The 144,179-nt window shown below is 45.5% G+C and overlaps 2 long non-coding RNA genes across 2 annotated transcripts in view; both read right to left on the minus strand.

Moving 5' to 3' along the window:
- The window catches only part of LOC121105178, an 11,442-nt gene extending 8,469 nt beyond the window's left edge, over positions 1–2,973 (minus strand). The window contains exon 1 of the long non-coding RNA XR_005837568.1: positions 2,907–2,973. This is a non-coding gene — a long non-coding RNA (uncharacterized LOC121105178). The remainder of the gene's footprint in view (positions 1–2,906) is intronic.
- Positions 2,974–20,439: 17,466 nt separating this feature from the next.
- LOC103669558 lies at positions 20,440–67,982 on the minus strand. Its single transcript, XR_570337.2, has 4 exons — positions 67,843–67,982; positions 60,052–60,157; positions 36,363–36,517; positions 20,440–21,205 (listed from the first exon to the last, which is right to left on the minus strand). It is a non-coding gene; the product is annotated as an uncharacterized LOC103669558 (long non-coding RNA).
- Between the last annotated feature and the right edge of the window lie 76,197 nt (positions 67,983–144,179).

Raw genomic sequence — 144,179 nt, forward strand, 5'->3', positions numbered from 1 at the left:
GCAAGTCGGTCCAGAGTTGCTATAACAGAAAGCCCCTCTTCCCAAGATAGAACTGTCCTTTCCTCCTTCGTGCGTTCCCATTGCTCCCTTGCCAAAAATATCAAAAGAAGAGTAAATAACATCAATCCGAGGCACAGCAATAACAACAGGAAACCATTGCTGGATGCTCACATGTGGAGCAGGGAAAGTGGGAGGTGCATTTTTTCATTTCATAGTGAAAACTATCCTAGGGAGGGAAACTCTTTATTCCATCTTGCAGATTAGGAAATGGAGGCCCAGAGAAGTTGAGCAGCCTTTACCAGGTCCAAAAACTGGTCCAGCAAAGGCTCAGGGACGTGCACGTCTTATTCTCAAGCTCCATCTCTCACCACCAGACATCTGTCTCTGTGGGCCATCTGCCACCCTGTGAAGACCTCCAGCACTCTTTTCTGACTTTCATTGTTTAACATTCTTCTCTTTGGCTTGACTGTGAGCTTCCGAAGGGCTTCAACTATAGTAAGGACGCAAGCAACATTTTATGAATGGGATAGTGATGGGCTCGGAAACTTTGAAACTTAGAACTGTCTGTTGACATCATCATGCATCACCGTGCCGTTGAGGGAACACATGCAGAGCCTCGCATGAGGGGGACACGTGCCAGAGTCATTTTCTTATTTTCGTTGCTTTCGTTCTGTGTGTTTCGTAATCTGTGACTGGCCCTTTAAGTCATCACTGTGCCATCTCTAAGTTTTGCTGCATAAAGGGCTTTTCCTAAAATGGGACACTTCATTCTGATTGCTTCCAATTACATCCTCACTTGATGTGAATCAAATCAAGACTTTGCTGCCTAACACCCCATGATCTCATCTCAGTAAAAACCCACCAAATCGTGACTAAGTATGACAATGAAGGAGGCGAGATCCTCACGTGTCCCCTTCAGTGCAAGGAGGGCAGTGCCCATGGGATGTTCGAGAATTATGCCTGTGATTGTCAGGGGTGCCCAGGCAGTTGGCAGGAGGGAATGGTGAGTTGGAATCAGGGTTGCCTCAAGACACCTGCACCTGGTGAGGAAGAGGGGGACCTCTGGTCTAGATCATCTAACACTTCGTCAGTAACCAAGGCCACTTGAGACCATTGCCTACAGTTGTCCTCCAAGTTATTTCTTGCACTAGTAATTGCACATGATGTTTGGGAACGAAAGGAGTCTATGATCAAATAATTATGGGACACATCTCATGTAGGAAGTGTCACAATGTGCATCTGCATATGAAATCTCTGAAATGTACAGATGAGAAATCTCAACTATAATCTAGTACACTGCATGCTTCCTCAGTCATTATGGCAGGAATGATTAACCTGTCATTGAACACACATTTCTCCAACTGCCTTGGAAAAGAACTCTGATGTTATCCACATTGGCAATACCCTTGACTAAAATACTACACTTCCCAGCATCTCTTGCAGCTGGATGTAGTTGTGTGACTACATGGTGGCCCATGAGATAAAATCAGAAGTGTCATAAGGGATTTCAGGAAAGACTATTTCAAAGAAGGGATTTATCTAGAAGAAGCACCATGCCTATCCACCCTGTTTCCTACTTCCTCATTCCTGTTACTTGGAATGCAGATGCAATGGGTGGAGCTGTAGCAACCATCTTAAACTACTGAATGATTTTGAAAACGGAAGTCATCGCAAAGGATGGTGGGAAGAAAGATAGAAGGATCTGGGCTCCCTGTCCTATCAGCCCACTGCTGCTCACCTCTGGATGACTTTTGCTTAAAAGAAAGATAAACTTCCATCTTGTTGAAGCTACTGTTGTTTCTGATCTCAGTTATTAGTACTGAAACAAATTCAGATTAAGCTCATCACTGAAACCCCTCACTGCATGACTTACTATTACTGTCCTTTAGAACACAGTTTGGAAAACATGGATCTGACTCAAGTCTCAACATCTACACCTGCAGGAGGAAACCCCGGCCCAGAGAAGAGATGTCACTCGTCAGACGTGACATTAATTTTAGCTATGGATCTGGACATTGGCCCAAATAACCTGGAAATTGGCCCCTAGCTCTTACCTCCCTCATGCATATTTTCCAGATCAATTTGAAAATAATTTTAGGTCCACGGTATAAATTACTGAGGGCATAAATTTACAGATCTTCAAGTGTCTCTAATAGAAACTCAGGGTACCTCAAAGAGAGAGTAAGTCATTTCAGGCAACCTTGTCCTAGAATGTTCACCACTGGGCATTTGGGGAGACTTGAAATCCCTTTGTCACTTCAGCATGAGGGGAAGTCTCTCTAAGGGAAGGTAAGGGGGTAGTCAACAAGAGTAACACTTTTGTTTTCTCTGCTTGCGAATCCAACTAAATCAAGAAGGGCTTCCAATTTGCCCTTCAAGAATGTCACACTGAGTGGTTTGGGGGGTCTATCAACTTGTCTCACAGCCCCCAGGCTGATTAAAACACCTTGAGGAACCGGCAAGTTGCTACGGAGGCAGAAATGTGGACCCTGTTTGATGGGTCTCTCAAGTAGATAAATCTACTTTGTCAAACGTGAGGAGACGAACGCCTCCTGTTCCCGTCTCTGCGGACTTGGGAGTCCGCACGCACGCACATACACAAACACCGGTGGCATGCACACACACACACAGACACTACAACCTCCCACACTCATGCACAGCCCTACCCACCCACACACAGAGAGGCATGCCTGCCACACACACCCATTGCACACACACACCGTACACACACACCTGGCACATGGATACACACACACACATACAAGCCACACACACACCCCTATGTGCACAGCACACCACACATACACCGCACTCAGCTAGCCTGAGATGGAAACAAGAAAGGCAGAAGCTGTATCATTAATTACTCCCCCATTGTTAGGAAAAATTTTAAATTATGATATTGTTACCTGAGGGCTTGCTGACAGACTTCTTCAGTTCTCCTCCACCTGGAGTAATTCCAAGTCTTCTTTTCTCCCTTCTTACTTTTGAATTCTGGAATGCAGACAGCAGAATTTTCCATCCGTAAACGAATGTGTCTAAACCCCAATTATCACGCTGTGTCACAAGAAGGGGCCTGAGCCACCAGGTTTCTCCACCTCCAAGCCAAGAAATCCAGGATCCTTGCACTACTCATAGCTTGAACCTCCCCAGAATGTCCTAGGGATTTGGGGGTCCTTCCCCTACGCGTTTGTAGTCACACTCATTTTTAAGGCATTGCTGAAAAACCCGGGGTGGCATTTCCTCTCTTATCTTCCGTAAGTTCTCACATTTTCAGAGGAGTATAGGAAGGTTTTACAGCCTTTTTTCTCTCTTCCTGCACAAGCCAAAGCTAACCTCTGTAACAAACGACCCCCAGGTCTCAGAAGTTCAACAAATACAAATGAGCATCTTGTCCCCCTTTGTCATAGTCCAGTGAGGTCAGTGGGAGGGGGCACTTTGCTCGGGGCCAGGATTTGGCAAACCACAACCCAGGGACACAGCTACCCTGTCGCTTGTTTCCATAAATAAAGTTTTCTTGGAATACAGCCACGTCCGTTCACTGGAGTGGTGTCTGAAAGTCGGCGGACCCTGCCCCAGGCAGGCGTGCAGGGACCCCGTCTCCTTCTGTCTCGTGATTCCCCTCACCCCTTTGTTCTTGACATCGCCGCATTATGCTGGCAAATGATGACAGAATCTAGCTGGCCTGTGGGAAGATGTTTTTGTTTTGTTTTCTTTTGCTTTGTTTTTATGGGTTAGCCATGAAAATCTTGTACAAGATTCTTGCTCACGTCCCGTTGACCAGAACGCAGTCATGTGGCCACACTGATCTCTCAGGGAGGCTAGCGATGGAGTCTACCTTTGTGTCCAGGAAGGAGAGCCAGCATCTGTGAGTCCCTCCTTTCTTTCTTGACTTCCACAGCCACCTCCCGGCCATCGTGATTCCCGCAGTTTCTACCCACGTGCTGCCTCTCACAACCTTCCCCTATCAGTCACCCCTGGGCAGCTGCCCCAGTTCAGGTCCGGGTGCCTTTCCAGCTGCTGTTGGAGCTACACCCTCTCTCCATCTGTATCTCCAGGCTGCATCTTTCTCCTGCCAAGTCCGCCCTGTATTCTCTTGCCCTTTTGCTGAAAGAGCTTCAGAGGCCCCTATTTGTCCATCACCCAATCACCAGGACTGGCAGTCGGGTCTGCCCAAGGTCAGACCAAAAGGCCTGATTCTAGCCTGACATCCTCTCATGCCTGATCCCAGAGCTTTCTCTCCCACCAAATTGATTGTCTTCTTCTCACTGCTCTATGTCTTGTCATCTCTGCATGGAAAACACTCATCTGTCCAAACCCCAACCATCAGATCTATGTCAACATACCTAAATATGACCCACCTTCCATTTTACTAACTATAGATCTCACAGGGGACTGGGGACCGGGTTGGTTTGACCTACCCATTCCATCCCTTCCCTAGCATGTGGTGAAATGACCGACCTTGCTTTACATGAATGAATGAATGGATTATTAAATAAACAGCTATTGGGTTCCGTACACACTTGCATCCCCAGTGAGCTGGGATCTTTCCTTCCTCTGAACTGTTATAACTGTTCTCTTTTTCAGTAGCGTACTCTTTATTCAGCATTAGCCGCGTGGGTACCTTTGACAGCATCTCTACGAGGAGGCATAATCCCCGCGGATAAGGGAGTCAGCAGTAGTACCACAGTGTCTAGCACGCCGCAGATGCTCAGTGAATGTATGATAAATAAATAAACGGATAGACGGATGAAGCCGAGTTCTTTTTTGGTGATTCTGGCCCTTACATACGCTCTAAGCCTCACATTACTTCCTTCAGGTGGGAATGGAGAGTGAGGATATTAATCTTAGAATGAGAAACGTCTTCTCTCTTAAAAAGGGTTTGAAAGGCTTTAAATCAAGAGCCAAGAAGACTCAAGGTTAAGTAACAGCTTAAATCCTTGAGCAGTGTGGCTCTTCCTGTACTTTTATGCATAGACAGGAATTAAGGGTCTAATACCCGGATGGATAACTTTGGACTTAGTTGTAATATGAAGAGACAAGGAAAAAAAAAAAAAAAAGACTGGACTCTGAATAGGTAATTGTTGGGATGTTATATCAAGTATCACACTAACAGTGTTCAATTGAGTGGAAGTGACTAGCCCTGAATCGCTTTTCCTATCCATACAATGGGTATCGCTTCATTAACCAAAGTTTAGCATTAGTGTGAAGAGGGTGGGTGGGATTGCAAAGCCTCATTACGTGGATGATTCAGATATGAAATGCTAAGGACCAGTTCTTCGAAACCACAGACTTTTCAACATTGGGAGCTTAGAAGTGGATTGCCAACAAGCAGACATCCCTCCCTGCGTTTAGGATTTCGAGTGGGAACCCTTTGCTGGACAGGTGTGTTGTGGGGGAGACAGTGCATTCCTCTCTCTTTCCCACCTCCTTCGTAGCTGGATGTGGTTTCCCCAGAAGCAGACCCCAAGACAAGGATGACTAGGTTAGTAGTATCTTGAGGAGATAACGGGAAAGAAACGAAGTCAGTATAAGGTGTGGTACCCAGCCAGCTCCCAGGGTAGTCAACTGGAGCTTCATGTTACTGAAGAACTCTAGAAATCAGTGTAGAAGGAGCCTCAGAATTACCCTGACAGAGGGCTGAGGAAGCTGGGGTATTTACCCACCACTTCCCCCTCTGTCATCAGTGCAAGCTGCTCTCAGAGATCTGCTTCCATGGCAAAGCAGAGGTTTCCACGGCCAAGGATTATTGAGAACATTGATGACTGCCAAGGCACCAATATGGAAAACTGTGTGCCAAGTTCTGCCCAATTCACTGTGAGAGAACCAATTCACCATGAGGGAACGTGACATAGACACTGACAGGCTAGGGCCTGATTCTGCCATGTCTTCTCTCCCATAACCATTGTGACCACGTGTTTCAGATGGATTCCAGTGCCATGATATATTGATCAGCCTGGATACCTGAATGGCTGTGTGGAATAATCCCCTCCATCTCTGATCTCCCACAACTGGTGTTGAACTTGTAGTGTGAGTGAGAATAAAAACTTTTGCTGTGGCAAGTCACTGAGCCATCGCACTTGTCTGCTGTGGCAACTAGCATTAATTATCCTGGTGAATACCCTAGATCTATGCCACGATCTAAGGCAAAATCCTCCAGATCCTTTGGTTCATAAAGCCCCTGTCTGTGGCATTCGGAGCTGGAGAAGTTTCCATGTCAGTTTCAACTCTGACATATGAGAAGTGACCATCACAACAGATATCAGAGACAGTAGTTGATTCACATAATAAGACCCGTCCTTCTAGTCTTTTCTCCTTCCTTGTTTTCTTTCTGAAATCTGCCAAATGCCTATGAGGAAAACGGTGGACATCACCAATTCTACAAGACTGGTAGAAAAGGCATTTTTCCTATGTTTTGGTGTTTACATACTAGATTAAGTCACTTAACAGACTATTTCACTGATAAAGGTAATATATTTAATCTGGTGCTTTTCTAGCTTGAGAGTACATAAGACCCTCATAGAGAGGTTATTAGAACAAAGACTTCTGAGCCCATAGATTCTGAACCAGCAGCCACAGGATGGACACTGAGAATTCACATTTCCAAAAAGTTCTCAGGATCAAGACGCTGGTGATGCTAGTCCAGGGACCACACTCTGAGTAGGAGATATATAGCATTGGTACTTCCTTTTATGACATCTCTCAAAGTTTACCAAATCACACAGACTGTCCTTCAATTTGCTCCTCTTTGCTGTTCGTAACTTCGACCTTGGTAACATTATCAGTCACTTGGAATCCTCCCATTCATTTTTTGATTGAACAATAAACATTTGTGAAATGCTTACTCCATGCCAGGTGCTGTTAGGTGCTGGGAATTCAAACATGGGTAAAGTACTATCGTTATCCTTAAGGAGATCACGGTCAAGGGTATGGACAAGGACTGGAGAAATACGCATCGGGGGCAGGGCAGGAGTATGGCCTGGCAGGAGTCTGGGCATCATGGCAGTAGGAGGGCCACTTAGGGAAGGTGTGAGAAGCTTCTACTGTTTCACTGCCTGCTCCTTTCCCCATCCTCTTTACTTCTTCCCCACCCCCCCCCACCCCCGTCTTTATCTCCACACTCAATTTGAGCTCTTCTTCATATACCCGCACTGGGAGACTCAACTCCAACAGGTTCCCAAATAAATTCACAGCATCCGCATTCATAAGCAAGTGCACCATGCCCACCGTCTCCTTAGAAAACTAGCTTTTTCATCCCTGGAAGCAAATACAATGTACAAATCACGACACAAAGACATAATGGGGGTGCCCTCATGGCACACACGCTTCTCCCCTGGTCCAGGCAACCCAAGATTCTCCCCAGTCTGTAGAAGAAAACGCCTAGACAGGGAGTCTCAGGGTCATTGTTAAAAAGCCAGGATTCAGGGGCATTTGCTGCCTCCAAAAGCCAAGCTCCCTGGGTCCTGCCATTTGCCAAGGTGTGTTAATTCATTAACACATTAAAGGAAAAGTAGCTGAATGAAAAGGAGGGTTTGAATGAAAAGGAGGGTTTGCTTTAGATACTGACAAGCTTTTCTTGTTCTCTCCTGTAGTAATTTCTAGCCATTTTGGCCACAGCTCCAAGTCCCAAGTTTGCAGCCGTTGTCTGCATCTTTCATCACCAACGAACTGAATAAAATACCCCTTAATTCCATCTTGTACGTGCTGACCAGATAATAAGTAATCTATTCAGGAGTCAGGTAGGCAGAGCCCAGGTCGCCAGCTCCCGTCCTCGACCTTCTCCTCCTCCAAGTCTGTGGGAGAATTTCCAGGCAACCTTGTCTTCAGGACCTCGCTACTGAATGCACAGGGGGATGGGAGGTAGAGAACCCAAGGAAAATATATTATTTTCTTAAAAAAATGGTAGAGCATGGGGGAAACGACTATTTTTCCTAAGAACCTGCTGTAATTGATAACTCCTCATAGGAGTTTTGTGGAGTAAAGACTTTGCCCTCTGGAAATATCTGAAATTTGAAAAGTAGGGACGGATGCCAAGTAAACACACATGCCCTCAGCCATTTTTTATGTGCTGATGTAGTTCTAGAACTTGTCAGACAGCTGAGTCACTTCTTTAAAAAAGCAAAAATCTCCTTTGTGGCCCAGAGTTGATCCTCTTTACCTTGTTCTGTCTCTGGACTTTGGAAGTGTCTTTTTGGTTGAATCCTTGTAAGATAAGATATTGTAACATGGCTGCCTACTTGCTTGTGTCTGCTAGTGAGCTATGGAACTCCTGTAGGAAATGGGCTGTGCTTAATCAACTCTAATATGGGCCTGCATATAACTGATGCTCGGTGAGCATTTAGTAAATGAAATGGATGTATGGATGGATGGATGGATGGATGGATGGATGGATGAGAGGGTGGGTAGATGGATGGAGGAATGAGTGGGTGGTGGGTGGATGGGTGGGTGAAAACACGGGTAAGCAGGAAAGTGAATGATTGAACAGACAGAAAGATCAATGGATGGGATGCTGGTTTAATGGATGGATGATAAGATAAATGATTAATGAATGAGTGAGCATAGGATTTTCAACTTATTACTCCAGAATCTCCGCAGAGGATCTCATTGGTGGGGCAAAATGCTATTATATATTTAATTTAGCAGCAGGAAGTAGAGAACTTCAGCAATTGAATGTAGAAGAGAGGTTTGCAGAACTTCAACCACTTTTGGAAGACAGAGAAATGGTTGGAAATCTGTCTCCATTTGAACCATAACCCCACAGATATTTTGTAACAGAATTTAGAGATCTCGGGCACAATGTTGGAGTTCAAAGCTGCACGGCAAAGACTCAAGTTGAAAACTACATCTCCACTGTCTCTGTGTCCCTCCCCTCTCTGTCTTCTCCAACATCTCTCTCTACCTGACTCTCTCCACATCATTTCTGTAATTTCCACCATGGTCATTTGTTTATAACTCAACTCTGATCAAGACAGTCCCTGTTCTTGTGCTATTTACTCCTCGGGGATCCTCCAACACCCAAAGGACAAAGTCAGCAGTGCCAAGAGGGTGTTTTTTTGTTTTTTGGGGTTTTTTGTTTGTTTGTTTGGTTTATTTATTTATTTATTTATTTATTTTAGGATTTATTCATTTTTTGAGGGGAGAGTGAAAATGTCAAGCAGACTCCGTGCTGAGCATAGAGCCTGACTTGGGGGCTCAATTTCACGTCCCTGAGATCATGGCCTGACCTGAAACCGAGAGTTAGATGGTTAACTGACTGAGCTACCCAGGAGCCCCGACGGCTGCCATGAGTTTTGAGACAATTCCTGGTCTGGCCCTTCCCCCCATCCAACCTCTACCTCCCTCCCACTCTCTTGGGTCACCTGCCACCCCAGACCACCTGCCATTCTAGTCAGGATGGAGTGATCAGGAGAAAAGGCCACACTGCCTGGTCCCTATCCTATGTCATATATGTCATATGACGTCCACTTCTTCATCTGTGTGTGAAGGTAGCATGTACCTCAGTAAATGTTAGCGCATCTCAAGCCTGGAATACCCTTTCCTCCTCTCTTTTGGGGAAAGGCTCATCTTAGTGAACATGAAGGCTTATTGAAGTCTCTAGGGCCTTGTTGGAGGTCTGGCTTCATTTGTGTCCTGGTACCATGCACCTGCCCCAAATGCTTCTGTGTCACACGGCAGTGTCATTACGGCCCCATGTGATTCAGCCCTCAGCAACCAGTCCTCAGAGCTAACGCTCGCTGTCTACCCAGTCAGTGCTAGTCTATTTTAGCAGCTTGAGTGTATTGACCCATTTTACGCTCACAGTTCTGTGATGCAAATATATTATTATTCCCATTTCACAGATGAGAAGAAGGAGAGTCTGAAAGAGTATACGGAGGATCCCTGAGAGCAAATATCTTGCTTTCCTTTCGTAGTGCCTGCCACATACTAGGTGCTTAATAAATATTGATTAAACAAATGTCAAATAATCTGATCTCCATTATTTGATCCTGAGCTGAGACTGATGAATGAAAGGACGATCGTATTTTTGTGTCATTTTCTGTGTGATATTAAACTGGTCTCTGCAAATTCCCATTTATTAAATTTCTCATATTTTTCACTTACGATTAATTCTCCCAGGACTTTTACAATATTTTCAAGCTGAATATATGACATTGTTTCCTCAGATGGCAATCCAGGGTTTCCTTTACGATTGTCTTTAATAATCGGGCTGTGATATCTATCTTCTACAGGGTCTTCACCAGCTGAAACCTCTCCCAAAAGGGACCCTGATGTCCTCATTGAACTGGGGAGTAATAACATCGCTTGTCCCATGGTGCATTTCACTTATCTGATTTGTGTACTTAACCTTATTCCATTGATTATATCCACAGAGTTTGAAGGCTGTGCTTGTGTCTGAATGTTCTAATCCCAGCCTGGAGTCAATACTCAATAAATGACCGAAATGACTCTCTGTTGTTGCTTAAATGCTTGGATCTTCGATTTCATCTGCAAAATGGGTACAATCAAAGCAACTACAGGAGATTCGGGAGAAATGAACGGGAAGCCACGTGTAAGAGCTGTGTGCATCATGACCCGTACGTGGGTAGAGAGTGTCTCCTGTGGATGGTGGTGAGCTAATGAGGTCTGGAATAATCCACATTCAAAGTCAGAGATTCTAACCCCTTTTGGGGTCTTACCTTGGACTTCCCCTTTAAGACTCCGCACCCTTACTTGTACAATGCGAATAGTATCATAACTTGCTCGACCTTTACAAAGATAGAGACTCCCAGTTAAATCGGAGTTCCATATAACCAGCAAATAATTTTCAATAAAAGCATGTCCCATGTAATATTCAGAACATATTCATACTAAAGAAATATGTTGTTTATCTGAAATTCACATATAACTGGCATCCTGCATTTTTTGCAAAGTAGATAAAATAATACATGTAACACACTTGCATGTGATACACTCAGTACTGTTCGCCATTATTTTTAATGTGTGCTCCATAAATAATAACTCCCAGTCTCTCCTCCCCTTTTAAAATAATCTGCATGACTTCCGTCACTGCCTCCCTGGCAGCCCCCACCCCCTTCTCTGCCTCTTAATGTACATTGAGATGTCAGAAGGGGTCTTGGATGTAAAAAGGGAGCAAACAGCTGCCGTAGAAAGAAGTTGCTGTCAGTTCAAATGAATGCTGAGCTAATAGGCCTATTAATAATGAGCTTTATTATAGGAGGCCACTTACGTTAATAATTCTCTGTATTTGGTATTTGACGCTGTGACATTTATACTGAGCTGAATGGTAGCTGTGTGTGTGTGTGTGTGTGTGTGCGCACGTGTGTTTAAAGCCATTTAGCTCACTTTTACTCTGAATGCAGCTGCAACATTGGGGAGCAGAAAGTGTTTTATTTAAACACACACCACACACACATCTCATCTGATTGTACTTTCCCCCATGGGTATCTCTCAGCTTGGGTGTTTCCGAGATGCTGCAGAGCAGAGGAGCAAATGGGGGGCCAGGAAGGAAGCTGATGATGGTTTCCCACCTTTTCACCCTGAGATTGTCAATCCAAACCCCGCCCCTGCCCTTGCAGCCCTGAACAGTTTAGGGTAGAGTTAATCTGATTTGCATACTGTGAATTCCCACAACAGTAGCTGGAATTGTGACAGGGCCTAATTAGCATTTCCATCCCCTCTCTTGCCTCTTTTATATTTGACGACAGTGCCTGAGCAGTAGGGGAAGTTTAACTAAACCCAGATTAAGAAGTCTTGCTCGGGTTCTGGAAGTTAGAAAAATCAACATTCCCAGCGGGTGTTGCTTGACAAAGAAGAGGTTTGGGCCTGGGGAATATTTATTTATATGGTGATGACTTCAAGGCCTCCTGTAGCAGAGACATTTGTATTTAAATGCACCCACCTGAGGACCTAGAGGGCAAGCGAACTTCCCCGAAGTCCCCAAGCCAGCATGCCCGAGGGAGGACTCTCCCTGTGCCCACCTCACATCCACTGCCGAGGAATTTTCTCAAACGGGTGAAGAAGTTTATCCCACACGACACAGCTAGAAATGGGTAGAGTCCAGGTTCAACCCCCACCAGGGCTGTGTCCACTATAATCTGTTGTCCTGCAATTCAGCTGTCCCATTGGAGACTCACTATGATCAATGTGCCTGATTCAAGGGGGTCAGTCGTGTGCTCCCTCTCCTTGTGACTCAGAGGCCGGTCTGCAGGCCAGGGGTAGGGGCATCCAGCACTCAGGAGCTTCTTAGAGATGCAGAACCTCGGGCTGAAATGGCATTTTAACCAAATCCCTAGGTGATCTGTCTCCATTAAAATTTGAAAAGTCCTGCTTTACAGCTTCCTTGTGCAAACAAAGGGCTTCCCCTGGAACATGTCACGCGACAAGCAACCTACCGGTTTCCTAGACGGGTCTGACCCCTTGGTAGGTGCGTGCCCCATCTCCCATCTCAGTAGGGCCAGCACTCAGCAGTCCACTTCAGCTCAATATTCCTCTCACTAGGCAAGGCGGTCAAGAGACCCAAGCAGCCTTTGCTCTCTGAATGTAGATGGGGCTGTGTGCCCCACCCACCCCCGCCCCGGCTTGCGGTAGAACAATTAGCAGGTTAATTTCCAGGCCACCAGTGCACACACAAAGAACCTGACAATTACCAAACCAGACTGCTCATAAAAGATCAAGCTAGATGAATTTTCTTAATAAGTGGTTAAAACATCTTAAGAGTTTCCGGCGCTATTTTGCTGCTCAAGGGTTTTCAATAAGATGCTCTGATGATGGAAGAACCACTTTTATCAAATATTAAGCTACTGTAAATTTACTGTAATTGAATAATTTGCCTCTTAGCTTTGGTTCACTAAGACTGAAGCGAGGTTTTCATCCCTAAGTGATCGCTCTACAGTCTGTTTCAATATATGTCATGTCAAGCAAGGCTCATCTACAGTACCATTTGAGATTTAGTCATTTCAAAGCCAAGAGACCCTGTAAATGGTCTGGATGATTGACCATAAAGTATGTACATATTTAGTTATATTAAATTGTGATTAGGGTTTCGACTTCCATATTTAAACTCTGAGTAGTTTGCCGAGCCTTTATGACTTTTATGGAAGTGCTAATGTGAATTCCGCAGGGCTTTTTATAGGAATCGAAGCAAAGGCAGACCTTTTGGTCCAGGGTGCATAAATATTAGGAGACAGAGTAACAAAAAAAGAGGCCCAAACACCCGTAGGAAGTAGATCGAATAAATCAATACCCACGTCTATAAATTATGTCTTTTTTTTTTAAGATTTTATTTATTTATTCGACAGAGATAGAGACAGCCAGCGAGAGAGGGAACATAAGCAGGGGGAGTGGGAGAGGAAGAAGCAGGCTCATAGCGGAGGAGCTCGATGTGGGGCTCCATCCCATAACGCCGGGATCATGCCCTGAGCCGAAGGCAGACGCTTAACCGCTGTGTCACCCAGGCGCCCCTATAAATTATGTCTTAAGAGACAGTGAAGCAAAAAAAAAAAAAAAAAAGGAATTTGAGTTTTGAGAGAGAACATCTGAATTTGTCCTCAGTTCATGTCATGTATTGGTTTAGCGATTTGGTCAAATGACACTCTAAGACTCAGCTGACCCATCTGTAAAATGGACATTATGGTGCTTTGAGCAGACCGCGGAAGGGCAAAGTTAAAGTATCTGTGGAAAGGTTTGGTAAAACCAAACTAATGTTTCTCAAACCTTTGTCCTTGGACCATCTGCACCAGAAAGACCCCTGAGGTTTGTTAAAATTCAGATTCCTGGCTCTAAGGTAATTTTATTTTATTTTTCCTTCCATTGTCTCTTCCTATCTACACAGTAAGACTCAGGTTTTCTAATTCGTCCACGTGCGTGGTCTATAACAACTGAAGAGTATCATAATGGCTTACATGCCCCCAGCAGAAGAAATGGACCCAATAATAGAACAGCAGGAGCTATTGCTATGTGACCTGGATTGTATCTTAACACTTCCCTGTGCCCAGGAGGCTCTCCTTTTCTTCTACAGCCCTAACTCCTACTCATCCTTCAAAACCCAGGTTAAAGAACCTTCATTCTAAAATGTGTCCAGACCCCTAACCTGGCAGATAAGGACTATCTTCTCCTGACATGCACGTAGGAGACACCGAGGGTGACGGGTGTGATGGAAGGGTTCTAATATGGCCACCGACTTCCCTTCTTCCTGGTTACAAACCTCCTAATCCCCTTCCTTCGAAGACGCTGGGACAGTCATTCCCTTGATTCCCTTGAGGTTCTATTGATAAGACTGAAGACAGAGATTAACGTCCTGATTTCCACTTACTGAGCATCTGAGCAGAGGGCCCAGCCAAGCTGTGTCCAGACTCTTCACCCACAGAAACCGTGAGATTACGCATTTGTGTTGCATTAGGCCATTACGTTTGTGACCATTTGTTACACAGCCATAAATAACTCACACGGCAAGGGGGATGGATTCTGCACACCACAGAGATTTTTGGGTCCCAGCGCCCCCGTCACAAAAGCTTTTTATAGAAAATCTGCAGCCTCCATCTTGGAAGAAGAAGTGGTGGGTAGGACAGCATCTTACTTCCCACACCTACCAATCACCACCAGACCTCAGACACTGTAGGGTTTCTACACAAGTGGTGCAGTTCAGGAACAATTTTTCAACCACCCATGTTCTATCTTGGGACTTCGGACAGATGGGGCTGGTTAGAACTTCCAAAGCTAACAGCCAGGTCAGCATATATGTGAAACCTAGTGTTTACACAAACAGCAACACGCACCTTGGATTGCAGTAGGACTTTGGAGCGCGCATCGGTATTTTTCACCCATCAGCTCCCCATGCAATAGTCTGGCTCCAGGAAGAGCATGTGCCTGGGTGTCTCGCGATTGCACGGTTTTTGTGGTTTGTCATCAAATTGCTTCCTCCCAACCATGCATTCCCTTTCATACAAAGAGCGCCTAGTGTTTTATTCATAAACGTAATTATCCTCATTTTACAGATGAGGAAACTGGGTCATAGAGATGTGAACGATGTGAATTAAAACTTGCATCAAAATGCCAGGGACGGACTCTCCTCCTCGGTTATCAGTGTGTGTATTCAGGGATCGTATACCTGTGGACATATGCACGCGTACACATAACATGCATGCATAGTTCGATTTTGCAGAAGTAACTTCCAAAATCTAGCTTACCATGCCAGCTTTTCCCAGTACAATATTTCTAGCCTCCTGCATCCAGCCGGGAACATTCACCGTGATTTAACTCCAAGTAAAACTCAGATGTGCTTTTATATCTACGTGGGCACAGGCACAAAAACTGAGGCTGCCTATGGGGGCACACTGGCAATCAGGCCCTATATCATTCTACTTCAGAGACAAAACGTTAAGAAAAAAAATCATTACTCCTCTATAAATACCGATATTGTGGAGCTGAGAGCAACCAGGAATTTGCTTTGTTCAAATGCTGCCCGGGCGAGAGCTGGCGCTCTTCACTGGGACCATGAATAGCAGACAAGCAGCTCGCCTTGGACCCAAGGAGGCTTTGCTATGGTCTGAGTTGATTCAGTCATGCCTTCATCCCTGGATACGGGGGCATCCTGTGCCATCCTGACCAGCCCAACCCAAACCAGAGATGCCATATGAGGGCTGGGTGCACATGAATCCTTCCTCAGTAACGTGAGGCCCCACTCTGCGGCTTCAAAGAATCCATCCTCTGCTCCCTAAACCCCTCGCCTTTGGTGAATGATAGATATTGTTCCTCTGAAATGTTTTTGAACCCGGTGAGTTAAATTGTGGAAGTGAAAATGGGCTCTGACGGTGGTCTGGTGCCCCCCGTTCTCCCCAGAGTATCTGGGTAACAGCAGGCGCCCCGTGAATGGCTGGTGCACTGAGTTGGAAGCGTTCCAAGAGTTACTGCATTTCTGTCCTCCACTCGATCCCCACCACCTCCACCGTCATTCAGAACCTTGTCATCTCCTGCTTATTTTAACGACCTCCTGACGGATCTTCTGAGCAATGTATGTTCCTGTGGAAGCTTGAATAGTGTCTCCAAAGCATAAATCTAACCGTCTTACCTCTCTTTTCACAACTCCTCAACCTTTCCCCCAGCCTCCCCATAAAGCACAGCATTCAAAGTCCTGAACACGCAGATGGGCCCTGGCCTGACCCTGGCAACTTCTCCTGCCAGCTCACTCCCCCTCTATTAACATGTTGCTCTCCATCCTCCTGGGACCCGTCCCAGGTACGCCCACAATGCCAGCTCCTACGACATCTCGGCTTTGCTTCTGCTCTTGATTCTATTTGGAGAGCCCTTTCCACCTCTTGACATCCCCCAACTGCCACTGTGCCACTCACTTTCTCTTCAAATGAAAGCCTCTTCGTAGCCTTCAAGGATCAGCCTCCAGGCAATGTGTTCCTCAATCCTTTCTCTTCATAAATCTGAGCTATGTTCTAAGCATCTTTGTGCCTAACTTCCCAACTGTGCATGCTCCATATCACAGTTATTTGTGTCCTTGTCTGCTGTCTCCCTCCAATCGTGAGACGTGGTGAGCAGGGTCAAGATCGTAGACACCCAGGCGTGGGGTTCGGCATCAGGGTTCATGGACAGCAGACACTCAGTAAAGTGGATGAAAACAATGAGCCGATGTCAGGAAGAACTGATCCACGGTTGAGTAAATGATGTTTGCAAGGATCTGGTCCTAGTACTTAGCTTTCTGTGCTGAAAAGGGTTAATTGCCTCTTACCTGGAGTTCTGAGTTAATTCCACTCTCTGGTGTCAGCCTCCATTTCCACTCGCCTCACCCTTGTTCTAATGACATACAACTGGACAAATAGGAAAAAGCACCCATGGCACAATTTCTGCTGATGAATATTTCAGCAGGTGCCTCTTGGCTAAAAGTCGAGATGAAAGCCTGGCTCCAGGCAAATTAAGAGGGAAAGAAAGACTTGTAAGTACATAAGGCTTTGGAGAAATGCCCTGATGCTGAGCCCTAGACAGGACTCCTGCCATTGAAAATGAGGAGATCACAGCCCAGGTACTCTCCCAGTCTCCTCTTGGACCTGGGGAGCGGGAAGGGAGCATCCAGGGGAGACGTGCTGCTCTCAGAGTTAGAGCACCAGCTATTCCCAGGACACGTAGCATCAGCAAGATGTGGTCAAAGGCCAAGGCTGCCCATCAACCTAGAAATTTGCAGTCCCTGGTAGAGGGTGCTTCCCGGGTAAAGGGTGGGTCTGGGTGATCTACAGCCGGATCCTGCTGCCACGTGACTTTCAGGTTCTGTTTGTCTGTCTGTTTGTTTGTTTGTATCTTACAGCAGGCTGAGCTGCATGCAGCCAGGCTGGGACCAGCTGTGTGCGCACTGCTTTCCCACGTCCACAGGAATCCCACCGGAAAAGAATCTCAGGCCACTGAGTCTGGCAGGCTTCCCTCTCTTTGGTGTAACACAACTGCTTGTTGGAATTCCAGGACCAGAAAAGATTATACGGGCATTCCTTACCAAATCCGTGTGAAACTAGATGAAACTGGTTGTAGACACCTCAAAGCTGGATGAGCCAAAAAGTGGAAGCAAGGAAGAAAACAGAGACTAACAAACTGTACGAGGAAAGATGCCAGCTGGTGGGAGCCTGGGCGAGTTTGGGCAGGTGGGAAGGAGGACAGAGGGATGGGAGTTCGAAGCCCTGATTCTGGCCTTGGCCTTGGTTCTGACCTCAGGTAAGTCACTTCCTGTCCCACCACGAGTGTCTGTACATCAACTTTAGGAGGAAAGCATGGTCTGAGATGCTGTAAGATGCCTTCAAGTCTGAGTTGGTTGTGAATCCATCTACTGGTCTTTAGAACACCTCCGGGGCTCAGAAACAACAGCAGTAGAACCGGGCCCTCCGTGAGTAAGGCATCCTTCTGCAGATGTGTCCAGAGGTATACCAACAACCTCACGGGTGCCTTGCCTTCCATCAGCCACACTGCAGTTGTGCAATCTCACAGGGGCTTTGGGAAGACTCTGCTTGAAGAAATGACTTCTCCCTGTGACGCTTGAGGTGACTGATGGAGGGGAGCTTGAAAAAGGGAACGAATGCCGGAGATGGAAGTCCCAGTGAGCTGTCTCTGAGGCAGGGGTGCACTGGGAGTTCATCAGGACTCTTCCAGGATCAACCCTGGTGGAGGGCAGGGCAGGGCGCAGAACTGGGCAGAGGGAGAGATCAGGTAGGGATGCGTACAACGGGGACTCAAGTGACTTGTGGAGAATTCTGAAGCTGGGGTGACCGATGCAAAGGACCTGAGTTGGAGCATGGGAGTGGCCATTTATTTGCCACATGTCAATGAGTTACTGCTTGGAGCTGCCCTCAGATGGAGGCTGTTCTCCAAGACAGCTGACCGCGGAGGGCTGTTGGCTGACCACCTTTGCAGATACTGGGGGAGTAAATCCTTCAATTCTACAGGGACCATCTGGGTGGCACAGTGGAGTGTCACAGCTCTGCAAGCACCGGTTTCTATGAGGCAGGTGGCCCCACACATGGCAGATGAGTTTTCACAATTTAAATTGCATACCCACCACAGGGGAGTTTTCTAAATATGCATCTCCCCAGCCTTAGTCTGGATCGATTAAAACAAAATCTGAGAGTGTGACCAACACACATATTTTTACAGTTTCCCAGGTGATTCCCATGTGAGCCATGGCGGGAGGCAATAGCGCTGTGATAAAAATGGAAGGAGTTGGGGATACGGCCTGAATCCCGAGTTCCAGAAATGGCGCCACTACTTAGAAATTGAAGGAGACTTTCAATGATTGCACCAATCTAAGCTTTTCTGTTTGTTTGTTTGTTTGTTTGCTTGTTTACTTCAACCGAAATATAATTGACACACACTATCCTACTAGTCTTGTACCTCACGGTGATTGGCTATTTTTATACATTCCTGAATAGCCCCCATGAGAAGTCCAGTTACCATCTGTCACCATGCTAAGTTATTACAATACTATGGACCATATTCCTTATGCTGTACCTTACACGACTTATTTATATTACATCTGGAAGTTTGAACTTCTTCATCCCCTTCGCTATTTTGCCCATCCCCCCACCCCCTCCCTTCTCTGGGAACCCACAGTTTGTTTCCTGTATCTGTGTGTCTGTTTCTGTTTTGTTTCTTTTGTTTTTCTGGATTCCACATATGAGTGAAGTCATATGGTATTTATCTATTTCTGTCTGGTTTATTTCATTTAGACTTAATACTCTCTAGGTCCATCCATGTTGTCTTGAGTGACAAGATTTTATTCTTTTGTGTGACTAATATTCCAGTGTGTGTGTGTGTGTGTGTGTGTGTCACATCTTCATTACACATTCATCTAATCAATGGACACTTGGGTTGCTTCTGGATCTTGGGTGTTGTAAATAATGCCTCAGTAAACATAGAGGTTCATCTCTCTCTTTAAATTTGGGGTTTTGTTCTTAAGATATATACCCAGAAGGGGAATTGCTGGATCATATCATATTTCTATTTTTAATTTTTTGAGGAACTCCCATACTGTTTTCCACAGTGGCTGCACCAATTTGTCTTCCCACCAAGAGTGCACAAAGGTCCCTGTTTTCCACATCGTCGCCAACACTTGTTATTTCTTGTCTTTTTGATCTCAGCCGTCCTGACATGTGCGAGCTTATATTTGATCTGCATTTCCATGATGATGAGAATTAGTGATGATTACTGAAGCCTTATTTATTTTATATAGAGACAAGGAATGAAATAGAAGAGGATTATTGTGAAGAGTAAACAATGCAATTTCACTGAAGAGTTTTACAGAGTTCTACAGAACTATGAGGTATTTTCCCTCAGTTCAGTGGTTTCGAAACCCAGATCTGAGAAGAAATGTCAGTCTAGGATCAAGTTTTCCCCAATCTAAAGAAAAATGTGAAATTTTGGTAGAGAACTTTCCGTAAGGACAAAATCAATTTTAAGGGCTTTTCTTTTGGGGCTCCTGGCGGGCTCAGTCAGTGGAGCATGATACTCTTGATCTCAGGGTTGTGAGTTCGAGCCCCACATTGGGTGTAGAGATTACTTGAAAATACAATCTTAAGGGGAGCCTAGGTGGCACAGTCAGTTAAGCATCTGACTCTTGGTTTCAGCTCAAGTCGTGACCTCAGGGTGGTGAGATCGAGCTCCACGTCGGGCTCTGTGCTCCTCACAGAGTCTGCTTAAGACTCTCTCCTCTGCCCCTCTTCTTGCTCTCTCTCTCTCTCTTCCTCTCTCAGATAAATAAATCTTTTAAAAATTTTAGAAATACAATCTTAAAAAAATAAGGACTTTTCTTTTTACCCTGCACACAATAATTGCTCATTCAGTGGTAACCACAGCTAATACTTAAACCAGAAATATTGTCAGTGGAGAAACCTTTTTTAAGGACTGTCCCATCTCAATCTTTCCTCTAAAATGCAATGACTGCCTTTAAATTAGAACACAACTGCTTATTATTTTAGTACCATTTCTCTTCTTTATTGAAAAGCACATGAATGGATGTGTTAGCAAATGCCTTGACTCATACACCTTAAATGTTATTCTCTCGGATGTCTTGCTACTTTCAGTGTACTCACTTCTCCCCTCTGAGGTCTGCAGTGCACGCCCCCAATCCCAGTGACCACAATCAATGTAAATGATGTAAATCGCTAGAGGTTCCCCTCCCCACGTATTGTTTTTCTGTAGCTCCTCCCTCTTCTTCCTACCCCCAAGCCGTGTCTCCTTCTCACCCTCTTTCCCCTTTCTTCATTCTCCAGTGAGTGCTTTTGTCCCTTCTTCTCCCCCTTTACCTCTTCTGATTACTCTTCCACTTAAAAAAAAAAAAAGAAAGAAAGAAAGAAAAAATAGGCACATCCCGTTCATGGGCTTGGGAAATCTAAAAAGAACTCTTGACTGAAGTCTTATTGTAATTGTGCCAATTTTTAAAGTAAAAGATTCAATTCATATACATATGAAATATGTGAATCACCTGCATGAGTTGAACAGTAGGCTCACAGACAGCCCAGAACACGATCTTCATTTTTGCACTGTTCACACTAACAGAGAACGCTGGGTACTGGGAGGGCTAAGCCAATGGGAAGCACAGGATGCTTTAGAAGCTTGAAGAATACATCCACTCCTTCTGCTCTCTGACATTCATGGACTGGACCTCTTCTCCAGCATGGTTTTCATCTCTCCTGGGGTCAGGAGTAGAGAATTTAAACCATTTGCTGACCTACAGTATAGTTGGGTTGGGAGAGAGAGAGGCTGAAATCAGCAAGCACATAAAGCAAAAATGAGCTGGAGATATGAAACGATAAATTCAGATTGGGTGGAACAGTGGGGCCCCAGCTCAGATGAGTTCCCATTTGTGCTTGGCCCCCAAAGCACAGACAGATGTTGTCAAGACTGCATCTACAGACATAGATGCTTGGGTGAGGAAAAGACTTTAGAGATTGCCCGATTTGAGCCAGTCTTAATGTTTCAGGACAAGAATAGTTGGTCTTGAAAGAGGCCTCCTATGAATCACCTGAAGTCATAGAATAGTGGCTCCCTCCATCAATCCCAGGTAATTTCACTCGACATTGTGTCCTTCTCTACTGTTCCTTACACTTTGGATTTTGATGGACATATATGATTCCTTTAGATTATGAAATTCTAGAGGTTAGCGGCACATTTTGAAGAGTAAGCTAAAATTCCTCTTTTTTCATATGTTGCCTATATGTCCAGAATGCCCTGGTCACCAACTCCTCTGTTCTGTTTATTCAAAATATAGCTCACGTTCCCAGGAAGAATTCCCTTCTTCAGTCCATATCACTTGCCCCACTCATGATAATGGCCAGTCTGCAAACAGCCTGTAAGCTACACGTGGGCGGGGCACATTTTATTCAAATGTATGCCCTAGTATGGCTGGATCACAAGGTACAGATCAAGTTGACACCAGCATAATAAATGAATGCCAAAAATAAATCAGTAAATGAATTAAGGAACTGACATAACAATGAATGGCATTCTATGCTAGAAGATACTGGATGAGAAAAGAAAGAGAGCTCAGAACCAGCCTTAGAACTGTTGAGAAAATATTACAAAACTAAACCTTTCAGGCATCTTGAATCTAAAGCAAATGCTAGACTGTGAAGTTATACAATGATAACGCACCTTTGGAAGAAATGTAATGTTCATGTTGGCTAATAAGACTAATTGCATTTAGATGGACTTTTAATGGGGAAGTCTGAAGAGGTAAAAACATTCTTGATTATTTATTCTTAAGAAAAGTCAAAATTAAAATACAATGTTCACTGACATGTTGCTAAGACTGAATCGACGGGAAGTAGGCATTTAAAAATTCACTCCTTAACTTTAGTTTGTAGGTGGCAGTCTAGTGGAGATACTTACACTCTGGAGAATGAAATTGGCAGACCCTGTTACTCACACAATGGAATAGCCACGAATCTGTTTTTTTCTGAAGACTTTCTCCAAATGCCTCTCTCTGAAAACTCAGTCTCCACCCAACTTCAAATAGGGAGTCCTGGTGCTTCTCTTTGTTTCTACATCACCAATATCTATGGGCTGTTGATGGTATTCTCTGCCCTCTTTTCCCCAAAGGTAAGAAGAGGACACTTCGGTCCTCAGGCTCAAAGCATCACCTTTCCCTTTAAAGTGTGTCATAGGAGAGAAACTTTATGACTCTAGGAACAATTGCCTCTCTCTGAAAGTAAGGTGGGTTGACCACAAGCTCCTCTCTTTAGTTTACGATGACAGGTTGGCATAATGACTTGAATATTAGCTTTGGACACCTACAAGGAAACCCAAAGCTTGCTCAAAACCAGGCTTAAGATTGGATTTGAACAAAGGGTAGTGCTGCTTGATGCTAGAGCAATAAATTACCTTGCTCTAGGAAGGGGTAACCATCTTACTGACATCTTGGATCTCAGAGAGCCAGCACTGTCCCTTCTGGCATCCCACTGCTCAGTGGACGTACGCATAATGTAGCACATATCACACTGAAATTGGTGATCTCTTTCCATGTGCTTCTTCTCCAGATGAATGTGAGGCTCAGGGAAGCAAGAGGAAACCGGCTGAGTCATTTCTGATCCTTGTGGTCTAACTCAGAGCTTAGTAGAAGTGGGTTCTTGCGACGATAGATGGATAGGTAGATGGGTGGATAAATTCATTTATCTTTTCTAAAGATAAAAGACATAATGGAAGAGAACAAGCTACATGACAGACAGCTACAGGGTTTAAAACCAAGCTCTCCTGCGCATCTGAGATTCAGATCTTCAGATTTTCATCTGCAAAGTGCGGAGAGCAAAACTTTGGTTGGCAGGTTATGAGAAGAAGAGATGAAATGCTATGGACAATGTCCCTAAATTAATGCCTATAACATATTTAAAATGGAAGGACAGAAGGAAGGAAGGAAGGAAGGAAGGAAGGAAGGAAGGAAGGAAGGAAGGAAAGAGGGAGGGAGGGAGGGAGGGAAAGAAAGTTTTCTGTACTTCTTTCTAATTTTTTAAGATTTTATTTATTTATTTGACAGAGAGAGAGACAGCCAGCGAGAGAGGGAACACAGGCAGGGGGAGTGGGAGAGGAAGAAGCAGGCTCCTAGCGGAGGAGCCTGATGTGGGGCTCAATCTCAGAATGCTGGGATCACGCCCTGAGCCGAAGGCAGACGCTTAACGACTGCGCCACCCAGGCGCCCCACTTCTTTCTAATTTTTAACATCTTTAACTCTCAGGACTCTGCCACCAACTTAATTCCCCAATGCATCTCACTTATCAACTATGGGACTTGGGGTTGGTCACTTTACTTTCTGAGTTTCTGAGCCACATTGTCAAAAATGGAAAAGATACCTATCTATGGGAAGTTATAAGGAATATATGAATGCTATAAAATTCTATAAACTCAGTAAAATGCTATATGATTCTATAGTATTGATTTGGTATTGATTTGAAATACCGTCTAAGAAAAATCTGTTCCCCTACCCACCTGAGATCCTAATAGAATTTCTAAGTCTCCTTCAGTAAAGATGAGATTTTTTTAAACAAAGTAAGCTTTTATTTACTTATTTATTTATTATGTATTTATTTAAAATATTTTATTTATTTATTTGAGAGAGAGAGCACAGAGGGTGAGAGGGAGAAGCAGACTCCTCGCTGAGCAGAGACCCCTGATGTGGGGCTCAACCCCAGGACCCTGGGATCATGACCCAAGCCAAAAGCAGATGCTTAACCAACTGAGCCACCCAGGTGCCCCACAAGGTATATTTTTATTAATTAATAAAGTAAAAAGTTAACAGACATGGTATAACCAAGTACCAAAATGATAAATGTGTAGTTTAATTGTTCCAAATATTCACAGACAGCATAATTGGTATGAAAAAAGGGCTACAGCTTAAGTTGAGATTTATAGGAATTGACCAGGTAGTAGGAAAAAAAGGGGGGGGGGCTTTATAAGTGAATGAATGAATGAATGAATGAATGAACGAATAGCAAAGTTTTGGTGCCCCAATGAGAAACCGACTGTGGATGCTTAACACAGTTGGAACAGAAAAAATGAGTGATTACAATGACTGTGTCGAGTGGATGCATGAGATCAACTATTATGGAAGCAGAAGCAGCCTTCACAATGCTTCCACTCTAGTCTCCACTCCATGCCTGACTATTCTCTCTCCTTCTCTAGTCCCAAGCACGTACATTTCCAATCGGCATTTAAGAAAGGAAACACTGAAGATTAGGATTCATCTGCGTGGACTGTATAGCCAGTGAGTGCTGGGGTGCGGTCTAGAATTTGCGTCTCCTACCCACTGTTATAATCTTCCCTTCCACTTACCATTCTCCTTTCTCTCTAGCCCTCAACAACCCACAAGAAAAGCATGGGGTTTCCATGTAGAAAGTTCCTATTTGACTGACATGCCTGCTACTGGCCAATGGTGCAACCCTAGGCAAATCACATAGCCTCACCTCTGCCACTGAAACACAGCTATGATAATACCTATCTTGTGTTATAAATGATGGAAATCCAAGTCAAATTAAGCCTCAGCTAACGGGTAATCCATTGGCTCATGTAACTCAACAGAGGAAAGAACAAGAGCCACAGAACCTGGATCTCAGAGGCAGCTGGGTCTGCTCCATCACTCACACCTACTTTTCTGTGCATTTCAGCTTCCGTCCTATCAGACTGGGTTTCTCCCAGAGGCTGGAACTCGGGATGTCAGTAGCTTTGGCTCACAGCTTTACGGCTTCATCAGCACCATTGATGCTCTTATTTCTTTCCTTACTTCCATTTTTTTATTTAGAAAAACCTGGGACAGGGCCCCCAATTTGCGTGGCTGAGGTCAAGTGTTCTCCACTGGGCCCAGAGATGAGAAAGTCTGATCAGACCATCATAGCAGAAACAGATAGATAGATGCCTGTTTCAAATGCACCCCCCCCCCTTCTGATTGTGACCTTCTGACAAAGACTATGTCTCATGAAATAGAGTGCAAATGCTAGACTCTTATTTTCCCAGATCTTCTTGCAGTTGGGGACATTCTTGTGACTCTTTTCTGGGCAAGGAGAATAAGGAAAGTCTAGTAAAATCTCCTAGAGAAGATTTTTTTTCCCACATAAAAGGAGAGGCATGAGGGCAGGTGGAGGGAGGGAAGAAGGGAGGGAAAGAGAGACAGGCTGAGAGAGAGAGAGAAAGAGAGAGAGAGGGAACTTACTCCTTGCTACTTTTGTACCTTGTAAGAGAATGTGATACTCAGAGCTGCTGCAGCCACCTTGAGAACATGAGGGGACATCTGTTTATATGTTGTGTATGGTGAAGCAGGAAGATGAGAATAGCTAGGGCTCTTGAGGACCTTGATGGACAGCCAGATCAGCTCTGGAATTGCCTACATGCAGATTTCTCGTTGGATGAGAAAATATTGTTCTAAGAGAAGAATAAACACCCATTGAGTAAGCTTCAATTAGTTTGGGTTCTCTCCCTCTTTTATACTAATTTCTCCTTGATCCTCTTTCTTCCCCTGCCACTGACATGGTACTACAGGAGTCAGTAGCCTGCAGAGCCCAAACAGCAGTGTGGACAGGCCAGTGTGCCTCTGTCTTCCTGGGCTGCGGAAGAAGGTGGGGAAGGACGGCCATGTTGCTGTTGATGGGCAGGGTCTCATGGTACCTGCCAGGGAAACTACAGCGTTCTGGCCACCGGCTTGTTCAGCCCATGCTGGTCAACACAAGTCCAGAAATGGACATCGTTGCTTTTTTCCTTTGACACTTGAAAATGTCCTCTGAATGTTTCCCCCTTCCAAGAGAACTGATTCAGCTGACATTTCAGTTCAGCTCTTGGGATTTCTTAGATGTCTTCTTAGGGGGAAAAAGTCCTCTCTGGTTTTACTGATCCCTAAACAAAACAGGGAAATCAAGATGGACCACCTCGGACAACCCTGTCATGGAGGGAATTTGAAGTGATAGAAGCAGGGTGAGGCTGGGACTGAGCGAGGGCATTGGAGGGTTCTTGAAGCCTTGCTCTCACCATCTTTGAAATGTGAAAGAAAAGACCTATTTGGTTGTATTTAAAATTAGCTTGGGACCCCTGGGTGCCGTAGTTGGTTGAGCATCTGACTCTTAGTTTCAGGTCAGGTCATGATCCCGGGGTCATGAGATCAAGCCCCACATCGGGCTCCGTGCTCTGTGGGGAGTCTGCTTGAGACGGTCTCTCTCCCTCTCCTTCTTTCCCTCCTTTCCCCCCATATAAATAAATAAATAAACAAACAAATAAATAAATAAAACCTTAAAAAATAAAATGAAATAAAATCAGCTTAAATTCCAAATACTGCAATTTCATTATTTTTAAAATAAGAGAAATGATACCTGCAGCATAGAATTTCTCTGAGAACTCAGTTAAGTACATGGGGAAAAATTTCTTTTTAAACCAAAACTATCAATGTTAAGGTTCATCACCATTACTATGACCAAAAAAAAAAAAAAAAAAAGAATTAAAAAAAAAAAAGATGGGAGCCTTTTATCCCCTGTGTAAACATGGCTCCGTTTCCTCATCTCTCAAAAAGGGCCAAATCTAAGGAGACTTTTCAGAAACCTACCTGCTTCCTAGAAAAATCTTTTAAGGTATATTATATCTGCCCCAAAGTCTATCTCTTGTGACTTCTGTATAATTGAAATAAGGGAACTGTAAAAACACTGTTTAAATACAAGGAGTGATTAATATTTCTAAATGTAACAATAACACAGAATGACTGATAAAGCTGTGGATTTAGCTGATTCATGTCCAGAAAAATGAGAGCAAAAAAACATGTGTGTGTGTGTTTGTGTGTATGTAAGTTTAAAACACTCTAGTATCGGGGCACCTGGGTGGCACAGCGGTTAAGCGTCTGCCTTCGGCTCAGGGCGTGATCCCGGCGTTCAGGGATCGAGCCCCACATCAGGCTCCTCCACTATGAACCTGCTTCTTCCTCTCCCACTCCCCCTGCTTGTGTCCCCTCTCTCGCTGGCTGTCTCTATCTCTGTCGAATAAAATAAATAAAAATCTTTAATAAAAAAAAACACTCTAGTATCTAAATAACGGGAAATACATTTGGCAAATGTTTCTCTTTTATCCTTCTAGTTCCAAATCGCCTCTTCGGTTACTTTTGTTCAAAAGGATAATTTTGTTTTCCTTTTCTACCCGCCACCAGCGCAAAAACACACGGGCTTCACCGAGGCCTCCAGTGTGAGCCAGCAGGAGGAGATGAGCCATGTTTCCAGTGCGAGAGAGTGGTTATGCGCTCAAGGCCTTGAAATCATGAAAAAAAAAATAAAATAAAATAAAATAAATAAATAAATAAATAAATAAATAAATAAAAGACCAAACCCGGAAGACAGAGTTTCAGTGTCTTGTGGGGAAAAGGACTGTTTTGTTTATTGTACGATTGCTATTCTTAAGGACCAAAGGCTCCATAGACGTGAATTATGGTTGGGCAGCCCACCCAGAACAAGTGATCAGCTTCTAGAAATTGAAGGTAACAACTCAATGACTTCCAGGGTTTTTCTTTGCTTGTTGCGTTAGCCAACCACTCAGTGTGGGGATAAAATTGTGACTCCAAGCAGAAATTGGAAACTGAGCTATTTCCCCAGCCGAGGCGTCTGTGGCACTCTCTCACGGTAAAACTGGGTCCCTAAGTGTGGAACAAAAAATGGGGGTGGTATTTGACATGCTCTAAACCTAATCCACTTTACTGAGAGAGTAAAGGGGAGAGAGACATTCAAAGACCATCCTTAGAAGAGTAGGAAACGAGCAGAATCCTTGCTAAATGTTAGTTATTAGAGCCGGACAAATTTCCACTATTAGATAATGTAATTATTCCCCACACTATATTTAATTATCAGGTGTGCAGATAAACTGACATTTTTATTCCTCTTTTAAATATTGAAAATTAATTGAAGAAAAAATCATTCTAAAAAGTGGATAATTAAACAAATATGCTATGAAACAAGGCCATGTGCAATTTTATTTTATGTGTAAATTATATGTAGACCCAAAGGGGCTGCAATCTTATTATAGAGTTTGCTCCTCCATTAGCATTTCAATAGAGAGACTTTCCCTCCTGGTTTTGAGGAACACTGTGGAATAGGCAGCTCCTGCGAGAGGTGCAGGCAGAAGACTTCTAAAAGTTTCTCTACTTCTTGGAAAGGTAAAAAAAAAAAGAAAGACGAGAAAAGAAACCCTCCATGTTTATTGCATTTGCATAGCTCTCTGCTGGCTAACAGATGTTAATCCCGGTTTGGGTTGGGGAATCCATTCCACCCAGCATTGCAGGATTGCAGATGGGAGTCTTTCACACCTGGGAGCGAACGTGGGACACGTTGGGCCTGAGGTTCCTGTCTGTGGTCCGAGGAGTAAAGACTGGCCTCTGGCCACGTACCTGGACACTCTGTGTGTCCCCTTCCATCTTTTGCCCGTTATCTGCTCGGCTGAGTTTAGGTAGAAGTGAAGAGAATGTACATTGGTCATGATTAATAATAACTCACCAACTTCACTGAACAACTGGCATTTGTGGAACTAGATAGAAGCTAGATTTGCCACGGAGGCATAGACGGATTCTTACTGTAGGAAGTGCCCACGGACCCCCAGTCGCAAAGAGCGGCTGCATTTCCTCTGATTGCTGCCTCCCTCCCAAACCTAGCAGGAGCTGTTTCCAGCAAGAGCAATGCTCTCTTTGGAGCCTTTGAAGGGTCCTCGGTCTCAGATTTTTGCTTTTATGTGCAAATATTATTAAGGAGGGTCACAATTAAAAATCCCCCTTGCCTTAGTGGGGATTTAGTTGAGAAGACAGATAACAATGGACTACCCATCTGCCATGGCTGGGAACTTCTCAGTCTTACTACGTATTGCCCAGAGTTCAAATTGCTCAGTGACAAGGCTGGCGCTAGAATTAAAGACTGTGCCCTCTCTTGGTCCATGTGATTTTTTTGTTTGTGCTTTTCTCAGAAAGTCACTTTGCCTTGAACCGCTGTCTATGTTTGCCTAAGTAATATGACCTTTTTATGGACGGAAGGAAATTTCCTAAAGTTTTAGCACTTACTAATGCCATATAAAATATTCCAAATCAACCCCGAGATTCATTTTAATTCAAGCTATGTTATATTATATTCACCATTAGTACTATTGTTTAAAGGAAGCTCTTAGTTTCTCTCTGGTCACGCTGTCAGGACTCGGGATAAGTTAAGAGGACAAGGTCGAGAGGCTCTGGATGGAGCTGGAATTTTGCCCAGGGAGCAGAGAGTGAGGCTTTCTGGGTCAGAAGGAGGCAGCTATAAATTGACAGTGGATTTGTGCTGAAGACAAGGAGGGAGGCTCAAGTGCCTTGAGGTTTATCCGGATACTTGGAAGCAAGAAGGGCACAAAAATTGAAGTCAAATGGGCACACATCACAAAGAAGATGTGTGGATTTGACTGGGATAAGGAAGGGGCTCAGGGTCACGAGTGGTGAGGGAGCATCCATCCGTGTCTCCAAGTGTAGTGGGGTATGGGCTGGGGATGGAGATGGCGGTTTCATTGACAAGCACACAACGTCAGCTACCCTGGTAGGTGGTCCACAGGTAGAAAAAAGCATCTGAGCTTAAAATTCAGAGACCTGAATTGGTTACATTTAGGTCCCTTGGCTTAGCTGGACCATAGTATTCCTTAAAGAGATGTGAATGGCAAGAGTACAGTTTGGTAGGAAATAGCAAGACAAGGCAATTGTAAAGGAATTGAGTTTCAAACACTTCAAGACAGCTATAAGCACTCTCATAAAAGAGCAGGCTTCTACTGCATTTCCTATGGAGTCATTCAGACGGGAGATCTGCTTTGAAATTTCTCTGCAAATTATTGGAACCCTAATGCACAGCTTGAACCCCAAAGCAGCAGATGTTTTGAAATAGTGTAAATGCACAAAGAATGACTTTCAAGAATCCGATAAAATGCTGGGAGAAAGGTAAAGAATAGCACGACTCAAACAGCAAACAACACACGTTATTCAGGCACAACCATCGTTTCTATGTTCATGTTAAAAAAAAAAAGACCCATTTTCATTATGAAGCCAGATCCGATCCTTTTCCTAATTTTCCCATAATTTAACATTCAATTTATTTTACTGCCCGCATCACAGATAATTCGTGGATAGAGTCTTGAAAATTTGATATGATTCATTTCATTCCCAAGTAACATAAGGACTCTTGCCTAATTTTCCCATATTTGTACATTCAATTTATTTTACTATCCACATCACAGATAGTAGTGGGTAGAGCCTTGAAAAATCAATTTGATTTTAAAGGTAGCGAACATGAAATTAGAAATGAATAGCAATATAGTTATACATTCATTCAACAAACATTTATGGAATGGAATATTGCTCTTGCTCTCCACAACACAGTATTGTAGAAATTAGACATGGATTTGACATCGACTTCATCCAGGAGCCTGTACTTTGGTGGGAATGATGAAACATATATAAAAGGAGAATATGAATGTAAAAAAAATGTATTTGAAGCCTATGATGTGTCTGGCACTTCGAACATTTAATCTTCAGGAGACCTCTAAAAGACAGATATTATCCTGACCATTTTTCTGATGAGAATACCGAGTTTATTTAGGTTCACTAAGTACCCAATGTCACATAAAGTGACAAAGCCATGATTTAAACAGGTGTGATGCAATGTCCACAGTCTTTTCATTATACCATGCTACTTTTTAATGAATTACTGACCAAGTTAGAAATCGATCAATGGGGAAGGCTAAGGTAAATATCTGGGGAAGTCTGGGGGTCATAGGACAGGGGCAGGAGAAACAGCTTCTGGTTGGATCAGCAGGAAAGGTAGCACGGAGGAGAGGGCATCTGTATCTGAGCTGGGCTTTGAGAGACGGCAGAACGGGATGGGTGCGTGTCTATCCATGCGTGTGTCTGCCTATGCAAGCATGGACTACGGGAATACATGTGCGACCGAGTCCTTCATTACCCAAACTGGACCCATATTTGGGTCCTTCCATAGACAACTTTTTATCACACTACACAATGTCTTCCTGGAGCTTTTCCAAACGTTCTAGATGCCCTTCATCTTCTTTGAAAGATAGGAAATAATTTAGGAAAAATAGCTACAAAGATGAGCAAGGTTGGAAGGAAAAGCAGATATCTTTACAAAGTGAAAATACCTCTATGTTCTTTATCTGGGCAATGAATTCTGACAATGGTTTGAGGGGCAAACCACTCTGAGAAGTCATCTGGGTCCCGGTGGACAAAGGAGTTGTAGCCTGCAGATTACTACAAAAATACAGATGACGATGGTGAAACTTAAGGTGTTTTAGAGCTGGGGGAGACTTTAACCACAACTCTTAATTTCTGGACGAGAAACAGAGAGATGAATGGATCTCTTCTTGGACACACAGAAAGTAGGCTAGGCTATTGCGACAAGATCCAGCAATCTCAATAATGCCATTATTATAGATGATTAAAAAGTCTTCAGATGATATTTAGGAATAGAGAAAGCAGAGTCAACATATCCATTAATATTGGAAGGAATTTGATTTGACTATTTGCTTTAGGGACTGTGGCCTTTCTTAATCTCAGTGTTCCTGTTTATAAGAATAAGAGATTGGGCAAAACAATATAAAAATCCTTTCCATTAAAAAAAAAAAAGGTTGGAATCTATGACCACTTAGTAGCAAGCTAACAAGGTGGTAACCATGGGAGAATTTTTAAATTCCAAAATATTATGATCTTGAATTACTTGGAGTAATTATTTAACAGAGGAAATAATCTCATGGCAGTACAGAAACCACACACGGTTGAGTTCTGAATGAATTAGAAACAATTTCCAAAAAGTGTGACAGTACTGTGTGTGTGTGTGTGTGTGTGTGTGTGTGTGTGTTTGAGTGCTATGCAATCATGACTAACAGGTAAATTAGATCATAGCATTGTCTTTAATTATAGGAGTAGTCCATGAAGCTTACAGCTAAGTCAAAGTTTCCTACAAAGTAAATTGGGTCACCCCTCCTTCGTAGCTAAGTAGCCAGAACCACAATAATAACGCTCGCAGGATGATGGCTAACCCAGCCACCGCGCATTCTGCCTGTCATCATCTGCCTACCGCTCTGCACACATCCCAACCTGGAGGCTCCGACACAACCTTAGGAGACAGGTGGTGTCCTCAATGCTCCCTAGCAGAGAGGTACAGAGAAGCTCAGTAAAAGTCACTGCCCGCGTCATAAAGGCCTTAAACTCACAGTCCCTGCCTTACTCTCGTCTCCACAACCACACACCATCGTGCTGCTTCCAGAGATGAGTAAGAGACACAATAACTCATCAAAAAGTGCTTAGCTCTATATATTCATTGATAATGATAATTATCACGATCTGAATGGAGATCCCCGAATGGGGGCCAGGAGTACAGTTCTGTGTGGGTTCACACGAAACGTTTTGGTTGACCTTCAAAATGTGGTTTTGGCTTTTATAGGAGCCTACATTTAAAATTTCTTGAAAAATTGGAAGAGCCATGCAGCCTGGAATCCCATAGATTCCTAACATCACGTTGATAGGAGCTGCATAGCTAATGGCTGCCTCCTTTTGAGCTGGAATGGATTCATAGATTTGCCCCAAGTCCCACCTGACACAAGGCTTCATTGGTGTTACCTGTCTAGCCTGTGGGCCACTGGATTTCTACCTCTTATCATGAAGAGTTCTAGATCTAATTCCTCAAACCCAAACATAGATAGATAGATAGATAGATAGATAGATAGATAGATAGATAGATAGATAGATGATAGAGAGATAGGTGATAGATAGATGATAGATAGATAGATAGATAGATAGATGATAGATAGATAGATAGATAGATAGATAGATAGATAGATAGATGATAGATAGATAGATAGATAGGACAGACAACAGCAAAAACAAAATCTTTATTAGTGTCTTAGCTTGGATTTCTGTAGATGAGTCACACTGCTCTGATTTGCCTGGGAAATAAGACTTTAATATCCTGAGTGTGTACACTCTGTCATTATTGAAATGTCACCTAGATTAAAAAAAAAAATCTGCTCTTGCCATTTTCTTACCTTGCTATTTAAGTTTTGCTCTTATCTCCTTCTAGGAAAGCATGTGGTGAACGTGAAAAACAATAATCGTGTCACTCGGATGACAACTTGACTCAATAATGATTAATACCCCAAGCGTGCTCACTCCCCATTCTCCATAGAGCCATGTTCCCCCACCTTGGATCCCTTAGGCATGTCAGTCCCCCCAGCAGCACAGCCCCTGAAATCAACGAGAGGATCAGTTCTGTTTCCCTCGCAGGTTGGTAGCTTGTATATTTCAGCGCGGGGAGGGAGGGAGAAGGGAAGACGTTATGAAGCCCACAGATTTTAGCAGTAACTAAATATGTGTGTTTATCTGTGATTCCCCTAGCCTAGCTTCCCTCTACAAAGGATAAAAACGCATTACTCACTTTTCCAACTAAATAAAGCTACTGTAGGAAAAATATATGTTGAGATGCTGAAAGAAGCCAATGTTCTATTTCTGAATGTTAACACCAAAAATTGAGAGAAAGAAGGAGAAGACAAGACAAGAATGCTACCAGACATCATTACAACCTCTCCTACAGCCTTGTAATGGAGATTGCCCTATCAGGAACAGAAATTAGTAACCTACCCCTAATAGGGACACACACAAGATAGCCAGCACAGGGCAGAGTTTCTGGAACCTCAAGCCCGAATGTGAAGTCATAGTAATGGGAAGTTGAGAGAACTCCTGCTTTGACTTTTTTGTCCTTCCTCCCTTCCCTCCCTCTCTCCATCTCTTCCTTCCTTCTTTCCCTTACCCGTTCCTTATTCCTTCCTTCCCCTTCTTACACCCCATCTCCCTTTCTTCCTTTCTAGGAGATGAACACTCTTTGGTCTTTAAATTTATGGCCGCTTTTTCTCCAGTCCAGGAAAATTGTAGGATTGCCTGGGGCTCTCTGGGACAGAAAGATGTAATGTTGACTTTAACGAACAGATGGTATCCGGAGGAAAAAAATCTATCAGGGTTTTAAGCGTCAGAGTTTGATAGGGAATTTGCCCGTGGGGTGTCTGGGAACGTGGACAGGGGAACATGTTCTGACCTTATAGGAAATGGGGGGAGGGGTTTCTCAGCCTTCGAAAATGATCTGGCTTGGGGAATGGGCTCAAATGCTAAGACACACACACACACACACACATATGTATATATATATTTGTCTTCAGCAGATTATTTAAATAAAACAACCCCATGTTCAGAAAAGAGTTATAGTATATAGGACTCAATAACAGAGATAAGAAAATTCTAACTGAATATAAGTGCTCTTTTAAGCAGCGATTTCTGTATCTCAAAACACTTGGAGTGCTGATTATTGCATTTTGTGTTGAATGCGTTTAATTATCTCATAGTGTTCTTGGCCTTTCTTTCAGGGAGATAAAGAATCAAAGTCTTTTGGAAATGGTATTGATTATAGATAGACACAGATATAGATATAGACAGGTTTTTTTCATTATTATTACTTCTATCATTGTTGACCCCTTGCTAGCCATCTGAAGATGGGAGAAGTTGATGTAAGCTGTCCTAGCCTCAGTTCCCTCCTCTGTAAAATTGGGATAATGACCTACACTTGCAGGGTATTTGCGTATTAAAGTGTCAAGGAGGCCCAAGCCTGCCCCCCACCACCCAGCCCATTGCCAGCTTGTTTGCCTGGCTCTCAAAAGCCCTTGGAGCATCTTGACGGGAGTGACCCTGCCCCTAGATCCCCAATTGCAAGCTCCGTGCCTAGCACATATTAAATGCTTAGTGTATACTTATTGAATACAACTCGAATGGAACTCTCTGCCTTTGAATTCCATCCATGGACTTCCAGAAAGACCCCATTTACTGGCATTTGATCTGCCAAAGAGTGTCTACTTGGGCTGAGGGTCTCTATTCCTTATTGAGACATTCCTGGGAGAGTCGTCGCATTTTTCCCAGGAGATCTGTAAAAGGCAGTTAAAATGTTTCCAGACACAGCGTCATCTTGAGAAGATGTTCTGAGCTAGTGGGTGAGGAAGTGAATTCCTCTGCAGCAGCGCCTTCTCTCCTACCCCATCACACACAGAAAGCATGCTTTTGGATCTTGTGGCTTTGAGAAAACCAAGTAGGTCAAACTCAGTACCAGTTTAAGGGAGCCTGGTCTGATAGTCACCCACATGGCGGTGACAAATAAAGGGCTACCAGAGTCCACATTACTCAGAACCCCTTTCTCTAGAATTCTTGGGTTTTGGCAATTATACTGCTCATTTTCCATTCTGCGCTGAATCAATCAACAGTCTCTTTTGTGTGCCTGCCTCATGCCTTGCACTGAGCCACAGAGCTTTCTCCCCTGAAACCACAAGTATTTTAAATCATCACTGTTGAGAAAATCAACAGCTTTCTAGAATGAACTACATCTCTCTCTGTCTTCTGTCTTTTGAAAGTGAGCTCCCTGAATACCATCCCAACTTTATCCATGATTCAGGAATATCCCTAGGAATGCAGTAAAGTCTCTTGGGACCTCAGGTTCTCCCATTTGCTGAACAGCAAGCACCACACTGCTTCCTTTTTAAAGCTGCTTTTCATCATTTTCTGCCGTTTCCACTTCCTGGCATGCCTTATGACCACCAGCGTTCCCACCTGCCTGTCTACCCATGGTATATTTTCTACGTGTTTTTGGCTTTGTTTTAGTTTTCCTTCTGAGTTTGGAAGTGAGAAAACCTAAAAAGGAAGAGTTGCATGTATCATCAAAAACATATCAATGGACTACAGCTGGAATTCTTAATTTGGAGACCTACTAGTTACGTGACTGGGAAAATCACCTCCACCCTCTGGCCTTATTTTATTGGGGGAAATTAATCAAACCCACCGTTTAGCATTGTTGGAGAGATCAGCCACACCGCTTACAATGCTCCAGCCCAGTGACCGAAATGCCACCGCTGTTGGACTACACGGGGTCCTGCCTCCCCTCTGTGTCTTGCAGCATCTGTCTCGGAGGCCAGGTTCATCTTCTGCTTTCCGTACCTTGGATAATAACAAATTAGGGGTGAGTACTGAAGTCGCGCATTTTACGTCTGCTCCCTTCTTTAACCCCCACAGCAATGCAGTGAGGTTTGCAGATAAGAGCACCAGAGCTCAGAAGGTTAAGTGGCTTGTTGAGATCACACAGCTAGCAAGCGACTCAATCCCATGTTTCTGACACCCAAGCCATGAATCAGTTCACTGCACTGGACTTTCTCTCCAGGAATAAGACAGGTTTGCAGAAAGCAGAGTAATGGATCATTGAGGTATAACTCCACCAACCCCAGAAGGCAGTTAGCTCCTTGGGACATTGATTATCTTTGGCAGACTGTCACATCTGAGACGATCAAAGCTTCCAGTATTGAGACAGGCTAGATTTTTTTCTCCTCTCTATCTCGGAGCAAGAGTGCTTGGGGACCAGGATCTGCTTCGGCTTCGGGAATCTAGCTCATGGTCTTCCTACAGAGTGCCAGGGATGGCGCGTCGAAGAGATGCTGGCCTGATCAGGTGAGAATTTATGTAAGCCGAAACCATTAGGTGGCTTAATTAAATTAGGGCATTTAACTCATTAGCCTTCTGCTCCTGGGACTAATAAATTTGAACCCGGTGCTGCTAATCACGAAAGAAGTCAGGTTAAGCATCTCTCCCCCCTTCCTGGAGAGATGAGAGGGAACAGGAGAAAGGGAGTAACAACCAGAGAAAGGATGACTGGCAACATTACGAGGCTGTGCGGGGAATTCCGAGTCTTAACTGGGACTCAGGGTTACCTGGGGGACAATGATGACTTTCATGTCTAAAAGGAACCCGAGGATGTCTCTTGGTCATCTCCCATGGATGACCACATCCAAGCCATCACAGAAACCTTCGTCTGTTGAGTGACATCTTGCACACTAACGCACGTGGTGTCTCCTGGGTATGGTACTGGGCGGGAAGCCTCTTTGGCTAAGCTTTGTCTCTCTGCTTAGGAATGAAGTGTATGCATTGCTTTCCCGCTGCTCAGACTCACTTACCATACTTGCTGGGCTTCCGAGATGAATGGAATTTCACCAGTGTCTTGCCCTGTAAGCCCCAAATAGCTCATGACTTGTGTCTCATCCTCTGATCCCCAGCAGAGCAGCTGGACCCATCTCGTGTATATAGAGATCACGACACCAACTCTCGGCCTAAAATCCTTCAGCATCCTCCCATTACCTTCAAGATCAAGTTCCAGTTCATCTTATGTGCCCAACCAAGTCTTCTGTTAAGCTCCACCTCTCATCCCACCATCTCTCCTCCTCCCCTCCCAGCAAGGACAGGGTGCTCATAAACAGTGTGAAGAGATTTGCATTTTCCCAAACATTTCACACTTTTCCACAAGCCTAGGCCTTGGCATATTCTGTTTGTTTAGAATTCTCTTTCTTTTTGGTTGGGGAGAGCACTTCACATCTATCATTTGGTGGCTCAGATGTCCACCTTCTTCATCAAGCTCTCTTTGACATCTTCAGGCTCCAAAATCCATGCCTTCTTTGGGCTCCTTCTGCATGCTTCATAAAATCCTTTCCTCACTCCTGGGCACTGAACTCTTTACATATTTGTCTTCCCCTTTAGACTCTCAACTCCTTGAGGTAAAGAGCCACGTATTAATAATTATAATAAGCAGTTAGGTGTGCTATGTTTGAGCAGCCCTGGCTGATGGCCAGCAGCTTTTCAGGAAAAGCAACACTGGCTGGCATTCTGTCACCCCGAATGAAGACTGAGCCGATATCCAGAGAAGACATGGTACCCACACAGGCCATTAAAGAGAAGAGAGCAGCAAAGAGAAGCTGGCATGGGGAAGGGGATCTGGGCTGAGGACAGAAGCTTCAAGGCAGGGGTTTATGGCATTTTGACACATGGCATTTAATGAAAAGCTTGTCTATAAAAATCTCCCCATGAAATTTTCAGTAAAATAGCCATTTCTTTTGAATTTAGGATAAACTGGCTTTTCCGAGGAGGATGTGATGAGCTTTTTCATATGACTTCAAGGTCTACCTTGGGATGCCTACCACATCTGTATTAGTCTTACCACAGTGGCCATAAGAGCTTGGCTTTTGTTAGCGTTCCTCACGCGCAGTCCCAGCTAGGCACATCCCTCGCATAGTTTCACTTAGTACCCACAACAGCCCCAGGAAGAAGTATTCTGATTAATATACCTCTTATGTGAGAAAAAGGGGATGAGACAGAATAAAAGATATTCCCGAAGTCACATGCTAAGTGGGATACTGGGACTTGAACCCAGTGAGAGGAGAACCCATTCTGTTACGCTGTTCTTCCAGTTCCTTCTTTGGCCCAGGGCCCCGCTGCAATGGCTGTCCCAATGGCTGTAGCCCCAGGATGGCAGGGGAAGTGGTTGTGGGCTGTCTGCGGGTGGAGCAGAGATGAGGAGGACCTGCCAAGGGTCTGGGAAGCTTCTGGATGCATTAGAGGTGTGCTCCTGTTTCCCGGTAAAGCCAGGATTTAATGAAGCTCCTGTCGAGGTTTCTGATGCTACAGTAACAAACTACTGGGATTTCCAGAGTTTCCCCCTTTCCTCTTTTCAGAAAGTATAGAGAAAATGACAGGGAGCCTTCTCCGTGTGTGAATGCCCGACAGCCCAGGGCAGCACACATGAAAGCCAGAGGTGGAGGGAAGAGGCCATGTCTGAAATGTATTTTTGTTCTGATCTAATAGGATGAAAGACAGCCTGTAAGGGTTTTCTTCAAGAAGCCAGGAAGTAGCAAAGAACAGAAGCTACCTACTTGGTAACACAGTCATTTGTATCAACGTAGCAGATAAGATCTGTTCTGCGTAGACCCACTTTAGTGTTCCACGATCTTTCTGTGGAGGAACAAGCGAAGGGCCCTTCACCATCGGTCATGAACCCGTGGGTTTGGTCACAGGCCTGGCCTCGTCCCTTGGCTCTGGGGCCTCTTGCAAGCATGGCTCTTGATACCATCTGTGAGATCCCTGAGACTGAGTCTCTCCATCTACACATGAGGACTCTCGGGTTCGACTCTCGAGTGGTTGTCCGGGTTACTGGAGACGACACATGGATGCGCATTTAGGAGACCGTCACTCAGTCCAAACCTTCCATTTTGCAGGTGCTGACTGAAGCCGCGCACCAAGGGCAGGGGGGCACCCCTGAGATCTCACAGCACTCCATGCTGGCCCCAGGGCCACCAGAACAGCAGCCCCTCCCCCCAACTGTGACCAGCCCTCCCAAGGTCTGTGTCTTGTCATCAACGGCACTTGTCCACATTTCCTCAAAGTCAATTCTACACCAGACACGGACCCCCCACCCCAACACACACACACAAACCCGTGTCTCTGAATCCTATACTGCCCAGCCCTGCAGTCACCAGCCACAGGTACGGGACAATGGCAATGTGTCCAGTCTGAATAGAAATGTGTTGTTAGCATAAAATGCACACGGAAGTTTGGACACTGAGCATAGATACAAGAAAGGAAAATATTTCATTGTTCCATATGAATGGAGGGCATCTGGGTGGCTCTGGTTGAGCACCCCACTCTTGATTTCAGCTCAGGTCGCGATCTCAGGGTTGTGAGATCGAACCCCACGACAATCGATCCCAGCGTGGAGCCTGCTTAAGATTCTCTCTCTCCCTCTCCCTCTGCCCCTTCCCTACCCCCTCCCTAAAAAAATGAATAAAAATAAATAATTCCATATGGTTTGTGGATTGAAATAATATTTTGCAAAAACTGGGTTAAATAAAATACACCATTAGACGATCAACTTGCTTCATTTTACGTTCGTTTAATATGTGGGTATCAGAAAATTTTAAATTATGTATGGGTCTCTCAGTATCTTTTTATCAGACAGCATGCAGGGGCTCATCTTTACTTCTCTCTCTCTTTGCTCTATTATCAGGAAAAATACTCCATCCCTTCTCTTGCTTCTGCCACTGTCCTCACTGCCTCAATTACTCCCATCCAGTGTCCCATTGTGATAGTACCAATAGTTTACCTAATGATAGAGACCACTGGCAAAACTCTACATTCTCTGTGGCTCCCTCCCTTACAAAACACACCCCTGCAGCGTCTTACTCCAACTTATCTCTGCTCATGCTGTCAGGCCATCTCCACAGCCCATCCACCGTGGGGGCAGAGAGGATGTTACTTCTGGGTGAGTGGCCATCCCGAGGCCAAATTCAGTGCGTGAAAGGTCACACTCTAAAGTCAAACCCATTCTACTCCCTCCAACCCTTCTGAAGAAGGAAATACCCTGCCTCTCTCCTTCACCATTTTTTCTTAAACATACAAAAGGCTGTACATAATTATTGCATACAACTTGATGACGGTGGAGATAAGTATGCACCTGTGAAACCTTACCACAGTCTGTTCCATAAACCTATCCATCACCTCCAAAGGTTTCCTCTTGCCCCCTTATTTATTACTCTTATTACTATCATTTATGCCAAGAACACTTAACAAAAGATCTACCCTCTTAGCAGATTTCTAAGCATACAATTAAATACTACTAACTATAGATCCTACACAGTACGATAGATCTGTAGGACTTACTCATCTTGCATAACTGAAACTCTGTGCCCTTTGACTAACACCTTCCTGTTTCCTCCTCCCCCAGCCTCTGGCAGCCACCATTCCACTCTCTGCTTCTATGAGTTCGACGATTTTAGATTTATCATATAAGTAGTATTTGTTTTTATGGAAAACAGTATGGAATTTCCTCAAAACACTAAAAATGAAACTGCCAAATGATATCGCAATCCGACTTCCGGTTCTATATCCAAATCAATTAAAGTTAGGCTCTCAAAAGAATACCTGCACTCCTATGTTCATTGTAGCATTACTCACGAGAGTCAAGAAGAGCAAGCAACCTAAGCATCCGCCGACAGATGAATAGATAAGGAAAATGTGGTGAACACATATAACAGCATATCATTCAGCCTCATAAAGAAGGAAATTCTGCCGTTCGCAGCAACATGGAAGAACCTGGAAGACATTGTGCTAAGTGAAAGAAGTGTCCATCACCTTGGACCTGAGGTGGTATAAACACTATCAGTTAAAAGAGTAGTTTCCTCTCCTAGCTCCCTCTGATGTGTCCATGCCGTTTCGTTCTTTGTGAATCACTGAACCATTAAACCTGGCTGGGGGCCTGATTAACTTACCCACTCATTCATTTGGCAAATACTTATTCTTTTTTTTTTTTTTTTAATGATTTTTTATTATATTATGTTAGTCACCATACAGTACATCCCCGGTTTCCGATGTAAGGCTCGATGATTCATTAGTTGCGTATAACACCCAGTGCACCATGCAATACGTGCCCTCCTTACTACCCATCACCGATCTATCCCATTCCCCCACCCCCCTCCCCTCTGAAGTCCTCAGTTTGTTTCTCATAGTCCATAGTCTCTCATGTTTCATTCCCCCTTCTGATTACCCCCCCTTTCTTTATCCCTTTCTTCCCCTACCGATCATCCTAGTCCTTATGTTCCATAGATGAGAGAAATCATATGATAGTTGTCTTTCTCTGCTTGACTTATTTCACTTAGCATTATCTCCTCCAGTGCCATCCATGTTGTAGCAAATGTTGAGAACTCGTTCTTTCTGATAGCTGAGTAATATTCCATCGTATATTTGGACCACAACTTCTTAATCCAGTCATCTGTTGAAGGGCATCTCGGCTCCTTCCACAATTTAGCTATTGTGGACATTGCTGCTATGAACATTGGGGTGCATATGGCCCTTCTCTCCACTACGTCTGTATCTTTGGGGTAAATACCCAGTAGTGCAATGGCTGGGTCATAGGGTAGCTCAATTTTTAACTTTTTAAGGGACCTCCACATTGTTTTCCAGAGTGGCTGTACCAACTTGCATTCCCACCAACAATGTAGGAGGGATCCCCTTTCTCCACATCCTCTCCAACAATTGTTGTTTCTTGCCTTGTCTATTTTCATTTGGCAAATACTTATTCTGCATCTTCTAAATACCAGCTACTGAACTAATGGCTGAGGATGAAAAGGTAAGCTTGCTAGCACACTTGGCCTCAAGGAACCATAGCCTAATGAAGAAAACGGACTCACGAACACAGTATTATAATAGGTAGAGGCGTCATTTCAGGTCATTTAAGGCTTATCGTCATCATCACCGTCATCATCATCACCATCATTTTAAAGGTAGAAGAAAGGCACCCCTGGCTAAGGAAACAGTAACTGAAAAGATGTGAGCTTGAACAAGTGCATACGAAATGTAGGAACCAAAAATACTTTGATGATGGCGGTTGAAAACGGCCATGTGGGGGGATAGCAGAAAAAGAGAGTGAGGCGCAGGCATGACCCAGCTCATGGAGACTCATAAACCAAGCTTAGCAATTCATCTTTAATCCTAAACAGTAAAGAACCACACACGGGGCTCATAAAGGTGCATGGAATGGTCACCCTTGCATTATGGGCTGATTGCTTTGGGAGCCAAAGATGAGAAATCCAATTGCTCTGGTCCTAAGTACAAAAAGTAGACTAGCCACGTGTCCACAGATTCAAACTGGTTTGTCTTAGAGACTCACCTGCCAGGTATTTGAGTTTATCTGCTTCCTTGCTGAAGGAGAGAGAAGAGGTGCCTCCTGGGGGTTCAGGGTTTGTCTGTGATATTATTTCCCACAGTTCTACCAGGCATAAATGATTATATCTATGTTTCCCCTTCTTGATGATGAGGGCAAAGGTGCTGGGTCCAGCAGGCGCCTTGGGGAACCAGAGCAGACTTGGGGGATCTGTCCTTTCTAGCCCCAGAGAGACCGGTTTGGTTCAAGGACCCCTGGGGCCCTGTCTGAAAAGTGGCTTTTCTCATTTCCCTTTGATCAGGCTGTTCATGGCATATTTGGAAGGACAAGGAGTGATTTGTCTTGCACATGTGTTTTCATTTATTCCTTCAAGGCAGAGCTAAAACATTGAGCAAGAATACAATGAAGTCCAGTGGACAGACAAGCTTCAAACAGTCTCAAAGGCTATAGCTAAGATAAGCTCGTTCGTTTATAATCCATATTTTTAAAGTAGCTTTTGGAGAATACATCATGATAAGATTTCAACTGAGTAACTAAGGATGAAAGTAAAATGAAATGATGCTAGGCCTGGGGCAAATTCTGAAAAATGTTGCCATAAATTTCTGAATAATTCACCAAGGAGGGTCATCACCTAGTCTTGAGCTTCCTAGCAGCCAAGGAAACAAGGGACAATGTCCCTAAGGGAGAGGGTGGGGTGGAAGAATAGTTACCTCTGGAATTATCACCAGGAGAAATCACACTGGTAGTTCTTCATAAAAGGTTCATCTTGTAATTAAGTGAACAATGTCTTTAGTAATATCCTGACCACTATCGCATTGCAGGTTTAAGAGGATTATTTCAAATGATATAAGTCCTCCATTTAAATAGCATTCCCCGAGCACCTTTGGTGTACAAGCGTAGTAAACTGTAATAATGTATTAAATATTGACTGTCTTTTCCTGTCTCTGCCTGTTGCCATACAGTGTGCAGTGCCCCCTCCGTCCCATGAGCACACGGGCGGCCCAATCCCTCTGATGTGCCACATGATCTGCACTGGCCAATAAAATAACTGTGAGAATGATTTGTGCCACTTTCCAGTGAAGGTCCTGAGAGTGGTTACACAATTCTGCTGTCACTTTTCTCCCTCTGTTGTGAGAAGATCAAGTGTCAGAAAGGCACTGCCCTTTCAGCCTGGACTAGTAAGAGCTGACTGATACTGCATTATCAGTGCCTTGGGAGAATACAGAGATACAAAAGATAGAATTCCTGCCCTCTGAGAACTTGCAATCTAGTAAAGTTTAAAGTAGATGATTAAAAAGAGGCTGGAGGCTGTAAGTATCACTTTTGATTCACAGAACTATCAGGGGAATCAAGTTAACATGCAAGAAAAGTATCCTAAATAGATAAATCACTTCTTCCAGGAGCAGCTACTGGGGACTGGATGAGGTCAGAGCAAAGAAGGAGAAGAGCAGGGAAGAGACACAGTAGGAGCCCATGTGCGAGGCCGGATTTTGAGGACTGTTTCTGGAAGTGGAGAGAAAACTCTCTCAAATGGAGCACTGATCGAGAGGAAGACTGAGGTAGGACATGAGTTTGGAAAGCAGAAAGCAGCTCAGAGAGAAGAGAACAAGACTCAGCATAGTTTTGCCTTTAGATTTCCATGTTTCTTGAGTGCCTGCTTTGCGTTAGACATTGTCCTCAGTATTTTACGCTCGTCTCCTTCAGCCCTCGTAGCAGCACTGGGAGATGGAGGTTTTACCCAAAGAAATTGAGGGAAGCAAGGCTCAGTCTCAAAATGGAAAGGTCAGAAAATGGCAGAATTGAGATTTGAGCCCCAGGCTTATGGCCCTGAAGCCCATGTCTCTTTGTGCCACAAGGTCCACAGGTCCAGACACAGACTGGATGGTTTTACATGTTATGTTAATTACTGTGAACTTCACCGGCATGCTGTGGAAAGCTGTTGAAGTCTTCTGAAGTTGGGAGTTGGGTAACACTGATCTGGCCTGTGGTTCAAGAAGATGATTTTATCAGCCATCAAAAGGACAGCCTAGATGTGGTGACCAGGAGCAAAGAACATGTAGAGTCCAGTGGTGACAATTCCATACACTGGTAGCCAAATAGTCCATGTAGTTGTTGCATGGGGGAGTTGACTCCAGTAGGCCTTGCCAATGTCTACCCATAGGCTCCATAGGCCTTATGGAGCGTCATTTCTTGCAATTGTTTGAAAGAACAAGTGTGAAAGAACGAGTTTGAAAGAACAAGTGAAAACATCAGTGTCATGAGCCATCTCCACTCCCTACTTAGGGGAGTTTGCATATATGTGTATCTGAGACAGAAAATTGGATCCTGTTGACACACAAGAGCCTTTCCATCTTGCAGTTATAACTCCTTCGTATTTATTAGTCAAGTAGGCAAAGCCTAGTAAGATTTGTTTCGTCCACATCTCTGATCATCTACATGATGGGAAAAAAAAATGTTAAATTAAAATGAGAAACATGGGTCTTAGTACTTGGTGGCATTCCTTGGTCACCTTTTAGGAATTTTTCCAAGGAAGAAGTGAACATTCCATACCTTCTTCTGAGATCTGTTCTGTGATGCTCTGGGCAGAGACCAACCCTCAAAACGGAACAAACAGGACAGAATGTTCAACACAAAAACATAAGCAAGGAGAGAGGAGAAAGGAAAAGATGAAAGTTATAGCAATTGTAGAGTGGGAGTAAATCTCAATGGGAATAAAAGAAAAGGAGGATCCTGTTGGTTGGTGGGGTCCCCATAATGATTTATATGAATGATCAGCCATTGTTCCGGCAAAGACAAATTCTGTAGATGGCATTAACACGGTGGAGAGAATAAACAGCTTCATTTAGTGTTAGGTTGCTTCAATCCCATAAGTAAAGAATTTAAACACAACTTCCACGGAAGAGCAGTGTCTGGTACACAGAAAGTCAGTGCCAAATAAATGTTTGTTGTTGGATGGATACATGAGCTGGGCTCAAGGAGGACCCTAGAAGCCACCTTGACCGAAAAGACTGGTACCGTCTTGCAACATTCTAAAGACCATCTCTGAGGACCACCCTGGACACCCTAAAGCAGCAGCTTGATATTTCAAGGGTAGCAGTTCTCATGGAAGTTAGACCAAGAGCAATCAATTGGATTTCCCTTTGAACTTGGCTCAATTTCACCTTCAGGCACTTTCTCAGCAAAAGGTCAGGCGTCTGACCTCTGAAACATATAACCACTCCTGTCAAAGGGTTATTTGACTCAACAGTTCGAACCTTAGCTCAAAAAGAATTACAGAAAGTGGAAATATCACACACATTCAAACACCAACTAATTATGCCTTCTTTCTTCTTCTTCATCTAGGGACATCAAAGAGAGGTCCTGGCTGTCAACAAACGATTTGGGAAGAAGACGGGGATGCTATTTCAGACATCTTTTCTGGTTCAGGCTAAGGGGATGGTAAGGGTAGAGATCCCTGAACAGTGGCAAGCTAAAGGCAGCGCCCAGGATGGACGTATGCACCTTCAGGATTTTTGCTAGATGATTCTTTAGAAGCAAGATCATAATTAATGTTCTTTAGCAATTTCTCAACTTACTACCAGCCCCTTGTGTGAGATACTCTGATAAGTAAATGAGCTCTCTGTTGTCAAGGAAGGAATGGAGTATCAGTGTCATTTTTGAGTTTTTATTTGAAGATTCTAAGAAAAAAATAGGTTTATGATATTTTAAAAGCTCTATTTTTGCAGAAGAGGTAAGAAGCATTGCTGGTAGTGATACATCAACTCCTGCATTTTAGCCTCTGTGGGTGTTTCCAGGAGTACTCAGCCTCCTAATAGACAAGGCGTTGGGGTTTATGACAAGGTCTGTAATCAACTACACTAAGTATAGTATTGGTTTTCCCTCAGCATGAATTATATCAAGGCGATGGACAGATGTAAGCACCAACTCTTCTTGAAAGAGATCTTGACAATCAAACATTTAATAATTTTCAGAAATAAATAGCCTGGCATTAAATTTGAGTAGATACATTTAGTGTGTTTTCCCTACAAGATGCTGAACAATTCTAATGGAATGACAGCAAAACAGATATCTGTGCTCATGGGTCATAACTGCATTCTATACTGATGTGTCAAGAATACTTTCTGTGTCTTAAAAAGATGAGAGACAAGTGGAAACTTCTTTTTGCCAGCTTTAAGTTCTGTACAATGTTTCCTGGGCAATTTAGTATTTTCAAAGCTCAGAATTAATGCAAAAAAAATAAACCCGTGATGAACAAAATGTCTAAATTATTGAATAGAAGCAGGATCTTCATGACACATTGGGGTGAGGTAAGAAAGGTGACTCATGCATGGATAGCATTAGATCCTGACTTCACTTAAAACTTTGATATTTTGTTCATTGTGGCATTTTGGCATTAGTTTTGATGTCTTAAGTGTTGCATTAAAATATCACCTACTTTGGTTACTGAGTTTTTTGTCAAACCCTTATGTCACCCTACATGCCCTAGTCCTCACATTGCTGGGCATGCCTTCTAAGGTTACCCTACTCAGGGAAGCAAGTTGCAAGGGAATCAAAGCTTCATATCCTCTTTCTCCTGGAGCTCAAAGTTTGCTGCATCACATTAAAAGAACTACATGTTTCAGAGATTTCTGACAATCCAGTCCCTGGGGCCATGGCCCGAGTTTCATAGTCCTGTCCCATAAGGGTTGTACCTTGGTGTAGAATGGAGGATTTCCCATGTGGTTTCTTGAAAGATGTGGAAGATGTATGCCCAGAACTCTTTGGGGATTTTGCTTGTCTCAAAGAAAAATCTGACAATCTGCTGTGACTTGCAAAAGTATTTTTGTCATCAGTTAATCCAGAAAAATGTATTTTCTACTTTAGATGTACATCTGTGTGCAGTGGGAAGGTAGAGAACTGACAGAAGCTCTTTGCACTGGACAGAAACCTGCACGTGGAAACAGAAGATGTGGTTGTTGATAGAGCATTGCCATGGTTTCACTGTATGATTCCTTTCCCCCTTTCCCTAGCTGTTTAGAGGTGACACAAGGATATTCTTGGGTCAGGCGTCAGCCAACTACAGCCTGCGTGTCAAATCTAGCTTGTTGCCTGTTTTTTTGTATGCCAGTGGGCTAAGAATATTTTTTACATAAATGTTTAAAAAAGTCAAAGGAAGAATAACATATCAGGACACGTGGTGAAAAGTGTATGAAATTAAAATTCCAATCCATAAATAAAGTTTTATTGGAACAGAGGCCTGGTCGTTCGTGTTATCTATAGAAGCTTATGCTCTCCCACAATAGGACTGAGGGGTTGCAATGAAAACTGTGTCCTACAAAGCCTACAATACTTACCATCTGCCTCATTACAAGAAAAATTTGCTGACCTCTGACGAAGATCATCCTTAATCTGGTTTCAGCTTTAAAAAGATGATAACATAACCACTTGTTGGGCCAGAATGGGTGACCCATTAACCCTCCACTTCCCCAGTTGACCATGCTTTCTGGCAATATTTTAGGGGTCTTTCTTTCTTATTTGTATAACAGAGGGGAAGAGCCATTTTGTAGCACAGGGGGAAACTTTTCTTTAAAGAGTTTTCACTACAAAGAATAGTAATTAATATCACTTAATTGATTTAATTGATAGAGGAATGGATCTGTACCCTTTCTCCTCCTAAGAAGAGGCCGATACAGCTGGTAGGAATATACATGTAATGGTTTTTAAATTAAAGTGGCAAGAAAATGGCTAAAGAGATTCTCAAGTGTACATTTATGCTCATGCATTTGAGCAGAAAACTCTCTCGCAGTCTGTTATTAAATTAATAATTCAGCCAACATATACTTATTGAGTATTTAAATGCATAAAACACTGCTCTATTCCCTATATGCATACGAGAAATGTAGAAGACAACCTCTGTCCTCAAGGAGCTTACTGTCCAGATGGGATGATAGGATTTAAATTCCAAACAGTAAGGCGGCAACCAAAAGGTCATACGTTGCCACAAAGAGTATTTGCCCGGGAGGTGAATGGTCTGGATTCAGTGCGTGAGCCACCGACCCTCAGCACTGTGATGACAAACAAGCCATTTCTCCTCTCTGGGCTTCAGGCGATGATGATGGCTGTGTGAACAAATGACGTCTAATGTGTTGTCAAGAGTTGGGTTGAGAAGTGTAGACTACATAATCTATGGAGAGCTTGATAAGCCAACACAGTGGGTGCTGTGCTTGACACAAGGACAACAGGGGTGAGCCTTCAGGGACTGAGCGTCCCATAAGGGAAATAGAGACGCACATGGGTAATTATAGCCCCGTGGATCAAGTGCACCAACGGGGATAAGCACAGGGGACTGAGGACGCCCAGAGAAGGAACACCTGATGGTTAGGAGAGCTTTTCTGAAAAAGGCTGTGCCCGACATCCAACAAAAAGTTTAAAAAGAGATGGGATGTGGTGGAAGAATTTTCTTGCAGAAGGTGATGACTGGAACAAAATCAGGGAGACAGCGACAACAAATGACAAAAGTAAAGAGACAAAATATAGCATAGCATGTGTGGGGAAATGTTCATCTGCTCATTCATGTCCCTGGGCACTCATGGTGTGCCGGGCCTGGCTTGAGGCTCTGGGGACACTGCGCAGGACAAAGCTAAATCCTCCACCCCCAGGATTTCATCTTAGTAAAGAAGAGAGAAAATTGACAGGCAGATAGTGTGATTTCAAGTAAAGATAACAGTTATAGAGAAAAATAAAATGAATGATGGGGGTGGAATTATTGTTTTAGATATGAGGTCAGCAGAAGTCTGTCTAGGGAGGTGAAATTATGTCATCATTAAAAATTCATAATAACAATTCAAAACAAATAACAGTTGTGGGGCGTGCAGGGGAGGTCAAGAGTGGGTGGTCACTGGGGCAGATTACCGAGGGTGTCAACTGGAACGGTTTGGATGCTGTTGATGGGTCAGTTTGTAATGATGAAAGCATGGTGGGGCATCTGTGAGGAGGGTGGAGGATGGAGGCCACCGAGTATGTGCTGTCCCAGGGCCCAGGATGCCCGTGCTGAGCTGTGGTCCAGGGCAGGGTAAGTAGGAGACCCCAGGGCGTGGAGGAGAAAGTGAAGGGGTTCCTCCACCTAGCAAAGAGTTTGTGTTAGTTCAACAGAGTGTGAGTGAAGTGCACAGGACCGAAAAGCAGCACTTGAAGGCTTGGATGCCCCCCCCAAAAGAAAGAATTACCCCAAGGGCATGGTTTTGTGGTTTCTTGATAGGATGTGGACGGTGCTTAAGCAGGAGGCTATGGTGTCCAGCTAGCTTTGGGAAATTGTCTGACCATCACCTGCTCTGGTCCACAGAAGTCAAAAGTGCCAGAGATACTGCAGGTGGGAAGAGTAGAGGAGGGGGTCACCTGCACAGAGGGTGTAAGCATATGAAGACACCCTCAGGATGGCACAAGAAAAGGAACACCCTGATCTGTCTTCTGTTTCCCACCGTTAGAACTCTAAGCGGCCCAGGAACTTCTAGGACTTAACCCATTTCCAACACTAGGCCCCTTTGCTGAGAAACTTCCATCTCTCTCATTAGTTTCTTTTGTCCGCCAAATCTTTGTTCCCAGATGAGGACTTAACTGGGTGCTGAGGTCTAGGTAGAATTGAAGGGGGCAGCCCTGAGGATGGGGAAACAGGGATCCTGGTAGCCAGCAGAAGTCTCCAAAGGTAGGCAAAGCTCTTTGCGGGGTTGCTTCTAACCTGCTCATATTTTACAGGAATTTATTTTGAAAAAGCACTGGTCAGTACCTACCAAAAACCAAGTTCCATGCCCCAGATATTGGGGTGACTAGGGTGGTGCTTCATAATAGCTGTTGGGGTAAGGAATTAACTGATTGTCTCATCAATTGGTTTATGACCTACTTTTACACATAGGTCCTGCTGCTCTGCTTTCTAAACTGTGTAGATTTTCCATCCGTTAGCAACACAGCTTGCCATGTCTCCAGGTCCTCCTAAGAGAACATGATCTCCCCTTGTCGGCAGTGCAACTTTGACCAAAACCCACCCTTGGAGAAACGGTAGGCAAAGAGTGTGTGAGCACGTGTTCTTTATCCACTCATAGAAGTTGCTAGGTTTCGTTTTTTTATGAAGTCAGGTCCATGGAAAACTCTCGATTTGGACCACTTTGTCTAGTGCTTTGCCAAATCACCTCTGTTGAGTTGTGCTTCGCTGCATCTCTGCATTTTATTGAGAGTTGTTATGGAAAGTGGTCATATGCAATTTGGCATGCATTTATTCTGAAAGCGAGTGTTTTGGACTTTGTCCATGATGCTGACTGACTCTCCCCAGAGGATTTGGTGTGTGCCCTTTTTTTTCCTTAAAAACAAGACAAAAATAAAATCACAAGTTCACAATCAGCCATATTGTCCCTTTGCCTTGGCTGCCATGAACTCAGGGTCAAGTTGGCCCCAAGGAGGAGGGATTATAAAAGTTCTGGGGGTGGCTGATGCTGTGTCCCCTCCTACTTTTCGTAATATCAAACTTCCACTCCTGGCCATTCATTGTTGAGGCATGATATTCCTTCAGATTCGTCCCCTGGTGGATGTCCAAACAGCGGAGCTCAGTTGAATATTAAAACAGACACAATAATGTCTTCTGTGTGGTTTTAGGCGTGCATTAATCCAATCTTTTGATCTAGACGCTAAATTCTGGAGAGGAGGGGAAAGACTTCATATTTTGTTCCTCCTGCCTGAAATTTCTAGAACATTGATGAGCTCAGAGTAAAAGCTTAATGAATGTTATTAATTCTTGAACATTTAACAGACATCTGATTGGCATCGTGTCTTGGCCACCCTTTCGTTGGGCATCGGGATTCCCGCTCTACCACACTTACACCCCCTTTGCCCTCATTCCACAGGTGAAGACAATACCCCAATAAAACCGTCTTTTCTTTCTTTCTGATCAGATACAGACCATGAATAAAGCTCCTGGGGACAAGGATCTTACATGTTTAATTTTTGTTGACCCTTTTGCCTGGCTTATTGTTTAGCACAGAGTAGGTGCTCAAAAAATACTCCTTGGGTGCTTTGTTCTGTGTAAGGTGAAGATAATGATAATCCTGCCATCTTCTGCCTATGTTAGGGAGGACCTATTTTTGATCCTGAAGTTTGCTGGGGCACTCTCATTCTTTGATTAGAAGGGATAACACAAAGTAATTTTCATGTATAATAGTCATCATTGTATATCTGACTTTCTCCCCAGATCTTCCCAGACACCGCCCATGCTTACATCTTGCTTGTGTTATTTAAGTGGTGCCCAGGGGGCAGGACTACAGCTAACTTTCTGGCTGCTATAGCACCAGTGTGGGGAATTGCATCGGCTTGCTCTGGGAATGCCAGCTAGCTTCCTGGCAAATCCCTCTGGTGTGGTTTTCAGGTCTGTACTGGGAGGGTCCAGACACCCTGGAATTCTGTTGCTTTGCCTCCATTTAGCATTCCCTCCTCTCAGTCCCAACCTCAGGATTGGCCTGGAGCAAACCTGGGATGATGATGGGTCACTGAGACAGCTGAGTTCTACCCAGAAAGTGGGCTCCTTGTTGGTGTTCTTACCTCTATGATGTCTGCGGTATTCCTGTCTCTACAGCTGACAAGCTCTGAGAAATTAGTGACTTCATTCTTGATTTTAGATTCTTTTTCCCACACCCCGAAATGGGCACAGATTTTCTCCTGCCACCTCCAGCCCTGTGCCCCTCCCTATCCCCTCCTTACACCATCACCAGCAGTCAGCACTTTCCAACTTGGTGAAGGCAGGTGGGTAAGTAGTTGATCCATTTGTCCATCCTTCTTCCATCTGCACCTCCCTACCATCCCCCTGTTCCATCCTCATCACTGGAAAAAAACAAGACTGTGAGTGTATATTTTGCTCCAATACTCAACATTCAGTCAATACTCAGGATGGTGGGGGATAGAGTTAAAGGAAACATCACATTTGCCCATAAGTGTCTTATAACCTATTACGTCGGATTACATGAAATTGCCAACACTTGGTTATTCTTGACAATTCCATAAAGTTCATTCTAATAGTCAAATGAAAGGCAAAGGGAAATCATTCAGTGAGTGAACGCTCCAAATTAGGCCCTGTGTTAACTGACGTGGATGCATCCAACAGTTCACATTTCACAGCAGCCTATGAACATCCTCACTAAGGAGCTGAGATTCACAGAGGTCACGTTGCTTGGACAAGGTCACACGTTTAGGAAGTGTCAGAGCTGCGATGCTCATGCCCATCTCCTCAGCTCTGAAACCTGTGTCTACGTCATAGTTCTGCAAGGGCGAGGCTCTGCCTTTAGAATGACGAGGGCTCAGAGTGGAGACTCAGGGGTGCTGGTCATCACAGGTCCTAGGAAGTTCACATTTTGGATACTCATACTCAAGGGTAGTGGTCAAGGCTCAGGCTTAGTTGGCTTGCATAAGACCACAGAGCTCGTAGGTGCTGGAGTGAGAGCACAATCCTGATGTGACCACAGCACACGAAACACTTTGATTGTGGCCTAAAGGTACATGTCCTCACAAAATTCCCATGTCGAAACCCTAGGCCCAGTGCAGCTCTGATTGGAGATGGGGCCTCTAAGGAAGTAATGAAGGTTATATAAGGCCTGAAGGGTGGAGGCATGGTCCTACAGACTCAGATCCTCCAGAGAGCTTCCTTCCCTCCCTCTCGATGTCTCTCTCCCTCCCTCCTCGTACTTGTGCCCAACGAAGGCCACGGGAGGGCTCCGTGAGAAGCTGGTGGTCCACAAATCAGGAGGAGAACTTGCAACAGAAACAGAATCAGTCAGAACCTTCTCTTGACCTTCTAGACGCCACAACAGTTAGAAAATAACTTTCCATTGTTTAAGCCACCCAGGCTGTGGTACTTGTAATAGCAGCCCGAGCAGACGAACGCTGCCTTCCGAACGACGACTATAGGGAGCACTTGGCTCACTCAGTCGGGAGAGCACACGACCCTCGATCTCAGTGTCATGAGTTGGATCCTCATGTTGGACGTAGAGTTTATAAAATAAAATAAAATAAAATAAAATAAAATAAAATAAAATAAAATAAAATAAAATAAAATCAACATTAAATGCATGTATTCATTCGTGCACCTGACCATCCCCACACCACAAAAGGCACAGGTGGGTCAGTGGGTCCCAGTGCCCTGAACTCATGGGTGGTAATGACACACGGGGGGCAGCCAGCAACATCTCAGGAACCAGGACTGACTTCAGCCTGACACCTTTTGCTCCAGGAAGAGAGTTATTCAGATTATGTATTGTTTTATTCTTGTGGAGATTAACTGCTTCTTCTGTGTTCATAACTACTGATGAACACCGGTGCCCCCTCCACCCCATTGGAGCCTGACTGGGACCTTGGACATCCCTAGGTCTCAACTTTGGTTCGATGCCTCTCTGCCTCCTGTGGAGGTGATCACCGTCCTCTTCATTTCCAGGCGTGATGGTTCCGTTTTCGTTGTGTGTGTGTGTACCACTGGTATCCTTCCTCGTTTCCTAATTAAAAGGAAGTCCCTGTCACTGGTGGTCTGGGGGCACAGGGAGGGCGAGGGATGGTGGGGAACACGAGAACACCGAGGCCTGCCAGCCACTGTCTGTCTCAGCGTTCGCATCTGCTGAAAGGCACACTTTGAGCCTAGAATTGTCTGCAGCCCATTTCATTGGCCCCGAGCATCCCCATCGGTGTGGCTGTCCTGTTTGTAGAAAAAGCACAAAGAGAGCATTGCTGCAATCAAGTATGGTCTATTTTCAAGCCATCAGGAGAAGAGAAAATCAAAGAAGGACAGGGAGAGGGCTTAAGGCTGCTGGAGGCCCACGGCGGGCTCCGGTCTTCTCCAGAAGGGACTGGATGGTGTGCAGAGTCTGGGATAAGCAGGCGAGGCCAGCGCGCCTGTGTGTTTCATGTCCGTGTTTGATGCTTGGGATGCTTCTATTTATAAGCTTTATGTTCTCAGATGGGACAACGAGAGAGACTTCTTTCCTGGCACGTCAAGTGTTTCATTTCCTTCTTTCCATGTCTTTACAATTAAGGACATGCACACCGAGGCTGAGGCCGGGGTCAAACTGTGTTCGCCTGCGGCCCCCAGCAAGCAACTCTCACGGGAGCTGGTGGTCTAGAATCAGAGGGGTCTTTGTTCCACAGGACAGCAGCCGCAGGATCCGGGCCAGGAAACCCACGAAGAACCAGCATCGCCGCTGTTGCCGTCCCCTGGCCCTCGGACAGGCACGTGTTCCCGTGTCACGGTCCCTGTAACGATAGACCCGGTGCCACGGGCTGGGCCACGGGCCTCGCTCCCGTGTGACGTCATTCAATGCCCACGTGCCATCGGTGAGGTCAGCGCTGGCTGTAGATCATTCTGAGGAAGGAACCCAAGGGAAAGCGTCTGGAATCTGGAATCGTGTGTCTGAGGCCCCACGGCAGAGCCAGAGCTGGAGACAGGACCGTTGGACTCGAGATGGGCCTTCCCCATCCCTCCCCCACTGCACACTCACCCAGGAGCTGAGCGTGGAGGGGAGGGCGGTTCTGAGCACAAGGAGCCGAGTGTGTTTGTTGTGGCAGGAGGTTTAGAAAAAAAGAAGGAGCAGCAGTAATTATTTTACAGTGAAGGATGCCAGGAGACAAACCAGGGGACATCCAGTGACAAAGTATTAAAGCGGCGTTGAATGCAAAAGTGACTACTTTTTCGGGCAGAGGAGCCAACCTCATGGCTCTGTGGGATGGTGAGGCTGTCACCCAGAGACAGGGTGGGGGTGGCTTTAGCAGCCACTCCTCAAACACTCCACCCTGTGAGTTCCGGCTGCTGGAGACCCAGCAGCCGCCAAGAATGCCCTCTTCTGGTGAATGTTCAGGCAGCCCCGGCCGGCAGCGAGGCGGCCTGAGACCCGAGCTTTCCAGATCCTGGGGAGATCTGCTATCAGACACCGAGCTGCCGAAGCAAATATCACTCCCCTCTCTTTGCCTTCAGCCCCCAAACTAACAAGAGGTAAATCATTCTAAGAAGGGAAGCTCTACCATTGTACAGAGTTTGCTCCCCCCTCTTATTTTTAACCCCGAATAATACTCTCGATGTCATCTGTATATTTATGATAGCTTAAAGACATGGGTGTGTGGATCTAATTAAAAATGTGAAAGGGTTTAGCAGCCTGCTGCTTCCCTGCAACTCTCTGCTTGCCAAATCTTGGCAGCCACGTTGAAATGGAGCCAAGTGTTTAGTGTTCAGCTGAACCCGTGCCAGCGAGCGCTGCATTGTGGGGCTGGAGCCGGGAGCTGCTGCAGGAACGTGAGCTCGCACGGGGCAGGGCACCAGGCAGCACTGGGGACCCCGCCGCGCCCCACTCCCCAGCGGGCCGGGGAGCTGATGGGTGTCTTGCAGCCCAGCGGGAGCCCCGGGCCTGCCCCGCTGCCAGGCAGGACGGCGAGGCCACCTCGGAGGTGGGTCAGGGCTGCAGAGCGCTAGGTGGGAAACTGTCCCAACAGCCATCGCTGTACCGTCCTGGAAATCGGGCCTCTTCGGAGGAGAAACGGGGCTCCGCTTCCTTTCGGCAGCGGGGGTCGGTGTGGGCAGCTGTCTCCTGGTGCGTTTCTGTCGAGTTCCGGGAGTCTCCACTGTAAGGCTGAGCTTCCTTGATGCCTCGACAAGTGTTCCGTGGCTTCTCTCCGCACAAGCGGAGTGCAGCGCGGGGTTTCCCAAACCCCATTGTGCACTCGCATCACTTGGGGGAGCTTGTGACGATGCAGGTTTCTGATCCAACGGGGAAAGGGGAGCATTCATTCTGCCAAGATCAGAACTTGCTAGAAGCGCTTCTGGGCACAGTGACGAATTCAGACTCCAACACTCCTGCTCTTGAGGTTGCTGAGCTTGGTGATTCAGAGTCAGAGAGAATGCTGGGGTGGTTCAGAGAGCTCAGTGTTCTCAATATGTGGAAAGCTAAGGAACACAAAAGCACGTCGAAGACGCCGATTACATGGTATTTCCTCAAAATGTACCAGCTATGGAAAAATTAAAGAGGAAAAGGGACTTACTCTTTCTGTACAGAAACGTTCCCCTGCAGAGAGCGAAAAGCCAGGTGTAAAAAGAGCTGCTAAGATACTTGGGGGGGTGGGGGTGAGGGTAATACGTTCGGGGGGGCCAAGTTGAGGATGAAGGAAGGTTTTGCCGTTTCATTTTATATTGTGTGTGATACTGATTTTTTATGATCACATAGGCTGATGTATTTCTTTTGTAATAAAAAGAAGAGGAAGGAAAAGCAAGACTGTCTCGTATAGGGAGGCTCCAATGACCTGGGGTCTCCCTGGGGTAGACCACTGTGTCCACAGAACATGAACTTTGAACTCAGTCCATCCTGGAAGATAATCTGGGCTCCAGCACCGAGCTTAGGAAAGTTAGCTGATGCTGTTCCACCTGCAGAATGGGGGACCGGGGCCTTCACTGCAGGAGCGGCTGTGGGCACCAGAGACAAATATGTGGGGTGCTCATACCCAGGTGGCCTCGACTGGCGTCCTCCAAAGCCAGAGCCCATCCCCCATGGGGCCAGAGCCACGACCCCCTGATCAAATTTCATCCCGGCAGACAGCTCTAAGCACAAATACATTTTAAATTCTCTGGATGGGAGCTAATCACTTCGGAAGTCACTGAGCCACCTTTCATGATATCAGAGGAGCCTGAAAAAAAATGAGACCCTGGGGAACGACAGAGAATTTTCTTCCTTTGCAACTGGCAAATTTAGACATATGAAAAGTTTAAAATGACATGCCAAATAAATCCAAAGTCGTCATAATTTCGCCAGCCACTTTTATTATGAAACAACACAATGCATGAAGTCAGTGGTACGGAGGGAGATGCAGGTCCTTTGGCCCACGTACAACTAGGGGGCTGATGTTTTCTTACCATCCTAAGCCGGCATGGCACGTCCCTCACCTCGGGGTCTGGATTACACAGAACTCACTGTTTCTCTCACAGAGTGAGAGGCCCTTTGCTCCTGAGAATCCTAGGATTTTTCTAGGAAGATTCCTCTCCAAGAGACTCATTCCTAACATGTGAGCAGGTGACTGTCTAAACCATGGAGGGAAGACACTCAAGGTAAACATCTAATTAATTAAAGAAAACCTCTGTTTCCACCCCGGCCCTGTAAATGTCCTACAATTGAGAAACACACACACTTTTCAAAATGCTTCCAGGCCATGGGGTTCTGTAGCCCAACTGCCTGCATTAATTAAGGTCTGCAAACCTTAAACCACCGCCCTCCCTTCCAATGTCTGTGCGACCACAACCCCTCCACTCTTCCAAGCAACATTTGCTCCAACTTAATATTCTGGTGCTTTCGGGAACAACATTTTAAAAATAAACCATTTTGGCACATTGTCAAAGTCTTGTCTAAATTCCTTCATGACAACCACTCTAAGTGAGATTTTGAAAGCCAAGGGGAGGTGGGGGTGGGGGGAAAAGGAGTCCCCGTTTAGAGTTATAATTTCAGACAATGTCAAATGAGAATGCATTTACAGGTTCCCTCTCCCCTCCTCTAATTCTGCTGTGTGCCTGGAGGGCATCCTCTCCCCACCCCCTGACTCCCACTGCCTGCATCTCCTTTGTCCTCTCTGTGGGGCCTGACACCTGGGTTGCCGGTGACGGGCCCCTACCTCCTGGGACACCTCTTGGCCCAAAGCCCGGGCTGGCCACTGGAGAAAGAAGGGCTGGGCAGAGAAGAGGCCTCGGGCAGGTGTTAAAATGTTGTTCCTGGTCCTCCATAGCAATCAGTGCAAAACATTCTTGTCTGCTCCATTCCCATCAACAACCTGCTCTCCTTGGTCTGTTGCTAAGAGACCAGCCTGTTGTTTACAAGATCCTCGGTGGCGTAGACTTCCATAATTTATAATTTATTATCTTAGTGTCAAAACTTGTGTTGGTTTTTATTTTATTTCGCCATAGATCCAATAATTGTTAGATACAACAAAGGTCACACATCTGCCCGTGGCACCGTTGTTCCTCCGACAGCACCCCCGGCCGCCCCTAAGTTTAGGTGCCGCGGAAGAAAATGCTATTATAAACTGAAGATAAATATCATTTTTGTCCATTAACTTCACGCATTATATGACTGCTCAGGTCAATGGATTCCCTCAAGATTGGTTCACTATTGAAAACATGTTTCTGTCCGACCAAGAAGGAAATGAATTGAAATGATTTCAATTATCACAAGAAAGGAGTTGAGTCTTCTTGCTGTACCCTTCAACACCCCCTAGCTCAGCTCACCCGTCCTGTCCCCACAAAGTTCAGGGCCACGGACATTTACCCGGTGCTCGAAATTACTCCTGAGCCATCGTTGGGCTTTGCAGGTACACAAAACAGCCTTTGGAAGGTATTCTCGACTCACAGCAAATAAATCAATTCAGTGAGGAAGTGATGGCACGAAGAAAGGAGAGTCGTTTAAATAAAACAGCTCAGTTGCAACACAGCCACTTAAAGAAGAGAAATCTTACACGTTTGTAATCAGGATCACTGCTAACCTTTCGCGTGCCAGGCACGAGGCTGAGTGCTTAACCTGGAGCAACGGATAGAAATCTCCTGACAAACCTATGGGGGAAATTCTGGGATTAGCCCCATTTTAGAGACCACAAAATCAGGGCGGTTTTAGGTAAGTGGCAGACCGTAGCCCAGGATGAGTGACCCTACGGGCATTAGTCTCACGGAAATTAAAGGAGAAATCCGGCATGAGCTGAGCCGTTTATGGTTTATTTAAGAAGCGTTCATGGACATTTGACAAAGCAAGGAAATTCACATAGGTTCCAAAACCCTATCACCACATTATCTTTCTCTGTAGTCTTTAGAATCTCTCTAGAAACCACAGAGCATGAGAAATTTCTAGGAAGGGCATTTTATTTTCCCCATCAGAGGACCTGGCAAATTCTTACGGTATTTTACTGGGAATTAAATTTGTTGTTTTCCAGAAAGTAATTATGGCAATAATCCGCACTGGCATTTTTACCGCTTAATTCCTACCTACTCCCTGCTGGCGACATCACGCTGTGTCCCTGGCCAGGACATCCCACCCTGGAAGGGTCTTCAGGACCATCTCTGGTTGGGGTTGTTGGCTTCTTTTTCACTGCTGTGGTGAAAAAAACATAAACAGGCTCGAAACCATTGACCATCCAAGAAACAGTCCGCCTCTTGATGACTTAACCATTTCTCAGACCTGTTTGATTTTCTTCCCCCAAGCAAGGAGTTAAGTCTTCTGTAAAAGTGCAGACTCTTTGCCTGGAACTCACAGATACACCACAAGCAACAGGAAGGGGTGCACATATCCCTCAGCTCGTCTTCTGAGAGGAGCCCAGAGCCCCGTGAAGGTACAGATGGGGTCCTACTCATCTTGGTAGCTGCATCCTAAGTGTGTACATCTCTTACAATCAAGGATCAGAAGTTGTGGGTTCAATTCCCCGTCTACCTCTTCGCAAACGCTGTGAACCGAGGCACGTCTGCTAACTCTTAGAGTCCTGCTTTCTACATTTGCAAAAGCTAGGATGATAAAACCACCTCTTCACAAGGAAGACGCAGTTAAAATTAAACAGCGGACGCAACACAAAATCGGGGGGCACAAAACTACACAAAAGTGATTAACGTCATGACTGAAAGCCCAGGGCGCAGTGACGTGCCTGACAGGAGTTGCCTGTCGCTGCTGTGCGTGCAGCTGGGAGCGTGTGGTCCGCACTGCTGCGCCAACACCAGGAAGCCCTGGGGATCTGGCGGTGGAACCCTTAGCTCTCTCCTGTCGATCATTCGGGGCATAATGGAGGAGACAAAAGTGTGAATGATTATTCAGAAGTACACACCCACTAGTGGAGACCCAGATTGAGATGTGACCTTGGAAAATGTCATAGTTCAGCCTCATTTTTCTTATCTGTAACATAGGGACATAACTGCCTTGTCAACTTGAGTATGAAGAGAAGGATGCCACCTGCTCTCTGTCACCCAGGAGCTACTCAGTAAATACAGGGGAAGGCAGCTGAGGAGTGCTGATGGCCCATCCCAACCGTTACCTCTCCCTCAGCTTTTTACGGGGGTTTCGAGAAGGAGAGGTGTTTATTCACTGATAAAAACTAAAGGTAATCAGAGCGCAGTGTCACCAGCCAGCCCCCTCGGTGGGGTTTTCTTCAAGGCCAGCAGGAACCGTCAGACCAGTAACACAAATGCTGATTCCCTCTGCCTCACTCAACCCCCTTTTAGCCTCTCTTTTGGTCCGTAGCAATTCAGCAAGCTGAAAAGTCAGGAAGTGGTGGGGTCAGCCTACTGTTTTGCCAGCATAATGCTCAATTCTAAGAGTGATCAATGATGGAAAGAGTGCTGATATAAAGAAAGGAAAAGCCTCCTGGGAACCACATGAGTTGGGCTAGAAATTCAGCTCAGCCATTTTTAAATTCTGACCATGAGCAAGTAATTAACCTTTCCGAGGGGAACTTCATCATGTTGGCATTAACACTGATTGACCACATGGGTGAAGCTCCTAGAACACAGGGGCTGTTCGGTGGGAGGCATTTGCCCTCCTTTCCAAAGACCCTGGAAGACTGATCATGCTGACAGAGGATGGGCTGTGGCCTGGGGTCTCTGATCCAACTGTTGGGTCACACAGAAATTCCACTAAGACTGGATTATCCCTTTATCTCCTCTCAATTCCTGCCATACTACTGCCCAGGGTTTTGTTTGTTTTTAAAGGAAATACCTACTGGATGGGAATCGTCAGAATTAAGTTCACCCCAAGTGAACTGCTCCTTGCCCACCTCTATAACTGTGCCCCTCTTGTCTTCCCAGAAATGCAGAGGCCTCCACCCAGATGCCCAAGACATGCACCAAGATATGGCGGGTGAGCCAGCTCCAGGCCGCCCCCCACCCCTGCCTCTCCTGCATTACCATCTGAAGCCTATTGATTCTCTTTCCTAAAAAGTCTCCTTTCCACACAGGTCTGTAGTTTTCAGAGTAGTTATTAAACACGTGATTTCAGACCAAGATAACCCATGTTCCTTACCTTCTTATAAATCTCTAAGATTCTCCATCTTTAGCAAGGAAAACCTCAAGCCTCTTAGCACAGGCTCCTGCTTCAAATCCCCGTCTGTCCCATATCTTCTCAGGTACCCCTTCACAGACAGAATTTTTGGATGTGCGACACACGATTGCTTCTCATTCTTCACGCATGCCATGCTGGGCCATAGTTCTGTGACTTTGCACACTTTGTCCCTCTTGACTGGTGTGACTTCTCTTTTCCCAGCGAATTCCTGTTTAGTCTTCAAGACACAACCTAAACATCACTTCTCAGAAGTCTTCCTGTCTTCTCTGGGCAGGTCCATAATCTCAGCTTGTTTTATTCATCTCCGTGTCAACAAAATATGACCCGTAATAGCATCTCAGTACCTACACCACTGGGTTTTGGTTTCCTTCTTGTGTCTCCAAATGCTCTCCTCACTCTCCTTTCCAGGACTGTCTTTCTCTACCAGTCATTAGCTGTTGATGCTCCTTAGAGCTGGCCATACGGCATTTTAAAATATCGGAATAATAACTCTTTCCGTTGTGTCTTGGGAATCCGTCTGCTCCCTGGGCTGCACTATCCACTCAGATGCTGACGCCTTCCAGAGCCGCAGCTCCAGCCCTGCCTCTCCCTATACCCTGGACCTTCCCATTCATAGATGTGATGGCTGTCTGGACACTTGACTATTTCACAGAGCTCTCAAATTCAAAGCCTCAAACTGGTTTTACTTTCATCTCCTTACAAACCCCTTAATTTGTATTCATTTCAATGCTCTCTTGTTAGAGGCATCATCACATGCTCAATGTCCAGATGATTCCCTCCTGAACACCTTCCCAAGGTTTTGGGGCACCTGCATGGCTCAGTCCGTGAAGTGTCTGACTCCTGGTTTTGGCTCAAGTCATGATCTCGGGGTCATGAGATTAGCCCTGTGTTAGCCTCCACACTCAGTAGGGCATCTCCTTGAGATTTTTTTCCTTCTCCCTCTGCCCCTTCCCTGGTGCTCACCCACTCTCTCTTTCTCTCTCTCTCAAATAAATAAATAAATCTTAAAAAAAAAAAAAAAGAAAAGAAAAACACAAGGTTTATGGATGCTTCCTGTATAATAGTTTTCAAATATGTTCAGTCTCTCCAGTCCAAGACCGTTCTCCATCATTCCTTCAGTCGAGGCTGCCATCGTCTCTTCTCCGTACTTCTGCAACAAGCTCCTAACTCACCTCCCTGCCTCTAGTTATTCTACTCTTCCCACCCATTCTCCACTTAATAGCCAGGACGGTGGCTAAAATACCAACATCATTTGTCAGTTTTTCTATTTGAGATTTTCCAATGGTTTTCCTGTTGGTTTGGGGGTTTCAAAGCTTTTTCATGGTTCACAAAGACCTGGACTTCTGTGTCTTCTTCTCTGAACCTTGTAGCCATGTTGGACCACTCAATTGTGCATTGGACTCTGTTCTTTCTATGTCTCAGCCTTCTCATATGCTGCCTTCTCCCCAACCTTCCCTAACTCCCTGTCATCCTTCAGACATCAGTACGTGGTTTACTTGTTAGAGAGTTCCTTCTCCTTTGTCTACCACTCAACTCTCAGTACCATGAGTGAATGCATGAAATAAATGGAAATATGTATTTTGGGACATAATATCCTTTTCTTTTTTTCTTGAGATCAACTACAGGATTAAGTTGGCTCCACTTAAAGTGGTCTTCTTCTCCACCAATCTGATTTCTTGTTCTCTCTCCTTGGATATCTGAAAGTGAGTTCACACTTTCAGAAATGTACATGTGTTCTCTTTGAAGCTCCCAGAGGGACTTCCTCCAAAGAGATACTCTATAACCTATCATGGCAGTAAGAAACTCGGGGGTCCTATTTTTATTCCCATGGCTCTGTAGAATGCACACATGATTCATTAACACAATCAAGCTTTTCTGTTTTATGCCACATTGTCAGAGTAAGCAATAGACCCTCCAAGCTCTTCTTTTGCTGACCACACATGGTTCCTCCCTTCCAAAAGCATTTTTGACGGTTTCTAACAGTGGATTCTGATTGGCTCCCTAATTCTGAGCTCTTCATAGGAAAATAATTTCCCTGTCATTTTTGTGTGTGTATTTTTTTTTTTAACAGTGTTTCAGCTACATTTGGTCTGAGTTTTGCAATTCTAGACCCTTGTGCCAGAGAGAGCAAATCTTCTAGCCCTTTGATCTTCACAATCATTCAATTATCTTTCTGGTCTCCTTCTGTTGTCATTTAGGGTAAGTACATACAGTCGGTCTTTGTATCTGTCCATGAAAGGTAATCTCACTCTTCTTTTAATTATTTTTGGATCCCTTGGCTAAATGCCCTCCAATCTGCATGCATCCTTCTCATACCACACAGCCCACATCTGCACAGCTTTGCCCAGGTGCAGTCGCCACAGAACTACAAAGCCAAAACTCACAGCCCTTCTCTCTCCACCAGAAAGCACAATGACCCCGACAGTGCTGGTGCCTCCAACTCAGCTTGTTCAACGAACCCCCCCATCCTTTTGAGCTGGTACATTACACTGAAACTTGAGTGCCAACTATTGGTCACTCTCCTCGTGAGTTTTCTTCCCGGATTTCCTCTTTACTTGAAAGGACCATAGTCTTTAGTTATTTTGGCTTTTGGGTTTGAATGTTTTACCGTCAACACATCTTGATTTAAAAACTACCAGAGGCCTTATTCTTCTTGCTCCTGTGTGGATAGTTTTTGCAATGCCTGAACAGGACTTGAGGGAAACACAGTATCTCGCTACACAATTTGACTCCTTAAATGAGAAGGAAGGATGAAAACTGTCTCTGTGCTTCACTCCAACAAGGCAACACGTCTTTTCCTTTTCTGTCCTTCACTCAGCCTAGTGGGTGTCTGTCCTTCCACACTGCACTGTCCTCCCCCATTTCAGTTAGTGTTTTTACATAAATGTTGTTGTGTATACTTTTAAAATTTGACCAAGTAAGGGCCAGTGTATTATAGCAAAATGAGCATGAAATTTGATGGTAGGTAGCTTGGGTCTACTTCCTTTCCTGTGGTTTATTGGGCTCACCCTGGGCCACTTTTTATGCCTTAGGACCCTCATCTGTCAAGTGGATAGATGACACACCTCCAGTCTGTTACAAAGGAAATATTAAAGATGACTCCAGAAGTGTTCTGTGAACTCTGAAGTGTTCTGTAAACACCTCAGATAGCCTTCAGAAATCTAAAAAGGAATGTCTAGAACCTAAAGCCTGGAATCTTTCACATACAGATATAGAAGCAATTTCTAATCAGTTTCAGTTGTTTAGATACAAATGGAGAGGAAATTTGGTTAAGAGAAAAGGAGATCTCAAACGTGGCAGAGGTTGTTTTTCTTATGGCGGAAAATCTAATATTGTTGGAGTTAGACATGAAGAACCGTATCTCTAGCTGATGACTGTGTGAGCAGACCCATTGCGTTCAGATCTGTTGGGGAATCAGGAATTCTATAATAAAAATAGTATCCCTCCAGAACCCATCCTGGAACTGGGGCTATCATATCCACATTAAAGAAGAGGGTTGAGATAGAAAAGAGAGTACAGCTTTGTTGGTGTCCAGAGAATGCTGAGAGATGCAGAGGAGAAGACGGTGGAACAGCACGGAAAACGTCTTGGAGGGGTGTGGTTCCATTGGGGTTGTGAGGGTCCATAGAGCAGGCAGAGAGAAGAGCAGGGGGCATTTCTGTGTGAGACCCCCAGAGGGAATTGGAAGAACAGGGAGGGGTATTTACAGAGAGATTGGTTAACACATTAACAGGTAATAAAATTGGTTGGACTTTAAAAGTCAAATACTGCAGCAAGTTGAATTTGGTATGTTTTATAAATGGGGGTGCAGGGAAGATTAGAGGGCGGGAATACCTAAAAAGGTCACCTCGAAAATGAATAAAGCCATCCTTCCTTAAATTTAAATTTATTTCGAATTAAATGTAAATGTAAATAGATCACAGTGATAGGACATATGCCCCTTCTTCCCAGAAGACTCTCCTTTGCGTTTTTGCCCTGCTTACGTCTTGGCACCCCTCCAGGCTCAGGAAGGAGCCATCTTCTCTTCCAACCTTACCCCAACCCCTTTCCCCCCCAGCCCGGTGGGTGACCCAGAGTGGCCTGAACATGCCTCATCAGTGCAAGCTTTACCCCATCCTGTAGTTCACAGCTTTGTCCTATGCTGTGATCCTCCTCTTTCCATTTTCAACTTTATTATAGCCTCATAATTTCATGTTCAGTGGCTTTCACCTTCTCTGTGCACCTCTTCCTACACACTGCCTCCTCCTGTGAATATAGGCTGTCCATGGTCTCTTAGGGAACCCCTTGCTGGTACCTTCTCTGGTCACCAGGCCAACTGGAGACTCCAGTGTTCCCTCATCACCATCTTTACTCAGTGAGGTTAAGAACACAAGGTAGGCTGAACCAGGAATTCCCTTGGTTTTAACACAAAATATGGTCAGTTCAAATGGCCTAATTGTCCTGGCTAAATAGCTCTCCCTTGGGATAAGTGAAAATGCTCTTTTAGCCTGGCTAACAATTCTGAGCCTCTGGGCCCCCTGGGTTCCCCGTGGGCGGATGGTGGGAGTCCATTAGCCAGCTCACCTCCTGCCCTTTCTGGTCTCACCTGGACTCTCATCACCTGTGCCTGGGCCTCCTGGTCTCAAGAGGTCCATGCTTGCCTCCCTCTAAGCTCCAGCCACAGGGGGAGAGGTTTGGCAACTGCCTTCCTTCATGCGGTGAGTCTTGCCTTGAGCAGAACATGAGGGGGAACTAGGTGTGACTACTTCAAAAGGAAAGAAATGAATAAACAATAAAGTAGTGTAATAGCGTGGGGAGGCGAACTAAAGCTCAAGTATCAGACCTCTGTAGCTTAAGGTCTTGGTGAGCCACTTGGCTGTTTGACATGATCCGATCTGCTGGAACATGAATTTCCTCACGTGAGGCGTGGGGATACTAGCCCCTATCTTGCAACAATGCTGTCAGGACCAGAACCGGTGTGGGAGAAACACCTGCCAAAGCAACAAAAATGGAACTTACTGCCACCACTGTTATTTTACTAAATACTGCAAGGAATTTCAGAGTTCAGATTCCCAATCTTAGGAGGACCCCATGGCCTTGAAAGGGGAGGATCTTATTTTCCACAACTGTTAGAAGTGGTGTCAGTCTTCCGTGATCTTTCCAGAATCAAATGACTTGAGGAGACACTGACCCTCCTTTTTCATGTTAAGTGCATGCTGTGTACAGAAGAGGAAATCCATTTAAAAAGGATGAGCAAACCTTCTTACAATGGCCACTTTTAACAGTATTAAGCCATTTCTTTGAATGATAAAGAAACAACAGGCAAAATGAACCAATTCATGGTAGATTTTTATCCTAGGAGAGGAGCAATAAACCCTATTCTTCCTTTTATCAATTCCCCTTCAATTTAAAGAACTAACTGCTGCTCGTAAGAACTGAATTTGCTTATTGATTAATCCATGCCTACACGGTATTTGATACTTTATGATACCATCACATTGAGATACAATTTGCTCCAAACTGTACATGTCTAGTCATTTTAAATGTAGAAATGAGGTAATTATAGCCAGAAGTATTCATTAAAATTTGAAAGTAGATAAATAAAAGGGTATGTTACTATCTAGTCATTAAAATTCTACAAATAAAATGTGGGGAAAAAAAGACATTACGAAATCCGCACCCTTCCTATTATCTACCTCCTTTTCTCTTCTTATGAGTCAGACACACGACCTCTCTAGAGAATAGTTATTTCTTACCTCTATGATCAAGGTGGAGCAGGTTGTGGGGGAACCAAGTGTCCACCTGGGAGAGGGTCACAGTCCCTGAAGCAGAAGGTGTGGTTCCATCACCTGTAATTTTCATCAGAAAACTAACTTGAAGCCTATAGATTAGACACTGTTTACTGGGTAACAGGAAGGGAGGGACTCACATCAAGATTAAAGAACTGTATATGATTCTTAAAAAGGAGAAAGGAACTCAGCTCACATGCATCTCCGTAAGTGCGGTGTGACTTTCTATATGTTAGTGTTGCTTGAAGCCTGAGGAAGGGGGAGAGGGAATGGGGGCCTCAGGGAATGGGGGCTGAGGCCACTCATTGTTAACAAATTCCTCAGTGAAACAGGAAAAGACAGGTTAATGGCTAGTTGTCTCTGTGTGGGTGGTTGCAGGTGGAAGGGCAAAGCAGGGCGATGGTAGAATTTCAACAGCAGCAGAAAAACACAGGCCACATGAGCTCGCCTCAGACCAGCTGATTCCCCCAGTGAATTCACCAGGGAAAAGGGATTTAGAGGCAAGATCTCATTACTAATTTTGTTTGAAACTCACCTGTGAACACAGCAAAAGAAATAGTCCTTGGGATTTGGTGGGGGGGGGGTTGTTGGCTATGTGCTCAGGTGTAGACCGTTCTTAATGTAATCGGCTGCTTAACTTTGGGGCTCCTGATAAAACACAAGGAGTTCTTCCACATAAAGTGAATATGAATGCAGCTAGAAACCCAACCATAAGGCTGCTGATGGCCACCCCAATTCAGTTCACAAAACTGACGTGGGTCACTAGCCAGCAAACAAAACTGAATGACGAAACAGGGTAATCTATCTAAAGAAGCAAACAAACTCAAGGAGTTATTTCTTCCACCCTGACTGTGTTCATATGTAGGGTCATGCACCCATTAGGACATTCTGTAGATTAAATTTATCCACTCGGTGTTATCTGAATAGTTCAGAGCTCTCCAGCTTCAGGTGAGGCTTGATCAAGAAGTTCAATCATGTCACTAAGGACCTGGGTCCTTCTTTCTGTCCGTTAATGTTGGTGCCATCCTCAGGCCCTATGCCATGGTTTCTGGGAACCCCAGTTCTCCCTTCGTCAGAGTAAAATGGCTTCCCAGTTCTGCTCTTCACAACTTTCCAGCTCTCTAGCCACAGATGAGTAAATGTCTACTTCAGTGGCTCCCTCTGGGAACCAGTCTCCAAGATGGGCCACAATGATCCTATCTCTTGGTATTTACACTTTTATAAATGTCCCATCCCTGAATAGGGGCTGGAATTAGTAATTCGATGATTGAGAGGTCATGTCCAAGATGAAATTACAATAGATGGTGACTTTCCTATTGTCTTTATATACCCTCTATTGCTCTTTTCAGTTGCTTGCCCTGGATAATCAAGATGCCATGAGGTGAGCTGCCTTACAAAAAGGCCCATATAACAAAGAATGGAAGGTGGTCTCTAACCAACAACCAGTGACGAACTGAGGCCCTCAGGCACCAGCCTATGATGATCTGAGTCTTCCAATTAACCCATGAGTGACCTTGGGAGCAGACCTTTCCGCAACCAAGACTGGGCATGATGGCAGGCCCAGCCAACACCTTGATGACAGCCTGGATGTGAGCCCTGTGAAGCTGCAAGCATCCCACATTCAATCCCGCACCCACAGACCTGTGAGATAAGAAATGTTTGTTGTTTTAGCCAATAAGTTTGAGAGTAATAGTGACGTAGCAATAGATAGCCAGTATACTTAACAGAGGAGAATGGATGCTTCTCTTGCCCAGAAGTTTCAAATAATGCATCCTTGATTCTCTCTGGTTCTGAGAGCTCTACGTATATCTTCAGATGAATTGTCACAAGTCAAAGATAATCATTTCTGAGACCTGGTTCTATAATCTCAGAAGCAGGCCTCCAGTTGTTTTACTTACTAGCTACGTGCTTGGGGCCATCCACTTAACTATTCTGAACCTCATCTTGCACACCTATACAATGGTACAGGGCCTCAAACTGTTTTTCCCAAAGAGATATGACCAGCTCCTAACCCCTGGTACTGGTGAATATAACTTTATTTGGAAATAGAGCCTTTGCAGATATAATTAAGATGAGGATCTGCAGATAAGAGAGTTCATCCTGGATTTACAGTGGACCTTATACCCATGACTGGTGTGCTTGTAAGAGAAAGGCTACATGAGACACACAGGTGCAGAAGAGACTTAAAGCAGAGAAGGCATGAGAAGATGGATGCAGAGACTGGAGAAAACCACAAGCCAAGAACACCAAGGATGGTCAGCTGCCACCCACATCCAGGAGAGAGGCATGGAAGGAATTCTCCCTCAGAACCTCCAGGAGAAAGCAACCCTGCTGACACCCTAATTTCAAGACTCCTGGCCTCCTGGACTATGAGAAAATAAGTCTCTCTTGTTTGAAGGCACTCGGTTGGTGGTGCTTTTCTATGGCAGCCCTAGGAAACTAATCTGAATTGTTAATAACGGTCTATACTTTGTAAGCTTATGGATACAGAAGTCTATATAAATGTAATGACCTAATGATCAGTGTGCTGTCGGTTAATTATCCCTCCCTCCGATGGTATGAAGTGTGCCAAGGACGAACTTCATTGCCAAAAGCTGGCAGAGTTTAAATCTGATGGATAGGGGTGGAATATGAAGTTTGAAAGCAGTTCAAGTAGAAATGGAGACAGAATGAGACATGGGTCAGGTGAGAGAGACAGATAGATAGACAGAGAGCATGCCCAGTTGTCCGGCACCCCGTAGGTTCACAATAAATGCTTCTGATCCCAATAAGCCATACTTTCAGGGCCTGCACTGACTCATTCTGCTTGACTCTAGGCTGCCCCACCAATCACTGGCACGTGTAGTGAAATATATTCACAGAATAGATATGAAAAAATACTCAATCACGTTCCTCTTTACTGGCTGTTCTGGGAAGAGGAACAGAGCAGGAAGTCAAAGTCGAAGGTTCACATTGAATCCACAGCTTGTCTTGGGCAATTGACAAGAAATGTGTCCATTTCATATTCATCCTTAAATTCTTCAGACATCCCTCAATGTCTTAAGGACAAACCCCAGGCTCCTGAGGTCTGGACCACTTTCTCTCTGGCCCCATCCCCCATCACTCCCCCCTTATATTTTAGTTTCCGCAGCACGGCATTACCTGTCCTGACAGAAGTAGGCTCTGCCTTTTCACATACGGTGCCTTGGTTCCTATGAGTGCCAACAAGTAGAATTTTCCTCACTAACTTTTTATTCCAGCCTATCTTTTCTGTCTCTTTCTGTCTTTTTTTTAACAATTTTTTTTTCATCCTTCATTCCCTGCTTCCAAACCCTTGGCAGTCCGTGACCTTTTGACTGTGTCCGTAGTTTTACCTCCACGCTCCAGAACGTCCAAAGCTGGAATCATGCATTACGTAACCTTTTCAGACTGGCTTCTTTCACATAGAAGTACGCATTTAAGTTTTCCCCCATGTCTTTGCATGGCTCAATAGCTCATTTCTTTTTATCACTAAATAATATGCCATTGCAGAGATGTGCCACAGTTCTTTTAACCATCTACCTACCGGAGGACATCTCAATCGATTCTATGTTTTAACAGTTACGAATAAAATGCTGAGATAAATATTTGTGTGCAGGTTTTTACGTGGACACAAGTTCTCAATGGTTCGTCTTTTAAAATTCAGCTCAGATGCCTGGAGGAAGTTCCAGGAAGCCTTGCCTGGTTTGTGCAGGCTGGGAACGTGCCCTTCCACAGTGTTCCCAGAGTGCCATAGGACCTCTCTCCCCACAGCACTCGTAGGAGTGCACTGCACTGTTTTCCTGCTGGGAACCCCAGTTAGACAGTGAGCTCTGAACTGGAGAGGCCATTCAGTTCATTTTCAACAACGCCTAGATTAACAGGTCAAAATAGATGTACTGACCCAAACTTTGGCCAGAGCTTTAATTCCCAGAGCTCAGCCCGGGACTTTCTGTCTAGTGTCTCTGAAGAGTCAATCCTTGGACGTAGTTGGTCTGAGAGGTCTCTGCTGGATTGTGTCTTTTGGGTCACATCCGAGGGTGGTATTGATCCTTGGTGAGGAAAGGCAGGACTACAGCCCTTGATGAGTTCACAAGTGAGGGGAAGGGTGAAGGAGTTCTAGTCTTCTACTAGGAGTATCCACTGTTGTTAGTTGTCTTGAGGGCAAGTTAGTCCATCAGGGTTCTGGGAAGGTAAGAGGAGCTGCAGAAAAGAAAAATGAAAATATGAAGTAAAACAAAGGGCAGGAAAACACTGTACAGATGTTGGCATATAACACAATTTTGCCTCAGAGTTTCCTGATAGCCTAAGCAAAGAGAGAAACGTGATGAATTATAACCCATAATGATCATCAGATTAAAGGAGGAAAGAATGCCCTCACCCAGTAGGTCTTCGTAAAGGGATCTATGTCATGACACAGTGCCCTTATTCTTTTTTTTTTAATAATATTTTTTATTGTATTATGTTAGTCACCATACAGTACATCCCTGGTTTTTGATGTAAAGTTCCATGATTCATTAGTTGCGTATAACACCCAGTGCACCATGCAATAGGTGCCCTCCTTACTACCCATCACCAGCCTATCCCAGAGGGGAGGGGGGTGGGGAATGGGATACATAGTGCCCTTATTCTAATGGCAACAAACCATCTGGTGTTTGTCCTATTATCCCTAAGCATAGGTAGATGAGATGGCACTGCACAAAGTCTGTCTTTGGAAACATAGGCTGTGTCTATAGGGACAAAGTGGTAATAATGCAAGTATTTCAGGCAAAACAGCCTGGCTCCATTGAACCCTCAGCTCCTCATCGTATTGGAAGGTGCTAGAATGCTTTGACTCTATTGCAGCACTGGGGCTGGCCAGCAGGAGGAGCTTGGGCAAGCCTCCTTGTAGACCTTCCACCCTTGGTCAAGGGGGTCAACCAATCCCAGCATTGTCTGCTTCCTGGGCTCTGGAATAATCAAACACACATGTCTGGGGCTCAACTGATCAGGGACTGAGATGAAGATGGAAGCTTCCATAGATTGGTTCACTTTATGGGCAAAGTCATGTGGNAGCAGGAATGGGGTGAGGGACAGCAAGACAGGGGTCCCAAGAGTACGTTTTGTAAGGAGCAAAAAGATTAAAAAGAGAGAGAAAGTTATCACTGTGAGTTGTACTCTGTGCCAGTTTTATGCTGAAGTCTATTTTGTCTATCCTTATCTCTCCATCATCCATATCTGTATCTATAAATCGCTATCTATCTATCTATCTATCTATCCATCCATCCATCTATCTATCTATCTGATCTACTCCAATACTAACAACAGTATGAGGTGGATTCTTTCTCTCACAGATAGGAGGCAAGTTCAGAGTGGGGAGGACCACACACTAAGTGAAAGAATCAAAATAAACTTGCATCAGACTCACTCCATAAAGTTCCTTAGCTTTCTCTGCTCCGTCATCTTGCCTCCACCATTTTAAAATATTTCCATGGACAGCAGTCTGTGCTATGCATTCACTAGACAAGTGGTTCTCCATTTTACTTTTTCATTAGAACACAGGTATCCCTGCTTTGTGAAAGTTTGTGTTACTCGACTTTGCTTTAATGAACAACCTACCTTACGATCTGTTTTCACTAACCAAGAGAAATCCAAAGAAGATTTTCACTGTTACAAAAAAAAGCAACAAGTGAAATAGCATTCATCATTGGCTTAGCAGCCAGCCATCACAGAGACAGCTTGCTCCCCGAGCAGGGAGGGGGGCGCCGCCCAGCTCCTTCCCTGAGGCCCACACTTCACATCTCAATGTCAAGCCACCAGAGCTCTGAACTGTGTCTGTAAGGATCTGTGCTTTCTCTCGATTTATTTTGTGAATCTATCAGCAAGATGTGTGCTAAGGTCTCAGGAAAGCTTAAGAGAGATGATTTTTGGGGGGTCTGGGAAAGCTCAATTTTTTTTTCCATAAAAATTAACAGTAATTGCTTCTTTGCTTTATACCATTTCAGCTTACGAAAGCTTTCCTACTTTTGGATAGTAAGGGGAAACTTGTACTCAGAAAATTTTTTTGACATTTTTCCCAATAACTCCCCATGAAATATTAATACCACAAATGTACTGTCTACCTATTTATGTATCATCTGGATAGTTGTGCTTTCAACATAGAAAGAGTGAGATTTTCCCATTCCCCCAAGAACCAATCTTAGCCCATTTGGGGATGATGTCACCCCCTCCCCACCCCTTGAAAATACATGTGCAGTCAGAAACGCATTATAAATGCATGATCACTTAAGAACACTTAAAAAGTTAATAAATTTGAAATTATAGATCTATATCACTTAGCTTGCTTTTGAGATTAATAAAAACCAGTGGATCACAGGAAGTTGTCCAAACTCACAGAGGCAGGAAGGGCAGAGCCAGACACATATTAAAGCACCTTAACTCCCATCCAAGCACCCCGCCATGCCAGGCAATCAATAAGTGGACGGCATTTCAATGCTCCCTGTATCCTTCCCACATTGCCTCTCTGTACTTCATAAAGTCATAATATTTTGGAGAAAACCAGAGTCTGTCGCAGTGGCAGCCGAAAGGCTGCAAAACATCATTTGACCCACCTCTTAGATATATATTTTGAGAAACAAAGTATTCGTTTCCTACTGCTACTGTGACAAGTTAACATTAGTGGCTTCAACAATACAGATCTATCCTCTGGCAGTTTTGGAGGTCAGGACTCCAAAACAGGGTCTTACCACGTTAAAATTGAGGTGTCAGAGGGGCTGTGCCCCTTCTGGAGGCTCTAGAGGAGAACCTGTGCCCGTCTTTCCGGTCTCTAGGAAAGGAGACATTCCTTGATGTGAGGCCCCACCCAGTAATCACTCAGATCGCTACTGTGATCAGCAAGTCTCGTTCCCTGACACTGCTCACTCTTTCTCTTCTGAGGACCCTGTGATGACACGCAGCCCACCTTGGGAGTCCAGGACCGTGGCCCCATCTCAAGATCCTTAACTTAATCACATCTGCAAAATGACCTTTTGCCATGTGTGGTGTCACAGGTCGGAATTGGGATCCGCATTCTGCCCAGCACACAAATCAGTGCACGTAGAGGGTGACCAGTGCATCCTGGTTTGCCAGATATTGCACTGGTTTTAGAACCGGAAGTCCTGTACCCTGGGTATTCCCACTCCCAGACAGACTCCCAGGTACCCTAGATGTGTGACAGGATTGGGCTTAGAAAAATGCACTTGCTGGAATGGCTGGTGGCTTGTATTTTCCACTCTGATTTGGAACACCTTTAGCTCTCCTGTCCCAGCACTGTCAGCCTCCACCTCACACTTTTCAATCTAGAAATATCCAGCTGTTTGTAGCTCTTCATATCTCCCGGTTTGGCTTACCGGCCTTCAATACAGTGTATCCTACCTGCCCTCTCCCTTCAAATGGCCAACTCCTGCTCACTTCAAGACTGCACAGAATGAATCCCAGGCAGTGTCCTTATCAAGCACTTATCAAGATATAACTGCACATCTGCCTTAAGGATTATGAGTGATCTCTCTAAGTCAAGGTCAAGGTCATAATTATCTTTGTTGCCGGTGTGTTTCGTGTACATCCTTAGCACTTAGATGTGAATCAAGAAATGACCGCTGATCTGTACCGAAGAGAAGAAAGGAGAAATGCCTGGCTGGGTGCATGGTAAGAGAGATGGATGGGTAGATGGGTGGATGGGTGGACATAGGGATGGATGGTTAAGAATGCTTAGTATGTTGAAGGACTATCTTGGATCTTAACAGCATCTAGGCAAAGAATAATTCATACTTAGTTCAAGTCACTCTTGTATGTTAGCCCAGAAAGGGAGAAATAAAAAGCAAAGAAAAGTGAAGCAAAAGAAAGCAAAGAAAAGAAGAAGAGAAGAGAAGAGGAGAGAAGAGAAGAGAAGAGAAGAGAAGAGAAGAGAAGAGAAAAAAGAAAAGAAAAGAAAAGAAAAGAAAAGAAAAGAAAAGAAAAGAAAAGAAAAGAAAAGAAAAGAAAAGAAAAGGGAAGGGAAGGGAAGGGAAGGGAAGGGAAGGGAAGGGAAGGGAAGGGAAGGGAAGGGAAGGGAAGGGAAGGGAAAGGAAAGGAAAGGAAAGGAAAGGAAAGGAAAGGAAAGGAAAGGAAAGGAAAGGAAAGGAAGTGCATTGGTAGTCCCCAGCCTGGACCACATGCTCACAAATAGCTCTAGATTCCTGAGGCAGGAATGTTCTGGAATTCCAAGGAAGAGATGCATAAGCCAAGCACAGGCCATGCCATTGGTCCTTCCTAATTATCATTGGTCCAGCCCAGATCCACACTAGGAGGAGAATGTCTGTCATGCACTTAATCTCAGAGTTCTGAGTTGATGTTTGTGAAACCCAGATAAAAAGCCATTTCTCTTTCTGCCTTTCTCTCATGCTGGGCAGGGGCCTCATTTTGGAAAGACTGGCTGCAAAAGTGCTATGTGTTTCTTGGCAGCAGCACCTCTGAGATCAGCCTCTTTCCAAATTGGAAAGACTGAGGATTAGAGACCAATAGGCTTCATTATCAAGTGGGTTCCCATCTCTCCCTGATACCATCTTGGAGAAAGACATGTGGACTTGTGATTTTCCACTTGCACAGATGACACTAAACTCTGACTCCTGAATGCTCATGAGGAAATGCCCTACTGTTTGCAATGAGCCTTTTCTTTTTGTCACAACCTATTATCAGTGGAGAATTATTAGCAAACTATCTAAGGACTAGGGAGCCTAGCGTTGCCAACTTTTGTCACGACAATTTTCTACATCTTAAATGACCTGGCATTCGTTCAGTTGGGACCTCATCAATATCTTGGTGAGATCTGAGCTCAAGGTCATGAATTATGGCATTCTGGTTGTTTGGGAAGGGTGTAATCTCTAGAATGTCAGCTTAGTGGGGCCAAGGCCAGAATGTTTGGGTTTCCCATAATGTATGAGCTTTTCTTGTGTACCCCCAAATCCAGCCCTGACAAAGTGCAAGGAATAACACCCAGCTGGACTTCAGACAACACCTAGCCCCAGCTCCATTCCATCATGGCTACATGCTTTTGACAGATTACCTCAGTTTCTCGGTACAATGAGATGAAGTTTAATCCAGGTGGTCACTAAGGGTCTTTCCAGCTCTGTCATTCTAACACTCAGGCATGCCTGACTTTTTTAAAGATTGTTGTGAATTACTTAGCACCCTAGCCTTGGCCTTGTCCGATAAATAAGGTCAGGAGATGCAATTCTTATACATCTGCAGCTCAGCATTAATGTAAATTGTCGGCTTGAATCCTGGCTTTGGTTATCCTGCGGATCAAACCATGCCCCCCGTATGCACGGTAATGATTGGTTATGGTGGCCATATGGCCTGGGTTTCCTTGGACAGCCTTGATTTCAAATATTCTGTCCCATCGACAGACCTTGTGTCAGATCATCTATCCCGATTTTTGATTCCAAAAATATGGTCACCATATGGCAAATGCATCCACCGCTGTGGCAAAGAAGGCTCCACTCATCCTCTTGCAAAAGCTCTGCCTTCTTCCCCAGGCAGACGAGGCTGCCTCTTTGGGCCCCCGCTCTCCTTGCTGCCCTGCCTCCATTCTAGCACTTTCCTGCCTGTGCTCTACCTTGGATGTGGGCTCTCTAAGAGCAAGGACAACATTTGTTTCATCTCTACGTTCCCAGTACATGTTCTGAACAAACTAGAAGCAAGTTTTCAGGGGTCTGTGACATTACGCAGCAGAAATCTGTCTGAAAAGTTTGGGGGAGACATTTTTAAATTAAAATCTCTTTTAAAATCGCTTTTAAATAAGACCAGAGAAACAAGTACTCAAAAAAGAGATCCTGCTTCTCTTATTTTTCCTTTCCTTTCCTTTTCTTCCACCCAATTAATTCTTTCAGACCTTTTAAAAGATCTGAACTTGCAGATGTCATTTGCCAGAAAGAATTACGTCTTGGAAGTAGATCCTCCCGTTATGTGGGATTCAGCTCACCTGGGGCATCAAACAGAGGCATCAGAAGAGAAAATCCACATTTTAAATCTGTCAGGAATGTTGAGAGTAGGTCTTGCAGTCATAGAATACTTTACAAATAAAACTCTAAACTAGCTTTTCAGTTGTTTCATGAACTAGATGGGCACCTGGGCGGCTCAGTCGGTTGAGCATCCGACTCTCGGTTTCAGCTCAGGTCATGATCTCAGGGTCATGAGATCGAGCCCCGGGTCAGGCTCTGCACTCAGTTCAGAGTTGGCTTGAGATTCTCTCTCTCCCTCTATTCCTCCCCCTGCCCATGCTCTCTCTCCCTCTCTAAAATAAACAAATAAAATCTTTAAAAAAGATTTCATGAACTAGAGAAGGGAAAGGACTTGCCTGAGTGCAGGGGGGAAGAAGTCCATCCTGTGACCCTTGGGGGGAAACCTCAGCCCCCTGTCCTGCATTTCTATCCGTGGGCTGTTTTAGTGCTAATTCTGTTCTTAGGTGCCTTTTCCCTCCTGATCTCACTAACTGTGTGTATTTCCAAGTCTCCTCCAACCCAGGTTCCATCCTGACTGCCATGCTTCGGTTCAATGTTGTCAGTAACTTCTACTTAATTCCGGGGCAGTATTTATGTTCTGCAGAGTGCGGTCCATGACCTCGCATGGTTGGGTCACCAGCTACCAGGCTGCACCTCAGCTCTTCAAAAGACTCATAGACCAATAACCTTTACCCCAGTTCATCCAGAAATCCATCTTTCATGCCAGTCATTTCAACTATTGCAGGTCCCTGAAAGTAGCTTATAGGTCTCCCATACCTCTGAGCCTTTGCATAAAGTCTTTCTTCTCTCTAGGACGCGTTTCTGCCGGGGGGGGGGGGCACCTTAGAAATCCCTGTATGTCTTTTAAAACTTCAATTATCTCTTTTACTGTGAAATCTTCTCTCACCCCGTTAGTACTGGTGTGATGGTGATGATGACAGTGTTGATGGTCATACTAATATCAGCAATAATAATGGTGGTAATGAGAGAACACATAAGAGTCTAGCAGGTGTTATGTGATGGGCTGGGTGCTAAGGATTTTGCACACTTTACCTCATGTCACATTTACAGCAGGAAAGAACCCCAAACAAACACTCAAACTCAGAAAGATCTTAGGACCAAAATTAAGCCCAGGGATATATAGCTCAAATAGAGCAGAACTGGGCTTGGGACCCAGCTTCTGTCTGACCTAAGCCACTCCATACCTCACAGAACCCCGTAGAACCCTCCTTGACTGCACATGCCTCTAGTAAAGTCATCCTAAGCTTGGTGGGCAGCCTGAGTATGTTAAGGACAGAGGCTCCATCCTATAAACATATTCGTCATTAGCCCTCCATGTGGCCCCTGACACAGGGTACACATGCAAACAGAACTGGCTAAGAGAATGGGCATGATCACTCCCTCCTATGGCTTCCTTTTTGCCAAGAGAAACCTTTCCAGGGAAATATATATGCCCCCCCTCCAGCCCTGGTCTGTGCACATATTCACAGTTCTCACTCCAAAGGGGTCGCCATGATCTCCAGGACCCCACATTAATCTGTGCCTTTCTTTTGGCTGGAGAACCCACCATGACTCTGAGCTGGTAGAGCCACTCTGTGCTTCCTAGGGCCTGGGATGATGCCAAAGTCTACAAACCTCACCTTTTCAGGCGATTCAGTGCCCAAGGGTGAAAATATTGAGTCTGAATTTAAAAAGAACAGAGTCATAGCTGACGGTAGCAACCCTTTTGCTGTTCGAATTAAGGGGCCGTTTCACTGGCAGGGGATGCCGTTTGCCCCCTTGCTTGAGATTAGCACTCAAAGATTCACCAAGAAGCCAACTTGATGGCCCGAGAAACCTCAGGCAGTGAATGAAGCAGCAAAACTCACACATCCACCAAGGAAGGGGGAAGTGGATCTCCTTTAAATCTGATTTATATCAGCAAATAAAATCTAATTGTTTTGACTACCTAGACGGAGGGGCTTGACACTTTCTGCCTGGTTTGGCATGGGTGGTGTTCTATCCCAATACTGGGGCGGATCTGCTGATCTGAAAAGGTTGCATTAAGGAGCACATTCTGTTTCCAACACCCTGCAAGCTTGCCCTTGCGTCCCACGTCTTACTCCAGACTGAAGAAGATTCGGCCATAGTCCTAAAGACTTTCTTGGATCTGACTCATTTATCAGTCACATCTCAGTGGCTCCGTTGGGCACATAAACTATTCCAATCCATGTCTGCTCATGGGCAGAGCTCTGCATACAGTGTCCAACTCTCCAAGGAGGTAGTTACCACCCCCCTCCCAATTCAAGTTGAAATTCACCTGCTGGCTGCCTACTGTGTGCTCCGTCTGTGCTCAGAGACGTGGAAGCTGTTGATTTTTACCCTCTTAAATCATAGATGGACCCATAAATGTAATCTAAGACTAAGATCTGAAACAACTGGACAGCTGTGGGATAAAAGGGGCATGCGTCTATTCCAGGGTGGGCACTACAGTTTCTCCTTAGAATTTCAGGAAGGAGAAAGTCTTCCATCAGAAGGACTTAAGCAAGTCCTGTGGACATAACTAAGCAGAGGAGGCTGTGAGAAAAGGGCCCAAGAGGACATGAATATTCAAGGTTTTGCTCCGAACAAAGTTCTCACAAGAGATACGAGAGACAGGAGAGCAGTGTAGACCAGAAGCAAAGAGGAAGTGGTGGGATCCTTACTGTATTGTCCCTCCTTTACTGTCTACACAACCTTCACTGCTCTGGTTTGAAGAATCCCTTAAAGGATGATGGGGACTTATTGTATTCTGACCTTCAGTGCCTCCCGTGGATCGTGGTCCGTACTAGGTGCTCAGTAACCATTAAACGGAAGAACACTTGCACAGATACAAGCCAGAGCTGGTCTTCTGCTGGCTGCCTTGCTTAATGCCATTGGACCCTCTCACAGTCTGGTTCCAGGGAGAGACAGGATGGGGGTCTGCATGGCGTGCTGCCCAGAGGGCTCCCTCGGCTTCCATTCAGACTCAACTCCCCACTATGTGTGCAAGAGCGACAGGTCTTCCTCTCAAACCTCGGCCGCCTCGCTTGTTCAGGGGGATAACGGGGTGTCGGGCTTGAGGAAACGTATTCCCAGTGGCACATAGCAGGGGCTGGGTAAGCAAGCCCTGTGGTGATTTCCTGCCTTTCGGGCACCCTGCCCGGACTGTGGCGGCCACTTATGGGAGAAGTCACCGTGATGGGGTTGTGGAATATCGGTGAGGTTCAGTGGGGTGGAATCCGGAGCCAACGAGCAAGAAAGAATTCTTGAGGCATCTTTGGTGCAAAATGGTGGTTTATTAAAGCACGGGGGCAGAAACAGTTGGCACTGGGGTTGTGATGGGTGGCTGATTATATACTATGGGGTTGGGGGAGGTGAGGAAAAAGGGAGGTTGAGGAAATACTTTCATATGTTAAAGAAGACTCACAGGGTGCTGGAGGCCTGGCCATTGTTAAGGTTGTTTTCCCCTCTAGCAAGGCATTAACATGAAGATGGTTGGGAACTTCCTGGAGGCTGCAGATTGTAAGGACATTTAATTGTATCTACATTTCCTTCTGGAAGCTGGCTTACTGATAGAAATGCTTTGTTCTTGTAGACTGCTAAGACATTCGTAAACTGAGGGAGACTGGAGTCTTACAGGATTGTGGTCTCTATAGTTAACTATTTCTTTGTCCTTTAGGGCAGCCAGGAGTGCCTGAGGGACTTCACATACGTCCCAGGCGGGGTGTCAGTTTCTGCTTTGTCCTCAGCTGCCTTCTGTTCCCTCATCAGCCAGAACAATTGCGAAGTAGAGTCCCGGCACTGCTGTCCCGTGGAGTCCTCCCTTGATTCTGATGGTAGTGATAGTCGTTCTCTCCAAGACGGGGGCATGCAGGCCTGAGGGCCTGGTGTACACGGTACAATGACATTTACTTCCCACAGCGTCTTCTCAGGCTGCAACTAGCACTGGCCTCATTTGAAAGACATCGACACCGAGGTGTTGAGAGGACGGGCTTTGTCCCAGGTCACCCAGCTCAGAGGTGACTCCAAACTCTGCAACTGTCCCACTAATATCTCTTGGCCTAATACTCATCTTTTAGGATATAGGAGAAATCATCCTGAAGCCCCAACTAGAAATAATTAACCTTGTTTTTCTGCCTTAGCTGCCTACTATGGATGGTACTTTCCACTTTCTGACACGTATGAATACCGTAGCTTTTGACCGCAGGCCTTCACTGACACAGGGCTACGGAGATCCTGGATGCAGGTCTCGGAACTGGCCTGGTCTGGCAGGGCGTGCGGCACAGAGAAGCTCATGGGAGAATGTCCCTTGACATTTTCCTAATGTTCCTGGATAAAACGAACTGCTGCGTGTCTGTGCATCGATGGGCAGATGTATATACCAGCAGACTGTGTTCCCAACCAAGCTGGGGTGTGTTTTTTAAATCCTTTCTGGCCAAAGGAAGGAAGGGTCTGATGTCATAGTGGGATTAAGTCTCCCTCTTGCTCCACACCCCCCTGAAATACTCTTCTTCCAAAACTCACAGCTATACGAGGAGGAAAAGAAAATCTACCGATCTAATTTTGGCGAGACCAATTAAAACTATCTCACCAAACTTCTACCTAGGGCTGATCTGGATGTTTCCAATTTGGTTAAGAAACACCTGGATTTGTCTTTCCGTGACTGACGTATTTCACTTAGCAGGGTACCGCCTGGATCTATCCCTGGGGCTGCGGGAGAGGAGCTGGGTGGGGAGGGGTAGAATAGATAGAGGGGATGACTTATCCTGATGAGCCTAAACCAGGGATTGAGTTGTTGAGTCATTGTATGTACATCTGAAATTAATGTAAGACTATGTTAATTATACTCAATTTTAAAAAAAAAGAAAAAAGAGAAACACAATGATTATTCACAGTTGGAATGCCAGGTTATCTCTCACCCATGGATTCCCATTCTGTGGGAATAAATAAATAAACATGACAATAAAACAGCTAATCAGAAGGTAAATAGCCAGGCAGCCTCCTGCCAGAACCTTCAGGAGAGGGAAGGTCCCCACCCGGTTCTGCGTCAGCCCCCCATTCGGTTGGGGGCATCTGGTTCCTCCTTTTGCCTCTCTGGGTCTCACGTGGCTCTTCTGTAAGGAGGAGCAGACTACCTTCGAGCTCAGTGTGGCTAAGGTCTTTCATGGCATTGACCTATATTTTGGGCGTTGATAGCAAGCAGTTTGATTTTTTCGGGTTCAAACCACCAATAGGCTGTAGAAATCCAGAGACGGTAAGAATCAACAGCTGGAGTGTCTGCAGTTAACACAGAAATCCTGCCCTCTCTTTCTCTCTCTCAACTACAATGAAAATGTATCTTCATTAAACAAAATGAAAATTAACCTAAAACAGAAGTACGTCCCTGAGAAAGGTGGAAAGTGAAAAACCTACTTATGATGCAACATTAATTGAAAAAAAAAAAAAGCCAGATACAAAATTGTTTATCCAGTGCGATCTCAAATATATAACATAATATTTGCTGATAGAATGAAGTACATCAGGATGTTAATAGTTTTTATCCCCTGGGCGATGCAATCATGGATGATTTACATTTTCTTCTTTATTCAGTATTTTCCAAATTTTCTGCAATGGCAATGAATTCTCTGGTGATTTTAAGCAATATATATATTACCATAAGTTATATTAATTATGACTTATGTATATATATTAAATATAACTTATATTAATATATCATATATTAGTAATATAACGTATAAATGCATAGCATATATCATTAATATACATTATTAATATATAATAGTGATATATGGTATATCTAAATATGGATATATATTCATTCTTCTCACACACACACACACGCGGACAGATAATACAATGTCACCTCACTGTGCATATTACCAAGAGCTCGCTTGAAAATCCTGCTTTATGAATCGGGCCTGTGTCTCCATGGAAAAATCCAAAGTCAAAGACACCAAGAGTGAAGTAGGATGTCAAGCTAGTGTAGGTCAGCCATTCCTGTAACACATACTGAGTGTCCTGACCGTTTTGGGGCCCTGGCCTCCCCCCTTCTCCTCCTCAGTCTCCACTCCCCTCAGGCTCACGTCCTGACGGCTGTCCACGATCCCCACAGCCCAGCACTGGGCTTCCCTCCTGCCCTAGGCTCCCCCGGTCCACCTGGACCACATTGGCCACAGCTGTGTGTTGGTCTTGGAAGCAGGGGGCTTCCATGACGGGCACCCCAATCAGTGGCAAGAGCTTCCGAATTGCAGGGAGGCCGGAGGCTGTGTTTCCAAATGGCAGCGACCCTGAGCTCCTTGGGGATGTGGACGCTCCGAGGGGCCGTGCTTGTGGGCTGCAGAGCGGAGCCAGGATAGTGGCTCACGCCTCTTAGCAAGTGTGGGAACAGACCAGGGAGCATCAGGCCTTGCGGAGAGCCGTCCTCTGTTCATCTTCTCTCCCAAGTGCAGCTGCATGGGCTCTGGAAGTTACCACCACAGCAGACTGAGACAGCGTCCAATTCATGTTCTGTCAGTGCTTCCCTTAGGTGACCAGCCTGGAGGGGTGTCCACGCCTGCTTCCTTCTGGTCCCTGAGTCATGCCTCTGGGTCTGCAGGCTTGCAAGAGGAGCCCCTCCAATGCCTGCAGCCTTCTCCCTCCCACAGCCTCCAGAAGCCCGTGAGGACTGGTCTGAAGAAGACACCAGAAACCTCCAGTTCGCTGCTTACATTCTGGCTGCGTGGCACAGGGGTCCAGGGTTCCAAGACCAGGTTGGCTCCCAGGAACCAGGGGAAGGTCTCTGGCGGTTGTCGGCTTGGACGGAAACACCCAGAAAGCACTAGAGTGTGAGCCCCAGCCCGCACGGACCGCAAGTTCGCCTGGAGCGCTATGGTAGGAGCCGAGGCAGTGCGCGACTCCACCAGGCCTCGCGCCCCCAGCAGCCCTGGAAGCCTCCACCGCACAATCCTGGTTGGAACTTCACTTTCCCCGCCTGGTTCCTATTAACGCTGTGGGTTTCCAGGCCTTAATGGCAGAGCTCTGGCTACGGAGGGGGGCCGCCAACCAGGCTGCAAACTAATGAGAGCTTCCAGAGTCACCCTTTCTGGCCTGGACACCAGGTTATTCACAAACTTCTCAAAAAGAAACAAACAAAAGCAAAACCAAAAACCTTGGACGGCTCAAGGCTGGACATATGCTCCTTTATTCAGGGACAGAAGTCAGGCAGATTGAAAGTCGCATGTGTTGGTAAACTCTGGCCTCCTTAGTTTTGTGCTGTTAATGCTGCATTCAGTGGAGCCTTTTAGTCAAAGGCCTTGCCTTTGGCATCCTGAGCAAGTTTCAGGACTTACCCTAAAAGTCATGAGAAGCACACCTTGTGTGGGCTGGGAGCCAGGGAGGTCACAGTCTCCTCTCGCAGGATGTAGGCCAGGGAATGTCCTGACACTCTGGCCAAGGAGAAGCTGGCCAGGCACATTTGACGTCCTTGGCCAGAAGAGCCCCGGGCCAGCTCAGATGGAAGAGACACATGCCATCCTTCCCTCAAGCTCTCCAGCTTCTCCTGCAGGACTTAGCATATCCTCGTAAGCTCACCTCGTCTGAGGGCCCCTCCGCCACCTGCACGGGCCACACCAGCGAGAGAGAAGGAGGGGTAAAGGCTGAAGATGAGGAGCTGGCGCAGTGACGTGTCTTTGCCACGTGGTCCAGCCACCCAAGTTCACGGTTACCCTACTCGCCAAGCATGGGATTTGCAGCATTCAGTGACCTGTTTTGTTTGGATCGCCTTGTGAGGGTCCCTTGGCGGGTATGAGTGTCTCAGCCCAGCCTTTTGAGTGATTATACACCAGTCCACTTTCATTGTCTAATTCATTCATTTATTCACCTGTTCATTTATGGGAAAACCTTTATAAGGTATCTATTACATTTTAGGAACTGTGTGTGTTTGATGCTGTCTGTACAGAGGTCACCAAATCATGGTCCCAAACAAGATATATTTTGCCAGCTCATGACAGACACAGCCCAGCTCTCAAAGATTAAATTTTAGTGAGAAAACACTACTAAAGAGGCACGTGATCCCACAGAGTGGCAGGTGTCGTCGTGGAGAAGTGTAAGGTACTGTGTTGGAAGTTCAGGGATGATTTCCAGAATGGTGTCTGAACTGATTTTGAAGGATGGGCAGGAGTTTTCCGGGTGAAAAATGACAAGAGGATATTCCTGGTCAAAGAAATAGCATGTGCAAAGGCCCTGTGGGGAAGACAAAATGGCCTACACGTAGCACTTGGCTGGAGCCGGAGACATGCTCACGGAGACAAGCTTGTGGAAGAAAGCAGGTGCTTGGTTGTGAGTGACCTTCTAACTTATGCTAAGGGGTTGGCCCGTTGTGCTGAAGGAAGGAGAATCTTGATAAGTTGAACAAAGATGTGACTGGGATCAGATGTGCGGTTCCTCATTCTCCCCCAGCAAGAGCATTTGGGAGGCCACTGCCAGAGCTCCAGTGCTGAGTGACGGAGGGCATTCAGGAGACATGGAAGAGGGACCGTCAGTGACACATGGACGCAGGGACTGGTTATCCAGCAGAGATGCAGGAGACCAGGCTTTCCAAGATGCCTCCTCGTCTCGAATGCCTGAGTCGGTGGTGGCGCCTTCACCGAGTGGTGGACGGCCAGGCAGCCGGGGCACGTGCTATGTGAAATGCGGTCTCTCTTCGCACGGGGACGCTGCTCTCCCCTCACCCACCCTGCCCCGAGCTGTGGCTGTCAGTCACACTGCCAGCGGGTCCCAAGAAGTCATTTGCACACTCCTGTGATCTGGATCACATCCATTGCTGCTTTCCCTTCACTTTGAGAATAAATGAAAAAAAAAAAAAAAAAAAAAAACTTGACTCCTCCGGATGCCAGATTTGTGTTCCTGTGTTAGGAGATTGTTTTTTCTTTTTTGCATCTGTGTGTACGTTAAACAGCGAGAAGAAAGTCGTGAAACTCAAGGAGTTTCCCCAAAAGTAAATCAATTTGCGGTTGAATGTGCTGTGGAATTTGTTTGCAAACCTACAAGAGCGAAGCGAGCTTAAAAAAGATGCAGTTGGATGAGCCTGCAAAGTTTTGGAAAGTTCTTTGAACACATGTAAACATGATATGTGTAAGCAAATGTTTAACTTGCCTTTTTTACTTCTACAAATTATATTATGAAATCAGACGTCTGTGACTTCTTAAGAATGTCAAATCAGTGTATTCCTTCAAAATAGATAATTGCCTAGCGCTGCTCAGCTTCCAGGCTTCAGGGCTGGGGAAGGCTGGGTTTCCAGCCTGACAATGAATAGAAGCTTGTTCCAGAAGTTGATTTGCATAATGCAAGCAGAGGGGCAGGCGTGGCCATCAGCAGGATGGGTCCGCTGGACACAGACAAGCTGGCCTCTGGAGAAGTAGGAAGAGCCACACTCTCTGTGCTTCCTCTTCCCGAGGCCCCCAGAGCCATGTGGTGATTCTGTTCCCTGCTTGGCCCTCAGATGGAGAGATGGGCGCCCCAGTCTCTCCCGGGGAGGGATGGTGCAAAATGTGTGAGATCTGATAGTTGTATCAGCAATACTCTGCGCTCTGAGAACCAGGATTGGAGCAGCTAGAATTAAACTGCCCTTTTGGTGCCAAACGAGATGGAATTTGCCAGATTGGTATTTATGAGCCCCGCTCACGTGTGGCCGAGGTCATCTGATACGGTGACTCCCACATTGTTCCTAGTAGAGTGCATCACTGTGGTTCGGAGGCAGAGATGGGGAAGATATGCCGTATTTGTCAATATCGCACGCTCACACATACAATGAAGCTGTTATTACTAGACACTTCTATCAACATTGCAGCCAGACCTGGAAAGAAATTCCCTGAAACCCTCGCAGGACTTTTCAAAGAACACACAGCCCCACTGAAAGCAATGGGAGTATCGCCCGGCTTCCCCACCGCACCTCAAGGGTCTCTTCTCTACCCCTCCAAGCGCGGGCCTGACTCCATTACATGCAACACATGTGCATTTCCAGGGGAGAAAGGACCACATCATGCTTAATATGCAAGTAGGCATTGATTTGATTCCTTGGGTGCAAAACAATGTCAATGGGACCATTATAATGCATATGCCACCGCCCACGAGCCTAATTAAATCAAAGGGTTATTGTTATCTTGCATTATCCATAGCGGACGTATGTGTGATAGATTATTGGGGATGCAATTTGCCGTGTCGTACATTATTTATTCCCAATTTATTAAGCTGTTTGTTGTTGCTTTACCGAGGCTGCTGTGCATTGAAAGTAAGCGCACATTAAAGAAATATGTATCTCATCTTCATTTGGAAATTAAAAAACCACAGAGCTGTCATTTTCCAAACGTCGAAGGTCTAAGGCGGGAGTGGGGGTCGTGGTCACAGGCTCTTTGGGACTGGAGTAAATATCGCGGCCACCTATTAAGTGTCTTTTGGGTGATGATTTTGCTCCAGACAGTTGACTCAGCCCTTCATCAAATAGGGACAAAACTAATTCAGAGGGAACAGTGAGGGCACAGGCCTAGTAGGCACAGGCCCTGCCCTCAAGGAGCTCCCACTCATTATCTGAGCCCTCCCTCTCTCTCCCTCTCTCTCCCTCTCCCTCTCACCCTCTTTCTCCCTCCCTTCCCCTCCCTCCCTCTCTCTCTCCCTTTCTTTCTCCCTCCCACTCACTCTCTCTCTGTTTCTCTCTCTCTCTCTCTCACACACACACACACACACACACACATGGCCAGGGAGGAATTTATGAATATCCTTGGTTTATACACTATGTTCTTCTGATACCTTGAGAAGAGGAGCGACTTGGCCAAGGTCACTCAACTAGTAAATCGAAGAGATGGGGGAAGAAGCCAGAGTTTGGTAACCCTAACTTTGCCAACTTTGCATCGCTTCCCTAAGAAAGAAAATCTAAATAAATTGATGATAGGGCCCTCTGGTCTCCACAGCTCCCTGAAAGCGTTGAACACCACGTGCAGAGAACGTGGGTGGGGATTGCATGACTTCTGTATACAGCCTACCACTCTTTAATCAACGGGAGACAGTAAAGGGATGATATTTGAATTGCTGGAATGTTGGAGGTCTTAGCCATCTTTCTCTCTTGAGGAGATCTGCCCCAATTTTGGGATTCCAAGGGGATATTCATCTGTCTTTAATGAATATTTTTCCAGCCTAAAAACTAAATTTATTAAGCATCTCACAGGGGTGAAATGAATGGTTGGAGTAGATATGCAGGCATGAACTGATATCTTCTATGAAGAAGTTTCTTCACCGCTCCAAGACTCAAATTTTGTTTTGTTAAATAGGAATAATGGCAGCACCCACATCGGTAGGATGAAATGAGAGTCAGTGTGTGAACCCTGTGGCACCGTCCATGCACCTGTCAGGTTCATTGATGATGGAGACAACGTTGTTCATGCCAGAGAAGACGTCCCCCTGTGCTTTGTCACTGGATTCACACGCAGCTAGAAAGGCGCTCATTCTCCAATTTAAATTTCAGAGGCCTTAACAGGATCCAACAGTAACTTACCTAAGCTAGGAGAGAATATATCTACAACGCAAGCCAGGTCTTTGGTCTCCAAGCCAATTCTGGCTGGGGAGAGCTGAGAGCAGACAAGATACCTCCCCCCAGTTTCACATCCAAGGGGGTCATGTTGGCAGCTGGGAACTTGCCATGGCGGGAGTATTAACACCATAGAAAGAGGCTCTTTTCCCCCCAGAGAGCCAGAAATTAAACTTTAGAGGCACGTCTCTGCCTTTCTGCTTCTAGTTTTCATGCGGGATCAAAATAAAACAGCATAGAGTGTCCTCATTACAAAATGGCTTTTTTTTTTAAGTAAGCTCCACGCGCAGCATGGAGTCCAACACGGGGCTCGAACTCAAGATCTGAGATCAAGACCTGAGCCGAGATCAAGAGTCAGATACTTAATCAACTGAGCCACCCAGACACCCCACAGGGTGGCTTTTTTAAAAGGGAGTTACTTTCAACCCTTTTGGGAAGTCTGAACAGGCAGTAAGGAGGTTTCAGGAGATTTTGAGATAACTTGTGTCCCAAGGGCATTTCAAAAGGGTGGGCCTCTTCCACAAGTCCTGACTGCAGGCCCCTGGACAGCAACATCATTGGCACCGACTGTTCTTAAAATTATAGGAATCAGAGCCCCTCTGGGCTGGGCTCACCAGAGTCACTGCCAGGAGAAGTCCTTCGTGAGAGTGTTCAGAAATGTGTCCCTGGCTGGAATCAGGCCACAGCATCTAGATCACGGAAGAAAGAAGGTTATTTTCAGACGACATTTTGCAGGTATGTCAGCTCAGAGCAGAACAGCTCTCTTCCTTGGTATCAAAGAAGGTGGGGGAATGGGAAAAAAAGCAACCAGTGTTCATGGAAGATCCACGAGCTCCTTTTTTTCTTTTTCTATCATCAGAATCATTAACAGCTGCTCTAGAGTTACGTGAATGGGGTCACCTTTTGTCACCCTTATCAGATCTACAGCGTCTAAGTCCAGCAAAGAGCATCAGATGTGAACCTGGAACAAAAACATACAGAAAAAAATATAGTCACATAGTATACGCTCGTAATATATTGGAAGAAACAACAACAAAAACAAACAAACCAGGAAGTCCCATCCATTTCGGTTGGAGGGTCAGGGGATGGACCAGAAGCTTTGGATGGCTTGCGTTATTCCTTTCCCAAGAGTCCCAAACAGGTACCAGAAGATAAATGAGGTTTTGTCTGTCTCCTCCAGTATAAAACACCCTCCACACGCACGTATTTTCTCCAAATGACAGGATTGAGATTTCTGAACAACAACAACAACAAATTCTAGGTACACGGTCTGACAAAACAAGTCTTAGAATACTTCCATGTCAAGAGACAGCGTAGGGGATGGTTTTTATCCTGTAATTAATGGAATTGCAGAAACTTCTTTCCTTTTTCTTAAGACAATGGGACAGAAATGCTGACACTAAACTGTTCTGGAAATAAATAACCAAACCAAACACTTGGGGCACGGGGCCTGTCTACAGACTGTAGAGTTCAACAATCACATACACCTCATAACTGAATGGAATCCAGCCAAACCATCTTCCTCCCCTGCTTTCCCTATCACCATCATCATCCTCACCACCATCACTATCATTTTACCTTCGGAATCTTATCAAGAGGCCTTTCTTCATAGGAGCCCCAGTAGAAGACTCTTCTTTCTTCGGTCCACTAGCCACAGCTCACCCATCTCTTAGCATCCCCTTCTGGAAAACCAGTAGAAAGAAGTCACTCCTACCCATTCTACCAAAGGCCAAACTTAAAAGAGGACACATTTCCAGGAAGTCACTAGAATCCTTGAAGTGAGGAAGAACCTACTTTGCCTCCCAGAAAAATGTGCACCATGTACCTCCCGCCATGTCCTTCTCCTGCACCATTGCATCCAGTCACAAATGCATACTCAGACACGACGTAAAACACAACCTATGTGCCCCGTGCGCTTTGATGGAGAATTAACACTGTGGATAGAGCCGAGGCATTCCCAGCGCAGTTAAAAAAAGAATTCTGTGGTTTGGTTCCGCTGAGGCGATATTGCTCAACAGTTAATGTAATCATATTACAAGCGCCTGTATTAAAATCATATGCAAGATGAAAATCAGTCTGAACAGCAGCAACCAGGAAAAGACAAAGAAAGATCTGTGAGTTGTCATAATCCGTAAAGAAACTTTAGTAGGAAAAATACACTGACACACACACACACTGGCCCACATGTACATGGAGAGAAGAACCAATAAAGCTTCCAAGGGCATTTACACATGCACAAAGGGACTGCTGGAAAATCTCCTCTTCATACGCATACCTTCTGAAGGGCGTAGAGATCCTTGGATGTGAACAGCAGTGTGCCGAACAGAGATGGTCACCTCAGACCTTGCCTAGACCCGGGCAAAGCCAAGGCCAGCCTGATACATTGGGATATTGTGCATTCATTCATTAGCTGGGGCTTTGCCAGGCAGGATCTGGCAGGTAGCCACTTGAAAGCCAACGGCTTTCCTGGTGTGGTCCTGGTTTTTGTTGGCAGTTTAACTCTGCTATTTTATACACTCCTGCGGTAGGGATTAAGTCTATCAAAACTTCAAGATTTCTTATAATATTAGACATGCGGACACAAAGCCTCCTACAATCTCCCCCTTCTCCCTCCTCAGTGCAAAGGAAAATCAGACCTTTTTTTTTTCTTTTTTAAAATGTGTAGTACCTGGAATCTACTTCAAACACTTTTATGGAACCAGAAGCATCGAATGGAAGGTTTTCTCAGCAGGATTTTACACAAACCTGAAACCCTGCCTGGGTTTTCCATTTCCCCTCAAGGAAAGAGTTTGTAAAGGGGCCAGGAGAGGATCCATAGCACATCACGGTTTGTGAGCAAGTTAAACACAGGAAGTGCCCAAAGATGAAGATTACAAGACATCAAGAAAGTTCAAAGGCCTAAGACTTGTCACCACCAAGTAAGATTTGTCCCAGAGCTCAGCTGGGACCTGTGGTAAGGGCGCCAGGGGCAGCAGGACAATCACCTGTAGATTATTTATTCTGTTGTTAGTTTGTGGAAGGGAGTCCTTTACACTGCTCATCCTACGAGGTCAGGAAGATGAAATCTGCCTAAGACCATCCTGGCTCAGGAATGGCTTTGTGCCTGAAGCAAACGGCCAACCTTGGAAAGAGAAGAATGGGCCGATGTGAAATAAAACCTGAAAATGTTTTATATAGCAAACTTTGGAGAGAATGCCCTGACCATACCATAAAAAAAAAAAAAAAAAAAAAAAAAAAAAAAAAGCCTTCCTATTTGACACCAAAGAAGCGTTTTCCTTAAAAGACCACAATGGATTGCTTCAACCACTTTGGAAATTTTCTTTCCTCTTCTTCTTCTTCTTTTTTTTTTTTTTAGTTTTTTCAGTCTAAAATTTTATTAGTGGTTAGAGGACATATCCACCTGTATTTTCTTTTTCCACTTGATATATTACGATGATGGATATTGTGATTCTAATTTTGTCTTTCGAATGCTTATAACAGGCCCCTGAGTGTGGTTGATCTTCTTGACTTCATCACTCTGGTCAATGTAGATTTGGAAATGGTTTTAATTAATGACTTTAGCTACTGCGGAGTCAGCAAAAGCAGAGCCTTTTTTGATGTGTGCGTGTGCATGCGTGTGTGTGCGTGTGTGTGCGTGTGTGTGCGTGTGTGTGCGTGTGTGTGTGTGCGTGTGTGTGTGTGTGTGTAGCAGGGAGGTGAACGTTACATCTGTGGCACTTGCTTTCTGGATCTTATTATTTTCTCTCCCATTATACACTTCTCAGTATTTGGTCTGGCTTCTCTTTAAAAAATGTAGTTATTTCCTCTCAAATGACGTAATCTTATGAAAAACCAAAGCTTTGCAAACTTGCATTTAGCAAGGGGAATTCCCAGTATTTATATGCCTGTTAACATGAATATAAAAAGAAGCCAGACCAGCCAGGCAACTGCAGCTCACATTTCTGTTTTATTTTTTTCCTTCTTGCTTTTTCTCTTGCCGTGTCTCTCTTCTTTCTTATTTCTAAAAATATTTGGAAGTGCTTTCCACCAGCCAAGTGTTTAGCGTAGTGACCTCATAACAGGGGGTGATAAGTCATTAATACAAGACAATTAAGAAAAGACATGGGCATACAGGAAGAGGCAGAGGTTGAATTCCGCAGGAGCTCAACTAAGAGCCGATTCATTCTGGCTGCACTCTGAAGCCGGAGCAAGGAAGGACCACAGCATTCCTCCTGGCAGAGCTGACTCTCATACTGTCTTCAAAGATCAGCTGATGATACCAAGGCAGCCTGAGAGGTGAGGTAAGCTGGGTGTGCTAAGGGCTCCAACATAAGCAAAATCTGTAAAAAAAAAATAATAATAATAATAATAAATAAATAAATAATTTAAAATAAAATAAAAATAAAAAGGAAGGATGCTGGGCTCCTGGATCTGCAAGGGATTAGCTAGGCTTGCAAGAGGTAGGGAAGGGGGGACACAAGATGTGAAGGGACCAGAGACGAAGAGGTCTGCAAGCCTTGCTAAGGAATTTGAACTTCATTCTTCAAGCAGAGAGTATATCAGACTTCTAAGGAAAGAGAAGATGGCATGGAGCACAATAAAACATGTACACTCTGGAACCGATCATCTGAGTTTGCATTACAATTGTATCATTGATGAGAGGTATGATCTAATCAAATTTATGATTCTTACATTTCCACGTGAGTAAAGGTTTGCTCAGCTACACAATGGTGAGGATAGTATGGCTCCTAGCCTCAGGTGTTGATGTAGTCGAGCAAGCAATGCATCCTCAGTAAATCTGTTATGATAACAAGGATAGTATGTGGAATAGTGGGAAGGCCATGAGCAGAGGAAATCAGCCAGACCTTCTTCTGGAACCTGGTTGGGCCATTGATTAGTCATGCGGCCCCAGGCAGGTGACCTCACCGTATGGTTGCCCGCTCTTGGCTACGTCCTCTGTCTGATTGAGGTGATGGCCATCCCCACAAGAGGATGAAAGAACCAAACGAGACAAAATTCAGGCATATTGCCTGGTATGAATACTGGCACATAGTAGGGCCTTAATACCTCAGTCTTCTCCCCGTTGACATAGAAGATTGGTACCAAGGAAATATCACTTGTCCTTTTGGACTCTGGAGAAGGTTCAGTGCTGCACCCGTTGAATATAACACAGGTATATTGAATTCAGGTGTAGAGAATGGAGGCTCCTCATAGAAAAATAAAAAAAAAATAATAAAAGTCACTGGATTATGTCTCTCAGCATGAATTCAGTGAGCCTCAGATATCTCTCAACCAGAGTTCTTTGAAAAATAGCCTCATGAGAAAGTTCTGGGATCTAAGGTAGAGCACGGTGACTATACTTAACGATATTGTATCGTTCCGTTCAAAGTCGCTAAAAGAATAGATCTTAAAAGTCTGCACCGCATACATACACACAAAACAACAGCAACAACTGACAACAGTAACTGTTTGAGGTGATGGAGGTCCTAATCATTTTGTGATATTAAGTATATCAAATCATCACGTTGTACACCTGAAGCTTACCCAGTGTTGTATGTCAATTATCTCTCGATAACTGGAAAATAAAGAAAAAGAACTTCAGCGATGATTTGCATGGTAGCCCAATATTGACACAGATATCTTCTTGATTTTTCCTAGAATATTGGCCTGCCTACCATAACCTCTCATCCCCCACAAGACAACTTACCCAATGATATTAATATCCATTCTATCGTGTCCACCGATCCAAATGAACTTTCTACAACGTAGTATGGCTATTACGCTCCTACTCTAAGACTTTGAATAGCTCCCTCTGTCCTCCAGAATAAGGTCAGCCTTTCAGCATGCACCCCAGGCCCTCCATACCCTGTCCCACTCCGTGGTTCCAGATCTCCTCCTAACCCTTCCTGTTTTACATCATGTCCTCCAACTTACAGATACTTACCTAGGCCCTTCTGCTACATTTTTAGTTTATTCCCAAGCTGGTCATTGCTCCTAAATAAATTCCTCCCTTTACTCACCTGGAAAACTCCTACTCACTCTTTAAAGCCCAGCCCAGAAATTACGTCCTTCGGGAAGTGACCCTTAATCCTTATGAAAAATGTTCGTTGCCTTTTTCCTTTGTAACAGCCGCTCACTTTACTCACAACTTAAGAACGCTAAATCCCGGGGCGCCTGGGTGGCACAGCGGTTAAGCGTCTGCCTTCAGCTCAGGGCGTGATCCCGGCGTTCTGGGATCGAGCCCCACATCAGGCTCTCTGCTCTGCTGGGAGCCTGCTTCTTCCTCTCCCACTCCCCCTGCTGTGTTCCCTCTCTCGCTGGCTGTCTCTATCTCTGTCGAATAAATAAATAAAATCTTTAAAAAAAAAAAAACGCTAAATCCTCTTCTGTAATATATTTAAAAGAGAAAATCAAGGTGTGACAGTATTGTGAGGGTATTATTGATAAAATTTAAAGTAAATATCATTAAAAAGAGCAGCTAGGAATGCAAAGCGTTATTCTCTGTAATTATCTATTCTCTATAATTATCATTTACTATTTACTATTTCTACCAGTAATTATCATTTACTATTAAAACAATATTCATCTATGATTTTGGTAAAACTTTTAGAAATTAGAAAAGGAAATATTATGATGTAATAGCATTGCTAGTTTTCACATAACACTCATAGGAGGTACCTGAATGGCTTTCTCCCAATATTTGGGGGAAAAAAGGAACCATCATGTAATAGGAAATAGCAAAATAGTAATAATAATAATAATAATAAATAATTGAACACCTACTAGATTTCAGGAGCAACAGGGCAGAACCACCAAAAGTTATATACTGTTATCCTCAAAGTAAGCTCAGCAAGGTCTGGAAGGTTATGCAGTTAGCGAACGGGTAAAGCAGATTCTGAGCCCCGGTTTGTGGGCTGAAATGCACGTTTCCTTACCCCACGCTGCCTTTTGGAATCCAGCGCTGGTCATTTAAACTGCAAGCCATGAAAAGGGTAAATGTTCTCCAGGCTACAGCACGTGGGGTGAGCTCCTGTCTCGGTCTCCGGATGGCCTCTCTTCAGTGTTCCCTTCTGGAAACGTTCTGTCCACGTCAAAGGTGCCGTGGGATGCAGGCAGTATGGTGCTCGGAGGCCACGGCGGAGGCAGGCCCCTGCTCTTTCACGGGGCTGTCGGCTTGTTTGTGGGGGATGCAAAAGACTGGGTGTTGGTATTAGTCAACTCGCATTTTCTAACCAGTATCCATCAACTGAACAACTTAAAGCGACACAAATGTGTGACCTGCCAGTTCCGTGGGCAGACGCCCCACACGGGGCTCTGTAAGCTAAAATCAAGAGTCAGTGGGGTTGCGTTGCTTTTTGAAGGCTCTAGGTGAAAGTATGTTTCCTTGCCTTTTGTTTTGTTTCGTTTTTAGAGGTCTCCCACGTCCTCTCCCCATGTACCCCCTCCTCTTTGCTCAAAGCCAGCCACACTGCACTCCTGTTCCTTCTTCCTTGTCACCTCTCCCTCTGACCGCACTCAGCCGGGACAGGTTAGCTGCTTTTAAGGACCCTTGTGATTACACTTTAGGCCCAACTGGATAATCCCAGATAATCTCTCCATCTCAAGGTCTTCAATTTAATGACTCTGGTTTAATCCCCTTTCCTGTGAAAGGTAACATACAGATTCTGGAGCCTAAGACAGGGACATTCTAGGCAACCATGATTCTATCAATCACAGTTGGTCATAACGTGAACTCGGTGGCTCTCCCCAGACGTCTGTTGCTCCCTGGGCAGTGCCCCCCGGCCCCCCGACTTCTTGTTCCCTGCAGAGCGGACAGCGGCGGCGTGGGCTGCCTCTTGCTCCTTCGTACAAAAGCTGCTTTGTCAGGGCTCAGATGTTGGAGAAATCGCTCAGCCTGCCCCTTGGTTCAAGGATGACGTTGTTGTTCCCACCCCATTCAGACATGCGCATTTAGAAGATGTCTACGTTCTCATATTCATCCTCGCCCGGGAACATCCGTCCTCAAGTGCAGGAGAAACTCGGCTCTGCCAAGTCCGTTCTCCCGGCGTGTGCATTCGAGGGCGCCTGAGGTGGCAGGACCAGCCCAATGAACTCCAAGGACACCGCTCAGAACAGTCCCGCCGTCTGGGCACAGGCCTGTACGAGGGAACAATGCCGAGGAGCACACGTGTGCTGTTACTTCTGAGGCCTGGGAAAGGCTGCTTGAAGACCCGCGGTGTAAAGGGAGGCGAGTCTGAGCACAGGGGTCGAGATCTTCCGTCAGCTGGAGCCTCTGCTCCCTCTTTGATCAATGCAGAGAGCGATACCTACCAATCGGGTATTCTAGATACCCAGTAAATAACATAGAACTGCTACCATAATGCCAGGGACTTGCAAGCCAACCAAGAAAGAGTGGTTATTTCACCTTGAATTTTGTTCATTCTCCCATTTTTGCCACCATCATCACGTAACTGGTGCGAAGCGTGGAGGTCTCAAAGGTGTCGTCACGGAGAGAAGCCTGCTCTTGAGACGCTCAGGCTTTTATTGGTGGCGGCAGGGCCACGCACCAACGGTGACATTGGCGTGCGACCACTGTTATTGACAGAGGTGAAGTCCAGGAGAGTTGCCATCATGAGGACAGCCTTTGGCCTTGGCCTTGGAGGACTGGCCAGGGGAAGAAGAAAAGAAAAGGCCTTCCTGGGCAGTGGGGAGAGGCGGAGCAGGGGCTGAGAGGAACAGCAGGGCCTGGGGGGGTTTAAGAAAGAGCTGAGAACTCGTTGCTGACGTGTAGTTATGCAGCCGCTTCTGGTTCCCAAGTAAATCTGAAATGCCCGCCTGCCAATTCCCATCCCCCAAATACCCCGGTCGAGGGTAGAAGGCTCAGACCTTGCCATCGGGAGAGCAATTGTGCAGCACCTGCCCTGAACGGAGCACACTCCTCGCTCTCTGGCTTCGGTAAGGTCCCGATACGCCTCTGTCGTGGGTCACCTGTGCCATCTCCTGTGATCTTGTCCACATCCTTGAATGGTACGTTCATTCCCCTGGTGTTACAGGACAAGATGAAGATCCAACACAGAGAGGTGGAAGAACCGGCCTGAGGTCACACAGCTAGAGGCGTATTTTTCACCGAGGTCAGCCCGATCCTCGATGTTGCATACATACTTTTAGCCTCCTGCCCTCCACCTCTGTCACCACGGATCTTCACCTGCCATCTCTACAACCAGGCTCACCAGGCCCGCCGGATTCCAGAAGCACATGGTCCCCTGTGACTCCATAATGTGAATTTGATCCTGTCCCAACTCAAGGACAAACCGTAGGAGATTCGATTGGCTAGAAGAGGCCCGTTCTTTTTCAGACGAAGGATTTGGAATACTGGTAAAGCTGGTAGAAAGTGCTATGTGTGACCAGCGCTCAGTTCCTCCCTGATCTCGTCTTGCCCCACCTCTGGGTCATGTCTCCACGGCTTTCTATTGTGCCCACAGGGCTCTCTCCCCACATGGATCTTCTCCCTCCTAGACTCACTCCATAATCTCCTGCCCTGTACCTTCTTTCCCCTCAGTCTCTTTTCTGTAATACACATATTCCATATTCCAAATTCCACCTGATCATTGAGACCTACTTTAAATGGCATCTCCTCCAGGAAGGCTTTCCTGATTATCCTAATGGGAGAAGGATTGACAAACCATGGCCCATAAGCCAAGTCTACCTCATTCTCTGTTTTTATAAGAAACAGTGTTTGTAAATAAAATTGATCAGTACACAGGAAGGCCCCTTCTTCTGTTTATAGCTGCTTTCGTGCTGCTATTGAAAAGTTAAGCAGTTGTGACAGACCATATGGCCAGCAAAGCAGAAACCGCTTACCAGTTTCTGGCCCTTTTCAGGAAAAAAAAAAAAAAAAAAATCGCTAATCTCTGCTGTAAGCTATGACCCAAAACTCATTTTGTGAGTATTTTTTATAGCATAGGTCGAATACAGCTGTTGATGATAGCAGTGTGTGTGCCTGCATGTGTGTGTGTGTGTGTGTCTGTCTGTCTGTGTGTGGGAAGCTAGACCACTCAACATTTTTAGGAGACTCAGTATCACTGGTAAGCAGTAAAATGACTACAGGGTCTGATGTCATAAAGGTACATTGTCTGTGCAACCTTGGGAAAATTACTTAACCTCTCTGATCCTTATTTCCTCATCTGCACCAACAGGGGTACCAAGACCGTCCTCAGAAGACCACTCTGAGGGGTAAATGAAGTCACATGCTCTCTGTCTTCACACAGTGTGTGGCACGCAGTGCTTCTCTTCTAGTGGCGAGGAGACATGTTCCTCTTTCTCCTGCCTCTCACCCAAGCCCAGCTTACGGTTAGCTTATCCTGGAGTCCCAGTGCCTCCTTGACATTGACATGGAAATCCTTGACATTGAACCTGAATTGGGAGAAGGGTGGGCGACGGAGCAGAAGCCACCTTGGACTCAGCCCGTCAACTCATCTCACAGAGTGAGCCTCCTGAAAGCTGGAAACTTCCCGTCATTAGGAGCCTGGGCTGGGTTCCAGCTGGTGCCCTGGAGAGGAGAGGCTTCTTATCCCATTACCAGCCTCCTAAGCCAGCCTGTCCCCCCAGGATTAAGATCTTATAAACATCAGCCAGTCCTCAGGGGTGAGCTGCAGAGGGCCCCCCATTGGTTCCAGATGGAGAAGAGACTGGTTTGGGGGAACAAATGTTAACTTTCTCTTTTCAGGAAGGAAAAAACAGCACAACCACCGGGAACAACACAGCCCAAAATGCCTCATGCAAACCAAGGGATTTTCTTCCCCAAGACTCAGAGAGTAAGAGGGGGCTGTGGGTCGAGAGCACAGCGATGTGTGCTTTGTGCCCCTCGGAGGTCCCCAGCAGGGCTGGCACGGAGGTGAGGGTGGGACAGGCTCTGGTGCTTTCAAGGGGGAAAACCTGCCATCATGGAGAGGAGGGAGAGGTGCCAACAACCAAGTGGCAATCTTTATGCGGAAACTGCTTCTCAAAGAAAGGTTTTTGTTCACTTAATTTTTCTCCTATGGGTTGTGCCATCACTCCTGTCTCTCGCTGGGTTTTATAACTCAGCTGACTGCGAGACAGCACTGTTCTTTTCAGGGAGAGACAAACGGCCCATCTGTGAAGCCCTGGGCATCATCTTCTCTCTCCAGTGGAGAACCTTCTAGCCCCCATGCCCAGGCCACCGCTCACGTCAGGAGCGGTGAACACCGCCCTCCCGCTCAGGCCACCGCCCGCGCAAGGCCCCCTCCGCCAGCCCTAGCTTGGGCTATTCCAATGACGTAGATAGAATGTTCGTGGGGATTTGTGTTCATGTCTAAACATATACATAGCCCGACTCACGACTGATGAGTTGCCTGGAATTCTTCATCTGAGGGGCACCTTGAAATTTTGGAAAGAGCCTAAGTTGTGGAATTGAGACTAGTAAGATGCGTGCCCCATTCAGCCACTTGCTGGCTTCGTGGCTTTGGGAAAGTCACACAGCCTCTCTGAGCCACAATTCCCATAACGGTGATGTCGAGCAGAGATACAAACTTGGCGACATAATCCCACGTGTATGTGGAAGTGTTTACAGGATCTAGAAAGCTGTGCAGAGGGCACGTGTCATTGTCGCCATCGCTAATGAAAGGTGCCGCCCAGCTCCCCTCCTCCTGCATGAAAGCACAGGTAAAAGATGCCAGATCCATGCAGAGTTCAGGGGAAAGCTCACTGGACTGGAAGAAGTAAAAATCTCCAGACATGTAAAACCCTGTTTCTGTAAGGGGCCACCAGTCATTATATGAAAAAAAAAAAAAAAATCAAACAAGTGTGGACCACACTGGCCACAACATTTTTCTGTGTCTCAGGACTTATCAGCACCTTACACTGGCACCAAGAAGAAGCCCTACAAGCCATGAGGGCCCCAGCCTGCGATGAGCACAGGACTTGCTAGCTGAGCGCTCTGGGGGACTTAGGAAAAACCCTCAAACATAGGTGTAGGCTTCAGCGGCAGGAAATAATAGTAACAGCAAGAGTGGTATTATTTTCTTAGAGCTGACTGTGTACCAGGCACTGGTTCAAGAGTTTTGATGAATTAACTCACAGAATTTAAGTAGAGCAGATGCAAGATCACATGGGTGCCAAGTGTGCCAGGAGGCTGTCAGGCTATGAGACTCAAGGCTTCAGCTGGAACTGCACATGGGCCCAGCTTCAGGTCCCAAAATGTGACCATTGTCAGGGCAAAGAGCTGGCCCCCTTCCCTTCTCTATCTCCTGCTCTGGCTGCTGGCTGGGCCTGGGGTTGCAAACATAAAGTGTGGATATCATTCTAGAAGCCGGCGTGCTGTCCGCTGCCCTGGAGTAGCGCGCAGGCCCTCGTCACAGGAAGAACACCGATCATGGGAACCTCTAACTTGCCACGTCATCAAATATGGCGCTGCCATTCTCAAACCAAAGTGCTTTTCTTTCTTCCGTGGGTTCCCCGGTCTTTCATGACAGTGAACTCCTGTGTGTGTGTTTGTTTTTTTTATCTCTTTTCTTAATTCTCACTTTTCCTCCTGCCCCTAATCGAGTGAGTGCCCAGAGTAGACCACACGCTTTTCTGTTTATTAGCTTTACTCCAACGTTGCCTCAGGAATCATCTGGGGACATGCAAGATTATCTTAGGAAGAAAAGCCTTTTTTCCTCATCCACACAAACTTGTCCTCTTGTGTTCCTCTCTGTCCTGGTGGCTCTGTCCACTCGGTTGTGGTTCGGCCATCGATCCCGAGGCTATCATGAAATCCTTCCTTGCCATTGGAACTGAAACATAGTACCCAATCCAGTAGATTCAATCACCATTTTACCCCTCTCTGACTCTCGTTGCCTCTTCCGAAAGCTATTAACATAGCCTCTCAATCTCCTTAGCCTTTTTTCCCTCATTCATTCATTGATTCGGGAATGTTGATTGAGCTCCCATTTTGTGCCAGGACTATTATGGTATTAAAGGCAGATCGAAGCCAGTAAAAGGCCATACTCCCTGGGAGGAGTTAACGTCTGTGCCTCACCCCTCTCATCTGTAAGATGGGTGTAGTCGTCCACAGTGATGGTGTCAGGATCGAATGAATCAATAAATATAAATTGAGCATGCTGCCTGCGAGAAACGTGCAGCAACATTCTCTTATAATACTGTTCATTATTGCAGAAGTAGAATTTAAGGCACAGGGATGGCATGCATGCCCCAGCACGCAGCTGCCTTGCGGGACAGCGAGTCAGGATGTCGGGCTGCAGGGGCTGCGTAGGTGCCCTTCCCCTTTCTCAGCCAGAGGTGAGGTGTGCAAACGAGGGAGGCTTCACAGCCAGTAGCAGGTCTCTTCCCTGGCTGTACAATTCTCAGAGCAAAGGCGCTGCCAGCGGGTCAGAGATCGAGCATCGTCCCTGATGTGACAATGGGACTGGAGGAAGGAAAGGCAGAGAGATGTGGGTGTTCGGATGGACTCAGACCAAGACCCATCCAGGGTAAAACCTGTAGTTCCCTTGCAGAACCTGTTTGTGAACACTCTGTGATGGGGTGCCCCCCAACTGGGGGGCCGAGTGGGTAAGTGGGAGCCTGTGCATGGCTGAGAAGGCATGTGTGCACGCTTGTGTGGCTGTGCACGTGTGTGTCCACAGAAGTGTGTCTGCTCAGGGTGCGTGCACAGAATACAGCCGATGGACCATGAGGACAAACCCACCCAGAGCTGTTGCTCACTTGTTCTTCCCTCATTCTTTCAGTCCACTGAGCTTACTACTCCAACTGTGGATCACGGACCAGGGGAATCCCGAGAGCTTGCTAGAAACGCAGAAGGTCCATCTGCAGCCCTACCCAAGACCTAGTGAGTGTGAATCTGCATTTTCACAAGCCTCTCCAGGAGCTTCCTCTGCACATGAAAGCGTGAGAAGTTTTTCTGCTCTAGAACGAAGTATTCTCTGAATTCAAATCCGACAGCATCCTGGAGCAAGAGTACCATCTCAGGAAATAGGTATGGCAGGGGCATTTCTTAAGCACTCCATACAATTCATCCCCCTTGACCCTTAAAGGAAGACTTTTTTTGTCCCTTTTCAGAGATGAGGAGACTAAGGAGCAGTCAAGTGATCTCTTGCGCATGGGGTCCTGCAGGTCTTGAGGGCTCGGTAGAGAACGTAAAGGTACAGTCTGGTTAACATCTAACATTGCTTTATTTCCAAGGCATCCTGCTGATTTCCAGCTTGGAGGAGTCGCCTAGAATGAAGTGGGTTTCTGAGGATAACGAAAGGTGCCTTATTTTATGTGTGTTGAACTCAAGTGCACCTTGAGGATAAATCCTGTCCAACTCAGAGCTTTGCTTTTGAGTTTTCTACATCAGCAAGAGGCCGTCTTTTGGGGCATCCCAGGAGCATGTCTCGAAGCCAGGAAAGTTCACCTTAACTCTAAACACGGTTCTTCACGTGCTGAGGCATGTGGCTACCCTCTGACTTGCTTCTCCGTCTGCAGAGTGGGGAATAAATGATGGTATCTCAATCTTCGAAGTTCAGATGAGAAAGGGAGATACATTTCACAGACTGATTAAGCTACTGGAAGTTGACCTATCAAAAGTAAAGTTCAGGTCCACTTATAAATGCACGTGAGTTGCCAGGATGTTTTCAAGACCTTAATGACATAGGAGCTTTTATAACTTCATCATATTTACCCTCTAGATCATCCTAGGAAGTCAGCGTTCCCACATTCATTTTACAGATGAGGAAACTGAGTCTTGAGGATGTTAAGGGGCTTTTCCCAAGTGGCCACCAGGAGTTGAGGACGGACCTAGAGTCCTTAACTGACTGGCCACTCAATCCCAACTCCAATCTCTTAGCACAGCCTTGCTAATTTAATTTCAGAAAATCTGGATAAAGCGATAGATGTAGAAATGGGTGTGAGACAAGCTTTAGCAAGTCTGCATGTCATTTTGGGTGCCCAACATTTTCCCTTGACTGACGTCCTGGCAGTTCAAGCTCCCAGAAGCCAGGGTGAAGGAAGACTCAGAGAATCTGCTACAATTTTTGACTCAACATTTCCTTACCCAGAATAGTCCGAGTCAGCATTGACGAGGAAGACCCCTGGTGGGCTGAGAGGCAGAATCCCTCCCCTGACCTCCCAGCCTTCCTCCACAAGGGACTGAGTCCATGTGACACCAAAAGCTTCCCTCTAGGAAAGTGCCGATGCCAAAGTATAGGAAACTCCAGACTCGGTATGGTTCCAGAGACTCTGATCCCAAGCCCATTACTAGAATACGGCTAAAGCACATTTTCTTAACTTTCCATGTAAATTCACCTTCTTTCACTCATTGTTCCCCTCCCAGAAGCAGCCTCACTGATTTTGGATTGCGGTGAATACACCGGGTGTGTGTTATTTAATGCCACCCCCTTCCATGCACTCCCTGAAGGCTGAGACTGTCTTGCCCAGTGACTGCTTACCCAATGCTGAGCGGCACATGGAGCATGGCAGGTGCAGTACCCACAATGCTGAGCGGCGCATGGAGCATGGCAGGTGCAGTACCCACAATGCTGAGCGGGGCACGAAACATGGCAGGGGCAGTACCCACAATGCTGAGCGGCACATGGAGCATGGCAGGTGCAGTACCCACAATGCTGAGCGGCGCATGGAGCATGGCAGGTGCAGTACCCACAATGCTGAGCAGTGAACAGACCATGGCAGGGGCTGGCTGAGTGTTTGTTGAATGGCTGACTGCATGAGTGAGGTGAGTCACCTCTTCTTTCCCTGATGCTTTTCAGTCTGCCCCTAAAATGTGTGTGCTCCTGCTTGCATTTGGACACAAGGTAAAACGTTTTCCTTTCCTCCCATCTGCCCTCCTCTCCACTCACTTTCTGTGCCTCCCTGTGCCTTCCAGGTCTCAGGGGAAGACTCCCCAGGCCCCCAGCTGAAGCAGCTCCTGGGAGCAGCCCCTGTGGGGGGACGGGTACCCGACCTCAGGCTCCAGGAGAAGTCACCACGGTGTCCTGCAGGGTGAGAGTCCAGAGTCCAGCAGGCATGTGGGATCAGCGCAGAGAGGGGGTCTGGCACTGTGCGACCATGACAGGGGAGGTCCTGCCCTGTGAGCCCTGCTGCACAGACCAAGGGCCGTATGGGCCTAAGTTGGCCCCAGACGTGGATACTCTGGGGAGAAGAGAGATCCCCAAGGGCACTGTGGCTGTCCATGGGCTCCCAGGTCTCCCAGAACTGGCTCTGAAAGGACTGAGAGTGTGGACCGGGGAGGCCTCTTCACCCTCTGAGCCATGGTCACCTCCTTTGCAAATAGTCACAAACATGACAGTGGCCTCTGAGATCTGCTGAGAGTCAAGCAAGATGGCAGGTAAGGGCTTGGCTTATTGTAGGAACTCAATGAAATTAATCACTGCTGTTGTTACTGGCAGAATAGGCACGTGACTCTGAACAAGGAGGGAAAGAACCCTAATGAAGCTGCTCCTATTTCAACGGAGGTGCCACGGACTTCGCTCACACAGCGCCGTGTGGAGTTGCTCCTGCCGAAGTCCTTGGGAAATGGTGGCCGATTTCGTTGCAGGAACACGTGCCAAGCCTGCTTCAGGTCTGCCGCATCACCGATGTCTTGCACTCCGACGTGTGAAAAGTTAGGAAAAAGGATTGCTCCTACTCCCAGTTGACTCCAATCCAGGGTCACACAGAGTTAGACAGGAGCTGGGGCCAGACCCGTGCCCCCCAGGTCCCAATGGGCTCCTTGCCTACCTCTCCTCTCGGCAGAAGATGGAAGAGTTCGGTAACAAGAGGTCAGTTGTTCATTTGAGGGCAGAGTCCCTTGGCAGCTGGGCTTGTTTACCCCTGATCGAGAGAGGCCAGGCTGAGCTCGCTGTGGGCCTTGCCCTATCCCGGGGCGTTTGGCGGCTTCGTCCTCATCCCAGCTCTGAGATTAATCACCGCCCTTCGGAAACCCACGTAGAGAGGTGAGTGGGACAGCCAGCTGGGAAGAAGAGTGAGTTCACATGGTTCTTGCTAAATTATGCAAAAGCCCTGAGTCACCTATCTGCAATAAAGGGGAACCAGGCCCCTGGCCTCTTTCCTCCAGCTTCCAGGAGCCACCCCCATCCCTGGCTTGGCTGATGGGGTGGGCAGGATGCTATGGAGGCACAGAGGGCTTGGAAAGGGCAGGGTGGATGGGATGACCTTCCAAGAAACAGAAATGGAGCATACTGAGAAAGATGCGGGGCTCAGGCTCCAGGGCCCTCGTACGGGTTCTCACGGTGCCAGCCAAGATGCCGCCCTCCGCCCCGCGGGTCATCTGCCAACCAAAACAGTCTGGGGAGAACCAGTCTCACACCTCTTGAAAGCATCCATTTACGGGCCTTGAGCCTGTCTCCAGGGTCAGGCTGGATAGTCCTTCCAACTGTCCCCGCAAGCCTGCTGAAGGAAAGGAAGGGAGGACAAATGACATCATTTGAGTACCTACTGTGTGCCCAGCGCTCCGGAGCAATGCCTTTTTCTGAAAATAAGCCTGTGGGCACAGAATCATTCTGCTCCGGCTGCAAGGAGGAATGTGAGTCTAGGAGAAATGAACCTGACCAAGTTCTCGCTTCACGTAAAAAAGGAAGGACGCTGGTTTCACCTTCAGCTTCTCTCTACACCTCATGTTGCCTGTGACTAAATGTTTCCCATGGTCAGCGAACACTGCAGCCCAGGCCCTGGCTGGAACTACGTGTAGCTTCAGAGGGTCCTCTGCCCCCCACCGGCAAGAGGCAGCCCCTCCAAAGCAGTGCTGGCCAGCAGGACCAGCATGGGCTCCAGGAGCTGAGTTGAGACCCAGCTTGGCTACTTGTGCTGGGCGATGCTGGCAAGGTTCTCGCTCCTGCCTCTGTCATGTGGCCGCACCAACGATTCCACCTTGCCTTCCTGGAGCTTCTGATATCAGCGGAGAAGAGGTCCGGGAAGGGATGTGTCAGCGTGAAGCCTATGAAACCATGATACTACGGGCCATTATTCATCCATTTCTCATTCGCTGGAGCCTGCATCACCCAAGTGCTGTAGAGACGTGGAAAATAGATCAGCAATACACAGAAGGATTTCGAGAGCTTTCCAAACATCCGGGTGGTTCGTGTTCTCCACCAGTTCGGGGCTGCAGAGACCTGCATTCCCTGGGCACCTCGGAGGGGCTGGAGAGGCGAATGTGGGTCTCATGTCCAGTCTTGGCTTCATGAGAAGCCTTCAGAAGAGCAGACCGCATCCCCTGGACTGGAAGATCTTCGGTGAATTCCCCGATGGCACCTTCCTGAGAGCTTCGGAAAGGGAACAGTCTGCCAACCTTGGGCTTCCTGCTTTGGAATGAGGGATCCTGAGAAATCTTGCCTCTACCTCTAGCAAACAGATGGGGACAGTTTCAGCCCAGAAAGAGAGGCAGAACTTGCCCCTGCCTCAAGGCTTGGGAAATACCAGTTATCAAAACTCTACTTTAGTCTTATTTCAAAAATTCACCAACCTTTCTTTCAGGAGGTTTTTGGTACCCCTCTTCCCCCCTGAAATTTTCTGTCCCTGAGCCAGTGGTCTCCAAAGCCCCAGCTTTGGATAAGCTGGAAGCCTTGTCTGGAAGGCACTTTTACTTCAAAGGTCTCACCACCCACCTCTGGCCACACCCTGAGATGTGCCTACCCCACAGGGACCCCAGGAGCCCCCACTCTCCCCACAGCACCAGGAAGGCTTTGGATTTCCCAAGGGAACAGGGTGAGAGCTCCTCCATTTCCCCCCTCCTGAACCAAAGGTGAGCCAGCAAATTCGCGCCTGGGAAATGCACGCTGGCTGAATAGGGAGCTGGGTTTCCTACAACCCCAGTACTTTTGAAAGGAAGGCCTGGGATCAGCAGGACAGAGAGCAAACAGCTATGGGATTTACAAATTTCCAAAATCCTGAGCATCTGCAATGATACAATTTGGAGACTTCCCAGAGCACTGCTGCCCATCAGGAATTTCAGCAAGGATGGGAATGTTCCATGCAATGCCCTACAGTATGGTACAGAAGCCCCTAGCCACATGGGGCTCCTGCCCTCTGGACCAGTAACCGTTGCGAGTGAGGAACTGAATATTTATTTTTAATTAATTTAAATTGAAATGGCCACAGGTGGCTGGTGGGTTACTGTACCGAAATCACAGTTCTGGAGAATCTTCTCCTTTTTAACATACTTCAACTATTCCCATTTCCACATTCGAAGCCCAGAACCACGAACTACTTACCTTACCCAAGGTCCCAATGCTAATGATTTAGTTCAGTGCAATACCTTGCAGACTCTAGTCCCACCTAGAAATACAGACTTGGGCACGCAAGTTCCCTGCCTTGGAGAGGCTCACCTCCACACTGCAGGGGCTGACGAGGCACAGGACACAAGGGTGGGAAGGCTCAGCAGGACTGGGCTATTAGGGAAACCTGCCCTGGGTCTGAGCAGGCAGTTTCCAAGCTGAGACGGGTAGGGTTGGGTTCCAGCAAAGGATTCCAGGAGTAGATCATGGCACAGTCCTTGAAAATCCCCTGTGCACAGGGTAGGCTCCTATGAGGGTAGGAAGGAGCAACTGCCAGAAGAGGTGTGGTCATGGAACATCTTGTATGTTGCACTGAGGAGGTTGGGCTTTTTCCTAAAAAGAATAACCCCCCCTCGCCCCAGACTGTGGTTCTCACCCTCTTGAGGGCCAGGGAGCTATGAATTCTCTCCCACGCTTTTGCATACAATTTCCAGACAGGCTCGCAGACCTCATGAAGTCCATTCTTTTTTTCTTTTTTTTTTAAGATTTTATTTATTTATTTGACAGAGAGAGACAGCCAGCGAGAGAGGGAACACAGGCAGGGGAAGTGGGAGAGGAAGAAGCAGCCTCTTAGTGGAGGAGCCTGATGTGGGGCTCGATCCCAGAACGCTGGGATCACGCTCTGAGCCAAAGGCAGGCACTTAACCACTGCGCTACTCAGGCGCCCCATGAAGTCCATTCTTGAAGGACTGGAACCAGAATAGTGCAGTAGTCACATATTGGATTGAGAAGGCCATTCCTTGAGCCAGGGGAGGATGGCTGGAACGACGCAAGGTCAGGAGCCCAGGCCGCTTGAGCCCTTGAGCAGCCTCATGCGACGTGCTTGACCAGCGGATGGAGGCGTTCGTGGATGGTGCCTGTAGCATGAGGGAGCCTGCCTCCTCGCCTTCCTGCAGCCACTGGGTCTCCAAGCGGCCTCAGGCTCACCGCCTGTCCCCAGGGCTGTCTTTGGGTCTATTCTTACAAATGAAACTGCCTGGCCACCCACCCCTGACAGCAGGGGCATCAATCCAGAGGCCCCCACCAGCTATGAACAATTGGTGGCCCTGCCCAAGGTCGCGTGCGTATAGAGATTCCCCCCTTATTGATTTTGGCTTTGGGAGCCCTCCCTTCCTTACTCAGGTCTCACCTCTCCTGCATTCGGAGTTGGTGAATTTAAGTATTCATCAAAATCACACAAATGGGGCAACACTAATTACTTCCAGCAGGCCTGGGCCCTCACCCACGTGGAGTGGGGGTGCTGCGGGGTGCACCCCTCTCCTCCTCCCGGTATCACCCGTCTCGCCAGCGGGACCGGCGCTAATTAATCCTCTGTTACTGTTGAAGTTGCACTGTCCCAAGGGGAGGCCCAACTAAGCAGGAATATTCTTTTAAACATATACCGTAAACAACACTGCTTCTCTGGGGAGTCCTAGGGTGCCGTAGTTTTGACCCTTTCACTGCCAGACTCAGAAGCCACTTATTCTTTGTCATCTCCGAAACCAAGCACTTCATATTTCTTTACCCTTTCCTGTTGGGTTGATTTTCTGGTAATAAAGAGGCAAGGTCAGAAGAAAGAAGTCATCAGCAATGGGAAATATCTTAGCTCCCTCATGAAGTGATTGCTCATAACTGGCATCGACAGTTAAGCCGTAGTCGTAACTGACAATTATAATGTTGCTGGCACAGACACACACACACACACACACACACACACACACACACGAACCCATATATACAAATACATTCATTCGTTTAAGCCTTGACAGCTGTATGACGTAGGTACGATTAATCTGATTGATAGAGACAGGAGGCACAGAAAGCTTAAGTCATCGGCCCAAAGTCACACAGCTAACAAATGACAGACCCAGGCTCTGCACCCAAGCATCCGCAGCTATTACCTGATACCTATTTGGGACAGTGACACTAAAACCCAAGCAGGATTCAACTTCATATCCTCCACGCTGCCTTTGAAAGTTAGATGCGCACAACTTCTTTTTTTGGCATTGTCCTCTTTTCCTTTTTTTCTTTTCCATCTACAATTACTTAATTGCATGCGTAATTACTTGCATGGGAAATTGGTTCCCTAGCATCCGACCAGCACCAGGAACCAAGCGCATTGCCCCCGAGGCCTCTCCCAAGGTGGGACGGATCATTCAGAATTAGCTGTTTTCTTTGGAATTCTTTAAAAAATGACCTGCTTTCCTTTCAAAGGGCCAGAGAGAGGATTTGGAGAGTGCTTTTCCCCCAGAGGCTCCCCCGGGATCGCCGTGAACTTGGCAAACTTGCTCAGAATTACCCCAAAAGAGCAATTTGTTCCCTAGCAAAACAGGATAATTGTCTGGGGCAGAGCTGAGGCTGCTGGGGCCGGGTCACCGGAATGGGAGGGGGCATGCTCTCCAGTGAGAGTCTGTTTGGGAAACAATTATCTTGCTTCCTTTGAATCAAAGATAGTCCTGCGCGCCCGGTGCATATGCACCAAGATCAAATATAGTGTACGGTCTCCGTAGATTCTCTTCCTTTAAGGAAATTATTCATTGATAAAGCTGCTGGCCCAGACAGCCGGCGTCCTTACAGTAACTGCTCTTTGCTTTCTGAGAATAAGCCAACTAGGCAGGAGCCTTTACTGCTCTTAAGGATGCCTCTTCCCTTTGGAGAATGGTCTGTCCTCTACCCAACTTACATCATCCCCAAGACCTGGTGAAACAGCTGCTTCTCTCTCCACGGAATGAAGGAGTGCTCAGAGCTCCTTGTTATAGACATGGTGTCACTTTCCAGCTGGCTTCAGAGTTATAGGAGCAAGGACTCTGATGGCTGTGGCAAATTCAGTCTGTACCTATCCGATGCCCACCTGCTCTGGACAGGGTGTCTTGTGCTGAGGTTTCAAAGCAGGGGGAGAAGACATCCCTGCCCTCCAGCATCTCACGGGCTACACAGAAGAAAGCCCGCAGCTCACCTGCGGTTGATGGTGACAAGTCAGACCGTGGTTTGGAAAGACAGTCGGAGACTCATCCAGGCTAGCTGGGAAAGAATGCTGGTTCCAGTTACAGTGGTCCCTCACCGGCCCAGGGAATAATAGAGAATCTTTCCCATTTGTCCTCTTGGGTTCTAGAACACTCCTGGGTTGATCGACCTCAATCCTCACATTTTACAAGGATAAAAATGGAGGTGCAGAGTTGACAATGCTTTGTCTGCAGGCACGGAGTGGATGAGTGGAGACCGAGCTGGCGAAGGTTAGCCAGGGCAAGAACGGGCCTAGATTCTGCTGCCAGAGGACAGAAGAGACAGAGCAAGGTAGACTCATGGAGAAATTGTATGAGCATGGGGGTCACACAGTTCCACAGAAGTGGGGTCAGTCCCAGAAAAGACCACCCAGGTGAGGAGAAGGGCCCAGGGGCTCCCCAAGAGCAGGACCAGGCCAGCCCTGTAGACGACCCTGTAGAGTCTGCCTTGCTCCCATAGTACTTATTTTAACTCCTAGCTTTGGTGGTTTTGTTGGTACTTGTAGATAAAAAGTATTCAGCAAACTTATGATTATTGACCCTGGTTGGGCCGGGGGCAGAGGAGAGGCCCTGCAAGGGCCTCTGATGTCTGATCAGAATTTCTGATACCTATAGGTCCCGTGAACCCGTGATAAAATATATTAGCAAAAAAGTAAAGAGGGGTCAGTTATTAACCGAGTTTCAACAATTTCCCTGTCACTGTCTCCAACCACTCCACTTATGTGATCATCTCATTAAATCTTTCCACTAATCTCGCATACAGTTATTATCTCTTTTATTGAGGAAGAAATGGAGGGTCAGAGAGAAGGAGTGTCTTGCAGCCAAGGAGAAAAAAAGACGGTCTTATTTGAGGCAGCGCGGCTCCGACATCTCCGCTGTCCTGCCACTGTTACAATCCTTTCCCAAGCACATGGCCTTGAAATTTAAAACGCTCTTTCTTAACAGGTTTCCTCAGTTGATCAATATAAATCCCCATTTTACAGGTGACCAAACGGAGCCTTTAAAAAAGTTACCTAATGTGACAAAACCATACACCTAGTAGGACAGAGTCAGGTTCAGAAATCTGAGCTATCACTGCTTCGGCTCCTAACTTCTACTCCCTGCATGAGCTTTGAAGACCAGAGACAAAATGCAGAATGGTATTGGGCTGAGCAACCTAGGGATCCAATAGCCAGAGTTCCTTTAATAGCAGCGTTTTCAGGGGACGCCTGGGTGGCTCAGTCGGTTGAGCGTCTGACTCTCGATTTCAGCTCAGGTTGTGATCTCAGGGTTCTGAGGTCGTGCCTGCATGAGGATCCCCACTGGGCGTGGTGCCTACTTAAAAAACAAACAAACAAACAAACAAAGAAAAACAGCTTCTCAGAACTTCCTTGACCATTGGGCATTTTACTCATTCTCAATAGACAAGTTATCACTATCGCATTTCTGCCCCATTCGAGTTTTCTCTTCACATAATAAGATGATTCAACATCACCATTATCAATTTTCTGTTCTTGTTTGCATCCCCTTCCTCCCAAAATCACATATACATTTTGTAACAAAGCAATAAACGTGGTCAGAGGAGTTAATTCTATCTAGAATGCCTTTCTCTCCTCTGAGAAACACATGCACACACAAGAATTAAAAGTAAAGGGGAGAATACCATTTTCAATGCAACAAGGAAATGGCCACAACCCCAAACCACAAACTAAGGAGACTTTCTGCCAAATACAATGAAATTTAAACCCAAATGTGGAAGGATGGAAAGAGCCAACACAGATCTCCTCAGACCTTGGGCAGAATGCAGTTTTCTCTAAAAGCCCTATAAAAGTTGCTCTCAGAGTCCTGAAAGTGCCACCCAGTGATCCTTAGGTCTGGAAATGTGGAGTGGATACAGAGGAAGACAGAGGGAATGAAACGTAGACACCAGAACAGGAATGCCTCCCCAGACCCAGGCGTGTGCCACGTAACAGCATGGCTCGTAGGCCTGGAAAAGGAGCACAGACGTGCCATGTCAGCTTCCTGTGATCCTGTCTCCTGGCCAAGAAATACTGATGGAGACCAGGGAAGGTGTTGAAAGGGAAGGAAGCCACAGTCCACGTATTGCAGCCCAAGCAGCCGTGCATTATGGGGTTTCATAGAATGTTTTAGAGCCACCTGAATATGCCAGAAATTGAAATAGGTATTTACCCCAACACAAACAAACAGCCTCAACCTCTCTCTCCACTAGTCTTTAGTAGCCCAGAAAGTACTGCTCCTATTTGAAAATGAGTAGATAGCAGGAAGAAAATATCAGGGTCTTCGAAAGTTGTTGAGAATAGGGAAAAGGGGAGGGAGAGGAGGGTAAATATGGAAAGAAACATAGACCTAAGAGGAATGAGTCCTAGAAACACTTGAAGAGTTTGGGGAAATTAACACAATCAGTGCTTTTGGCAAACAGTTCAAGAATGAGATAAAATAGATGAAAGATTCCATGGTAAGGTAATAGAAAGGAATTGAGTTGCAGAGCTCAGGAAAATGGATACGAGAGAAAAATAAAATAATTACAGAGATAAAAGTTACATTAGAAACAATCAGAAAAATAGAGGCAAAACCAAACCAAAACAGAAACAAAGACATAGAAAATGTTCTAGGGAATATTACAGTCCCTCCAAAGGGAAGACACGAGAAGCGACCGCAGAAAAGCTCCTCACAGGGAAGGGGACCCCACGTGCAAATAACGAGCACAGCTGGTTCAGGTGTCACCATCAGTGACCGCAGGAAAGCATCCAATGCTATAAGAAAAATTCACTTTTATATGAAGGCTTGAATTTGGAGATTAAAACACCCAGTAGGTCCCAGGAGAGAATATGACAGAGGTCAACACCATCAAGATACATCGAGCTTTCGTAATAGGGATGGAGAGTGATTCCTGCATGCCGCGAGGCACTCAGTACCTACAAAGAAGAAAATACTCAAGTCCGCTGCAGTTTCTCCACAACAAAAGCAGTGTTTCCCAAGTCGTGAGGCATGTCTCAAGAATCCCTGCCCACCTGACCCCCATGGATGTATGGAGTCCTGCTATTGGCAGCAAGCGTGGGGAGTCACATCAGGTCAGGGACCACCACACCTACAGGGAGCCGAACAGACTGGTAAGGGCTCTCTCACCTCGGTCCTGGAACCTCCGTGGCTTAGCAGTGATCCCAGTTGCATATTGGAAGTTCTTAGTTCACAGGCTGATACGCTCCTGTTCCACCCCTGGGACCTCTCAATCTTTGTCCCTTCCAAAACTCTTCCCTATGCCAACCTCCACAATGGAGCTAGCTCAACCAATCAGATTATATGGAATCATTCTTAATCTTTACACTTTCACCAGGTAAACAAAAGGAAAAAAATGCTGTCAGTCTGGCCTTTAATGCAATGGACCCGATTTCCTTAAATTTCTTTGTAAGAAATTTAAATGAGGGTTGAAAGGGCACCTAACCGGGAAATAGGCATCATGTCTGCAAAATGCAGCCTTAGCCAGGCAGGTCTATGTCTCCACTCAACGGATCCCAACTAGGCTTTGGATGCACTGCCGTCGTCAGTGGGGTCATTAGAACATCAGGCTCTGGGGACATTCCATCCTCCTCTCCTCTGCTTCCCTCAGTGTTTCTCCCTGAGCATATTGACTTAACACGTTCTGTTTCTAATTTCTAAGCTTATTTCTTTCCACCAGTAAAATATATTTTCCTCCTTAGCGTAATTACTCAACATCTTTCGTGTACAAAAGTCATGCACAAAAATTTTCAAAAACTCAAGAACTTGAAACATAAGCACTTCCTGAGGGGGTGGGGTGTGGATAAGAGATCAAAATAAAAATATTAGAAGTAGAAAAAATGAATTAGAAAGGTTGACACTGAGAACTGAATCCTTTAGAATACTGAGCTAGGAATTGGCAGTCATGAGATTTATGGTTACAGAATAAAACATTTTACATATATATATATATATATATATATATATATATACACCTTAGCTTTGAAAGTTTCAAAGAGCAAGCCCCATACTGTCATAAACCTTGGCAATATAAAAACAATAATATAACTGAGAAATCCCAAAGGGTAGCACAGAAAGTAGAAGGAAATGTATTTATGTGAAAGTCTATACCTTTCAAAGAATTAATAGATATTGCCTAAAAGTTATATTTTTGGCAATTTTTAAAAAGAGTCAGATAATGCTAATAATTCCCAAGTTCTAATTCTTGATCACTCTTTATTTTTTGGTAAATGAGCCCAGGATCAAGGACTAACCTGATTTGTAAAAAGACATTTAACTGTAGCTCAGCAATTACTGTAATTCCACACCAGGTTTTTTGTCTTTTATTTGTAAATAAAATTATTTTTAAAATCCTAAAAAGTCGGATGTATAATAAGTGGGACATCTTTTCCCAAGCCTCTTCCATCTGTATACCCGTCTAAGTCTCTAGAATTTTATCCAGGTGTATGCACAAGAGGGGAGTGTGAAATGATGTTGACCAACTGTTAAATAATAGTTGACATTTTTTTAGATGACAGCATTTTGTAACTTTTCCTGTACAGTTCTGTTTGTGTTGCTCAAATTTTCATATTATGTGAATGTGTTTATTTTAATAAAGTGATGAAATGATTTCAAAAAATCCAAGAATGGGTAATTTTAGTAGTTGAATAACTGGTTATTGGGTATTAAGCACCTACATCAAACCAGACCCTCTGGTCGGCCCTGAGCAAAAGACCCACCTTTTCTGGGAAACTAAGGAGAAAGGAAGTGTGGGTGAAATGAAGACGCGTGATATAGCAGACCGTAGATGGAGTGGTGGCCCTTGAGTCTGGGTAGGCAACATTTTCATGGAGGCCATAGGCCTTGAACCATAGAACTTAAGACTGGAGAACAAGAAGATCCCAAAGATGTGTTCCGTGGACATTCAAGGGATGGGTACAGAGGGGCAAATATGAAAAGAAAAGAACAGTTTAATATAATACAGGACAGGATTGGTAGAAACAGTTCAACAGGAACTTTCTGCTGGACGGAAGTTGTCACAGCATGGAGGTGGCTGGTGGGAGAGAGAGTGCCTGGTAGAGCTGGTTCCCATCTTAGCCTACCAGCATGCCCGTACGGCTCTCTCTCCGCGGCACATTTTCCTCTCTTGCAAAAATCTCTTTCATAAAATAAATAAATAAATAAATGGAAAAATCAGCATTCCCTCCTTGTTTTGTGCAAACTTTAGAACAAATATTGTTTGCAAGACAAACACAAGGAAATAAATCTTCTCACAGAGCCAGTTGGGGAAATTAAACATTGATTGGATCGTACCCAGAAAGGCTTGGGGGAAACCAAATCGTCGGCGTCTCAAACTCATTACAGAGAAGGGAAGGATTAAGGGTTTTTAGGCTTGACAGACCTAAGCCGAGCCCTTCCCCAGACATTTTTTGCCCTGGCATTATCTATCCAGAGGAGGGGTGGGGGTGGGGAGGGAAAAAAAAAAGCAAAAAACAACTCACGACAAAAACAAAGATAAAATACATTTAGTTTTGTAGACTTTTGATGACTTGCCATCCAAAATCTGCTTTGTACTGAAATCACATGGAAGAAAGAATTGAAGTTGTCTAGGATTAGGGACCAATGTAAGAAAAACCTTGCCGCAAACAGGACCACATTCTCTGGATTTAGCAGCAAGTTTCAACTGTAATTAATTTGTAAAAGGCAAAACCAAGGAGAACATTTCAAGAACTCACAGTCCTAAAAAAAGGGAGCGTGTAGCTTTTTTGGAAAATGTATTCAGCAAGTGGGAGAGAGGCAAAGAGGATGGGCAGAAAGAACCAAAGAGGGGCCGGCGTCTCTGCCAGTTCCTGGGGCCGCGCCGAATTATTACAGACTCCACGGGCGTAATGTCAGTCAAATGGGATCCCCTGTCATTAGGGCTTCCCCCAAATATCACCCCATTCCAATTTGCTCCAGGATTTATGGCCACCCCTTGGCTTTGAAAGTCTCCAAGAGCAAGCCCCATCTATTCTAACATATTTTATCCGCCAGGCTTTCACTGGAGAATACCAGGCTCCCTAATACCTAAGCACCTCCTTTCCAAGAGAGAGAAAACCACATGGGAGATGGGGGCAGCTCGCCCCGGTTACACGCGGCAGCTCCAAAAACATTCCGCCGGGAGGCTCAGGTCTCCCCAGATATCAGGTGGTCTTGTCTGGGGCCTCCTGTATTTTCCTGCTTCCTGTTTTATTTTGGCCCCATCCCTTTCCAGGTGTGGTACTCACACAGCCTTAATTAACCCTCGCAACCACCTCGTCTGATTGCCGTGAGGATTAAATGGGATCCCCGAAGGCACATGGGAGGTGTTGAATAAATCGTCACTAAATCGATGCCTGATCATTGGGCCTGGCCCAGAATCGGTACTCAGAGACAGAAGCTGTGATTACTGTTGTCAGACATGAAGGCGTATTCACCCGGCAGCGAGCTTTAATTTGGCCACCCCCAGGAAAGGTTCTGCAGCTGACCTCTAACTCGAAACTGGAAATTCAAAAAAAAATCCCCTCGTGCGGATTTGTACTGTGGAGTTCCGGCCGTCTATTATGAAATCATGCACATTTATACCCAGCAGCCAAAACACACATAGTCCGGGAGCTGTGATACATTTTGATGATAAAGGAAAATGCACTTTTATATATATACATTTTTTTCTCCCCTGCCTCTTCTCCCTTCAGGGGAAAGATGGGAGCTGCGTAAACGATAGGGTGAAGACAAGAGGGCAGTTACTGCTTTAAAGGGGTTGACGTGACTATTAATTTTTTTTTTTCTGTTAGTTCTAACACTCATCTAAAATTGAATTAGGAAGAACAAAATTGATTCTGCTAAGTTGAAAACCCATTCAAACTGTTGAGGTTTTAATAAGATTCTGATGCCGAGCTCTCGTTTGCTCAGAAGCGTTTGAGGCCCGGCTTTTAGGGAGACACCTTTTTAAACTCGCAATGACTCCCCAAACAATGGTTCAAAGGCCAGGCCTCTCAGCCAGTGGAAGCCATTTGTCATTTCCCCCAACCCTCCTCTTCTCTCTCCCTAACTATACTATTAACTGACAAAGTTCTTTCCCTCTTACAAGAATGAATTACCTAAATCTTTTGATGGCAAGTGATAGAAGTTTAATTAACCCCTCAAGTCATTGAGAAATCCAGGGCTAGCTGACTTCAGGCATAGCTGGATCCAGTCACACAAATGGTATTTGTAAGAAACTACCCTTCTTCTTTGGCTGATTTCCCCTTTGCTGGTTTCCCATCATCCTGGCGGAGACAATGACAGAGAAAAAGAGCCCCTTGCCAGCAGAATCCCAGGGCCACTTCTCCTTAGTGTGTTCTAGGTCACATGACTATCCTTAACCATGAAGGTCCGGGTTTGTGTCACTGTCCCATCCCTAGAGATGGAGCTGGATCAGTTCTGTTAAGAAGCACGCGGACTTGGCATAGAGGAGAAAGGGGATGGGGTGTTGGTACAGCACAAAAAAAGATGTTCACAGGGGCCACCTAGCGTTACCTCCTCCATGCAGTTTTTCATGAATTTCCTGGATGCACAGAAAAAAATCTTCCTTTATACACACACCAACAACCCAGTTTGGAATTGTCACTAACCACCTTTTAATTTTTGGTGATCACATTATACAGTGAGCCTTGGCATATCTCGGGAGCACGTCATCTCTTCCTTACCAGAACCACACGAGAGAGGCATTAAAAGACTTCTACAGATTTGGGTGTGGATTTTTTTCATCACTAAACGTGAGAGCCACAAGCATGGAAACAAGCTCTTTGAGATGCAAACATCTTAACTCGCAAAATGGAAATGATAATATACTTTTTAAAGATTTTATTTATTTATTTGAGAGAGAGATACAGAGATCGCAAGAGAGAACACAAGCGGGGAGGAGAGAGAGAAGCAGACACCCCGCTAAGCAAGGAACCCAATGCGGGACTCGATCCCAAGACCCTGGATCATGACCTGAGCCGAAGACAGACACTTAACCAACTATGCCAGCCAGGCCCTCCTGGATGATATTGTGACAATTATTATCTATTAGAAATTACAGAACTGCGCACACACACACACAAACACACATATACAAACACACACACCACATTGCCCAGTGCAAAGAATAAAATCTTTAAGTATTGGACTCACCTGATTCACCAATCGTATTTCTCAAAGCATCTAAGGCAATGTTTATACCGAGATAATTCTTAATGTGTGTTAAATGAATAAAAGTATCACTTAATCAATGGGAGAGTGTGGTGGGAGAAAGAAGCTTCTTTGAGAGTATCTGTCTAACCATCTGGGGAAAAACAAATGCAACCGATTCAGGGTCCTGTTTTAGCTCCTGTGCACAGCCTTGCTCATCTTGGAATGACGAAGAGTGTTGGCAAACACGCCCAAGGCTTGGTAACACTTAGGTGCCAAGTTAGTATGAGGCAATACATCGAGTACTGATTTAGCACTAATTTCAGACTATGAGGTCATCACATGGTTTGGCAAATTCTGTTTTGCTTGATCCAACAGGAAGGTAGAAAGCTCTAAGCTGAGGCTGGGACTCTCTGGCTACTTTCTAGCATCTTCTCCACCATCAAAACCATCCACCTGGGCGATAATTCTCATGACTGCCTCATGTTTCAAATGGAGATCTTAATGCTTGCTTCACAGTATTTATCCAAAAAGTAAGGGTAATACGTTTGTTAGATGAGGACTTAATACTGACAGACTCCTCTTCTCCACCCTGAGACTCAGTCTCCCCAGTTTCTAAGTGAGGGAATTGAACTCGCTTGAAAAACTGATGACTTGTTTTAGGGCTAAATGAGACTCATGTTAGCAAAAATGTGGTAAAAACACACAAATCATTTAAGAAATTTTACTGTTTCCCCCTTAAGCTAGTAATAAATGGGAAAGAGATGCAAACACACTGTGAAGCAGATGATGGACAGCTGGAGGGGGTGTCATTTGCATTGAAAAGAAATGGCCCAAACTAAGTGGTAAAATCTAAACATGGCTGAAGTAATGTCCCCCTCAGACCATGTTGTAAACTTTAAAGCATCTCAAGATGATCCCTTCCCTGGACCTGGTTGACACCCAGGAATAAAAATCATTCCGAGGGGGATCATTCCCCCTCAAATGGGCTTTTCCCTGTAATGCAATCTCTTCCCATTGGCTCTCGGAATAACCTTTGACCTCATGCTCCCTCCAGAAGAGTGTTGGTAGCACACTGGCTCAGAAATCTGTGATGACAATGACTCTAGGTTGGATGACCTTGGCCATTTTTTTTTAATCACCTTGAACTTCAGTTTTCTCATCTGCAAAGTGAGTTGGGTCACATCACATCGGTATGTTTCTTTCCCCAAATCCCTAACCTCTGTCTAATTATGAGAAAACATTAGAACTGTCAACCTTGAGAGACCTGTCACAAAATACCTTGTAAAAAGTGTCCAAGTCATGAAAAACAAGGAAACTGTCACTGTTTTGGGAAAGTGTCACAAATCGGAGGAGACTAGGGAGATATGACTACCAAAAATAATGTAGGATCTTGGATGGGCTCCTGGAACAGGAAAAGGGTATTAGTGGGAAAACTGGTGAAATCTGGATAAAGCTTGTCATTGAGCTAATAGCCATGGATCAACGTCAACTTCTTAATTTTAAAAAATATACTGCGGGTATGTGAGATGCTAACATTATGGGATGCGTGGTGAAGGGTATATGGAAACTGTATTATCCTTGCACCTCTTCCGTATGGCTAAAATTATTCAAAATAAAATTTTAAAATAAAAACAATGGGAGCAATGACAATATCTGACTCATCGGGCTGGAGCGAAGCTCCAAAGAGATAACGTATGCAAGATGTGTAGCCCACGGTAGGTACATGGTATGTTCTTCCTCCTCCCTACGGAAGAATATGAGGTATGATCCTACTGGTGTCTCTGCCACCTTCACTCAGAGAGGAGATAAAAGCACAAAGAATTGCTGAAGTCTGTAATTTAGACAAATGGACTGCATTATGGCAGGGGCAGGGAGCAGAAGGAGTATTATTTCGTCTGTCGAAATCTTTTGAGAAAACCAAGGGGGAAAAAAAGGAAGAAAGCCACTGAACATTACTTTCTGTGTTTGGTGCCAGCTGCTGACTGAGTTCGGCAAGCTCAGAACTGGAAGTCTGGTGGGGAAGGTAGAAAAATCTCAGCTTCCTTCCCGCCAACCACACAGTGCCGCACACGCAAAATACGTTTTTCTTTCCTCAAGGAGAACTTTTCCCAGCGGCAGAGGGAAGGATTTCAGAGGTCAGTTTGGAAGTAAACTGTGTGGAATTTTCTCAAGTTGGAGCCTCTGACCTCCTTGGCCTCTGACCTCAGCTCCTCGTACGCTAAAAAGAAGGGCATCACCAGTCCCAACAAAGTGAGGCATTAGGCACATTTGCAGGGAAAAGCCTCGAGCTTTTACAGCAACCTTAAGTATCTCCATGGTTTCTTAACTAAGAGCACACGTAGAAGGCCAGTATTCGTCAGAGTAAAAAGCTGGCACAAACACCAAGTTCCAAGCATTACAGGAAGGTTCTAGTTGTTCTGTAGGATTTCCTCAGCTGGACTTGGTTTTGAATTTCTGCCCCTTCTGGTGACTTGCGTATCCTGTTGCAGACCTGTAATTGTAAACTGGAACCTTCCACTGATTTGTGATATTTCTCTGCTCAGTCAGCCCGGACGCTTTGCTGCTTACAGCACTGTTCCCAAAGTGTGGTCCCAGGACCAGCAGCACGGGCCTCCCCCAGGAGGGTGCTAGGAATGCAAACTCTTGGGGCGCTTAGATGGCTCAGTTGGTTGGGCATCCGACTCTTGATTTTGACTCCGGTTATGATCTGAGGGTTGTGAGATCGAGCCCTGTGTTGGGCTCCACATTCAGCATGGAGTCGGCTTGAGATTCTCTTTCTCCCTCTCCTTCTATCCCTTCCCTGCACAGACTCTCTCTCTCTCTCTCTCTCTCTCAAAATAAGTAAAAAAACCTTAGAAAAGCAAACTCTTGGGTCCCACCCCAGAACTACGGAATCAGAAACACCTGGGTATGGCTTTCAGCAACTGTATCCACAAGCTCTCAAAGTCATTCCAATACCCATTAAAGTCCAAGAATCAATGGCTTATGATATTAAGCTCAAACTTCCCAGTCTGGCTTTTAAAACTCATAATCCAGACCCAGACAACCTTCCAGGCTTACCTTATGAAACATGAGACTGACAAGAATAACTTCACTTGAGATGCAAATATAGTCCTCTTTCATATATGACTTTAGGCATCAACGACAATGACACATGACAACACAACTGGACATGGGTTCCTCCACAGTCCAGTGGATGCTTATCCCCTTCTGTCATGATTATCTTGCTGCTCTGGGCTTTGTAGGCCAAGACTACACTTGAGACCCAGCCACAACAGCCACCTGATGACCATAAGACTAGGGAGGTGGGGGCCAGGATCTAGAGGGGCTTCTAGTCTCAGTGCTGCTGAAACCAGCTTTTCCTGTAAGGCAAGGGCCCTGCTGATGAGACCATGACCTCATCCAGCATCCCTAAAGATGAGTTTCCATTTGAAGTTTGTTCCTAATGACCGACTTTAGAGAGGGCCACTCCGTCCAACTCCCACCCAACACTACAACAATATTGGGCCTATAAAAGAAAGGGATGGAGTTTTGATTACTCTCTTGCCAGGAAGCTTCAAAGCCCCAGTACAAATGAGTCAGGTACCTGTGCTGCATAATAAAGAGTATTAAGAAGGTAGGAAAGCCAGAGTCAATGATGGCAAGCCAAGAGACTCCAGGTTGCTCCCAGGAAATTGGCCAAGACCCTCCTCACTCATAACTCCTGGTATTAATTCCATTCAACTTCTCCCCAGCTCCTAATCTGAGTTTGGCTCTTGTTTTCAGGATAACTCCTGACTTCCAGGTTTGTCAACTGGCCTTATTTTTTCCAGTTCAACTCTTAAGGCAACTCAAAGGAAGTAGATCATGCTTAATTCTTCTGTCTGTTTCGGAGCCTTCCTAATCCTAATATAAGCCCCTTTAGCTGACAAACATCATCCTCCTTGGAAGTATCTTAATCAAGACGTGCAACTCCCTTTGTTAGGTATCAGGGATACATATCTGTTTTTATAAAATAGAAATAAAAACAGGCTATGAAAAACCTCCCCAAATCAAAAGCTCCCCATTAACTATCTATTAGCTATGACTACATAACAGCTTTTTAATTTATTTTAAAATAATAATTATAATGGGGAACCTGGGTGGCTCACACAGTTGAGCATCTAACTCTTGATTTCAGCTCAAGGCACGATCTGAGGGTCTTGAGACTGAACCAGAGTCGGGCTCCATGCTCAGCTCAGAGTCTGCTTGGGAATCTTTCTCTCCCTCTGTCCTCCCCCACCCACCCACCCACTCTGCTCATGCTTGCTCTAAATAATTAAATAAATGAAATAAATGAATAAAACTTTTAAAAAATAAATAACAATGATAGCTGTTATGGTTATTATTTACCAATAATTAATATTATTTATTAATAATTAACAATATGAATTAATCATAATTAATCATAAAATATTAATGATTAATATTATTTATTATTAATAATAGTAGCTATTGTTATTATTATTATTTATTAGCTCAGTGTCTGTGGGTCAGGAATTTGAGAGTACTTTGGCGGGCTAATTCTGGCTAGAGGATCTCATGAGATAGCTTACCTGGGGCTCAGAGGTCTGCTTTCAAGATAATTCACTCACATGGCCGTCAAGTTGGTGTTGGCTGTTGGTTGGGGACTTCAGTTCTCCTCCGTGTATGTAGCTCTTTCATGAGGCTAATTAAGTATCATTATTAGGATTGCCAGATAAAATACAGAACACCTTCTTAAATTTAAATTCCTGATTAACAGTGAAAAATTCTTAGTACACGTGTATGTCTCAATATTACACAGGAGATACCTAAACTAAAGAAAAGCATCACTTATCTAAAATCCAAATTTAGCTGGGAGTCCCATGTATTTATTTGATATATCTGGCCATTCTGCTTATGACACGCAGCTGGCTTCCTCCAAAATAAACTAAGAGACCGAGGAAGACTGTTACAGAGCCTTTTATAATCTAGCCTAAAAAGCCAACTGCCATATTCAACTCACTGTCCAGTCCAGCCTCGAAAGGGCCATACAAGACAGTGATTACCAGGAGAAGTGGTTCACTAGGAGCCACTTTGGAGGCCACCTACCAAAACTTCCAACTGAGATTCATCTGGCCTCAGTCTTGCACATCAAAATGGGGAGATGGGGTGACATGGGTGGGAAACATTTTTATTTGAGCACCATTCCTTTGCAAACGAATTAAAATGTCCAGGGAGAGTAGAAAAAATTCTTTAAAAAGATCAAATCATTGCAATACTCTTTTGTGTGTATCATAAGGCTTGACTTTCGGTCAAACCAAAAGTTTATTTCTTTATTTTTTTAAGTAAACTCTCCACCCAACATGGGGCTCGAACTTACAACCCCAAGATCAAGAGTTGAGTGTTCTACCAACTAAGCCAACCAGACAGCCCCCAGGAAATAGTAATTTTAGACACAAAAAATGGCAATTTAAGCCTCAAATAATTCGTTAATTCATTAAGTCTTGAGTCACAATTCTACTTGAAGTTCATATATATATATATATATATATATATTTTATTTTCATATATTAAAAGTAAGAGAACTCATAATTTGTAAGTGAAGAAAGAAGAATAGCACCCAGTCACAAACAGAAAAAGTACATTTTTTTAGGAAGAAAAAAGTCTACATTATTAACTCACCAACCCCACATCTACTTTTCAACAGAAGAAAAAAGAGGTTAGTTGTATTTAAGTTAAAGGGAGAATAAGTACAATTGAGGGCTTGTCACCTGTCTACCTAATAGATCCCAGGGGGTCTGTCAAATAGTTTCGGGGGTGCACAGAATATAGGCTTAATATATTTTTCAATATTTACAATAGGCTAGAATTCGTGCTGTAACCCTCCTTATCGAAGGTGATAACAAAATCACTCTTCACCTATCCAAAAAAGGTGGAAGAAAAGACGCACAGAAAATGTCAGGTCTTCAATGTCCTAAGATATACCATCTAAATGCAGATTCCTTGCAAAATGCCCTAGGAAACTACACCTGCTATGAGGCAATGCAGTGGGGAATGTTGCAGGCGAAAAGAGTGCGCGTCCTGCCTTGATTCCAGTTCTGCAACAATGACAAGGGGCCTGGGATCCAGGCGAACCAGGTCTGGAAACCAGCGCATGTGCTGTTCTGAAGGCATACCCTCCACTTGGCCTTGGTCATCCTCAAACTCATTTTCTAGCCCCTGTGGGAAACTGCAGCCTCAGGCTTTGGAACTGAAAATAAATTAGACTATCAATGGAGAAGATATTTACTAAACAGGAAAAAAAAATGCATTGCGTTTCTGGACTACAAACATTAAGTGACTTTTGCAAGAGTCAGATCACCTCCACTCTGGGCCCAAACATTCAAAATGATAATCATATAAATAACGGCTGGGATATGGGACAGGGACCAAGGGGGTATCAGTATGCCAGGCCTGCAAGTTGAGTGGGCCTTGAGAAGGGTGGTCTGGATATGTTTGTGTGTTTACTCTTTGCACTGAGAATTGAGTGTTGGGATTTTCGCTAATGAGCGAAGGTTACAGCAAAGTGAATAAACTAGATAATGCAAAAAATATTCTCCTGCCTGGTTCATAATATTAAGTTTCAACTTCAAGGTGTCATAGCCTGGGGTGTGACTGACTTTCAAGATTATTCCTGGGGCTGCCGGGAAGGGTTGAAAACATGGCAAGGTTGAGACAAGTACACAGTGCAGGTGGGATGAGTGTGAGCCCCTGTGTGTGTGTGTGTGTGTGTGTGTGTGCACATGCATATTTTCCATCTGTCTCTCTGTGTGTCTTGGAGGCACTCAGTATCTTTTAAGAGATCACCAGGACAGGGGCGCCTGGGTGGCTCAGCCGGTTAAGCGTCTGCCTTCAGCTCATGTCAAGATCCTAGGGTCCTGGGATCGAACCCCACATTGGGCTCCCTGCTCAGCGGACAGCCTGCTTCTCCCTCTCCCTCTGCTGCTCCCCCTGCTTGTGCTCTCTCTCTGTCAGATAAATAAATAAAATCTTTAAAATTAAATAAAAAATAAATAAAAATAAAAGATCACCAGGCCAGCACAGAGGATATAACCTGAACTCAAAGAGTGGTTCTGAAGCTTGGTCACATACTAGAGTCAATCAGTTCTTAAAAATCCTGATGCCCAGGCCACACCACATACTGACTGAGTCAGAATATCTGAAGGCAAAACCCAGGTAGTATTTTTAAAACTTCCTGGATGATTCCGATGTACAAGAAAGGAAGAGAAAACCACTGACTTTCTGAAACATTTTCAACAGTAAAGGAACATTAGAACGACCTGGATACTTGTTACAAAGACCAATCTAATTCACAAGTCCTAGGGGGGGACCCAGATATATCCTTTTTAACTGGCATCCCAGTTAAAGAGGGTCCTGGTTCCCACTTAGAGAAACACTGCCATACGTAATTTTCAGTTGAGAAGGTGAATAATACGGGGGCAGAGGCCATGATGGAGAGTATGTTGTAAGGCAGTGGGGCTCAGGCTAAGAACCCGAGCTAGTCGGCTGGTTCAGGATAGCGAAGCTCTCCCCAGACTCAGTCAACCCGGGGTGAGGGGCAGGAATCAGAAGATTGCTGATACAAGTCAGCGCTCAGTCCCATCATAATTAGCCTGTTAATCAGGTCTGTTAGAACTGCATGCAAAGGAACCTAAGCTCTGATTAGGATCTGGGGTTATTTTTTTTCAGTGAGAAAATTACAGGAGTTTTAAAGAACGGATCTGCTGAAATTTCTTTTCGCTTCTCCATATCAACTTTTGCCCCCCTTTCTGGTCTGTGTACTCTCCTAGAAATTTAAGACTTTAGAGCAACGGCTAGTTTTGAAGATGAAGGTATGGCTGTATATTTATATTCATGGAGATCCTTTCTGTCTGCCTGTCTGTCTGTCTCTTCGTTTTCTATCCATCTGTTTCGGTGTGTAAGTACTCCATCTCTTTTCTTAACACAGAGTGAGGGGATGCCTCTGGGAGCTCCGGGTCTGCTCCGCAGGAAAGGTTCTTACACACCCATATCACTTGGCACTCCCCAGGCTGACTCCACTGCCAGGGGAGGAGCTAAAGTGGAGAAAACTGTGGCCAGCTGAAGCTCTTAGGGGAATTCAGGTACGGGCTAATTCCCCATGCTGAAATGCAGCCAGGCCAGACAGGTTAGCACCTCATCTTTTGCAAGAAGTAACTTGGGGCAGCGGGTGATGAATCCGGAGATTTGGTCCAAGCCGCCTCTTATCTCTGATCGTGCCCCTAGCGCCGTTGGGCTTAGCCCTGACTCATGGGACTCATCCCGCAGCGGAGCCACCCTGCCCACTTCCCACGGCCCGGGAGACGCACCCGCAGGCTTCCAGTCCAGTAAGTCACTGAGCCTGCCCCTGTCCCAGTATCCGATCAGAAAGGCGTGGGCTGGAACGGTAGCATGAAAGTAAGCAGACGTCCACACAGTGAACCCCTTCCAGGCACCCGGAATCCCACCCACTGCCACGGCCTAGAAAGTAGTCAGTCACTAGACCTCAGAGCCGAACGGGCTCATTACTTCCAGCGCTCTCAGCTAGAGAAGGCACGACTGATGTCCAAGCCATGAATGATGCTGCCTCAGGATCCTACAGCAACTTTGTGGAAGGGCTGCGGCTAGAACTGGGGTCTCCTGGCTCCAGTCAGTATTTATGATGGGACACGGATGATGAATTTGTACAGGGGGTCACTGGCCAAGTTTTCAAGCGGGCCTCTAGAACCTTCTAGATCAAAGCTGTCCACTCGGGTAGCCTCTAGTAGACTTCACTATTAAGCCCTTGAATACAGATAGGCCATAGAGGTGTACTGGGAGTGTCATGCCAGATTTTGAAGACCTGGCATGAAAAAATGTGTGAAATGTCTCATGGATACTTTATGCTGATTTATGTGTTCAAATGACAATATTTGGACATGCCGAGTTAAAGAAAATACATTATTAAATTTGATTTGTCTGTTTTGTATTTTCATTTTTTAATGTGGCTGCTAGAACATTTGCAATTATATGTGGCTGGACTTCTACATCTATCAGGCAGCACTGTTCTAGATCTATGAATTTGTGAATGGCACCCAAGTTGGGAAACTGTGACCTCTTCTCGAAAAATTAGCACCATTACATTAACCAAAGTGGTTTTCTTTTTCTTTTTCTTCCTTCCTTTCTTTTCTTTTCTTTTCTTTTTTCTTTTCTTTTCTTTCCTTTTCTTTTCTTTTCTTTTCTTTCTTCTTTTTAGATTTTATTTTTAAGTAATCTCTACACCCAGTGTGGGCTTCAAACTCACAACCCCGAGATCAAGAGTTGAATACTCCACCGACTGAGCCCACCAGGCACCCCGCTGAAGTGATTTTCTAATCGCTCCTGGAATAAAGTACTAATTCCTAACCACATCCTCTCTTGAACCTTCCGATTGCTTCTGTTCATCTCAACCAGAGGACTCTTCTAGAAAGGAGGGCCAGTTATATCACTCCCCTGCCTCCAATTCTGCAAACTCCACGTTTGCTGCCCACCTTCCCTCCCCGCGAGCACCCCTGACTCAGGGGCCCGGCACACCCTCCTGCCTCTCGGCCTCTGTCGGTTCCTTCCTTGTTCTGACCCAGCTGCCGGAACAAAGTAGCACAGACCGGGTAGTTATAAACAACAGAAACCTTTCTCACCGTCCTGGAGGCTGAAAGTCCAGGAGCGGGGTGCCAGGCTGCACACTTCTGGTGTTGGCTCTCTCTCTGCCTGCAGATGGCCAGCTTCTCTTGCATCCTCACATGGCAGAGAGAGGGCCCAGAGCTCTTCCAGGGTCCCTTTTTAAAAAAAATGAATCCCATGCATGAGGGCTCCACCCTCAATATCCGATCACCTCTCGAAGACCCCACTTCCTCGTACCATGCCCTTGGACATTAGTATTTCACATGAGTGTCAGGAAGACACAAATATTCAGTCCATAACACCGCCTCTAGCAATGCCTTTCCTTTCCTTCCCTTGACCTCTTGGAAATGGGGTTATTTGAAAACTCAGCATATGGATTCTGAGTCAAGGCACTGTGCTTGTCCCTCTCCCTCCTGGGCCACCGTCACAGGACACTGCTGAGTGGGACCCATCGGTTTGACTTGCTGAGATGACAATTTACATTCTTTTCTCAGTCCCAGGTCCATTAAGTCCCTCCTGAATGCAGAACTTAATATGTAGGTATCCAGAAGTTTCGTTTCAGTCTTTGGGAAGTTGGTGTGGAAGATAAGAGAAGCCCATAAAACACTTCACGTGGCACCGAGAGATCAGTCAGTGCCATGAAAACCAAAGACTGAAGACATCACGGCAGGAAGCTCAGAAGCTAAGGCAGGAGGGAGCTTTGCTGAGCCCAAGAAGTCGTTTTGACAACTTGCTTCCGCTTGACTGCTCTGTATTCTCCAAACCTCACAATTTGAAAACTTTGCCAACATTTACAAACATCCCAGCGGCTCCCACAAACTCAGTCCATCCACAAATGCTATAAAATCTGTCTCTTAAATATATGCCCAACCATCTGATTTGTTCCATCTCCCTACTGATGTCTTAGTGTGAGACAGCATCCTCTCTTCTCTGAGCACCCCGGATTGCTTCCCGCCTGCTCTACCCGCTTGGACCCACGGTCCCCACCTCCACTTACCCCATACCTAGTAGCCAGAGTGAGGTTACTGAGAGCAAATAATATGACATCGATGTCATTGAATTTCCATCACACAGACAATAAAATCCAAACTCCCTGCCCTGGCTCCCAGACCCTCTGGCTCGTACTCATACCAGCCCTGATGTTCCCTTCCTGCCCTCTTGCCCATTATGCTGCACACACACTGACCTTTCTTTTTAGTAAATATTCCAGCTAATTCCTACTGCAGAGCCTTGGCTAGATGTGTCTTCAGCCTGGAATTCTCCCCCTACCCATCTCTCTATAGCCACCCTGTCATCATATCGATTTGGCTCAAACGTCCCATCTGCAGAGAGGTCTTACGTGAACGGTTAACTCGAAGCCCCTACTCATGCACTATCACATCCCCTATGTAAGTATTTGTCTATTGGCTCTCGCAATTGTGATGTTGTTTAATTTCATCAGGATTGTCTTTCTTATTAGATTTTTGAGAAGAAGACAATCTATTCTGCTCCCCACTTTATACTTACCATCCAGAAGAATGCCCAATCAATAAATATTTGTTGACATAATGTGTATGTTTAAATCTATTATAAAATTATAATATATTATAAAAAATTTAAATATATCATAAAATTATAATATATTATGATTATAAACCCTTAGCATTTTATCTTAGTATTTCTTATTGAAAACCTAAAAAAATAAATTGTCTTTTAAACGAGGGAACCAAGATCCATTCGTTATTGACAGCATCAGATTACTTGAAGGTATTTTAAATATAACAGTTCATCAATCAATTCACCCTAAGAAACTCAGTTTCCTTATCAACAGAAACTGGGAAACAGTAAGTTTCCCTTTGCATTGAGCTCTAGGGCAAATGTATAATTTTCTCTTCATGAAGCTCTTGGGGGCACCTGGGTGGCTCAGTTGGTTAAGCATCTGCCTTCAGCTTGGGTCATGATCCTGGGGTCCTGGGATTGAGTCCCATATCAGGCTCCCTGCTTAGCAGGGAATCTGATTCTCCCTCTCCCTCTGCGGCTCCCCCCTGCTTCTCTGCTCTCACTCGTACTCTCTCTCAAATAAATAAATAAACACAATCTAAAAAAAAAAAAAAAAAAGCTCTTGGAGGCCGTTAAATCCACCCTGCCTAGCAGATTTCTCATAGCAGTGGGCTGAGGTGGGCTTCTGATCTCACTGCAGAAGCTTGTGTAGCTGGCCCAAGCTATGAGACAAGATTGCATTGGGAGGGCTTGGCAGCTCCCCCTGCACCCTGGAGAAGAGATGTTTTTCTGATACAGCTCAGTAAGAATCACATAATCCATGGGTCACTTTTGTACAGTAGGTATTCCTGTTTTCAGGTCAGACTTGATATGGCAACTGCCCTCTCTGACCAACCTCACCTCTGCATTTACAACTCAGGTTAGATGAGAAACAGAGGAAACAGGAAACAGAGAGCTGGTTGACTGCAGGAAACAGAGAGCTGGTTGACTGCAGTGAGCATTCCACGGAATGCTTTGAACTGCAAGCAATCTCAATTAAATTATACTAGGTGGGACAGTTCACGTTAAAGCTGCAGTTGTAGCTGCAGACGATAAAGAATTTCACACAACGCACCCTAAAAGACACAATTCATAGAAGCAGGTCTGTTCCTGGATCGTTTTCAAAGTGGTAAGTGTTATATACGAAAGGAAGTCAGGGTGTCCCAATACGAGGGAATCAGAATGTGTCCAAAACATAGAAAGGGCCACCAAATATTCGATAATTAAATTTTTAAAAATTGCAGGAAAATGGGGTCTGAATTTGCCCAAGATACAGAGAGTTCTTTTCATGGCATTTTGCTAAGGGGTAGAGGGTTTGTTATGAGTGCCTTGATTTTTGGTTATTTATACTCTGTTTAAGCATATAGCAAAAAATGGCATTTTCACGGTAGAGAATGTGAAGGGATCGTTTAGCTATGGTATAAATACATACATGGCAGAGACGGACCCAGCTGACCGCTCTGCTGGGGTCAGTGCTCTAGAGACCTAAGTGGGCAAGTGAAGCAAAACCAGCTAAGCTAGCAAACAGCGAACTGATGCTGCGGCAAGCCCCCTTGCTCTTTGCGTTTCCTCTATATGCATTGCCCTTGATCGAGGGCTGCTACGTGAATGAAAACAGTTTGAAATTTAACTCAGAGTTTAGAAGGACGCGGATCTTCAGAACACAGGTGGTGGTCCTTCCGGGTCTGAGCCTGCTGTGAGTCCTAGCCAGAAGTCTGCATTCCCTGAATGGAATTGGAACGTTCTAAACTGAGCAAGGAGGTCTGAGCTCCCGTTCCAGCATTTGCAGAAGTCAGGCACTTCACCTGAGCTTGTGATTCCTCTGCTCCGTGAAGAGGCACTACCAGGCTATGCGCACACTAAGGAGACCTGCGTTTGGAAACACGCCTAGCTTTTGTATCTCTACCTTCTGTCATCTGGCTACAACATAAATAGACAATTGACATCTTATTCTAGGAATGCTCCCCTACCCCCCAACATGCGGCCTCACAGGTGGCGGTGGCTGGACTCACAGGCTGCCGGCCACCCCAAGCAGACGGAGGGACGAGCCGCGTGTCTGGGCGGCTTCGGTGCCCTGCCAGAGCCTGTGCCTGGAGCGCAGAGATCGCAGATGTCCCTCCCAGACAATCATCACAGCACATGCCTCTCCTCCCGGGAGGAGGTGGCTGGGCTCGCGGACGGAACAGGCTGGGAAGAGACCCGACCCCGCACACCGTGTGCTCCACACGCCAGGGTGTAAGTACAGCTTTGCTCCAGGGGGAAGGACAGTATAACAGTTGCTTCCACCCTCTGCCATCTCCATCATCCCAGGCCTGCTTGCCGGACTTGCTCCGTGGCCCCACCAGATTCCACTGCACGGATCAGCAGGGACCTCTTCCTGTTTTCCCATGTGCCCTCCTGATTGGGGCAAGTCACTCACACAGCCCCAAATCATGTCCCTCCACTTGGCTGTGTGTCCAGGTAGCCCTGGATACCAGACCCCGTTCCTCCGAGGTTGCACGAGCTAGCCTCGAGCCCGCCACAGCTCCTCTTTGAGTCTGTGTAACATGTGATCATTGGACCAGGAATGCAGCTTGGTCCTAAGGATCCCATTGCTCGTGGAACGCTCTCACCAGGAGAGCGCACCTTGCAACACCAGGATCTTGACAAATAGCAGCTGGTTTCACCTGGAAGAAATCCAAGGCCCAAGTGGAACCAACGCAATGATGGTGGCCAGCTCTTTACCTCCCGGCACCCTCCTCCCAAAGTCAGGGCTGGGGTGAGGCAGGTGAGGCACGGGCTCACCACGTTGAAGGACACACTTGCTCTCGGGGCCATGCAAGCGCACGGCTGCACCTAACAGAGACTGCTGCCTTCCGTTTGGCACTAGGACTGACTACTCTCTCTCCTGATGTTTCCATGAAATGGGCGTAATAACAAATCCAGGATCCTTGTGAACCTATGAAGGAATCGTGCATGCACGAGCCAGCACTCTCCCTGACGGCTCTTTCCATCTCGTTGGTGAAAACTCTCCAGGATCTCGAATGCTGGGTGCATAATGGCGAGAGAAAGGCTTTGTTGCAACAGTCTAAATCCACACAGTAGAAGAAGCTTTTTTAAAAAAGCAATTAATTTAAGCAGTCTATGTAAGCAAACCACACTAAATAATGGCCGGAAGGTAGCACGGATCTTTTCTCGCTGCAGACTCTGAAGTTCTCCGCTGCGTCCCGGGCAGAAGCCTCTCTCTGAGATCTGATTCTGTGCATTCTCTCATTTTCTTCCTCATCCCACCTTGGCCTACATCCAGTGCCATTCCTCACTGGGGTTTCTCCCTCTTTGAATCAGGTCCCTGGAGTGACCACAGTCCTTCTTCACTATCTTTGACAGCATTTCATAGTTAAGACTTTAAATACACATTGCATCTGCCACAGTCAGATTTCTCGCTTCTAATCCTTCGGATGCAAGAGTCTTTTGCAGCATGCTGAAATTGAGGACAGTTGGCTTTTCCAGAGAACGCTCTGCAAAGGGCCTGCCTCTCCCCCTGTGCCATAGTGTATTGTCATGTTATTCGTCTTGCGAGGATACAAAGTAACAGTCATAGATGAAGTGGAACAGGAAAATTCCCTCTTGTGCAAAAACTCCGTTGACTCTGCCATAGCCACATATTGCTCTGGTTGCAGAATCCTGGAGTTTTGCCCCCGGATGTTCTCATGCTCGTCATATATAAGTTATAGATGTGCATAATTTACATGCCGAGTTCTAGATAATCGTCTGTTACTAGGGTATCTTTTTCTTTTGAGTTTCTGCCTCTGCATTTTTGCAGATTCTCTCAATCATCTCTCCTCCTACACGTTCTGTCAAATTTCCCCTGGAGTAAAACTCGAACAAGACCCTTTTTCAGTAGCCACTGTGCTGGAAACAGGGCTGTGCTGGAAACAGGGCTGGGCTGGGCACGTTGCAGGCATTCTCCCGGCTGTGTGTCGTCCAGCTAATTCTTAGGAGATGGTCACTCTCCTTTCACAAACAAGATGATTGAGACCCAAAGAAGTGAGTGATTCTTCCAAAGCAGGTTGAGAAATGAAATATGAACCCAAGTTGAAGTGAAGCTCAGATGTTGCCTTTCTTGGCAGCACAACAAATATTTGGACGTGCGTCAATTTCTTGCCCCTGGCGTTGGTTTACTTTGTTCTCCCTGGCGGGGATATTCCTTTCTCTGCAGATTTCTTGACCACTGCAGCCCACGATGGGTGTTCACACTCCGTGGCATTGATCGCAAGGATCATTCCTTCTCAGTGATGGTGATCCTGTATGCACTGTTCCTCCTGCTGACAGCTTTTGAGGATGCTGTGTCTATTGGGCTTTGCCTTACCCCAAATAAGTTGAATCCTTTGCACACATTCCAACGGACGTGAATCCGAAAGATCTGAATTGTGGAGGGTGTTGGAGCCAGGGAACCTCTGGCCTTTCCTAGATACTTAATGATTTTTCTGCATGACTTTGGATCTCATTTGCCTCATAATAAAAAATCACAGTGAAATATTTCTCTAAAGTTTCAAAATGTGTTGGTTGTTTAGTTTTACATCGGAGTAATTGCTTTGCTGTGTATAGCTTCCAAAGGCTATAAATTCAAATTTGTATCCACTTCGTAAATTCAAAATCTACCAGGCCAGTATAAATGTTAACACTTGGAATTTAATTTATGTATACAAAATTAAAATAAACCTGCAAACTGGATTATTTTGCAGAGCAATGAAATTGTATTGGATTCAGCGTACAACGTGCCCCCTAACATGTGCTCTGATCCCTCGGCCCAGAGGGAGCCCCAAGATCAAGGGCTACAGGGTCCTAGAACAAGGAATTACCTGTGGGTTGGGGAGGAACAAGGAGGAAGGTTGCCTCCATGTGCCAGCAAAAGCAGAAAACTGGAAGGCAAATGATTATCAGGTTTGTAGGGTGAGGAGAGGTCCCAGGTAAGGAGGCAAAACCAGGGAGACTTGAAGGGACCTGTGTAAGCAGGTAGGGATATCATTTATGGATTAGGAAAGGTTTCAGGATGACGTCTGTGGAACCTTCCATGGAACAGTGTCACCTGGAAGCCAACCCTCAAGAACATGAAGGTCGCTGCTCTAGCTTCCAGGGTTTGCTAGATGCGAACTTGTGTCCCTCCCCAGATTCATACGTCGAAGTCCTAACCTCAAAATGTAACTTGGAGATGGGGTTTTTAAATAGGTAATGGAGTTAAAATGAGGTCCTTAGGGTGGGCTCTCACCCAGTCTGACTGGCGCGCTCGTGGAAGGGGTGATGAGGACACAAACCTACACGGAGGGCAGACCGTGAGAAGACACAAGGAGTACATGACATCTGCAAGCCAGACAGATCGCTCAGAGGAAGCCGACCCTACTGACACCTTGATCTTGGGCTTCCAGCCTCTGGAGCTCTAAGGAACTCAAGCACGTCGCTGTTGAAGCCCCCCAGGCTGTGGAACCTCGCTGTGGCAGCCCCAGCCAACAAACACAAGGCCCGTGTTGGAAAATGCTCCCGGGTTCACCTTTGCCATGGACTCCAAATTCTGACAAGTCGATGTGTTGAGTTTTCATGGATTCGCCCTAATTTCAAATAACTGCTTTTTTCATGTATCTTGGACATCCCCCTTCGCGATTGTAAAGATAATTTTGTCATCCAATTATATTTAATTCTTATACTTTTATGACTTTTTTAAAAAAATAAATACAATTACAGATGAGAAGGAAAAGATCCCTTCCCTGGACCAGGAATCCCTTGCGTGGTTCTGAAATCGTATGTGTCTATATCCATAATGCATTTCATGACTCGTGATGTCTGCAATGTTGCAGCTGCCGATTTCAAGCAAGGCTAGAGAGAGCAGAAACCTTTTTAATTAATAAAGCTAACCAGATCATCTCGTGTAAACAGCTCCAGGAAGCTGGTGGGTTTGGTGGCAAGGGGATATATGCATTGGCAGAGCGTTTGAAAAGTGTTATTTCTAACGTGGCCAAAACACATGACTGAGTTAACTTATTCCAGATCATTCATTATCCGGAAGACTTATTCTTTGTCCTTTTACATGTGCAGATCTGTGGGACCCTGGTCCCCAGGAACCCTAACAATCGATATCTTAGATGCTGTTTTGGACTGCTCCCCTCACCTCGTTTTTTTTTTTTTTTTTTAATTGAAAGTAGTTGCTTCTTTAAAACTGCCACCAAAGTCAAACTATTGGAAAGGAACAATAGAATGACAGATTGCTTGTTCCAAAACTTGGATCGACAGTGCAGTGAGCAGTGGGTTATGACAAAAATATTCCTCCAAGGGTGTCAAACTTCAGCAACTCACTGGACAGAGACAACGAGCTTACGGGGAGAAGAGGCTGCTCTGAAGTCGGGATGTATTCTCCACGCTTTTCTCTACTAAAAAGAAAAATATATGAACACAAGCATAGAAAGAAAAGTGGTCGTGGTCTTGAAGGGACATGGTGGGCTTGTCTCACACTAGACATGGCGAGGTGGCGGGGTAGGAGGAAGGGCTGGGGCTGGGATGGCTTTGCCCCAGCCAGACCCTGTAGGTGGAGAGGTGGTGGTGGCAAATGCGATTAACAGCAGGGACGGGGCAATCCTGTCTCTCCTGCAGCTAAGTGGGGGATCTGGCTTGGGATTGCTGGGAGATGTTTACGCATCCCATGGCATATCCATAAGATTCAAAGTCTATGCCCAGGGTCTTGGCCAGAGTCCAGGGTCAGGTAGGGATGGGGGTAATGGTCTCATTTCCTTTGATCAGAGCAGGCTGCAAATCAAGGCTGTGGGGGGGGGGGGTGGGGAGGGCGGCTGGGAGCTCCAGCAAGGGCTGAGTCTCACCCCACAGGGCGTGACTAACTAGAGGCAGGACTCAGCCCAATTCTCCCTTGATTTGAATGGAAGGGAATTTGAGAGAATCACACCCCCCACACCAGCCCAGTGCTGCTCTGATATTGGCAGGGGGTGAGCTTTATGACCCACGAGGTCTTTTTCATGTCCAATGTCTGCGTTAAAAGGCATAGCTTTCAGATTGGTTTAAGCTGACAGTCTCTGAGGCTCTCGCGTGCAATGCTTAGTGTGTATTATTTTTTTAAAGTGTATTTATTTCATTAATTTAAAATCAAAGCAGTATCGGGGGAGGGGGAGACATCAATGCATTGTCTTTATTGTTACTTGGCCATTACACTTCTGAGGCATGAGGAAAACTCCAAAACCCACCTACAACCGCACCAAGCCCAAGTTAGTTTGGCGACGTGGTGGCCACACGTGGACAACAAAACTGTTTGGGCAACCTAGTGGTAGCTGATAGTCTTGGAGATTCTGGCAGTTCTCAGAACATTCCAGAAAAAAAAACAAAAAAGAGAAAACAGAAGATCTAGTAGATGGACCTGCATAGTACCAGAACATTAATGCAAAAAAAAAAAAAAAATCAACAATGACAGTGTCCAACCTCTGGTTACCCTCTGGACGGCCAAAGAGCTAGTCATCCCCTTTCCCTGCAGGCTGTGACCACACTCTGGGGAGCTCACTCTGCCAGGTATTGGCCAAAGGGGTCATCTTCAACCAGCCCATGTCACCAACACCAGCCTCCAGGCCATCCCATCAGGGTCAGGCCGGCCTTGAACCTGGGCTTTGTGTCACACCACGGAACCACCCGTGCTGTCCAGCAGCTGAGGAGAGGCCAGGTAGGAAGGGCAGCCCCAGGGGCCTTGAATTCTGTGGGAATGAGTGTGGACGGGCTTTACCCTGGAGGTGCCAGGGGATCAGACGGATTTTATGTCACTAAGAAATCGCTCCACCAAGCCAAATAAATAAACACATTGAGGAATTAATAAAACAAGGGGATGGAAGGCTGAATGATACGTGTGGACTCCACATTTGCATAACTAACATGGTATTTTTCCTCTCCTTTGTAGACATCGGAAATTTTACCACTCCATCTTTATGGACAAATCTAACAAAAAGGTAGAGGTAAGCGTAGGTTTTAGAGAATAGTTCGACATTCACAGACACACTTGTCAGTATCTGCAAGGGTCTGGGGCAGAGGGGAGATCTGACGCAGTGCTCCTGATATTACTCATCTGTAGTTCTCTCTCAGTTATCCATGCTGTTCCCTGCCTCCTCCTCTACGCCCTGTTGGCCATCAGCTGCCAGGGCAGCGGGTTTCTCTCTTTTTTTTTTTTTTTTTAGATTTTATTTATTTATTTATTTGACAGAGAGAGAGAGACAGCCAGAGAGAGAGGGAACACAGGCAGGGGGAGTAGGAGAGGAAGAAGCAGGCTCATAGCAGAGGAGCCCGACGTGGAGCTCGATCCCAGGACTCTGGAATCACGCCCTGAAGGCAGCAGGTTTCTAACAGACACGATGATCTGGCTGAAAGAGGAGAAAGCTGGTGGCAGCAGGAGAATTCCCCACTGGGTAGTCCTTGTGTGTGGCTAGTCAATTCTGTGATTTCTCTGTGTCTCAGTTTCCTCCCCTATCATGGTAATAATACATTTTTTCCCCTGTTTTCCAGATTTTGCAGTCGTCAAACACAGGTCATGAATCAGACTGGAAAAGCAAAAATTCCTAGCGAAGTCATTAAGAAGGTCGCGATCCCATAAAGAAAAGGGTCCCCCAAAGCCAAACACTACGAAATGAATTCACAGCCATTTATGGGACATGCGGAAAGAACCAGGGGGATGGAACACTGGGATTTTGTTAAATGTAATGCTTTAAGCTGGAGGATCAGAGTGAAGATACAAAGAACGGAAACTAGCAGTAAGAGGCAGTATCTAATTGGTTGTCAAGTAAGTGACCAGATTTCCTGAAGCCAAGTTGAAATGTATATGGTCCCGGGAGGAATACATATTTTTGATAAAGATATTTTTTCATGAGAAAGTTCTTGCAGGGCTCTACACATAAGTTTAGCTCTCAAGAGTCTTCATTCGAAAGAACGAAATGAGAAGATGATACTTTCCCAAAGAAGGAAGGCTTTGTTGGGTTAGGTGTGGTTCGTTTTTTCAAGCGTCTTTGTGGGTATCAGTATGATGGAGGGCCTTTCAAGTGATGGCTTTGAAAGGACAGAAGCTAATTACTAGGCTGTCAATGACTTGAAACAAGACTCATTGTCATCATCATTTCTGTACCTTCCGAAGTGACAAGAACAGTTTCTGATACATTCTAAGCTGAAGCTAATACCCATTAACAGAGAGAAACAAGAAGAACTCAGTAAGGAAATGAGATCAGGACAGAAGAGCTCTCCTTCCTTTCTGAGACGTTTCCCTATGTTTGTGGTTTCTGAGGACAAACTTTTGGGGGCCCCACAAACTTGGGGTGCACATGAGTTAACTTTCCGTCTCCCCCCAGATAATATCCCATCATCTGCTCTTGCTTCACATAAGAAGAAGTTCTCAGGTAGCAGTTCAACAACCCAGAATTAGCAGCGGGGCCCTTGCTAGCCATTTGCTTTTTTCCAAGCAAAATCAGCTCGGGCGGCAGATACCGCGCTGAGGCAGGGGACAGAGAAGTGCCTCAGCACATCTTCCGTAGAAGGGATGGAGAACTCATGCAAACCGGCGGGAGCTGTGGGTGTGCGTGAAGGTATAGACTGATTGAGGATTCAGGAAAAGCCCCCAAACGGGCCTCAGAAAAGGCCATCTCTCCTTCACATTGGCCCTAGTCCCAGGAGATCTGGGGGCGGCTAGGGCACTTGGAGGACCCAGAGAAGGGGACATTGAGTTAGAGATACATTTAGTTTGGGTCTGTGTGTTCGCAGTCACTTCCAAATACAGCTAAATGCCACCTGTTCTCCTGATATAGCAATGCTTTGGCTTCTGGAAACACACCTGCTGCTGATGGTATTAACTCACCTGCCAGCATGACAGCAAGGTGTCTGGCTGGGGGTCGTGTTAGGATATGAATGCGTCCTCAGTGCCTAGTCCTGGAAGTAGAGGAGTAAAGGAGGAGACATAAGCTTTCAAATGTACAGAGACAGAAGCTATTTGTGGAAATTTCTCCCCTTATTGGATGTGCAATATTGTAAGAGAGCATTGGTTTCCAGTAATGCTCGGTAAAAAGGGAGGTCCTGTCCTGTCGGGAATATACTAGATAATACACCATATTCAGGTATAAACACATAACACTTTTTTTTTTTATTTTAATGGAATTGGGTTTATAGGGCAAAAGCCCTTAGTTAACAGCTCAACTGTATAAGAAATTTCACCGTGGTTTCTATGTGCAGCCACTTCTTAAAAATCTACACGACGTAACCCATCATGAGTTGTGAAGTTGAAATAAACTTTTCCAAACTACAAGTAATAAACCCAATAAATCACCCATCAATTATCTTTCTATTCTCTCTAGGAAAACAATGACATTTCAAAAATTAGTTACACATACATGCATCCAAAAAGGCAGGGGTGAAGAATTTTTGAGGTGTTTCAGAAAATATACACAAATTATGTTTTTCTTTTGTGTATTTGTCCACGTGTTAAAATCCTTAATTTGTCTTATGTAATACATAACTTCAGATGTTTTTTTGTGAAGATCCCCAAATTGCACATGCTCAGACCAAATGAACCCAGATTAGCCTCTGGTCGCCGGGACAGCTGGACCTGGGCTAGCTTTAACTCCAATGGTCCCTATTGGTTTCATAATCAGTGACAGAGTGGTCAGGGGTAGGAAGGGCCACAACTGTCCCCAGGACTTGGCCGCCCCTATTTGGCTGTGAGAATGATCAAAAATCAGAGAAGACAAAATGAGCAACCATTCACCCCAAAACGCAGACGTTCAAAGACATAAATCATGCCTGGTCCCCCTTCTACGAGGACCTCAGTATTTATTGAAATAAACATAAGAACAAATTACTATTATTTTTCATGTCTGTATATGGACAATGATGGTCTAAAAAGGGAAATAATTGGGGGCGCCTGGGTAGCGCAGTTGTTAAAGCGTCTGCCTTCGGCTCAGGGCGTGATCCTGGCGTTCCAGGATCGAGTCCCACATCAGGCTCCTCCGCTGGGAGCCTGCTTCTTCCTCTCCCACTCCCCCTGCTGTGTTCCCTCTCTCACTGGCTGTCTCTCTGTCACATAAATAAATAAAATCTTTAAAAAAAAATAAAAATAAAAAAAAATAAAAAGGGAAATAATTGATCCTTGTTATTTAATAAATATAGAGTAATGCCAGAAAGTCCTTTCTGTGTTCTACAAATATTAATATGTTTAATCTCTAGGACACCTCAATGAGTCACACGCTATTACCATTTCTATTTACAGAAGAAGAAACGGAGGTATAAAGCACAAATTAAGTTACCCCAAATCACCCTGCTGGTAAGCGACAAGGCAGGCATTGAACCCAGGTGTTGTGAGTGTTCCCATCCATTCTGCCAGGCAGATGGAAGACGGAGAAAGCAGAAGGTTTCGTAGAGGCCACAGCTCTACACCAAAACCCTGTGGGTCCCTTTCAGACGTCAAGTCAACGAAGGTGAGCACCTCATGACTTACGCTATTATAGATGAGAAGTCAGATACTGGAAGGGATGATCTGTGGTCACAAGTGACAGATGGCAGCCTGAGGATCAAAGGGCAGAGAGACTCAGAGGCACAATTAAAGGCATGTCACAAAAACTAAAAGCACAGAAAACCCAGAGCCCTTTTGTGTGGGGTCAAATGGCCCAGTTTCCTCTTGGTGGCTCTGATGGAGTCATTCCGATGGTACCATCACCAAAGTCCCAAATACTGACCTGGAATCATCACGAAGAATTAACACGAAGCGTATTCTCTTTCCTGTCTACCTAACACATTTTAGAAAGACTTCGTGGCTAAAAATGTGAAAGTTACTTGGGATGCTTGAAAAGATACGCTTCAGTTATATGCTCTATGAACTAGCTTATTTGGTGAAGCTTCAGTAGTTTGAGTGGGGATAACACAGTTATTTGAAGCATCCTTCAAAGAGGGCTGCAGGCGGGGAGGGGTCTGAGAAAGGATGCTGGCGGGGAAGGCTGCTTCCCAGATTTGAGTCCTGGGGATGGGACATGGAGGGGAGATTCTACTCTTGGAAAGAAATAGCGAGACAGTCCAGAGCGTGACATTAAAGGACAGAGGGGGTAATGGAGGTCTCGTCACACAGCTAGTAAAGGGTCAACGATAAAACCAAAGAGGAGACTCTGATTTCACGTGGAGACAAGTCAGTGCAGTGGTCGCTCTTATCCATGGGGGATGTGTTCTGAGACCCCCAGTGAATACCCGAAATCAGGGGTAGTACCAAACCACATACGTACCTATGATTAAGTTAAACTGATAAATTAGGCACAGTAAGACATTAATGAAAATTAATAAGAAAATAAAAGAATTATAATAATATAGTAAAAGTTATATGAATGTGGTCTCTCTCTCTGTTTCTCAAAATACCTTATTTTGATATACCTGCCCTTCTAGTAATGATGAAGTGAAGTGAATGACGTAGGCATGGTGACATGGCGTTAGGCCGCTATCAACCTTCTGATGATACCTCGGAAGGTGGCTCATCTGCTTCCTCACCCCAGTTGATCACAAGTCACTGAAGCCATGGCAAGCCGACCTGCAGATAATGGGGGAGTACTGCACAAGTCGGGAACCTCTTCTTGTGGTATGGTCTTCAGTATTTGAGTGGGTCCAGTAGGTTCATGAAGACAACTGTGTTTTTACAAGAAAATATGGTGGATCCAATGATGCGTCATGGTTAAATGTTCTTAAGACTACAGTCCTCCCTCTCTGCTGGAGAAAAACGGGGCCTTGGATTTGGGGATTTGGGGAGAAAAGGAACCAACAGATAGTTTGGAAATCATGATTGCAAAATGCGTGGTGGGTCATTACCTGCGGTCTCTGTGCCTGTTCCTCTGGTACCCCTTTAATGCCACATCTTCTGAGGGCGGCCATTCTGTTTCCGATCATGCATTGTGGGTAATCATCCTCGCTGAGGAAAGGGGTGTTAATTTTTAGAAACAATTATCATTATGACCTTGATGATTAAGTAGGATAATTAAACGACATTGTGACTAATATGTTTTATATCATAAACATTACTTTCTGATCTACTTACTGGGGGGAAATGCCATTTTTGAAAAGAAAGGAGTATTTTTTTAACATGATTAGCAAGCCATCTGTTGACATTTCGGTGTGATCTCTCATGCAAGTCCCTAGCTGCGGCTTCAGTTTTATCATAGCAAGAACCCAAAATAGT

The sequence above is a fragment of the Ursus maritimus genome, unplaced genomic scaffold (assembly GCF_017311325.1).
Source record: "Ursus maritimus isolate PB19 unplaced genomic scaffold, ASM1731132v1 scaffold_25, whole genome shotgun sequence".
NCBI lineage: Eukaryota > Metazoa > Chordata > Mammalia > Carnivora > Ursidae > Ursus > Ursus maritimus.